The sequence below is a fragment of the Dermochelys coriacea genome, chromosome 16, assembly GCF_009764565.3.
Source record: "Dermochelys coriacea isolate rDerCor1 chromosome 16, rDerCor1.pri.v4, whole genome shotgun sequence".
In the NCBI taxonomy this organism is placed as follows: Eukaryota; Metazoa; Chordata; order Testudines; family Dermochelyidae; genus Dermochelys; species Dermochelys coriacea.
The window spans coordinates 20,763,452-20,891,137 of record NC_050083.1 but is presented as its reverse complement, the minus strand read 5'-3'; the positions used below and the strand labels follow the sequence as shown (position 1 = coordinate 20,891,137).

The following is a 127,686-nucleotide window of genomic DNA, read 5'->3' as shown; positions in this document are numbered from 1 at the left end:
AGACACACAGTCAGTGGGAGAAAGGAAGTGTTGTTGGTCTCCTTTTACAGTGGGGGAATTGAGGCCCAAAAAGATGAAGTGACTTGTCCAAAGTCACACAGGAAGTCAGTGGCAGAGTTGAGAACTGAACCCCAGAAGATCTCCAGAGTCCCATTCCAGTACCTTAATGACAGGCTATCTTTTCCTCTCTGGTGGATATTGGTGTGCAGGAGGGTGTTGTCCAACATGTAGCATTTTTATTTGCTGCAATATTGGATAAGTTTAAATATAAATGTTTTGTGTCTTTCTAAGCTAATACAATTCTAGGAAAGCTACAAAGGGTCATATGTTGCATCTGTCTCTCTTTTACTCAGCAGTGGGAGGGGAACCAGCTTCAGTCAGGACTGACTGTGTACGGACTTCCACATGTTCCCCGGGCAGGTTTGGTGGGAAGGGAATAACCCAGAGGAACGTAGCTAGCTGCAATGCCCCCTCCAACCCAAGGAGCCAGCACCCTGGAGAGGGGTGTCAATTGAGGAGGAGGGGAAAGGATGCCGCAGGGAGTGCTGTCTCCCCTCCTGTATGACTCCTGTTCAGATAGAAGGCCATGGGCACATAGGGGAGCAGGCGGCCCACAAATCATTACTCAGGCAAACACCCCTCCCCAACCAAGAAGTGCTGCATTCTCCTGTGAATCAGTGTAACCCCACCTACATCAATATGGTTGCTCTGGTGGAACTGAGAGGAGAAGCTGGTCCAGTGTGAGTTCTGCTTGGAGGAATACTGCAGGCTTTGGCTTTGCCAGGATATTTTAAGAACCTCCTTGCTACTGCTGCAGATTGAAAAGGTGGTGGGAGCAGACGGGGAGGGGAAAGCAGTTGATCCTACAAGAATTACTGCAGATTAAGATAATGGCAGAGCTCTGCTTGGTTGCCATGGGAGTTGAAGTTGCTCCATACCTGTGTAAGCCTTCCTTCACTGATTAGGGATCTACTTCTGCACTAGGGCTTTTTAATTAGCTGCTCTTGCTGCTTTTACGTAGAGTTGGCAGCTATTTTATCAGGAAGGATTTGCTGCCGCCTTATGCTTTTTTTTTTTTTTAACTTCGCTTTTTTTAAAAATTTCCCCTGTACAGCTGTCAGCATAAAGGGTAGAGAATAAATGACTTCTTGGAATTTCTGTGCTTTTGCCTCCTATGATTTTATTATTAAAAATTATAGTGATTTTCCAAATCACATAAACAGTGAGTGTCCCAATAATGGCAGGAGCCTCAAATTACTTTAGATTGGAGATTAAATCAAACAGAAACAGAGCAAATTGCAAGAGCGGGGCCATCCAAACCTAGCTGAAAAAATACTCCGGAGGGCGGGAGGTGGTATGCTGGGACTCCTATGGGCCAGATTCTGCCCCGTCACACCAAAGCAACCCCAGAGGTTTCAGTGTATAAATGAGAATAGACAAAGGAACCTGCTTGTAGAGGCAAATCCGGCTGCCTCCCACCATGACCCCTCCCCTCTGTGGGTGTGGAGGTCCCACAGATTTGACCTGGGCAAGGGCATGGGAGCCGTGGCTCTCTGCATGCTCTTGTAGGGAGAGGTCAGGGGGCGAGTCCCCAAGGGAGCGTCAGCCGCTACTCCCCACTTAGAAGGGTGATGATCAAGATGTAAGGGGGCCTGTCTCATGTGACATGCAACTTTCCTCTCATGCCCAGACCTAACCCTGCCTTGCTTCAGCTGGGGGAGAACATGTCTGGCCAGCTGGTGGTCAGCTGATACATCTTGATCTGTTTTCCCCCAAAACCCCACATGAATATTTCCACAGTTTCACACCACAGAAGCAGGATAGCCTGGCCCAAGGAATCAAATAAATTAAATACTTTCACTTCTGATTGTAGTGGCTGAAACAATATAATTCATCGCTGCAGCATGGGAGATGGGAGTGAGATGCACAGTAATATCTGTTCCTAGAAGAGCCCATGAAAAACCTGAGAGAACATTAAAAGACTCCAGTTTCTTCTAACTAAATGAAGTTCATGCCAGGTTCATTCAAAAAGTGCTGATTAACTTTTAATATGTCATAAATTGTCATAGCTAAGCAATTCACAAATAGGCTATATAAGGTTTCTAGGTTTTGATGTTTGTTTTTCTCTCAATAAACTCAATGTTTATTTTGGCTCATTTTCCAGAGGTATATTTTGGGGGTTTAAATTAATGTCCAAAGTATTTTTCAGTTTTTATTGGTTAAAAACTATTTTAAAAGTTAGTTGTTGAAGCATTTTAGTACTAATTTCACTTCTAGTTACAGTTTTCAAATTGAGGTGTGCTCTTGGATTTAACACATAGGAAAAGCTATCAGGCTGCATATTCAGCATGAATTTATTGTTTAACATCTCAGCACTGATTAGAAGCTCTGTGGCTTCTAATGGCTGGCAAATATTGGCCTGTAGAAGCGTGACCTCTACCGCAGGCTTCCTGTGCATCCTGAATTTAAAAATCGCAAGCAACAAAACCAATATCATCCCATGCTTGTGAGACTGTGCAGTCCTCAGAGTAACTTTTGCAAGAGTATAGTAAACAGGCATTCATTATGTTGCGGGTCAGGCCCTCCTCGGGTGTAAATTGTAACAACTCTGTTGGACTTCAGTGAAGCAACACTGATGGACACCGGCTGAAGAACTGACTCCAGTGGTGAGGTGAGAAATCTCCATGTCAGGTAAATATTTGTGAAATCAGGTGGAGGGAAGGTGGAAGCTGATGGGGGATTTGCCACTGTCAAGCCCTGAAACTGCAGCGCTGTTACATCACTGAGTGATAGCTTGACATTATAAGGAAATCAACATGGAGCAAACATTGTCGGACTTTTGACTGAATCATTGGAATAACCGTCCATTCTTTCTTTGGCTTCTATAGATTTAAGGCAAGGCAGACCATGGTTGTCAAGACCTGTCAATCATGTGTCGTGTGGAACTTTGGAGTCTGACCTGTGAGTGCTCTATTCCATCAAAGAAGCACAAAATACCCAATCCACTAAGGAAAAAATAGCAGTGAAATAGCAGCTGAACTACAATGTATCTTAGCAACATTTGTTTAGAACTCTCACAAGCTGGTTTCATAGTTCTTTTGAAGACTCCAGGAACCTACCCTTTACCTAATGGTATGAGCACAGGATGGGAACTCCTGAGTTCTAATCCTAGTTCTGATGCTCTCCAGCCCTTTGGCTTTGAGCAAAGCAGTTAGTCTTTCTGTCTCTGTTTCTCCGTCTGGGGATAAAACCTACCACACGGCATTAACTTAGTTGTACAGCTCTTTGTTGGTTAAAAATACTATGCAAGTATTATAAATATGATAAGAATTACTGTTCTCACATGCATGCAGTTCACCAGCTTCTAATTTACTCCTTTGTATAAGTGGTTACCTTTCAGTATTTCACTTTTTTGAATAGAGATCTTTGTAAGGCATGAAGGAATAGTATAGATATTTAAAGGCTAGGTGGACATATTACAGAAATAGAATGACTTGGGGAAAGGAAGATGTATAGAGCAAACTCAACAACATACAGCTTCTGCTTACACTTCTAGTTACACTAGAAAGTGCCAAAGGAACATTTTTTTATTTTTGGTAGCGAAACAAATGAATATGGCATGGGAATGGCTTTTTATGTTTCAAAGTGGTGGGGGCTGACTATGTTGCAATAACCCAATGATTTTATGATTTCTTTTATTTTTTCTTTTCTAATGGACTGTGATAACTTTTTTTCAGAACAAATCTTGCCAGATCAGCTTGCTGGCTTAAAAAAAAAATTTGACTTTTGACAAAATTGGAAAGTGAGCATGGCTGGAAGTAGGCACGGTGGGTGTCTCATGTCTGGCTTTTAGCAAAGAGTTTGCTAGTGTCTTGCATAATTTCCTCCAGCTGGCTTGGAAGTGAGCAGTGTCAGGGCCAGTGGATCATAAACAAAAGGTGATGATAAGCAGCAACGTCTGGAGTTTTAGGGAAGCCTCCAGTGCATTGTCACAGGAGTTGGTGTTAGGCCTGGACCCGGGTAAGATCAACATCCTTTATCTGGAAGAGGAGGCACACAGCACCTTAAGGAAATTCACAGATGTTGCCAACGTGGGTGAGGGTAGTGGTGCAAAGACCAGTGAGGACAGAGAAATTACAAAATGGGGGCTAGACAGGCTAGAAACAGGCAGGAAATAACAAAGGAAGGTTCATATGTCAAGGAAAAATACTCTGAACTAAATATTCAGTGGAAGAGAGCCATTGGAAAGCAGCCATGAGGGCCAGTAGAGGAAGCACCTGGGATACAAACTTGCAATACAATATAAGCAGTGGAAAGCATCAATTTGATTTGGGGCTGCATTGAGACCTCCCATCATGTGGCCTAGAGGAGGTGTTGGTTGTTCTCTCTAGGATTCTGGAGAAAGCACTCCTGAAATATGGCTCACAATTCTGGGCACCTCAGCCCTAGCAAAATATTGGTGAATTAGAAGGAGATTGGAGAAAAGCAAGAATGAATAATTAGGGGGGAGAGAGGGAATGATTTAGAAGGAAAGCTTAAGAAAGCAAAGTATGAATCACTTGGTTAAGTGAGGGCTATCCATGTACAGATACTTGTATCCTGTAAAATACTCTTGGGGAGAGGATTTGTTAAGAATGGTATGTAGGGCTGGGGGGTGAATTAGGAGTAATGGGATAAAATAAAAGAAGTGAAAATTTTAGCTCAAATGCATCAAACTCTCTAGGCAATGAGTTGTATCAGTCTGCAGAATAGTCTGCTGAGGCCAGTGGTGGGAGCCCCATCACCTGGCTGGCACCTTTAAATCTAGGTTGGATAATGCACTATAGAAGATGTACTGCGGGGAAAAATCCTGCACTGTGGATGGGATGAGCTCATATGGTTTTAACATCTCCAATTTCTATGGGCTGTCAATTTGCTGCTTGTGAAGGCTAGAGCCATTCCCACTTCTGGGAGAAAGCTTCCCCCCTGCAGCCATAATCTACAGCACCCCTCTACTCCAGTCCCCCTCTGCCCTACCCCCCAACTCCACCTGCATTTCTCAGTCTGACCCACAACATCCTCTGCTGTTTCAGCCCTGATCTCTGCACAACTCTGTCCGTGCATGTCAAGCCTGACTTGAATGTTTCCATGCCTCTCTAGGCAGGGTAACCCCCAGCAACATTGCCAGTGCCCCTCAAATGTGACCTGAAGTTCCCCCTGCTATTCCAGTTCTAGGGCTCCCCACTGCCTCCCTCAGTTCTCCCCAGTGTGGTTCTATCCTGACCTGCAGCACTCTCTAATCTCTGCTGTCCTACCCAGGGCTCCTGTACCTCTCTGCCAATACATGTTATTCTTTTCAGCTCTGCTGTCTTGTCCAGAATGCTGGAATTGTCACAACATTGAAGTTCTAGGGCACATGTGAAACTTCTCTGCAATCTATGGGGAAATACCTTTCTGATGCCCTAGGAAAGGAGCTAAAACTCTTCCCAATCCAGGAGGAGGTCAGTTCCCACTGTGCCTACTTTTACAGTCTCCATATCATATACTGATAGTGAGTTAGATGGGGTAAGCTTCCTTTTTACCCCTGTATGATAGAAAATTTCAGAGACATGGGAATGTTTTTTAGCAGACGTGGCTGCGTAAGTCAGGAGAGCTTCATTAAACTAGGTGCTGGCTCTCCAGATCTAGCTAAATCCCATAAGAGCCTTGCTATCAGATGTCACTGCACTCATATGTCCCCTGCCCACGGCCCTCGGCTGCTGCAGAGTTGCACAGTGTAAATCAGCGCAGCAGAGTCTGGCTCCCTGGACCTAGGTGCTTCACTTTCCGTTCGTGTAACATTGGTCACACATGTTTCCTGATGGCTCAATCCCAGCCCCAGTTGCTTGCGGGGGAGGCAGACAATTTAATAACTGTAAAAGCTCAGCTTGATTGTTTTACGAGGCAGTAGAGAGTCCCAGGTCTGGATCCAAGCTATGTAACCAGCGAGGGTGTATATTGCTATTGCTCAGATACACAGAATATGACTCTTTGCACTGGACTGAGAAGGCCATCCTGGGTGGGAAGTAGGGACGGGAGTGGAAGGCTGAGCGAGCTGGCGACACCGGAGACAGTACATGATTACAGTAATTCGAGGCTGCACTGTGAGTTACTGAGAAACAGTGTCCATGGGTGCTGGGGCACAGTCTTTGGTCGCTGTAGCAAGGCCACTCATACGCGGCAGGGAGCGTTTGGCCTCTTCCCTGGTACTGAAGGCTCAGCACCAGATTTGCTAGTCAGAGGCTTGGCAGTGGAAAGGCCAGCTGGTGGGCAGGGGAGCACAGTGGTGTGAGTAGCCAGCAGCACCTGCTTCACTGCAAAGGGGCTACCTGGAGTGTGGGGGCAAGGCCCCCAGGGGAAGTGCTAAGTTTATTTTCTTCCTCTGTACAAGGGACCCAGCACAAAGAGCCAGGGGCCTGAAGATCAGTGTTTCAAACCCTGCGGTACAAAACAGACAGGCAAAGATGTCAATGCTCTTCCCAGCCTATGAGGCCGGGCCACCCCGCCCAGCCACTCAGGAGAAGGCTGGGTAGCTAGGTCTTGCCAGGCCCCGGAAGTGCTCTGTCAGACCAAGAGGGGACCCCTGTATTGAGAATGCCTTGCCTTGATGGACAGGTCTTGAGGCAGTGAGTTCAAGCCTCTCCCAGCTGATACAGTTATACAGGGAAACTCATCTCACAGACACTGAACTCTCTCCAGTTTAGCTCTGCCCTTCCCCATCTTATTTCTTCCTTTTAATGGGCCAGATCTTCCCCTCCCAGGCCTGGAACTGCCGGGTCTCTGTTAGGGGAGGATTCTCCTCCACAGGGACGGGTAGGAGGTTTCAAGCCAGGAGGTTAGTGCCCAGAACCCATAGGTTCCACCTCTGGCTGCTACCCCTGGATCTCCTGCTCAAGGGGTTCCCACAGGGCAGGAGGGATCCTCTTCTAGGGGATGGGGGCAGACAGTGCTAATAGCACTGTCTACCCAGCTGCTCCCTTTGCCTTCTGGCCAGGCTCCTTCCAGCATGCAGACCCCTGGCCCCTCGGAGAGCTCTTGGACCAGGAAGGAAGGTATAAACGGGCCGCAGGTAGCAGGGGAGGGCTGTGAGCAGAGGTCCCCCTCTGCGTGTGTGAACTGGTTGGGCAGAGGGATAATCTATTAGCAAGACAAGGATCAGTGATGGTGCAGTGGACTTTTCCTTTCTCCCACCCCAGTATTTTTTCATCTTTGCTAATCTGCCAGGTATAAATAACCCTAAGCTGCATACCCAGGGTAAGCCGAGCAGGGAGGAGAGCTCTTCTGGGTCACTCAGGGCTCACTTTTGCATGATCTTCCCATATCACCTTTACTGCTGCCTGTGTTTGAAGGTCAGGGAATGGACAATAACCTGAAAACCATGTGCTTTTTCCAAGGGCCAGTTCTGGGGAGAGAGAAATCCCAGGCTGTGGTCCAGCCTTTGGACACCAGACACAGCTCTGCCAGGAACCCTCTGGCCTGCCTAGCTGGCCCAGTCAGTGAGGGACATCCCCTGCTTCGCGCTTGTATTTACTGCGGGATCAGACTTTCCCTGCAGGCCAAGCTGAGGTCAAGCATTAATTTAGATTAAAAATCCAATCATAATTAATTAAAACCAGGAGAGCACAAGCTGCTGCTCGAGCAGCTCCGGCATTGGGGGTACTACTGAAAACTTGCACGTTCTTTCCAAGTTCCTCCCTATCTTACATATAGCATTCCCATGTCTCCTCCAGAGATCAGCTTCCCTTTCAGTCCATCATTCCTTTAGCTTCCCAAAGCCCCTTGATCCCCTGCTAGTGGACACACCCCATTTCAATGGGAAGAATCATGTTTAATCAGCATGAAGATTTGTTCTGCTACAACTGGGGAAACCGTCGATCTCTAGCCAGGATGGCCTGGCAGAGAGAGGGGTGAAATCCTCTCCCTAGGGAACAGGGAGGAAGCACCATTGCTTGGGAGAGGTAGAACCAGCCTGGACAAGGTGCTGGAAAAGGTAAGATAAGGCATGATCAGCTATAGGTAGGGAGATGGGCTTAGATGGTCTGGGGCCACTCTTGCTCTATTGCCTTGGTACCCAAGCATAAAACTCCCATTGACTTCAGTGGAAGCAGGACCAGGCCCCTGATCTTTATCATCTCCAATTACTCCATTCCGTGTGCGGTCTCTGATGTAACGCCTGCTCCAGATTTCACTGGGGCAGCTCACAGGAGTACGGATTGCAGGACGAGGTCCTGTCTGGGCAAAGCTGGCTTGTATGATTATGAGTTCTTCATGGGGTGGAGAGCGGTGGCTGGGAGAGAGAGTCGCTGAGGGGCCAGGAATCTCAGGCGTTACTAAGGGCCACAGGCTTTAAGGCCCAGGTCCTCAGTTACTTAGGTGTCTAAATACCTTTGAGGATCTAAGCCTATGAGAAAAACCTGCTCTTGGCCTCTTTTCACAGGCTGTGGTGGGAAAGCAAAGCAGGTCTGCACTTTGACTAAAAATAACCTCCCTTCCCCTGCATGGGGCTCTGCCTAGAGAAGAGTCAGAGCTCGGCAGCAGGAGAGGCTAGTGAGAGTATGATCCTGATGGTCCTGGGAGCTGAGGATGCTCAGTGCCAGGCCGGACTGGGTGCTAAGAGAACATGGCAATGAGGTGTGGCGCATGTAGTAGTTGTGCCTGCAGTGAGGTTTTGCTCTGTGGCCTGGCAGGACAGGGAGAGAAAGAGAATCTGTAAATCGGAGTCATTACCAGTCCTGTGGGCTGGAACGGTGTGTGTTTCATCAGGCTGCAAACTACATGATTACTTGAGTGACACACATGTGCTAGCATGTGTCTCTGCAAGACATCTTAAGACATATTCTGACCTAATTTATGTCAGAATGAATCTGCAGTGACTTCATTGGCTTCAGAGGCATTCCTCCAGACATACATTGGCATGAGATCATAATTCAGCCTGGTCTTGTGCTTAAGGCAATGGGCTGGGGCTCAGGATATCTGTGTTCAGTTCTTGGCTCTCTGACAGACTTCTCGTGTGACCTTTGGTGAATCACTTTCTCTCTCCACGTCTGAGCGCCTCATCTGTAAAATGGGGATAATAATCCTTTCTTTATCTGTCTTGTCTATTCTGATTTTAAATTCTTTGGAGCAGAGACTGTAACTACTTTTGCACAGTGCCTAGCACGATGGGGCCATGATCTTGGTTGAGACCTCTAACTGCTACTTGAATACAATTAATTAATTAATTAGCTTACAGCAAGCTTATAATTGGCTAAGAAGCTTCCCAAACTTGACCTATTAAACACAAGTAATTACTCTGGCTTTTCCAGGAACAGAAAGAGTTTGTTTGGGTATTTTTTTTTTTCGTTTTGAAATGGCCTTTCTGAGCTTTGCACAGGAACTGCAGACGTGTACGTAATGTATCTGTGTCAAAATTATGTAACGGCTGCATTAATATAAACCTTGCACAGCTGGAAGGGCACTTACAAGTGCTTCATGTCTTTTGCAATTGAATAACTGCACACAAAGAAAGTTAAGTCTTAAAAAAAGGGTTCTGGATTAAATTCATATTAAATAAACAATAAAAAGACATGAAATCTGTTGCCTAAATGGTCTTCCTTAAAAAGGCACAGCTGGCAAAAAAACAGCTGAGTGTCAGATTTAACTACACTGGATCTAATTATAACCTTACCTTTGCTGTAATATGCCCTTCCTGATACCACTTTTACCCTGCTCTGAAAGGATTCAAACAAGAAACAGTTCACCCTATCCTGTAGTACATGAAGCAATGTCTGCTGCTTTACCCTGGCCACATGGAATGCATTGAGTAGTGGTGCATTCCAAACAGGAGGTTGTGTTTCCAACTCGTGTTTTCCAGGAACAGATTCCTGATTTTCATCTAGTTCTCATAATTTTCTTGATAAGGAAACCAATTAGATTTACAAAGAAAATCAAAACAAGACTTGGTGTTAAATAATCCAACAAATCACTTTTGTTGGGGAAATGACTGTCAAAATAAGTTATTTGATCTGAACCAAAGTGCCTAGGAAAACTGAATAGAGCTCCATTTTACAGGACTGGGTTTCTTTGCTCCATGTATTATTTATCTGTATATTTGGGTGAGCAAAAAACATTAGCTGTAACCAGTTTTACTAACGTGCAATGAGTGTGTGTTACTAACTTGTTAATCTTTTTTGCGAAAGAAAAATGGCATTTTCAAACTGGTGTGAATTAATGAAAGGTGTATGTAAAAGGTTAGAATATGGGCTTGCAGTCTTTCTGTGCCTAGCCTTCAATGGGAACAAATGATATGACATAGAGCTAAGCCTACAGGGTTCTGTTTTAGTCTGCAATGTACTGATCTTGCACCAGGGAAGTCAGTGGAAGTTACTTACACAGATCATAGCCCAGAATCAGGCTTTGGTTTATAATCAATTTAGTAGCTGGTTTCATTCACTAGTATAATATTTTTAATGCTTTGGTTGCCAAGACTACAAGCCAGTGCATAAACCCTCCTCCCACGCCCATTTACCCAGAAAGAAAAACAAAAAGGAAAAAGAGATTTGCTGATTTCTAGGAGATTTTGAAATGCATCCTCCAAATAAACCTTACATTTGGAGGCACTTTTGAGCCAACGCCTCTTGGGCTGCAGGCTGTACTCATGCAAAACACCTCCCACTGAAATCATTGGCAATTTTGGGGGAAAAAGACTGCCAGCCCATACTCTTTTGCTGTTTGGTGGTCTGCCAATGCAAGTTGTTTAATTTGTATTAAATGTTCCAATGCACCCTCCCTTAATTCAAAACAATTTGCAAACACCATTTTCCATGGAAATTCAATACTAGCAAGTCAGTAATTTTCAGTCACAAAACTTTGTTTTATCATGGAGCCATTTGTCATTGTAAGTTTGCAAATCTCTTTGATGTCACTGAGCTGAGCTGCCAGCCAGTTATTTTAAAAATTATTTATTTACAAAAAATGCCTCATCTACTTCTAAATTGCTGCTTCATTCTGCCTCTCGTTCATTTCCACCATCCGCTGTTCCACTATTTACAGGTTACCTTGAAGCTAGGCAGTGGCAGAACAAGAATGCCATGGTCTGACAATCCTAACATCTTCGACACCCCTATGTGGATATGCCTTTTTATTCTGGAATTCCACTGGACATTCACATTCCACCTGGAAGGCTCTTCTTCCGCCATCTTGGTTTACCCAACCTCTCACAGTAAGATTCTTAGGCAAAGTTTTTTTTAACCCAGGTAACGTAGCATGGAAGCATCACTAGCCCTTCAAATGGACTTGTTTCAAATGAAATATTGATTTGGCTTCATACACATGTATGGGGCAAGGTGATTAGCTAGTGTAAACTGGCCTAGCTCTGTTGATTCCAATGGAGTTCTGGTGATTTACACCAGTTGAGGATTTAGCCCATTATCTGGGCCTGAGTCTCCAGTGCAATTCCATTGATTTCATTGGAGTTACTCCTGATTTACACTGATGTAGTAGAAAGGAGAATCAAACCCTTTCAATTCAACTTCAGCTTAACAAGGGCCATTTCAAACAGAAAATTCATTGGGCCAAATTTTCCTCTTCCTGGAGTAAGTCAGGTGAGATCAGAATCAGGCTCAGTGGACCAAATTCGCTTCTCAGTTTAAAGGGGAAAAAGGTTTCGTACGTAAATAAATTAAAAAACCTCTATGGGTTCTCTTCTCATGCTGGTGTAAATCAGGAGTAACTCCATTCGAATCAATGGAATTACAGTGGTGTGAAACTGGTTTAAGGGAGAGGAGAATCAGGCCAAGTGTCTTCATTAGGGTTGTGCCTGTGTAACTGATAGGAGGATTTCACCCTGGGCAACAAAGCCTGCCCTTGGTCACAGATGGGACTCGGTGTAACAGGAGGTGGAATTTCATTCCTTGTTATTTTCTATCAGACATCAAAGAAACTAGCAGTTTGGCACCCCTACTGCAGATTGATAAAAAGAGTAGCAGGAAAAGCTATGGCTTATTGCTAGAGAAGAATGCACTTTGTTGATGTGTTTTGCTCAATAATTGCTATGAGCTCTTCACTAAATTATTTCAAGTGAAACGAGAATGTCTGACTAGGGACATGGTCAAAGCAGCTCTGCAGAAAAAGGGAGCAAATATAATAGCTTAGCTGAATCTGTGCTAGGGACCAAGGTACCATATAGAAAATGTATCTCAAAGTCCTTTTCACCTTCACAGAGGGGCTTTCTTTCCAGGGAAACTTCCCTATGCATCATACAGTGTGTTCACCGTTCTAGTGGGTTACATTGTTTTCATAGGGCCCCTTTTCCTACTTAACAAAGAGATGTGTTTCATAAAAGGATCTTCATAAGTACAAGCCAACACCTCATCTCCTGGACTCTGCAGTCATTCACTGCTGGAGTTACTGAATGCCGTTATATTGGTTTTGACAGAGTTACACCCACTTACACTAGTGGTGAATTTGGTCTATAGTGTTGAATATGTGACATTATACTTATATCCATGGCAACAGACTGTGCTGTCGTAAACCTGGGGCTTTGTATATTAACTAGGGTGGAGTGTATTATAACTACACTGTTTATTGCTTGACAAAGCTCATATAGAAATGAGCATTGGGGTAAAATTTCTGATCCAAAATTGCTTTCGATAGGCCATGTTTTTCCTGCATTTGATCAAAATAAGAACCACAAAATGTGGTAAAATTAACAGTTAAGTTTCCTTCAAGAAGAGGAATATGGTGTGAGTATTATTTTTAACACAGCTGTGACTCATGGCTAATATATCATGACTCACTGTGAATTTCAATCATTTGACTGTTTTACTAATGTTTCAGGTTCCCTGTGAACCCAAAGGAGGAGCATTCAATTCAGGGGAAATGAGCCTCTCTCATTCTTCAAATGTTTCACTGTAGTAGTGTAGTGGTAAAAAAAAAAAAGTGGCTAAATGAAACGTTTTGATGTTCCAGGCATGGTGGGCACTAAGGGTGTGCTGCATCATTACAAGATCAGTTAGTTTGTATGTATAATAACAACAATATGTGAAGACACGCTACAATAGGTATGGGAACTTCAGGAATCAAATCTGAACTTGTCGAGGAGATATTTTGTTTATTCCCAACAAATAAAAGAATGTTTGATTTGGTGACACTTTATACAGAGTATAAGTAAATTACGTAGAATTGTTACAAAATGAATGATGTCTGCTGTTTAACGGCTGGTGCATGGATTCAATCAGTCCACATGTGCAGTAGCACTTGATGACTCATTGCAGAGTTTTACAGGCCACGGTTTCTGCAACTGATCCGTTGCTGAGCGTAAGCTGCATGGTTACAGCCATGATTTGCTTATCACAGGAGAGCTGGTGTGAGTAAATGCTTTATTCCTTAATGAGAAGTAGGTAAACCCCATATTCCCCAAATAAGAAGTGGATAAACTCCATTTACCCGCATTTACCCTCGACTATGCTATTGTTTCACGGACAAAATCATCGGCTGAACATTTTGAGGGACAAGCCTAGAGAACAGGCTGTGCAGCATTTAGGGGTTAATCCTGGCCCTGCCACCATGGCATAAAGGTGAGGCATGATTCTGGGAGCAGGCACATGGGGCAATGCCATCCCCCTGTGTCATGCAGAGTTAAGCTCCCAGGGGACACCTGGCAGGGCAGCACATAGGAGATAAGAGGGGGCCAGGCCTGGGTGAGCTGCGTTGCAGATCGTCCAGTGTCCAACCCTTTATGACATAGGTGCATAAGGGAGCATGGAGGCTACTCTAGAATTAGCTCCATGCTGTGGGTCCTCAACAAGTTTGCAATCTGAAGTAGGGAAGGGCAGGGCAGAATTTCCATCTTCAGCAGTTCTCCCTCCATGCAGTTGCCTGGCCTGGCTACTCAGGCAGGGCCCTGGGCAGAGGATTTACCATTTAGCCATGTGTGATCAGTCATTTACATCAGTGCAAAGTGAGTGCAAAGCACTAACGAATCAGAGCAGTAATATCCTACCCTTGTTAGGGGTTGGGGCCCTGTGTTACCCAGGAGGTCAAACTAGATACACTGGTGGGTCCTTCTGGCAGTAGGCTCTATGACTGAAGACCTGCTCTGCACTCACTTTGCTCAAGGGACACTGTAGGGGAGAATCAGCTGTGTTTGATTCTAAGCTGGAGGCACTTTGTGACAGAACTTTTCACGAGAGAAAACAGGACTGAAGAAGCAGGGAGAAAAATTAATTCACACTGAGAATTGGAATCTGAACAACTTAAAACACAAACGTACAGTTCTAGTGAGCTCAGAGACTTCCTTTAGGTATGTAGGAATGTGGATTTCTGAAAATTTCTTTAAAGCAATCACTGTTAGGGCAGTGGCACTTACCTGAAGTATCTGGAGGGGAAGACATTTCTGAATTAATATCTGTATTTGTAAAAACCTATATGTATTTTTACCAACTTCTCTGGACACTATAATACTCATGCTACCCAATTAAGATGTCTTTACCACCTATAAGGAGTGGTCCTTCCATTGTAATTGTACTATTTGCCTCAGCTTTAGACAGGGAAAGAATTATACAACAAGCAAGGGATTATTTTATATACACTATTGATCCATATTTTTCCTGATCTTTCCAAGGCCACTTTGGCTAGAGAAGGACATTAATAACACTTAGAACAGAGTTTATTGTATTAGATTATTCTGTGTCCCTTTTATATCCTACAAATCTAGGCTGTCTGAGGACACTAAAAATATTTATCTTTTGATTAGAATGACTGCAAGGAATTTCTTGTCTCTCAAAAGAGCAATAAAGAGGTTGTTTGTGAGGTCTTTAAAGTGTCTCTGAATTAGATTTAAAATTCTATATTGCAGTGTTTAAGTTCTGTGGATAACATGCTTACTCTTTTTGATCCCCTGTACTATTGACTTTAGTGTTTTTACATCCCTTATGTTTAAAATTTGATTAATCATTAAGAAGATTGGGTTTAATTTCCCCCTCTTCCTTTGATATCTTTCTAGGCCAAGATGTTTAATGGCCTGTAATATTACTGTACTTTGTTGTAGAGTCTACTTACTATAACTTCTGAAATCATAAATATTTTTAAAGCTTTATACTTCAGTTCTATGAAACTTTAAACAAAGCTTGTTCTGTTATTTTCCTGCATACACACTATTCAATACTTACCTGTAAAAAAGGGAAACACCTTCATTGAGTAATGTTTGCAGTCCAACATTTTGTAGAAAAACTGACTTTTTACAAATTAGTTCTAAGATCACAGAAATAGAGAGGGAAAATGTCATTTTTCCCCTGTGTCATTTTAATCATGCTTGGAGGAACTATTGTTTATTTAATGTACTTTAAAATCAACAGAACTGTAAGAAGTCTCATCTCAAGTCTCATCTCAGTGACATCAATGCACTTTTGGGCTTAGGTTATAGTTGATGCCATCTTCCCTGTAGCTTAAAGATACTTCAGGTCTTGTAAACCTGGGTGTGAATTCCCAGCCCACGTATCGCACTGAATCCTCGGACCCCTCCTGCCATAAAGTGTTTGGGCAAGTTTCAGTCACCTCCAAGTCAGAGCAGCATGCCATTCACGAGCCGCTGGGGAAATGTCCTCTAAGTGGACAGCTGCATTAGGACGCTGGGAACAGAGCTGTGCAGAAGAGGCTGTTTTAATCTTAGGTGAAATGCCCTGAGATGTCCCTGCAACCTATGCTCGAAACTGGCATTAGATAACAAGATCAGCAGCATGTGAAATGAAACCATTGGGTCGGGAGTGTTAATCAAATGGACAGGTGATCTGCACTGCCTGTGCTGAGTGTATCTATACTGAACCTCCAAAAGAGACAGCAGTTTAACCTGCCTTTAACTCCAGGAAAGTTCTTGTGGACCATCTCCAAAGCCCCCTGCACTGTAATCTTCCTGTCAAAAGCAACTGCTCATTTGCTCTCCTTAAGGGGAGGTGGGGGTCTGCCCACACCCCCATCAAGCCTCTACCTGATGTTGCCTAAGGGGAAAAACAATAGAAGACAATTGGCTATTTTTCAAAGAGACATTATTAAGGGCACAAGAGGACATTATCCCACTGCGTAGGAAAGATCAGCAGTATAGTAAGAGACCACACTGGCTTAACCAGGAGATCTTCAATGATCTAAAAATCAGAAAAGAATCCTACAAAAAGTGGAAACTAGGTCAAATTACAAAGGATGAATGGTTTCAGAGTAGCAGCCTTGTTCGTCTGTATTCGCAAAAAAAAAAGAGTACTTGTGGCACCTTAGAGACTAACAAATGTATTTGAGCATAAGCTTTCGTGAGTGAGCTGTAGCTCACGAAAGCTTATGCTCAAATAAATTTGTTAGACTCTAAGGTGCCACAAGTACTCCTTTTCTTTTTAAAGGATGACTATGAACAAATAACACAAGTATGTAGGAACAAAATTAGAAAGGCCAAGGCACAAAACGAGATCAAACTAGCTAGAGACATAAAGAGTAACAAGAAAACATCCTACAAATACATTAGAAGCAAGAGGAAGACCAAGGACAGGGTAGGCCCCTTACTCAATGAGGGGTGGGGGAATAAGAAAAGAAAATGTGGACATGGCGGAGGTGCTTAATGACTTCTTTGTTTCGGTTTTCACCAAGAAGGTTGGTGGTGATAGGATGTCTAACATAGTGAATGCCAGTGAAAATGAGGTAGGATCAGAAGAGGCTAAAATAGTGAAAGAACAAATTAAAAATTACTTGGACAAATTAGATGTCTTCAAGTCACCAGGGCCTGATGAAATGCACCCTAGAATACTCAAGGAACTGACTGAAAAGATAGTTGAGCCATTAGCCATTATCCCATCTTTGAGAAGTCATGGAAAATGGGAGAGATTCCAGAAGACTGAAAAGGGCAAATCTAGTGCCAGTCTATTAAAAGGGAAATAAGAACAACCCAGGGAATTACAGACCAGTCAGCTTAACTTCTGTACCCAGAAAGATAATGGAGCAAATAATTAAGCAATCAATTTGCAAACATCTAGAACAGGGGTCAGCAACCTTTCAGAAATGTTTCAGAGTAGCAGCCGTGTTAGTCTGTATTCACAAAAAAGAAAAGGAGTACTTGTGGCACCTTAGAGACTAACAAATTTATTTGAGCATAAGCTTTCGTGAGCTACAACTCACTTCCCAAGTCTTCATTTATTCATTGTAATTTAAGGTTTCACTTGCCAGTAATACATTTTAACATTTTAGAAGGTATATAATATAAGTCTATATTATATAACTACACTATTGTTGTATGTAAAGTAAATAAGGTTTTTAAAACGTTTAAGAAGCTTCATTTAAAATTAAATTAAAATGCAGATCTTATCAATTTAGTGTGATCCTTGCCCTGGCTTTTCCTTTCTGAGTTTTCCAATGTCTGTAAATAGATTATCTTCTTTAGGGAGAGAAAGGTTCCATTCATCCAGGCAGGCAGCGGGCTGAGCGGGGCCGGTGGTCGAGACCCCCAGCTGGCAAGGGGAGCGGCGGCCAGAACCCCAGACCGGTAGCAGGCTAAGTGGGGCCGGTAGCCGGAACCCCAGGCTGGCAGCAGAGTGCCACTAAAAATCAGCTTGCGTGCTGCCTTTGGCGTGCTTGCCATAGGTTGCCGACTCCTGATCTAGAAGATGATAAGGTGATAAATAACAGTCAGAATGGATTTGTCAAGAACAAACCCTGTCAGATCAACATGATAGCTTTCTGTGACAGGGTAACAAGCCTTGCGGATGGGGGGGAAGCCATAGATGTGGTATAGCTTGACTTTAGTAAAGCTTTTGATACTATTTTGTGTGACCTTCTCATAAACAAACTAGGGAAATGCAACCTAGATGGAGCTACTATAAGGTCGGTGCAAAACTGGTTGGAAAACCATTCCCAGAGAGTAGTTATCAGTGGTTCACACTCATGCCGGAAGGACATAAGTGGAGTCCTGCAGGGATCAGTTCTGGGTCTAGTTCTGTTCAATATCTTCATCAGTGATTTAGATAATGGCATACAGCGTACACTTATAAAGTTTGCGGACGATACGAAGCTGAGCAGGGTTGCAAGTGCTTTGGAGGATAGGATTAAAATTCAAAATGATCTGGACAAACTGGAGAAATGTTCTGAAGTAATAGGATGAAATTCAATACGGACAAATGCAAAGTACTCCACTTAGGAAGGAACAATCAGTTGCATGCATACAAAATGGGAAATTACTGCTTAGGCAGGAGTACTGCGGAAAGGGGTCTGGGGGTCATAGTGGACCACAAGCTAAATATGAGTCAACTGTTTAACGCTGTTGCAAAAAAAGTGAACATCATTCTGGGATGTATTAGCAGGAGTGTTGTAAGCAAGACATGAGAAGTAATTCTTCTGCTCTGCTCCGTGCTGATTAGGCCTCAACTGGAGTATTGTGTCCAGTTCTGGGTACCACATTTTAGGAAGGATGTGGACAAATTGGAGAGCGTCCAGAGAAGAGCAACAAAAATGATTAAAGGTCTAGAAAATATGGCCTATGAGGGAAGATTGAAAAAATTGGGTTTGTTTAGTCTGGAAAAGAGAAGACTGAGAGGGGACATGACATGATAACAGTTTTCAAGTATGTAAAAGGTTGTTAGGAGGAAGAAGAGAAATTGTTTTTCTTAACATCTGAGAATAGGACAAGAAGCAATTGGCTTAAATTGCAGCAAGGGAGGTTTAGGTTGGACATTAGGAAAAAGTCCTGTCAGGGTGGTTAAGCACTGGAATAAATTCCCTAGGGAAGTGGTGGAATCTCCATCATTGGAGACTTTTTTTTAAGAGCAGGTTGGACAAACACCTGTCAGGGATGGTCTAGATAATTAGTCCTGCCACCAGGGCAGGAGACTGGACTAGATGACCTCTCCAGGTTCCTTCCAGTTCTATGATTCTCAGATCATCTGTATCCTTGCCACTCACAGGCCAAGTGTGTGTGTGTATTGACAAGGGGTTGCAAGGAGATGGGAACTCAAATCCTCAGTGGACTGGCCAGGTTAAATTTGAACATAGAGGGAAGGAGGAAAGAAAAAAAGCTAAAGGCTAGCAATTCTCTCGAAAGTACCAGAGGAAGTGAGCTGTAGCTCACGAAAGCTTATGCTCTAATAAATTTGTTAGTCTCTAAGGTGCCACAAGTCCTCCTTTTCTTTTTGCGAATACAGAGTTTCCATGACTCCGTCCTACACCGGGAGGGTTAGTGGGGGCAGGTGGAGAAACAGGTCTGAGTGGAGGAGATGATGCATGTGGGTGGGCAGCTTGGCTGGGGTGTAAAATATCTGCTCTGCGTTTGCAGCATGCATAGGTGTGTGCGCACATGGGCTTTGGGTGCGGCTCTGGGGGTGTGCGTGCAGGTGTCTCTGAGTGCGCGTTTCCCTCTGTCTAGTGCTGGGCACGCTGCGGTGGGCACTGCTCTGAGCGCGGGTGTGTGCCCGTGTTTCGGGGTGGGGCCCGGGGTGTCGCTACCTGTGCGTGGGGACAGGTGTGTCGGAGCGTGTGTTTCTGTCCGCACAGCTGGGCGCACGGCCCGGAGGGGGGGCGGCTGCGCGTGGAACCTGTGTGGCTCAGGAGGGTCGAGCGGGCTGGGGGGGGCGCGCGTGGGGGCCCCTCTCAGCGGGTGTGCGCACGCGTGGCCGTGGGGGCCATTGGCGGGTGGGCCCCCGCGGCTCAGCCTGGCCCGGCGCGTGCGGTGGCCCCGCAGCCCCCGGGCCCAGGCCGGCCGCACGTTCCCTTTAAATGCAGCCGGCGGGGAGCGGTCGGGGCTCCGGGCGCTGCCTGGCTTCCTGCAGGATGGAGCCGGGCGGAGGGGGGGCCCGTGCTAATTACATAAGCAAAACGTAAATAATTCGCGGGAAAAAGTGAAAAAGATGGCGCCCCGCCTCACCCGCCTGCAGCGCCGCTAGCCGGGGAGCAGCCGGCGCGCCCGGGGGCGGCATGGGGGGGACCCCGCGCCCCAGGCACTGAGCCGCCCGCGGGCAGCGCCCCAAGGACCTGGCGGAGCGGTAAGCGGGGGCCCCGGGGCGCGCGCAAAGTTTGCAAGGTGACCGCGGGTGCGGGGCTGGGCGCGGGCAGGGGGGTGCCTGCGCTTGGAGATCCAGGCGAGAAGGAAACTCCCCCCCCCCCTCCAGCAGACGTTGTGGATTTTGTAGGTTTATCTAGATTTTTTTTGGGGGGGGGGAGGGGGTGTCGTCTTTGGCGGATCCTGACCCACTGGCCGGGGGCCGAACCCGCTTCCTTTGCGGGGTGTTGCATGGATTCAAAAACAAACCACCCCCATGAGAACAACCCCCCCCCCCCGCGATTGTTAGTTCAGGCACGTTGGCGGCTCGGGCGGCTGCTGGCCGCGGCCGGAAAGTTGGCGAGAGAGCGGAGAAAACCGGCCCCGGCAACGCGCCCCAGGCTGGAAACGTGGGAGCCGCGACCCGCGCCAGCGGCGGGGGCCTCGTTCCACGGGAGTTTTGGCCCCGCGTGTCAGTGACTTTGTATGCGCCGCCTCCGCCCCTTGCCCCGTCTGGGGGCCCGTTTGCCGGGGGCCGGGTGCGTCTCAACCCTGCCCCCCCCCCCGAAAAAAAATGGTTTTAATTTTGAATGTTTTTGAATCAGCCAATCACAGCTCTGTGGGCGACCGGCTCCTAGGTAAGGGCCCGCAGCGGAGAGTTTTGTTGCAGAGTAAGGAGGGGGCCGGTCCTGGCTGCGGGAGAAGGGGAAATCGGGGAGTGTGGCTGGGTGCACCCCCCGCCCCCCCTCCCCAGTTTACAGGGCTGCCCCTTCTCTCCCAGCGGGGGGGGGGACATGTGGCCCCCCCCCACCTGACGCTCTTTTCCACCCATCAGGGCTGGGGGGCGGCTTGGGCCCGGGAATGAGCCTGCCCTTGCTGGAGGCTGGGGAGCCGGCGATCCGCCACTTCCCAAAGCACCGCAGGGAAAGGGGTCACCGGCCCTGGCTCGTGTCACGGCTCGGGCTGCTCCCTCGCCCGGGGGGCGGGTCTGATACCCCCCCCCCCCGTGCATCGCCCCCTGGCTCCGGCCGCTGCTGGGAAGAGCACTGGCGGCGGGCTGAGTAATTAGCGTCGGAAGCTTTTCCTCCGAGAGGCCGCAGGGTCCTTCCCGAAAAGGGGATTCATGTCTCTGGAATGTAGGAGAGTCTCTGACGTTCCTCGGCCCGGCAGCGATTTTTCATCTTCCAATAGTCGCTTCCTGGCGCGAGCGGCCGAGGCATTGCTTTTATTTCTGCTGCGGGTGGGGGCCCAAAGGCAAACAGTCCTTTTCAGCGTCGGTGAAAGGAGAGGCTGAGTGTTCCTGGGCCGGCTGCTCTTCCTGTCTCGGCTATGGTCTCTTGTGAGATGCAAAGAAAATGAATGCGATTCCAACCATTATTCTGCAAAAGAAGGGGAGGTATTTTCAGTATGGGACTGACTGCCTTGGACTTGCCTGGAAAGGCGCCTTGCTCTCTAGCAACTATTTAACAAGCTGGGACTGTGTGTCATTTCCCAGGAGTTAGCCCAGCTTTCCTGGAATAGGGCCAAATCCAGGGGAGAGTCTAAACTGGTGTTTGTCGCTTCGTCTTCTAGCCCACTTGGAGTGGAGTACAAGTCAGACCGATTTAGACTCTACCTGTGAATCTGCAGGAAAGTTTTGCATTGCGTGGGCATATCGGGCAATGCCAGGGGCCTGGGTGAGAAAAAATCATCCTGAAGATTACACTGAATTAGGGGTTCCAGTCCCTATTCTGGCAAAATTCCCACTGATGTCAGAGGGATCCACTCCTGAGTGAAGGCTGCCTTTGATTATTAGCTGGTAATAATAGCTAAAGACTGGATTCTCATACTCTCCCTGTTGGGTAGCATCTTACTTCACAAATGGCCCAGTGAGACTAGAGCTGGGAGAACCGGTCTGGATACATTACTTGAACCTTTGCCCTAAAACTGGACATTTATGCATGGGGGATGGGGAAAGGCGATTTTTTTTTTTCCCATTCAAATGTTATTTTTTGCATGTTTTCCACACTTCCGGGTTCTGTCCCAGAGCGCAGACACCAGGAGCGAGTGAGGCTGCTGTCTAGGAATTTCCGGCCTAATTCTGTGGATTCAAGAGGTTAAGATAGTTGGGAAGAGAAAACTTCAAAATGAAGTTTGCCCACTACTCATGGATGGGAGTTTCCAAATGCCCTGACTTCCCCTGCTTTAGCCTTTGTCTCTCTAACTCTGGTACCTGCCATCTGTCTCAGAATAATAACCATAATAGTACTTGTTTTACTAAACTGAAGGCCAAACCAAATTCACATTGAAGTCAGTGGGTGTCTTCCCATTGACTTAAGGGGAAACTGAAACAGGTCTTAATATCATAATCTGGTTTAATATGAAAACAAATCAGAGGGTGACTTGCATTTTTCAGTGGCCTGTAGCAGTTTGTTGATGTGATTGCCCAGAGATCATGCTCTTTGTGGGGTTTGCTTTGCTTGGCTACATATGGACAGACTTGCATTAACTTTAGTTGAGAGACTAGCTAACCACTAAAATTTGTCTCATTGAAGCTGTAAGTCTTATTGGTAGTTTGTAGGGTGTGCTCCTGTATTCATGTTTGCATGCCAAGTCCCAAGGGTAAAACACATTAAGTTGTTTATATTTTAAATCAATTCCAGGGCATAAACTAAGGCAGGAGTTCGTGTTGCAATTAAAGGGACAGTATCAAGATAAAAATCCTATGTCACTCAATGATGTTGCCTTACCTGTGTTTACTAATGAGATTGATGATTATTAAAACTGAAAGTATTTTAAAAATCAAATTTACTTGATGCCATTTGTTTACATTTTGCTCTTCACTCCCCTAGGAGAGTGAAACTCGGCGGGTCAGTATCACTTTCTGTTTATAGCCAGTTGAATTTTCATGCTGGTGCCTTGGTCCGGTGCTGCTGGGTTGGGGGTTTATTAAAAAGTGCAGAGAAATGTTTGAATTAAAATTCACAGAAATAAAAAGTAAATTTTGTCAACCCTTCAAATGTATACCTTTTGGCTGAAGTATTTCAGACCAGATGGGGCCCTCTGAAACGAGTGGTATCAGAAGAACTCTTCTCTTTGTTCATTATGAACTTAGCTGTATCCCCTTTTTCTTGGTTTTGTTAACTGAAGGCTAATATAACTTATGTTTTCTCAACTACAGACTGGGACTTCTGGTTCTAAAAGCATATACGCCTCTACAACTTGAGCTAAAAGAGTGGCTATTAGTCAAGGCTGAAGCAGGTTCATCAACCTCTATTTGTGGCCCTGCCACTACTATAGGGGAACAGAATGCCACACGGAGTGGGTTACACTAGCAATAATCCTGTGCTATGCATAAGGTCTGCAACATCAGCCCCCTTATAGAGACAAAACTCCCAAAGAAGTGAGTGAGAGCTCTGTCTGATTAAGGATGGTGAGTCTGGTGCCAATGGCTACCAGGACTGAAGAGTTTGCATGATCAGAACTAGCTTTTTCCTATGTTGTGATGGCAAAGTCACCGACTGTGTGTTTTATTGGCAGTGTCTGCTGAGGCTCATGGAGAACGGCACACACAACCCAATCATCCGAGATGTCTATGCAGCTGCCAGCCACCTGCAACAAGCAGCCGTCAACTCTTCTGCGAATGGGAGTGGCTGCAAAGATCTGATGGTCAAACTGACTGAGGGGCAGTATGTGCTCTGCAGGTGGACTGATGGACTCTATTACCTTGGAAAGATCAAGAGGGTAAAGTAGGCGTTCAAAGCTCTATGCAATCTGACACGGTTCTCTATTACTTACTTATATACCAGAGATGTGCTTGAATCAGAGCCTAGATCCAAATGCTCCAAGTTTTATTGTGGGTGAGGGGTTGGAATCTGAACCTGGATCCTGATTTGAACTTCCCAGCAGATCCCAATATCTCAATAATGGGAGTGACCCAAATCCTGCCTTCAAGTACCCCCAAACTTTGGGTGTTTTGAAATCTGGATTCAGGTCCCAGTTTGGGTGAATGCATCCGTCTCATTTTAAAGAGCTAAACAGAAGCCCTTTTCTCTGCTAACACTAGACCTGTGCAAAGCTTCCTGGGCTCATTTCCTAAGGGCTTCCCAGGCTAAGCCTTGCAGTTTGCTTCACTGGGGACTGACCCCTGCAAATCTGTTAGGAGGTTTGTTAGACTCCAAGAGCAACTCCCTCTCCATGTGTGCAAGTCCCTAGTCCTATCTCCTTCTTTCCAGGACCCCGAGAACAGCTTCTCTCACATACGCTGGGCATGGGCAGCAGGTCTTCCTTCCCTTCTTACTAAACACAGTTGGAAGTTAGACCTTGTATATTTTTGATGGAAGCTGTCATTTTATCAAATCACCTGAAACAAAAAAAAATCAGCAACATATTTCATGTGCAATTTTATGGCAACATTTGTACTTTTTATTTCCCACAAGTTCTAGTCTTTACACAGGAAGTTGGTGGCAGAGTCATGTTGGAAGACACTTAACCTCTCTGCCTCAGTTTACTTACCAATAAAACTTTAACACGTGCCCAACTTTTGTATAGTAATTTGAGAGCCCTCCATGGAAGATGCTGGCTAAGTGTTATCAGAAGGAATAGGCTCATGAAAGCTGTCCAGGGTCAGTGGGGCACATCCAGTGATTGTGCTGCGATGCTAAACAACCCGACACTGGGGTTAAGACAAATTCTGCAGGTGGGTGGCTTGGCAGATTTGGGGACTCATTCTTAGGCTGCTGGTTTCCATCCAGCACATATCGGTGAACAGAAATCATTTCATTTGATGGTGAAAAAAGGTGATGGGCTTCCGTCCAGTGTCTAGAGGGTAAGCAGATCATCACGTTAGTGGGCTCCTCAGCAGAGATGCCAAGGGCTGGATAAGTGTGGGAACAAAGACTCTCTTATCTCTCAATGGTACTCCAAGGAAGGGGTGGGCACTGGTGGGAACACAGCCAGCTTTGGTTTTCAGGGCTGTTAGTCTAGCGTCCCTCACCAAAGCAAAATGCAACTGGATGTTCCTTTAAAATCCACATGCTGCAGTGAGTTCCTGCAGCAGAACTATCAGAATGTTGTGAGTTTAAAAAAATGCTTAAAGTGAGGGGGATAAAATTGCACCTGACATCTCTCTTGTTTGCACAGGTAAGTGGCTCCAAACAGAGCTGTCTTGTGACCTTTGAAGATAACTCCAAGTACTGGGTCCTTTGGAAGGATATTCAGCATGGTGAGTGAAGCTCTGGTACATTCTCCTGCCCTGAGGTTTTTTAAACAGGCAGGGACAAATCCCAAAAGGGGCTCAGCACCTTCTGCTCCTAAGGATGGACCTGAAGACTCCCCAAACTTCCCATTTTCTCTTGTTTTGCTGGAATGGCTTTAGCTGCATGAGCCTGGGCGGCGTTTATTCAAAGGTAGCTCTGGGACATCTGCTTCCATTGCTCCCAGTTGGCTCGTTTGCCGCCCTACACTGGCTCTCCATTTGGCAGGAGTGCTCCTGGGATCTTTGCACTGTGGGTCACCGAGCATGGGTGCCAAGTTAGATGGTAGATTTTGGTATAACATATGTGCGATGCAGCATGATTCAGCCTCCCCCGTCCAGACTGAGCGAGGGAATGCCCCATGGAAACATACTGCCTAGCCACTGGTCCCCTTCTTGCAGCATCCCTATGCCCTGTCTGTAGGATTTCTGCCCCCACTCTGCGCTGCATGGGGAAGGGATCAATGCAAATGCCACTAAAGTCATTCTGTTCACAGGCTGATATTTCTGATGTGCCAGGTCTGGATAAAGACTCCAAATGTACCTTGCTGGGATCTGTAAGATATCTTTGCATCGTTGCATGTAAAAAAAACAAAACAAAAACAACCCCCCCCCCCAGCATTTTAACCCTTTCAGTGCTATTCAGAGCAGCAGGTCTGTCCAGAAAATGAGTGGTTTGTCTGAATGGACATTCCTTTAACCCCTTGGGGCCATTTGTTTGACTGGTGGTCTGGAAAATGTTAGGAGGAACAAGAACTGTTTGGATGTTCTGGCTAGACTAATGGGGATTCTCTGGGCTGTGTTTGTCTCTGGCTGGTGCTTGCGTCATGCCCAGTGGCAGGACTCTTATCTCTGGCTTACGTCCTGCCTGTCTGATCATTTAGCTCCATTTGTTTGGAGCTGTGAATTTTGCTGATGTGCCTGGGTTTTTCCCATGGGGGATACTCCTTGTCCTAATGGCCGAGAAAGGCTGGGTCAGGAGTCCTAACAGAGGCCACCAACACAGCTTCCCCCTGCCCTGTGCAGAAGACCAATGTTGTCATAGCAGTTCTGTTTACCTTCTTCATTAGCAATGCTGAAAAGAATCCAGTTTAGCATTTGGGGCATTTAAATAATGGGATTTTGCACCAGCTTCCATGTAACATTCCACTTCTGGAATAATACATGGCATTTATAAAGTGCTGCTCATCCCATAAAATGCCATTTACAGTTTTCTTTTTAAACAAAACATGCAGGAATAGTTTCATCTTCATGGAAATGGGGCAGGTGTTTGATATGCCTCTAGCAATCCTTACACCTCAGTTTTAGGACAGGGAATGAAGGAGGATATCATTCCCTGCTGGTACTATGGCCACATGTCGTTTTCTCTGGAGCAGTCCCTCACCTCTCTGTGCAAGTGATGGAATCTGCCATCCGGTGATTGTGTGCTCATGAGATGTGGGCTGTGAATGTGCATATGAGTAAAGGTTGGGATGAGCTTCCACTGAAACCAGCCTCTAGTTTGTTTTCACTCAGTAAGGTAAGCACTTGGCCATCCATTTGGATGAAGGATGCAACAGAGGTCCTAGTTCCATGAACCTGTTCATAGCCAGAAGAAACAGAGGAAGAGAAATATGGCCTAGCAGCATTATCTTGAATAGGATGACTTTGAAACTTCCCTGAGGCAACAGCAAGTCTTTAAACCTTTCACTTTATTTCTGATCCAAAGACAAAGGGTGAAATCCTGACTCTATTTTAGTGAATGGGAGTTGCACTCTGAATATATAAGTGCTGCTAGAGCAGAGGTTCTCAAACTGGGGGTCAGGACCCCTCGGGGTCATGAGGTTATTACATGGGGGGGTCCTGAGCTGTCAGCCTCCACCCCAAACCCTGCTTTGCATCCAGTACTTATAATGGTGTTAAATATATAAAAAAGTGTTTTTTTTAATGTATAAGGGGGGTTGCACTCAGAGGCTTGCTATGTGAAAGGGGTCACTAGTACAAAAATTTGAGAACTACTGTGCTAGATCCTGCGTCTCTTCTCACACCAGTACAATTCCATTGACCCAATGGATGTACTTTGGATTTACCCTGGGGTGAGTGAGATGAGAGTCTGGCCCATAGAGCCTATTTATGGGCTGCCTTGGTATAGAAATCTTGATTTTTGCTACAGGCAAAAAGAAAAGGCTATAAATTAACGTGCTCTTGGATGTATCTTCACAAGGGCATGTCATGGGAATGATTTTTTTTTTTTCACCCCAGTTTTCTGGCTAAGCTCTAAGCACACTTCAGTACTTTGCCAAGTCTGGCATGTGTAGGGGCCAAGACAAAATTTGCTGGTTCTGATCCAACAAGTAAATTCTTAGCTGGAGTTTCTGCAGATGCCGGCAACCCTCGCTTTGTTACGGATGTCCCTCCCAGACAGACCTGGGAACGTATGTTAGTTGAAAAGCAAATATCATCTTTCTTGGGGGAAACTATTGTCCTCTGTGACCCAAAGTGGTGGCTGAACAGAAGGATGCACAAGTGTCCAAGAGGATTCTGGGTTGGGTTCCCCACCTAGAATGTTCTGGGTTAGGTTCTAGCCTGCATATATGTCTGCACATAGAGGTGTAACTATTGGTGAGCCTGTGGTCACACCAGGAAAAGAACTTGGGAGTTGCCCAGGTTCTTTCCTTTTAACTATATAATGTGGAGTGTGTGTGTGTGTGTGTGTGTGTGTGTGTGTGTGTGAGGGTATAAATAGAATTTTGCCAGCAGACCCTCTTCCCCACCCACTCCCGGGTATTTCCTGCCAAGATGTTGCCTAAATCACGCATCTCTGAACCCACTGCTCTCACTTTTTTTTAAAGCTGGTGTCCCCGGAGAAGAGCCAAAGTGTAACATCTGCCTGGGAAAGACATCAGGGCCCCTGAACGAAATCCTCATCTGTGGAAAATGTGGTCTAGGTAAGAGCGAGTCCTGCTTCAGGTGGAGTGTGATGCCCCCCGGATGGTGGAAGCTGCTTCAGATTCCGATGTTCTTCTCAGACTGGAGTGGGGCCCAGCATGTGCTGTGAGAGAGCAGGGCTGCCTTGCTTCGACATTTCTGGCTGACCCTGGCAGTGACGGTGGCTTTCATTTTTGTGTTTTCTGGTACTGAAGGGCCACGATGTCATTGCTTGGGCAGGAAGGAGAAAATGAACTTGGCACACTTGGCAGATCTTTTCTCACAGAGTAGCAGACCAGGATGGAGGAGCAGGGTATCTGCTCCTCCCCTTTTACACTAAACTGATACTCACAGAGTTTATTAATAAGGGATACCTGATGAACAGAGCTGGCCGTTTCCCCAGTACGGTGTCGTGTCACTCTGACATACAGTGAAAACAGGTGGCATTCACTGAAAACCAGGTGCCCAGTGTGGCCACTCTCAGGCAGAATCCCCACTGGCATCCGGGGTCCCAGCACCGCTGCAAGACAGGTTAGAACCACAGAAAGCAGTTGAGGAGTAACGTGACTGTTCGCGTTTGGTTGAGAGCTGAGTGTGTGCATGTTTGGCGGAATGATCGGGGGGCGGGTTGCATGGGGCTACATGTACGTTTGGGGAGGATGAGTGAGATTGTGCATGGGATGGGGTGTAGTGGGCAGGGGATGAATGGAGGGCATGTGTGGGTGTGTATATATTTGGCAGGATGAGTGGGGCTGTGAATGGGTGTGCGTGGGGGGGTGTATGTTTATGGGGGATGGGATGCAGCTAATGTTCGCTCTCGGTTCATTGAAACCCCCAGGTGTCCCAAGGCTCTAATACACCGGCTGCAGGGGAGCTGTGCCGTTAATACCGGATGCATGCTGAGCTCCAGGCTGGCCTTTCTCTGGCCGGGAGAACCTGGCGTTATCCAGTCGGGGCTACGGGATACCGGTTAATCCCCTTCCACGATCTGTGGCCAATCATTAGAGGCTGCTGCTGTTGTGTGTGTTTGTGGCTCTGCTGCACCCTGTGCACACACAACCACTGCCTTCTCATTGGCCAGCTGGTCTCTGTGCTCCCAGAAGGCTCTTGGCTCGCTGTACACCGATTGTCCCTCCTCTAGGTTATCACCAGCAGTGCCACATCCCGGTGGTGGACAGCAGCGACGGCCCCGTGCTGACGCCCTGGTTTTGTCGGAGATGTATATTTGCCCTGGCTGTACGGGTGAGTGAGGCTTGCCATCCTGCTCGCTAGGTCTCTGGTCCGTTTTTGGTTCTGTGGGGGTGGTGATTACAAGTTAACTCCTTCCCTTCCAGGGGGCTGCCAACCCCAACAAGAACCTGCCCTGCCGGGTGATGTTTGCTGGGCTAACTCTCTGCAGTGGGTGGCTGACTGTGCGGTACTTACCCTGGCTCTTCACGCAGGGGTTAGCTTAGGGGGACTGGGCAGAAGAGCCCTGCATTCCTATGGGGGGGTGAAATCCTTTGTAGCTGATGGCAAGGGGGCAGGATCACCCACTCTGTGCAGGGACAGAAGGGAGCCAGCTTGCATCACCCCTGCTCGGGGGCTGCTGGTTCAGCACCCACTGCTGCGTCTGGAAGCCCACCCTAACTTGTGCCTCATGGGCCGTGGCAGGGCACAGAATCATAAGGCTTCACCTTGGCTGTGCCTCCCACATGGGGGCAGGGAGAGCTCCTGCAGCGCTTGCCTAGCTGTCTCTGTGCCTGGCAGGGGGGCCCTGCTGCACTGAGGGAGTTTACTAATCGGGGGCAGGGCAGCCCCTTTGCACCAGCCAAGCTGGCAGAAGGCAGCTGTGGTGCAGGGGGGAAGTCACGGCTCAGTCAAGGTCTCAGCTGAAATAACTGGGGAAAATCCTGGAAAACATTAAAAAAGTGACTGTTACTCCTGGGACCTGCCCATTTCAACAGGGGAAGGGGACTTAATCCCATGTTCCCTGCCTCCATGGCATGCTCCTGTACAACAGCTTTGCTCCCTCTCACTCCAGCCCCCAGCTTCTGCCAGCGGGCGTCAGGGGCCAGAAAGCTCTCTTGAGTAGTCCTAATTGCTACTAGTGCCCATGTCAAGGTTATGGAGCAGAGATGGGCTTAAGCCACAGAGCTCAGCCCTGCACCCTCCAACTTCTGCGGGTGAGCACCGCCAGGCCTATATCAATTTAAAGAGAAATTCAAATCCCAAGCTTTCCCTGGCACTTGCTTCTCTTTGCCCCAGTAGGCTGTATTCCATGATTGATTGATTTTACACAGTACCTTTCACAAGGATTGAGGTTGTGGACAAGAAGACTTAAATTTTCAAAAGTGACTAGTGATCTGGGGAGCCAACCCAGCTGCTGCCCTTTAAAGGGGCCTGCTTTTCAGAGAGTTCTGACCCTCTGCCCTGTGCAGATTGGGCCCTTTTAAGGAATCTCTTGCTAGGGAACCCAGATATGGAGACAGCTGCAGTTGTTGTCACTCGACGTGAACCCCAGGCTGATGTAACGCTAGGGGACTGCAAATACTGGAAGTAGAGCATTGGGGAATTCAGGAATGCAAGAGCAGGGAAAGAGAACATGTTTTCAGCTAAGGCTGAACTGACATTATGGGAGTAACAGCATGAGTGTCTGGCAAGAGGTGCAGTCGTGCTGCCCAGCACTCCTTCAGTACCTTTGTTAGAAGGGGCTCATTGGGCTTTACTCTCATGGATTTGTTTCCATGCTTCCCATTGGGTATGACCCCCATTTTGCAAGTGGGGAAACTGAGGCACAGAGCGGGGAAGTAACTGCTGGGTAGCCTTGGGCTAGTCAATTGGCAGAGCACACTGACTCTCGGCCCCCTGATCGACCATTAGCTCCTTTCGTGCTGCCTCCAAATTTGGGACTTGAGCCTGCGTCCTCACAGCTGATGGCAAAATGCTCATTGACTTCCATGGGGCCAGGCTCACTCCCCTAGTCTCAAGCTTCCTCGTGCACAGCTGTGCTGACCCTGTGTTCTGCTTGGTCCTGCAGAAAGGTGGTGCCCTGAAGAAGGGAGCCATAGCCAAGACGCTGCAAGCTGTCAAGATGGTGCTGTCCTACAACCCGGAGCAGCTGGAATGGGATTCTCTGCACAGGACCAATCAGCAGCAGTGTTACTGTTACTGCGGGGGGCCTGGCGAGTAAGGCCTCAAACTTATTACACTGCACTTAGGTTTGAATGTGGCTATCAAAGATCAGACTTCCAATGTGTGTGACATGCCCCCTCCTCCGGTATAACCAAGACCGCCGTTTCCCAGTGGGCTCAGCTGGGCCTGCACAGCGGCAGGGACCTATGCTAGCCTTACTTATCAACTCTGTGGCTGATGCATGAGCCAGACTAGAACCCAGCTCCCTCTCCCATAACTGTTTGCTGAGCAGGGCCAGGGAGAACGAGACAGAGTGGGCGGGACACACGCTCAGGAAGCAAGACAGGGCCGCTTCAATTTCAGTCACTGTTTAGATTCAAACGGCACTTTAGCCCACTCTAGCTGGGCTGTTCAGTGGTTAGTCTAACATCACCTCGGCTCGGGGAGGGAGAGAATTGGAGCTAGCTAGCATGAACTGACTCCCTGGGCTGTTTTTAATCTTTGTATCATGGTAGCAGCTGAGATCAGGGCCCTGTTGTGCCAGGCATGGTACAAAAACATCGGGAGAGACAGAGCCTGGCGCACCGAAGCTTCCAATCTAAATAGACAAGATGGGCAAAGGACATGTCATTGTCCCCACCGTATAGATGGGGCACTAGGGCACAGAGCTGAGCGCTTGCTCACGAACACAGAGGAAGACTGTTACAAAGTCTGGGACTAGTGTCCCAGTCCATTACCTTAACCATCAGGCCATCCTTCCTCCCTAGGGCAAGTGTGAGAAAGAAGGTCAGTTCCCGGGGAAGACTTTTTTTGAGGGTGCAGTTCTCACCCCATAAGCACGTCAAGTTCTGAGTTTGCAGCGTTTGCCATTCCCCCAAATGTGGCTGCTGAGCATGTTGCCCTGTCTCCAGGAGGAAGACGATGGGTTGCAGTTTACTCAGCGCTGATGCAGTGACTCTGGGATGCAAGAGCTGCTTCCCCTTGCTGTAACAACAAGCTGCAGGCGGGAATCCCCCATCCAAAAATAACCCAGTTGGGGAAAGTCAGGGAGGACCAAAATAACCATTTAGAGAGCTGCTGCAGGGTGCATTTGCAGTGAGGCTTCCTGTGTGCTTAATTGGGAGAGGCTGCTAAGAAAGCCAGCTGTCCCAGCAAGCTGCTGAGGTGTGAGTTATCAGTGTGATCAAAATACCTAATCCAGCGTGAAAGGCTACGACCAAGTAGCTTTAGTTACTAAACTTTACATTTTGATAAAAAAATATTGTTGGGAAATCCAGATCTGGGTAGCATCTGGGGTCTTCCAAGGGGCCCCTGGTTAAGTGCCCAACTCCCATTGCAGTTCAGTGGGACTGATTGACGACTTTGCCTCCTTCGAAAACTCGCTCTGGACCCCCCTGCTCTCCCTTTTTAATGTAAATGTCAGTGGTGGGTTTTTTTTAAATATAGCCCTTCCCCTGCAACATTACAAACCCAGACCTATCAGGCCTGATTCTCCATTGTCTTGCGCCTCGCGCTGTCATTTCCACCAGTGTTGAGGGGGTATGAAATTCTGCAATTCCCATTTGTGGAGCGTTGCACACCCATTTTGCACACTTACTTTGCCCTGGTGTCAATGCCTGCCCAACATGCTGTGCAGTCGAGAATTGCCTCCATTCACCTGTAGGGCACCATGTATGGCAAAGGTGATCTAGTCCTAACGCACCTCATGCCACCTCCTGAGAGTGTTGAAATCTGGTCTCTCTTCCCAGATGGTACCTGAAGATGCTGCAGTGTTACAGTTGCAGGCAGTGGTTCCATGAGGCCTGCACACAGTGCCTTAGTGACCCCATGATGTTTGGAGACCGGTACGTCCTTCCCCAGCTCACCCTGTTGTTTTGTTCCATGCATCCCTGAGGGTCGAGCCAGAATTGTGCATTGGTCAATCTATTTCCTCCCCCAGCTGACTGTTAACACGCTCACAGATGCTTTGGGAACAGCTGGAATCAGAGGGGTTGTGTCTCTTCATCCCAGGCGATCGGGCTTCCTTCAGGTATCCTGGGAATTGCTGCTCAGCTGAAATCCTGGCTGGTTGCTTGGCCAAGAGCTGGTGGATTCCAGCAAGCAGTGGTCCGGAGAGAGCTGCCAGTTTGACTTCACTGATTGAGCGAGTGTCTCCCTCTGTCTTGTCTACATGGACACTTAGAGCATGGCAAGCTAGGGTGCAAGTCTGCCCTGCACTAGCCTGCGGGCACTAAATGTCCATGGGGACCCTGCTGCTGAGCACTATCAGTTCCCAAGTGGGATATGGAAACGCCCTGGGGAACTGTTTGTGTGCAGCAGTGGGGCTTGCATGGACACTTGGTGCATGGCCGGCTAACGCAGAGCAGATCTGTATCCCGCTTGCTGCGGACTAACTGCGTGTGGACAAGTTCCAGGTTGTGCATTCTCTGGCTGTGTGTGGGGAAGGGGGGGTCCTTGCCCCTTTGTGTGCGGGGTGTATCTGTGGCTGGGAGATGGCTCCTCACTCATTTCTAACCCCCGAACCTGGTGCAGTCAGGGAGTGTTCTGGCCGGCAGCCTGCCAGCCAGGAGACTCTGCCTGGCACAGCAGAGAGAAGGGCTTTTCTCCGATGATCTGAAGCAATTGGCAATGCTCAGATGGCCTGGGCCATGCTGGGGCAGGCAGAAGGGAGCTTCAGTTCCTCTCTAGCGACGCCCTCTGGCTGACCCAAAGGGCTGAATTGCTGGGTTCTGCAGTGACCTTCTCTGCAGCTGAGGAAGGGGGCAGAGGCAGGACTCTGAAAGGGGCTGGAGGCGGGATTGAAGCCTGCAAGCATTGCCCGGGGGAGCGGAGTGACTTTGGCCCCAGTCTGGGCCAGAGGACTACACAGCCTGGCACATGCAGGGGGATGGATTCTACCGCAGTCATTGCCCCACATGGACACAGAAGATCCTGCTGCAATGCTGAGACCCACTGCCTTTTGGGGAGGATGGCTGGTGGCTGGCACTCTACAAGCCAGAGCCTCAGGCTGTCCTTTTGGAGAGATGATCCCAAATCCACCCCCCTTCTGAGCTGCCCCCCACCTTACCCTGTGTTTCTTGCTCTCTCTCTTTTTCAGGTTTTATGTTTTTTTCTGTGCGGTGTGTAACCAGGGGCCAGAATACATCAAGCGCCTGCCCTTGAGATGGTAAGAGTTGGCGACTAGTCTCTTTGGGCTCAAGAGATCAGGGCTGGAACCTGGGGCTCCCAACTGACGGGGCAAAGCCCTGACTCCTTGGCTGCCAGCCTCCACCTGAATTTCTCTCTCGCTCGGTCAGGGACTTTCAGAGTTGTCCCCGGAACTGCAGGGTCTCTGAAGTGCCTCCACGTGGCCCAGGGTTGTAACTGTCCCTTGGAAGAGACATAGCCAAGCAGATGCACATGCTGCAGCAGAGCGAGGTCATTGCCTTGATATTTTCTCCTATACCGGAGCGCTATTTACGGCTGCTGCAGGAAGGGTGGGATCAGCATTGAGAGGGGCAGGGGCAGGTCTCTCTGAGAGGATCCTTAATTTGTGGCATGGAATACACAGCAACAAGGCTGAGCACCAGTGATCAGCACAGGGAGAAGCCAGTGTCTAATGGCTTCCTTTCGCCTTGGTGCCCCTTCGAGTGCGGAGTGAAGTGTCTTCAGCTGTCGCTTTCCTCTGGGAACTTTCTGTGCAGTTCGGGGGTGGGAACAGAATTCCGCTCAGCCCATCTGGCTCTCTGACCAGCTGTTTGATAATCGGGGCACCATTTATCCTTCCTGGGCCTCCTGGCTCTCCCCATTCTGTCCTGCATGCAGCAGGGCCTGGGTTATGCTGGAGGAGGATGAGACTGTGGACGTCCGCAGGGTTCCCCTGTTGATGGCATCCCCATGCCCGCCTAAGCTGTGTGTTGAACTGAAGCTATGTCTTCATGCGGTTACTTGGCCCAGCAGACTGATCTCATGCTCGTTTTTAAAAATCAACGGGCCTGGCTCTTAAAGGAGCTGAGCAGCCACAATCCCCCCGGTGTGAGCGGACTCAGCCCCGCCAAACATCCAGCTCACCATGTCCTGAGTTTCAGCCTAGTGAGCGTCCCTGAGTGTGGGCCCCTTTCCCCCCAAGCTTTGGGGATCTGTGTGGAGGGGCCATTTGCGTTTTATTGGTATGCCCGTGATTTATTTTATAGTTAAGGGCGCATTAAAATGTTTCTGCCCCTTCTGTCCTGACCTGCTCTCCCATTCCAGGGCTCCACATGCAGTTTTGCTGATGCCCCTTAATCCCAACCTGCAGAACTGCTACCCATGTTGTTCCAGTCCTAGGCTCCTCATTTATAATCTTGTTGATGCAGGTCACTCTGGGCTAGCACAAGCTAATCTGGGATTCGGTATGTGATCTTCAGTGATCAACCTATGCCATGCAAGCTGGAGAGTGGTTCAGTTCCATAGGGAACTAGGCCTTGCATCTAAAACTGGTGCATGTGTTTGTGGAGTCAGTTAGGGACCAGTGGATGGAAGTTTCCCATTAAACAGAAAGCAGATGATTTGATTTGTGCCCTAAATGGGGAGGCTCCTGACCTTCCACTGCGCTCCATAACCGTGGAGTTCTTGGTCAAAGGGAATCAGGTTGTCTATCATCCTGCATAGTACTAAAGCAGGAGCCTCACATTGGCATTTCACCCTCTCCCTGGTGCAGGGAGGTTGCCAGGATCTTTGCAGCTTTGGAGGCATCATCTGAACTGGCCCTGGCTAGTTCTCTTGTGAGCCTCTTTTCTGACCTACAAGTCAGCCCAGGGCTTCTCCTGAGCACACCCTGCTTCGGGAGTCAAGCTGTGTGGCACAGATTCCTAAGGAGGCTGGACCCAGGCTGCATGCTTGCCCTATTGTATGTGAGCCAAAATACATATTTGCCAGCAGATAAGTCACCCAGGTGATCTGGCCACATGTCTCTCCCTTTAGTTAAGGGATTAAGTGCAAGTTTATATAGCAGAGACCTCATAGGTCAGAGGATAAATAACACTTTCCCCTTCTCTAGTGCTTCTTATCTGAGGTTCTCAAAATGCTTTACATGTTTATATTAATGAATTCCCACACCCCCTGCGGTGAAGTTGAGGATACGCAGACATTGTTTAACCGGCCACTGAAATGCAGCCTCCTCTGGGGTGAAATACAGTAGCTGTTTAACGAGGTATGCCCCTACTGTGCGGCTGGCTTAGAACAGGAATTGAAGGATACCATATATCTGGGTCAGCAACCTTTCAGAAGTGGTATGCCAAGTCTTCATTTATTCACTCTAATTTAAGGTTTTGTGTGCCAGTAATACATTTTAACATTTGTAGAAGGTCTTTCTATAAGTCTATAATATATAACTAAACTATTGTTGTATGTAAAGTAAATAAGGTTTTTAAAATGTTCAAGAAGCTTCATTTAAAATTAAATTAAAATGCAGATCTTATCAGTTTAGTGTGATCCTTGCCCTTGCTTTTCCTTGCTGAGTTTTCCAATGTCTGGCATGTATTTGGATACTTTAAGCTGCACACAGGCTTCTGAGTGATCAGTTGTTAACCGACTCCGAGAAGGACAGAGGACAAATTTCATGTGTGAAAATACCTGTTCACACAGGTATGTGGATCCAAATGCTGAAAGCATTGCAAACGCAATTTTCTTCAAACAGTTAAATTTCACCGGCAGGGACGTCCAGCAAGTCCAGAATAGAGGCCCCATGATCTCTCTCGGTCGCTTCAAGTGCACTCTGCAGATCTCCAAACTTTGATGCCCACAATTCTGAGCTTTTTAACTGAATGAGCTGCATTTCGAAATCTTCAACACCCATCCTCTGAAATACAGACAAATCCAAGTTGCTTTTGTTGAACTTTTCAGGTTTTATTAGAAAAGAAAGCATTGGGCCAAATTGCTGGAAATCTTGAAATCTGTCAGAAAATACTGATTTCAGTTCTTGCATGTACATTCTAATCTCAACATCAAATGCAGTGCGCTGTTCCATGTGGCATGATAGTGATGTAAGCAGCAAATCAGGACGTAAAAATATCCCAGTACAGTGGCACTGGAACAATTTTTAAGGTGGGGGTGCTGAGCTGTGCCCCCTCTTGCCTCTGTCTGTACCCCTCACTACCCCAGGCTGAGGCCAGTGGGGCCACACCTGGGGGCGGCTGCAGAGCCCCGGGCCAGTGGCCAGGACCCCAGGCCGGCAGCGGGCTGAGCGGGGCCAGCAGATGGAACCCCAGCTGGCAGGGGGCCAGCGGCTGGTACCCCAGGCCAGCAGCGGAGCCCCCGGGACTGGTGGTCGGGACCTGGGGCTGGAAATGGGCTGAGCGGGGCTGGCAGCCAGAACCCTAGCTGACAGAGCGTCGGCACCCGGTATCCCAGGCCAGCAGCGGAGCCCCTGGGACCAGTGGCCAGGACCTGGGCAGCGTGAGTGCCACTGAAAATCAGCTTGTGTGCCGCCTTTGGCACGTGGGCCATAGGTTGCCTGCCCCTGCCGTATATAAATGGGGACATGCTTCCAGGGAGGCAGGATGTAAATGCAGCCAGGACCTATTTTTATGTGACTAGGAGCCTCTGCAGCCAGCCGTCAGCCTCCTGCACTTTGTTTTTTCAGCTAACATTAGATCAGCCAGGAATCCCCCTCCCCACTGCCTGAACTGCAGCACTGAGCATGTGGCTGAAACTGACAAAAAGCCAGGAAACTAGGAATGAATCCTGGCACTCCACAGGTTAGCCAACTCAGTGGGGCTCAGGTATTTCAGCACGTGGTAAATCTCCCCGCATGCAGAGCCCCTTGCAGGATTTTGCCAAACAGGTCAACCTAACAGCCACTTAATCCTCCTTTTCCTGGCTCCCCTTTGACGGATTTAAACCAGCCCTTTAGTTATTCCTCTAATCCCCTTTTGTACATGTGAAAATACAATGGAACCTGCTATGACTCTCCAGACCTGCACAGCAGCTACAGTGGGACGCTCTGTCCACATCCCTGCCAGCATCCCATGCTGCAGATTAACACAATCTGGTCTCAAGCCTTCTCCATAGTGTAGGCTGCACATCTGGGTTTCCGTTCATGTCTAGCGCACAGATCACGGAGAGGACGTATCTGCTACTGTCTGCAGAATGACAATTCTAAGGAAGGGACAGGCAACTTTCTCTCCCTGCTTTGCTGTCAGCCACATAGAAATTCATCCATCAGACCCCCTGAGCATCCCAGGGGTTACTTGGAGTAGGAGCAGAGAAGAATGGCAGGAGTGGGGAGAAGGCAGCTGCCATGGTGATGGTAAAGCCAGAGCAGGAAGCTCAGGGTTGCAAACCTGAAGTAAATGCAAGTGCATCTGAAAGCAGCTCCTGGCCTAAGTGGGGCCTGCTCTTAGCTGCTCTTGTTCCTTTGCTCCCACAGGGTCGACGCTGTCCACCTGGCCCTCTATAATCTGGGCGTGCAGAGCAAAAAGAAGTACTTCGACTTTGAGGAAATCCTAGCCTTTGTAAATCACCACTGGGATCCTTTACAGCTCGGAAAGGTAAATACATGGGGCCTGGGATCAGATGGGGGAAGGCAGCTTGGAGATAAGCTAGGCGGCTGCAGGGGAAGTGATGCATGGACCATCCACCCCTTAAAGCCAGAAATGCAGCCTGGCTGACTCCAAAGAAAATAAGCCCAGGGTTTCTTTGGGAGCCTCTGTTCCTGTCTGCTCTGACAGCAAAAAGGGAAGCTCACGAGTGTCACTCAGAGAGAAAGGTGAATTCAGGTGTGTTTAATAGGGAAATCCTGTGGTGATAAGGTGTGTTTCTATTAGTGGGAAGGAGCCATAAATCGCAGGATGCATTTGAATGGCACTCATTTGCAAAGGAGCAGGGGGCAGGGCCAGTCACCTTTCTGTGTGCTTCCTTGAGTGTCACAGTGTAGGTCTAAAACCACCTTTGCCTGTCTTTTTCTTGGGGGTCCAGGGTGGTTTGCCACAGTGGGGTGGATTTTTGTGGCTCTGGATGGACTTGGTTTGTTGCCTGCTTCAAAGCAAATCGTCAGCAAGTGTTTGTACAAGGTGCCCGGGCACTGCGGGGTTTGTTGTAATTGTTTAGTCAATGGCTGTGTGCAGGGCAATGGGGGGAAAGAGGGCACCTGGCTGGGGCATTACCAGAGCTTGCAAGATTGACCTCTTATTCTGCCTGCTCACAGAGCACACACTGTACCCGCCTCACTCTGCCAGCTCCCTGGCATAGATTCAATCCGTCAATTCTCTGGCTGGCAGAGGAGCTGGGTTTTACGGGTGGAAGGTATTGATTGTACACCTGCTGTAGTCCCCCTGGCAGCTGACTTGTGGGGCAGGACAGCTGGTAGCTTTCCAAAGAGCCTGGGGAAGGGCTGTTTAACCATTGCAATTCTGCCATGTGTCCTAACCCAGTGGTTCTCAACCAGGGGTCTGGGGCTCCTTGGGGGGCCATGAGCAGGTTTCAAGGGGGCTGCCAAGCAGGGCCAGTGTTAGACTTTCTGGGGCTCAAGGCAGAAAGCTGAAGTCCCACTGCATGGGGCTGAAGTCTGGGGCCCTGAGCAACTTAGCTTCACAGTGCCCCCTATGGCATGGGGCCGTGGGCAACTGCCCTGCTTGCTACCCCTTATCGCCAATCCCGGCTTTTATATGCAGAAAACCAGTTATTGTGGCACCCCTGGGCAGTGGAGATTTTATAGCATGTTGGGGGGGCCTCAGAAAGAAAAAGGTTGAGAACCCTGGTCCTAACCTATCTGTGTCAGCCTTGTGGCAGTGTGTGAGAACTAGAGGGAAATGGACAGGGCTAGTTTCACTGTCCAGGTCCAGTGAAGTGCAGGAAGTAAATGCAACCATCATTTGTTTAATAAAATAAAATAAAATAGAGCAAAGCAAGAGGAGGGATTTTAACTGTCTTAGGAACACAAGTGAGGAAAACCCAGCACGCTGACGTCCAAACAATAAACACTGCCTGAGTGTTTGCATCCTGGAGGTCTGTGGGGTTTTGTTGACTGCATTTCTGAGCTTTATGATCAAACCTGCTTAGACCAGAGCAGAAAACTGTAGCGTGGGCTCCCTCATTTGTTTAAGTTCTGAATAACCATGGTGACTCTAACGAGCTCTCTAGGAAGCGTGTGCTCTGTGCTTTGCTGATCATCTGTTCAAGTTACTGAAATGACCTTTTGGCCAATGCTTTATCCCAGCTGACCAGCACTCCGGCCTCAGAACGCGCTCCACACCTGCTCAATGCACTCAACAGCTACAAAAGCAGGTGAGCCTGGGCGTGGGGATTGTTTGATGCAACACTTCAGCTTCAGCAGGTGTGGGGAAGTTGGAGGGGCTGAAATGTCTGGGTTTGCAGGGTTTAGGTGTTGAGGTAGGATGGGTGGGAGAGGGGAAGAGTTGGCCATTACGACTCCCATTCAGTGCTTAAAAATCAATAGCTCACAAGGGGATTTGTATCTTGTGCCCTCTAGGTTTCTATGCGGTAAGGAAATCAAGAAGAAGAAATGCATCTTTCGCCTGCGAATTCGTGTCCCGCCAAACCCCCCAAGCAAGCTCCTGCCAGAGAAGGTACCAGGTTTGGGCGAGAATGGAGCTTCTGAGCTGAAGAAGAGAGGAAAAAGCAAATACTCCCATAAAAACGGGTCTGTGTCCACGCTTTCACTTCACACTATCCTCTGCTCCTCCTCCTCCTCTTCTTAAGAAAACTGGCTTCCCCATAAACTGTTTGAGCTTTTCCTCCATAGAATGTCTGCTTCTGTCTTAAACTCTGACACAGAAATAAGTCATGGGGTCCCCTGGGTTATGCAGCATTCCCCAGTTCTGTCCCAGCCACTACAGTAAAGCAGCTTTCCTGGGCTCTCTTGATAATTGTCTGTTTCACAGCATACAAACAGAGAAATTAGATTAAAAACGTAGACACTCTTGCTGTACGATTGCAGTATAACATTATTTTATTCCTTAGAATTCAGAACATACAAGAACCCCAAAACAGAGAAACAAACCAGGCTGCTCCATAAAACAGAGAGGCCACAACTCTCACCACCTTATTGCAACTGGCTCTCTGCAAACTGACTACTAGGTCTTGGTCTCACACTTCTCTCTAGAGCCCCCTAGGCTGCAAGCAGGACTAGGATTTCGAACGACAGCTCGTAAATTTTAGTTTTCACTCCCCACCCTAGGTTTCTCCCTGGCTGCTTGGAACCAAAGTAGACATTTTCTATACATCTCCCTTAGGCCTGTTACATGATTTACAGTCTCCCAGCAAGTCTGACTCTCATTGTTCTTTGTTTGTGTTTGTTGTTTGCTTTCGCAGTTTGCTGCCTCATGAATTTCAACAGCAGAAAAGGCGAGTTGCTAGAAGAAAAAGATCAAAATTTTTGTTGGAGGATGCTATTCCCAGTGTTAGTTTCTCGCTACTCTTTCTTTTGTTACTATCCATGATGTTGTTTTTCAGGGTTGAATTACTGAAGTGTTTTGCTTTCTGTTTTTCAAACATGGAACTCTTCACAATCCTTGCACTGCTGCTACTAACAGGCGTTTAGGAGGCTTGAGTGCTTTCTCCAATTTGCCGTTTTCCCATCCGGCATAGCCCGCACACTCCCCAGACAGAGATGACTAATAAAGGCAGGATCAAAGTGCTAATGGAAAGTTAGCCCTTCTGGCCACAAACCAGCCTTCTGATGCCAGTAACAAGAGGCTCAGAGCAGGGAGTTCCAAATCCATCTGTTTAATCTGTGCACTCGGGGGAGAAAGAAGACTGATGGGAAGGAGGAAGTGTCTTCTGGTGGCTAGAGCACTGGGATGAAAGTTGGGTGTCTCAGGTTCTGTTATAGGGTTTGCCACTGATGTGCTGTGAGACTTGGTTTCTGCCTCTTAGTTTCCCAGCATGAAGCGTAAAAATTGATTAAACCATTGTAAAAGACTTTGACATCCTTAGATGCGTCAAGTATAATTGTCCCCCATCCTTCCAAATGCCCTCACAGCTTCTCAGTTACAGACAAGAACCAGGGAAAATGGAACCTCAGCTGGCATGGGACATTTTATTATTTTTAATGAAAAAGGTGCCTTTAAAAAAAGAATGGATGGGATTCCCCACAACCCTCCAACTGCGCCCAGCTCCGAACAGCAGCCTTCTGCATGCCCGCTCTGCAGAGGGGTAAGGGACTGTCCAAAGCACAGGTCATCTCAGAGCATGCAGTAGACGAAAGCTGGAGGCCAAAGGGGGTAGGAAACGCTGGCGGTGATTGCTCACGCCGAGTCGTGGCCTGCTGTCAGCTAATGAATATACTCCTTTTTGCAATGCAGAGTGACTTCACCTCGGCTTGGAGCACAAACCACCACCTGGCCAGCATATTTGACTTTACACTGGATGAAATTCAGAGCTTAAAAAGGTAAACGGCATATCTGTCCTGGGGGGCAGTAATGCCTGATGGTAAGAAGAAACCGTGCCGGCTCCCTGTGCATGTGTCCCCACTCTTTGCCATGCCGGGGGTAGCCATCACCGTGATTCAGGGGTTGCCCTCTTCACTCCCTCATGTGCTGGGGAGAGGAGAGATGCCTGAAGGTGAAAGATGTTTGAGGGGCTTAATCAGACAAATCTGCAGTACCAGATTTATATGAGGAATCAAGATTTTTCAGTGAGCACCAGCTAATCTACTTGTGCCCTGTTGGGAAATGGAAGCAGGGGGATGGGGAGCCCTTGCTGGCTACTGGTGAATGCCCCGTCCTGGCAGGTCTGGAAGTCCTAGGGGTCTGCGCTGGTTACTATGTTCCTGTCTGACTTCTGGGCTTTTAACTAACGTTGTGCAGGCCCCCCTGGCTGTCCTGATAGGGACGCACGCTGCTGATCTCCTGAATGTCACCGAACCGGCTGCATGTTTTAGCTGGCGTTCTGTTTGGAGCCGGGTCCTGTACGTACCCAGAAGGGCGTCTGCTACCGATGCAGCCGGAAACGCTGGGCTTGCACAGTGGCTGAGGTCTGGCCAGGATTGACTTTGGTCTCTCTCCCTTTCAGTGCCAGCTCAGGGCAGACTTTTCTTTCTGACCTGGATTCCACGGATGCTGCCAGTACATCTGGCTCTGCAACAACGAGCCTGTCTTATGAATCGAGGTAAGGGGAGGGGAGCGGCTGAGACTAGGTTCTTGCCCTTTGATTTTTGCATTGATCTTGACTACACTTGACGGCTTTCTTTTAATCCCCTTTGTTTTTTTCCAACCCCTGACGTGATCCTCATTAACTCTTTTCACCCTGGCCTTCCAACCTCTGGCTGAGGTAGAGTTAGCTCTTAATGATGGTGGGTCATGGGAAGTTTACCTGGACTCCTCTCTTCCCTGCCATCTTTCTCAGTGCTGGGCAAGCTATCTCCTAACTACTCTGCATCCACAGTATTTCCAAGTATTGCTCATCTTTCTCTGTCTCTGCCGTGACACTAAGCAAACCACACACTGATTAACTGGAGACTGTCCCCAAACATACGTGCCTGGCTGCAGGAAATCCCAGCTTCTGTTTTTTTAAAATCTCTTCACAAGGATACACTGCAAAGGAGCTGGTCCTAGGTGGTCCTCGAGCACCTGGCAATAAGGATTCCTGTGTGCTTGCCTTGGGGACTCCACCCACTGTACAGCTGATGCCCACAGCTGGCAGCCAATTTGTTCAGTGCCTATTTGAGGTCATTAAATAGAACTGCCTATTTTCCTGCCATCTCCTTGGTGGGGTGAGGGAAGCGCTGTGGTTAATGCAGAAAGGACTGGCCCTGCATTTCTCAGTAAGCAGAACTACCCTTGCTTACCTGGAGCCGATTGGTGTTTTTACATTCAGAGGGATAGAAAGACTCATTATTAATGAACTGGCAGCTTTACTGAACACATCCACTCTGCCTAGCCATCTCCACGGGACATCTCCTACCCTGCAGTCCGGTCTGTGCATAAGGACTCTTGTGGCTGTGCAGAGCCCTGATGAAGTACTTGGCAAAAGCACTTCACACAAATAAATGGATTAAAGCTCACAGGCCCCATGGGAAGCTGGCATTAGCATCATTGCAGAAATGGATCCATCTAGGCACCGATGGCCATGTTCAGGGAGGAGTCCTAGGATATGTCTACACAGCAAAAGAGACCCACGGAAGCGAGTCTCAGCCCAGGTCAACAGGCTCGCAAGTCTCACACTATAGGTCTAAAAATAGTGTAGATGTTTGGACGCAGGCTGGAGCCCAGGCTCCGAGACCCTCCCCTCTCATTGGGTTTCCAGACTCTGACTAGAGTCTGAGCGTCCAGACTGCTGTTTTTAGCCCTGCAAGCCTGGGCCAATTGACCTGGGCTCTGAGACTTCCTGCTGTGGTGTTTTTTGTGCCATGTAGACATATCCTTAACCAACCTTAGGGAGTCTAAGACAATGCAACTTCAACCTTCTTCCAGTGTCTGAGTTACAGAAGTAGTGAGCCCAATTCAGAGATGAGTGTTTATTGTATCAGAATCAGGGGCAGAGGCAAGACTAGAACCCTGAAGTCCCAATAGCCAGCCCAAGGTCTACACTAGACCACATGCCCTCCTGTCCTGTAACTCGTCAGCAGAGTTATCCTAACAAGGGGAGCTGCCTCTCTTCCTACTAATTTGAGCCTTGGATTATTAGCTCCTGGACGGTGGCTAATGGCTCGAAATCTGGCACTTCGCTTCTTGGTGCACGTAAAGTCTCATAGCAGCTGGGACGGGAAACTCAAAACCAAAACTCGCTTTCATTAGCAAACATCCTCCCTACTTGGCTGGGTCAGGAGCCCTTGACATCACCAGGCACATGTCTTGTCTAAGAGCCAGCGCTGCTGCATTGTTGTTTTCTTTTGCCAGCATTTCCTCTTATCCCCATCCCCTTCTCTCTCTCCCCCCTAGCAGAAGGAACGTGGGCAGCCGGAAACGAAAGTTGGCGGTGAAAGCCTACGCCCCAGTGGGGGGGAAGAGAAAAGGCATCGAGCAAGGTGGGCCCCTGAATGGCTGCGCCTCAGAGAGCAGTGAGGCAGCCTGTGCCCCGGAGCGCCAGGATGATGGGATTGACAGCCACACCTTGGAGAGCATCAGCGAGGATGACTCCTCCCTCTCCCACCTCAAGTCCTCCATCACCAGTTACTTCGGAGCAGCTGGCAGGCTGGTGTGTGGGGAGAAGTACCAGGTGCTAGCCCGCAGGGTGACTCCGGAGGGCAAAGTCCAATACCTGGTGGAATGGGAAGGCACCACCCCATATTGATTCCTCTGGCTTGGACCAGCCTGGGGAACCTCTCCTAGAATTAAATAGATCTATCAATCAAACAACACCCATGACCTAAACCAAAAGAGGCAAGGGATGCGGATGAGCAGGGCTCCCGCGCTGGCCGTGCACCGATGGGGGAGAGCTTTGACATCTCTCCTTACGCTTACAGTGAGTTGTGCAGGCGAGGTTTGAAAGGAACACTTAACGGTCTAGGGAACTGTGAAGGACTTAGGACAGGGTGTAGCAGAGGCAGTTGGACATGGCAATTACATCCAAACTTCCTGTGAGCTGTGGCATCGGGTGGCTAAAACTGATAGAGTTCTTGTTTTTAATGATGATTATTTTATTGGTCATTTGTATATACAACTGGCATCGCCTAGTTACGCTTCCCCGAGGGACCCTTTGGCTAAGCCAAAGGAGCCATCTTTGTGGAAGAGAGCAATTAGTGATATGGCTTTTCATTGTGATACTCTGCTGCGCCATAGAGGCACGGTAGGACTGTCCGAACCACCCAGCATCTGGCTGATAGCGCACGCACATGTCTGATGGAGCAGCTCTTGTGGTGAGAGGAAAGCAAAGAGGGAAATCTGAGTGGAGAAAGGAAAAGCAATCTGTATAGAGCTCAAACCATCATCCCCTCTAATAACAATAAAAATGCTCTTATGCAGAAGAACCACAGCTAAGTCCACCAGTGTCTTATGATCACATACGAGCCTTAAATAACAGACCCAACTGGTCTTGTTACTAAAGCAGAAAGCACCTACATAACCAGTTCTATAATGCCTAAGCTCCCAAATATCACATTCTTGTGCTGATAGAAAATGCTGGCCAAAGCAATTATATAGTATTTACCTCCTCATCATAGACCCATTCCTTAATGGGATATATACATACGTACACTTTTAGGCCATTCACTTCCAGCCTTTCCAGCCGCTGGATAGATTTACATTACAGTTGCTCTTGTCCCATGATATTAAGATGTCAAATGATGCAGCAGCTCCGTTTGCTTATTCTTTTGACAATCACAGTCTTGGAATGAATCAGACAAATGACGTGAGCTTGCCTTAAAACCAAGGAGGGCATTGTTTTGCACTGATGGCATCTTAACTGAAATAGAACCATGGGCATTTATTTTTGGAAAGATCATTTTGTTGAATGCTGCCAAATGAGTAGACAAGCCAAAAAAACCAGCCAAACAAAAAGCAAAACAAAGGAAAAGTGGCTGTATCTCTGTGAATGAAAGAGAGATGTTTGTGTTGGGGGAGGGAATTTTTGTTGCTGCTGCTTTTGGATACGTAACAATACATATTGCTATTTGTATTTACCTGACATATACCAGCTGAACCAAATCTTTCTACTTAGCACTGCATGATCTCTGTCTTTGTTGCTCTTGCATATATAGTGGAAGAAGAGGATGTAGCCTTGCAGGGCAAGGAAGGGAGAGGCAATGCAGTAACTTAAGAATCAGAAAAACGAATGTAATAAATTATTGGAGGGCGAGCCATGTTTTCCATTATTGGGATTCAGAAAGTGACTTGCTAAGCTGAATTCTGGGATTCAGTTTGCCTACCCAATAATAAAAAATTGCCACTCTTGTCTAATAGAAAATGATATTGTCAGGTAGCTTAGACACAATCTAGGTTGTTTTAAAATATATCTATACTTTTTACAAACTCTAATATCAGTAGAAATGTTTTAGATTTTTCTTTTAAACATTCAGTGAAAAGTTATCCACACTTTATAGCCTGGTGGTTGAGAACCCAGAGTGAAACTGACAATAAACAAAAGTGACAAGGTGGGTGAGGTAATATTTTTTTTTATTGAACCAACTTCCATTGGTGAAGGACAAGCTTCTGAGCTGCATAGAGCTCTTTTTCAGATGACCTGAAATTGGTCTGATACAAGATACAACTTCACCCCGCTTATCTCTCTAATACCCTGGGACCAACCTGACTAGAACAACACTGTGGATAAACAGTGAAACTGACAACTCTCCTTTCATTGTCCAAACTGAGTGAAGTGCAAAAATGTAAACATCATAAAGGCAAAAAAAGCAAACTAGAGTTTGCAAATTCTTTCACCTTTATTAATCCGTAAAGGACAGGGTTTTAACAGTGTGAATGATTTTATGACCTGGCTGTTGCAAGATGAACTGAAAAGCTCATTTTATTGAAAAAACTTTATTTAAAATCCTCAGTCATTCAGCGTATGATTCTCCCCTAACTGACACGGGTGTAAATCAAGAGCTCAAAACAGGTGAGAGGGAAAATTAGGCTCCATTTTTAAGCAGAAATCCCATAATAAAAGCAGCATTTCCTCACTGGCATCCAAATGAATGGTACAATATTGCCTTAACAGAACAGGCCAAAGGCCAAATTATATGATCCTTAACAAAGTAAAACTCCCACTGATGCCACTCTTCAAATAACACCGTGGATAATCCAGGTTGTTGGGGGGGGGGGTGGTTGTTTTTAATTGTAGCTTCCCTCCCCCGCAAATCTGAAATAAGATCTCCTTATTTCTGTAATCTGAGTTGATTATATGGCTGAGACCCAGAATGGTACATACAGCTCCTTGCTGTCCTTTGAGTGTTAGAGATTTTGGGCCGGATTCTGACTGGATGCACCAGTGTAAATTTGAAGTTTTTACATTGCCTTCAGTGGAGTTTTTCAAGATTATCCCAGAGTAACTAGGATCAGAATCTGGCCTGTTATCAGCGGCTGTAGCAGAAGTAGATTAGTCTGAACATCCATTGTAGCAGGTTTTTTTTGTTTTGTTTTAGTCTTTCAATTAATCTGTCAGAAATGATCTAGCGACACCTCGATGGAAAAGCTGCCACCCGTTTGTAAAATGTGGAGTCTGTCGTTGGGACTGGATTTGAATCCAGCGAATGGAAACTGACTTTAAAAAGTCAGTCTGTAGTACATCTCTACTGTTAAAGTAACATCTCACCCCTGAGGCTTGGTCTACACTACCATTTTATGTCCATATAGCCCCATTGCTCAGGGGGATGGAAAAGCCACACCCTGGAGCGATGCAGTTATACGGCTCTAACCCCTGCTATCAATAGTGCTGTGTCGATGGGAGAGCTCCTGTCAACACAGCCAATGCTGCTCAGGAAGGTGGAGTTCCTACGCCAGTGGGAGAAGCTCTAAGTGCTACAGTGGCATAGCTGCACTGTCAGTATAGACAAGTCAAGTGCATAGAAAGCATTAAAAGACTCTCCTAATTACGCAGGTTGTGAGTGAAAAGAAACTGACTTGGCTCCTGAACCTGCATCAGATCTGTGTGGGCATATGCCCATGGGTCTGCTTGTGTGGATCCAATTGTAGGACTGGGGTCTTTCTATGCATAGTAGTAAGTTTTTTGGTCTCTTGGGACATGACCCAAACCCCATTGGAATCAATAGGAGTCTTTTCACTGACTTCAACAGAGTTTGGGTCAGGCCGTATATAATTTTGCAGCCTTTGAGCACAAAAGCTAGTTGTGGGGGGTTGTTTGTTTTTTTTTTTTGTTGTTTTTTTGCTGTTTCCAAAAGCTAGGCTTTTTTTAATGATTTTGAAGTACTGTGGCTATTTCATGTCCTGTGAAATACATAAGTGCTTTGAATGCAAAGAGGCAATATGAAAAAGACCCTTTTATTGAATCTGCTCCTTGTTTTCAGCACATATTCAGGAGCCCCAGGAAAACCAAGAGATTTTGAGGCTTTCGGCTTAGAAATGATCAGGGGTGGGAGAAAGGGGGACATAACCCTATTCCTTCTGTATTTGAAATGTAGGCATTAGAGTTGGGTCAATACCCATCACCTTTCAGAGGGGAAGTGAAAGAGACATGACCCTGACTCTGCCATAACCTCTGCATCACTTGTCAACTTCTGTAGGTTCTGCCTGCATGGAGCTTATAACATGATCGGGGAATTAGTATTTAAGATCTTAAATCAGAAACAGAATACATGTGCATGCTGAAATTGCATGCAACTCCCCTTGAAAAGACAGTAGCATAAAGTCAGTTCCACCGTTACTTACCTGCCAAGACCAGAAGTTTGCAGAGCTGGGGTCCAGGGGCTCAGGCTTGGCTTAGAGCAGTGTGAGGGACACAGCTCCCTGTTCTGCTCTGGCTATTGGTGGAGTGATCAGCTGATGCGCAATGAATGAATCCTGATCTTGCCAGGTGAGGCCTTTCTGTTCATCTCTCAATTGTGTTTCCTCCCCTTTGGAAGCCTCAGAATAGGCAGTGCAGTGACACCAAGAGGCTCAGAAAGCCGTTGCACACTTCAGGAGCGTCTGTGCCCCAGTGTGCTGTGGGTGTATGCTTTTTATTTCAGGCCCTGCAAACCAACCAACCAACCTTCCCCACCCCCGCATCCGTTCCAGAGCGGGGACCGTGAAGCCTTTAAAAACGCTTTGTTCCAGAGGATGTGTTGCATTAGTTCTAATAGATCTTATAATGATTCTGTGCACCTTCTAAAGATTTATGATGTCAAGTTGCTGCTTTTAATAACCAACTTTTGTTATATTCAAGTTGTAATTAATATGTCTGATGTACAATTAAAAAGTCTTTTTTAACATCACCGGCTCTTTATAGTATCCATTATTAATCATGTGGTTGTGAATCCTAGAAACTGGGCCCTACCGAGCACGACTTGATGGGTTCTGCCGTCTGGCTTATGGAGAGTGGCAGCTTGTCTGTCTCTGGGATTCTAAGGCCGGCCACTAGAGTGAAAGGGAACCGCAGGGTTGAGGTGCAGAGTGGCACTTTTCAGCAGGCTCCCGCTCATTTGCCTTCAGGGGCATGTAGCATCTGAAGGCTGAAGTGCCTGGTTCTCAGAAGATGCAGGGCTGCTGAATATGGGACAAGGCCAGAAGGTACCTCCCTGGACCGCTCCCTGTTGGAGATCCTGCACTTCTCTCTGGGCCTTTTGAGCCCTCCCTGACTTGCATCCTGTGTGTGGATCAGCACTGTCCCAGAGAAGGCTCCCTTTGAAGTCCATCAGTATCATTCCCCCTCCTCGAAGGATCACCACATGGTAATGGCGCTTACTCCCCAATGGAGCAATGCAGAATGCTGTGGCTGCCCTCACAGAGCTGGTTATCTGGTCAATGTGGTTTAATTTAGGCTGGATACTCTCTTCCACAGAAACCTTCAGGAGGTAATTGTGCGGGGAGGTGGGTGGAGGGAGGAAACCTTTCCGCTAATTCTTCTGTCTGGGGAGTGGGGTCAGTCCTGCAGAAGAAGCAAGATCCCACCCCAGAGCCCCGCAGCTCTCGGGGATCCATTGGAGGCCCTGAGCCAACCCCATGGATGTCCTTTGCCTCTTAGGGAATGGCACAACGGCTCCATTGGAGGCCCCAGCTATACTACTTCCCAGGGATTCCTACAGGTGTGGGGGAAAATATGCCACCCACTCGATCCTTACTTGCGGCTCTCGCGCTGTGGAGGGTTAGCTGCATGGACAGCCGCATGCCAATCAACTGGATGTGATATGGCTCTCGGTTACAGCATTGCCAACTCGGTTTTGTCATTAGTCACTTGATATTTGGGCTTTACTTTAAAGCTCCGTCTCCTGGAGTGGTGAGAATCTGTTTTCCTTTCTAGGTCTTCTGCGTATGGGGAGGGAAAAGGCAGGGAAACTTATCCTGAATGCAGCCTGAAGATTCAGGTACCAGGAAAGCAAAGCAAAGAACCCCATGGTTATTATTTGTCTTTTAAATATTACGATTTTGGGGGTCTGATCTGTGATTTATTTTTTGAATACTTGGGGTTGGCAATATTGTCAAAGCCATGCATGGCTTTGGCTATTCATCTACAATATGCTTTTCCTGTCTGCCTTCACTGCCTAAAGCACTCTTGGGTGTCTGCTTGCATTGGTGGATGGGCCTGCTGGACCAGGAGATGCAAACCAACCACATAGCCCCGACATTTAGGTTTTGTGCACAGGTGGGAAAAAACCACTGGCAACGTTTGCTTTTCTTTTTGTTATTGTTGAGTCAATTCTTGCCCTAGCAGCATTTGCAAATTGAACATTACTGCACTCTGCTATTGCATAAGAGACAGAACATGACACGGGCCAAGATTTCTTTATTGGCCAAGTTACCTATGCTGCACCAAGTAAAGAAACAACATACACAGTGAAGAGGCAGTTTGGTTTTTAAAATTCTTGAGTGGATGACCTCAGGGGTTATTAAACACCCACACTGGGCATTCTAAAAGCTTGGTCAGTGTCAATATGCTTTTCCTGGTACCTATTTTCTAGTAACAAAGGTGAAAGTGTCATTCTTCACTGCTACAAACTGCTCTGAGGCTTCCTTTCTTTGTTCATTATTTATTTGTATTAGTTGGACTGGTAGGATGCTGGATTTCTGTTAGTAACTATGAGTCACTGAATATGGATAGCTAACACTGGGCATTTTTAATAAGTTGGAACAGAATACGTTGTCTTTAAAGATAGCATTACTTTAGCTGATGTGTCCCCTGGGACATTTTTCAACTGATCACATACATTGAAATGCGCTTACCTATGGAGCTAAGATCCCCCTTTGCTTTTTTGGGGTATTTAGTTGGCTGGTTCATAAATTTTCTCTATATTCCCACCCAGGAAAGTTTTTTATTTTGGAGCTAAGTGGGCATATGAAGGATGGAGGGAGCATATGTGCAAGCTATGTATACTGCTTAGAGGAATTATTTCTCCAACAATGACATGCTGCCATCTCTGGGTGAAATGCATAAATTGCACAACTGTTCAGGCTAGGATATAAAGAATTAAGAATTTTATTAAGATGTTAAAATAAAAAAAACGGTACAGAGTTTAAGCATAGAAGTTTCTGGTTATCCGGGAATAAGGTACAGATTATCAAGGGGTGCAAAATTAGGTTTAGGATTGGATGGCATAAAGAATACATAATCTGCAGTATCCCCAACTGAGGGTAAAAGGTTAATGGGTGAAAGTACAGACATTGCGATATGAGGGTATGTTGTTCATATAATGACTATGTTCAGGTATGGAATATAATGAGTGGATCTGATGATGAGGATGGATTACCCTCATTTGGTGAGATTTAATGCTCAGTGAGTTTATGGTTCTAGTTCATATGGTCCAATGGAAAAAGTCTCAGTCCCTTTCTTGTAGTTGATGCACAATGTTGTTCCGGCTTGCACCCCCTAGTACTGTCAGTGGCCGGGGATGTGTTCGATGTAGACGTCCCTACACCATCAGATGGTGTCCGAGACCATAAGGCGCCGCATGAGCCATGCAGAGTGTCGACCAATCCCACAGGTCCGCAGCACACGCTCGTTGCAGGGGTCCCAGGAGCCCAGGGCTCCGACGATCAGGGCGTCCATCTGCACCTCATAGCCCTTTGCTCTCAGGGTGTCGGCCATGGGGGTGTACTTTTCCAGTTTATGACTCCAGGCTTGGGCTTCACAAAAGGCCGGGGTCCTGTTCTCAAAGGAGACCGTGACGTCGACAAGGATGATCTTTTTCTGGGCCTTGTCGGTGATGACCACGTCAGGTCGCAGCTGTCTGTCGGTACACTAATATCCAATTTATTCTACAGGGGGTATTGAGAGAGCCAGAATGTAACAACCAGTTTATTCTAGCAATAAACAGCTGATTAACCTAGGGTTAATCCTACTGTGGCGATAAAGGTAGCTAGAGATTTTGTTTTTCATATGGCATTTTAAAGAGTGTCCATGTATTTGCAGCCAACAGCTTATGAATACATACTCTTGAAATAAAAATAGTATACAGGAGTCCAACAGAAGCAGCCCGAGGCATTAGGAAACCCAATGGAACCCAGACTGGAATTTGGCTAGGACTCTGGGGCTAGAACAAAAAGGGTCGTGGGCTCTTTAATTACAAGTGGTCAGGACCGTGGTTTTATGATTCATCTGAATAGCAGCAGCCCAGCTGTCCCACTATCACTATAAGGGCACATTGACTCAGAGGATGGCGTGCCACCCGTTGAACTCCCAGCATCGCTCCCCGGGGCTCCAAGGTGTTCTTGGTAGTTCTGTGACCCAGCCTGACCCTGCTTAGCAGTGTGATATCTGACAGGACTCCAGCAGTGCAAGGAGCTGTAGCCAGTATGACTAAATATGCTGTTTTAATTTGCTGTTCATGTATTTTCTAGCTGTAAAAAAAGGCCAGCATGGAAAGACCTAGTTCTCAGTTTAGGGGAATTCAATGTTTATAATCAACAATGACGTCGCATATCCTATTAAAAGAAACAAAAGCCCTGTTTCCTTGTGGTGTGTGAGCTAGAACTGTCAGCTGATGAAAAGGAGCAGATTAGAGATGCATTTTTTCCTATCCTGGATTATCATGCATGCTTTATGTATGCAGCAATTTGGAGATGAGGCCTCTGATTTACAGCAGCACTCATGCGCTTTGTACTGTAACAGGATGAGTCTGCATAGCTCTGGTCCAAGAAGCTAAGAAATGTGGAAAATCCTTTAAACTGGACCATTAGGCAAGAGGACCTTAAAGGGAGCATTGAACTGAATGGAGCTGAGGTATTTTAACCATTAAAGAGCCAGCATTTCACTCTGAGTTTAAAGAGTAGGCTCACACCCAGTTTGGACCCCAGGAGCTGGGGAGACAGAATTACTTGAGTTTATTTCAGAACATTTTGTGCTTTTCTTTAATATGTACCTAGGGCACGGGGCAGAGGGCGACTCTTTACAGAGGAGGGACGTAGTTCTGTCCTAAGCTGTTGGCTTGACAGCCCCGGAGTCTGACATCCTCACTGGCTTTAGCACAGGGGCAGTGGAGGGAGCAGCAAGCGGGGCCTCTTGTTCTGCTGGTGCCTCCATCCTGATCTTCTCAATCTCCATAGTCCAGTCCATCCTTGACATGCTGTGAGGCTGACATGCTGCGTGAATGTGCCATGAGCTCTTCTACTACGTCGCTGCAAAGCTCCTATGTCAGCTAAGTGCCCCAAAGCATTTCCTCACAGTCAGCCTATTAAATGACTCACCCGTTAAAATCTCCCTGCCCAAGGACATTTTTATTTCACCATGAAATTCTAAGGCAATTTGCAGGGTTCACGGTACAAATCTGACAAGGTATAGATAGACCTTTACTTTGGCTGTGATGTCAAACAACGATCCTGCTCACTTGTGCTCATTAAAGAGCAAATGGCGCCTTTTTTGCAGGAGCAGAGGTGTTATCCAAGTGTTCTGCCAGTATCCCACTCATTGCATTTCGCACTGGAATGTTCACAGGACCTAAAATATAAATTGATACTAGAAAACAAAGGGACCTGGCCAATCTGCCTTTCAACCCCACTAAAAAATCTCTCTCCCATTTTCAGGTTGCTGGCCATTTTTCTGCAAATTAGCTTTAATTCCGCAGTTTAGCACATCCAGGGCCTATTTAAAACCACAGCAAATTGCCAGAGAAATCTCGAGTCACACCATTCGGTAGGAGCTGCCCCAAGTGCTAATGAGCACAGGGAGGGTAATGTCACTACTCCTGGGCACCTCTCTCATTTAATTTCCGACCGTGCAAGTTTCCTCCCCCGACTTGCTCTAATATGTTTTTGGCTTCAAGGGAGTGAAGCCTTTCAGGCTCCACACGCTTTACTCCAGCTCTGAGCGGGGGGATGGCTCTCCTTCAGGGTCTAGAGCCAGGCTTCATTTAAAGTGCTCTTTGACTGGCAGATGCATGCAGTGGTGGTTCTCCAGCGCTGCATCCTTTGCCCCAGCCCCGATAGCATCTGCCAAGCAATTCCAGCAAGGCCAGCCCAGTTCTGCTTCCTTAGGGTTAATCGGATTTTAAACACAGCTTCAAGTGACCCAATTCTGCTCCCATTACAGACCCCTTCCCCTTCCTATTGGCCCCTTGCTTCCTTAGTTTTATTATCCCATGAACTGTCTTCCCACCCCACAGCATGCTGTGGTCTTTGTGTGCTAACTGTATACTTTACATTCAGGGCAGAGACATCAAGTGACACCTGCAAAGTGCTACACCCACCAGCAGCACCACGGGCCTGAGCCGAAGCCCCCTGATGGCAATGGAGAGACTCTCATTGGCTCCAACAGCTTTAGATCAGGCCCTACGTGAATTAATCAACCACTGGCAGAACTGACCAATGGGAGCAAGAGCAGGCCCAGGCTGTAGTTATCACCCACAGCCAACGTTTTGGCAGTACACTGGCCAAAAGTCCTAGTCCTTCTCAAAGGGACCCCTCTTTCCTGGGGGCTTCACCGCAAACATTGGCCCACATACTCAAGGGCAGAGCATGCTGCAGAATCCACCCCCTCCCGCCCACACATTTCCCCAGAAGATCAATGCCAGAGCAGGACTGCCCCTCTCGGCCCAACTGGCCTTTTCATAACCACTGAAGTCTAAGAGCAAACCAGGCATCAGGAGTAAGAAACGCGTCTGTTTATTAATGTCTTGGGCACATCAATTACTACACAGTGCTCCATAATTTACAAGCCTGTGCCTCTGTTTGCAGTGTTACATGCTGTCAAGGGAGAAAGCGTTTGCTTTAGTCAGAGGGAAGTTTTGTTGGGACCAGGTATGTCAGTTTTGTCTCCTTAGCCTGGCAATGTTGGCACGGGCCTGCACTGGATCCCTGCTGCCTTTAGGCATCGCTATATGCTCTGGGGAGCATCCACTGTTTGTGCTCTTCCCAGAAGCAGTAGGCTATTGTCAGCTGCGTCCCCCAGTCCCACCCCAGGGGGTCCTTGTTTGCGCTGCCTGGGATCCTTTCACAAATGCTCGGTGGGCAGCACTCTGAATGGCTGGCTGTTTGTGAACTGCCTCGGCTGCCCGCTCAGGGTACAGAGCACCATGTTGCTGCAAACGGTGCTACACAGCAGTAGATGATGTGAGCTGGTGCATCATGGGATGTTTTGCTGCATCCCGATTTATGTTCATTTGGGCAGGCGGGGCAGAGGGCTCAGCAGGACCTTCCCCGTCTTTGGTTCCCCTACTTTGCCGCAACCCTTCTTCAGGGGGCAGGGAGACCAATGGTCACCCCTGCTCACCGTCACTGGGGCTGCGTATGCTTCCTCTGCAGTGCCACCAACCCCTGACAGCCCGTGGCCTGGAACTCTGGTCCTTCTCCGTGGACGGTGTTGCTGGGGCCCTATCATGTGCATTTTAACCCTCTGGTCCTATAAATAGCCATAGTCTCCCTAGGAGCTCACATCCCACCACACACACCTTTGCAACACCTCTGCTGTTCACAACTTTGGAACTATTCTTGGACAACACGTGCCCTTTCTCCGCTTCAGGCTCCACTTACGATGTGTGGCTAAATGCTCAGTAGAATGTAGGTTTACACAAATGAGGAGTGTCCGTTAAACTGTATTTCAAGTAGGAGTCAAATTCCAAATCCCAGGCACTTGTGCTACCTACATTCCCTTGGGGTTTTATCACCCTTCGGTATGTATGCACCAGTCCTGCCTGCAGTGAGAGAAGACTAGAGCACCAAAGCAAATGTCCTCTACCCCGGCAGGAAGGAAACACTGGGTGTGTCTGGAGAAGGACAGAATGGTGCATTCCAGCTAGTCATCGGGGACACCTTCTTCAATCCATTTTAAATAGAGGGGGTTTCCTTGGTCTATAGGCAGGCTGATAAATTCAGGAATCTCAAAAGGATGCAGGGATCTAAAATGGAAAACACACACAGCCCCCGAATGGGAGTGGATCATTTCTGCTGTAGGAACAAGCTCAATTTTACTTACAGCCCCAAGAAACGTGGAGCTTTCAGTTCACGGGAGCACCTTTCAAGAAGGGCCTCCAGAGCTTTGCCTCTGACTTCAAAGCAGTTCTGTGGCCCTTCTCTTCAGATCATGTAGATTCAAAATCCATGAGCTTTTTGCTGTGAGTTTGGGGTTTAAGTGAACACAGCCTCACAGGGTGGCTGGCCCCTTTAAATGAAGGTGGTCCAGCGCCTTTATGCCAGTACAGCTGTTGCCAGTTTGACCAATAAAGTGATTGGGGCAGCACCTGTGGGAGGTCCCTGATGGAAGCTATGGTAGGTGGGCAGCAGGTAGACTGCCTGCAGAGCGGTTTGCCAATTGATCTCTCTAAACCGGAGGAAAGGCCAGAGGGCTGGAAAGGACTGAAGGCAGGAGAGCAGCAGCGGGAGTTGCCTGCTGGCTTCAAAGCTGAAGGCAAGCGCCAGGGAAGGTTGAAGGCAGGCAATCAGCGGAGGGGCTGACGTCTGCACGTTGGAGAGCTGGAAGTAGAAGGGGCTGAGGGACAGGGGAGCAATGGAAGAGCCTACCTGCTGGCCTTTCTGAGATGAGAGGTTAATGGAACCAGGAATTGGTGGATGCTCCCCTGATGAAGAGGAACTCCCAGCAGAGAAGCTGAGGGTGGGTAGGCTCCTATTGGGAAGAATGGAGTGGCACTCCTGCTGGAAGGACTGGGATAGCCATGCTAGCAGGACAAGAGAGGACTGAAGAAGAGCCTGGTGTGGTGGAAGATGCTGGACTATGGTATGTGTTACACTGATGGGCTAGATGTTGGGGGATTCTAAGGACTATATGCAGTGGGTATGATAAATGGATGTGTTTTGTGATGGATTATTTGCACTAGGTTTTGTAACAAACCAGCCCCAAGGAGGGGTGTTTGTTGAGGTAAGAGAGTCTGTTGCAGAGTCCCTAGGGCCCCAAGAAGGGAAGTGGGACAGTACCACTTCCTTTCTTGGGGCTGATCAGGGAAGAAAGGGAATCATTCACACACAGGAATTACCAGACTGGATCAGACCAGTGGCCCATCTAGCCTGGCATCCTGTCTCCAACCATGGCCAGTATCGGATGCTTCAGAGAAACCCTGAAGTAGGCAGTAATAGGATAACCAGCTTTAAGGGAAAGTTTCCTTCTTATCCCCCCATTGTTAGAGGTTGACTTAACCCCTGAAGCATCAGGGTTGATATCCTCTCCAAAGCTCTTATTTATTTACTATGATGACTCTCGATATTCTTGTTATCCATATCAGCAGCTCCATATAATTGAATCTTGATAATTCAGTGATATCTTGTGACTGTGAGTTCCCCAGGCTAATTTTTCATGTTGTGAGAAAAATATTTCCTTCAAAGGTACGACTAAGAGCAAACCATTCTGTTTCACCTAGTTTTGCACTGATTCTGTGAATTCCCTATGGCTACAACACAAAAGCTGAAGATCTGTCCATGTTGGTGAACCTTAGAGATTTTTTTTTTTGAGGTACGTTGACTCAATTTCAACCAGAAACCAGCTGGGTTTTACTTAGTTTTTCATTTTAGTGTGAACTTTGAATTGATATGGTATCTGATATTTGGCACATGCAGAAGCAGTCCATGAGCTAAACAACTACACGTGGGTGTTGGGAGGAAGTAACTGCCCGCTGACTGGTTGAATTAGAGATGGCAAATTTAGTTTAGGGGGAAAATATCATTTGCAACAGGCAGGAGCCTCACCTGATGTAGTCTGATAATTCACTTATTTTTGACGTCCTTGTTTTCACTAACTGTAAAAGAAAAAGAGATGAAGTAAAGAGAAATGTAACCTGGGACAGCTGAATTGTTCTCACAGCCGATGCGTCCACACTAGTGCTGACAGCGTCTACTTTAGTTCTCTTGAGGGAATTAAAGTCACTTAGGAAGTCTCATAGCAATGTTATGGCATATGCAAATTATTCAGATAACTTTGAGCTAGGGTCCCATGGGAGATGTCTGAAATACACCAGCACCTTCTGCAGCAGGATGTCTGGCAAATCACTTAATCTCTTTGTGCTTCAGTTTTCCCATCTGAGAGAACTGGCCTGGGACTAGCGAACTGGCCTGGGACTCAGATGATCTTGGTTCTGTTCCCAGCTTTTTCCACTGGCCTGCTGAGTGACTTTGGACAAGTCACTTCACTGCTCTGTGCCTCAGTTTCCCATCTGTAAAATGGGGGTAATGACAATTACTTCATTTTGTAGAATGCTTTGAGATCTACTGATGGAAAAGCATCATAAAAGAGCTCAGTGTTGTGTGTAAAATGTAATTCCCCTGTTTTTGTCTGTTTAGACTGTAGACTCTTCAGAGGAGGGACTCGCTCATTCTGTCTGGAAAGTGCCCAGCACAATGGGGCTGGTGCTTCTAGCCATGTACATACAGGAAAAATGTTGGATTGACAGCCCTGCTGAGTAAAGTAAATGTTTACCCCTCCTTGCCTGCTGCTCTGCCCTGAGCTGAATGGAACCTTCCTGAAGTGAGAGTCCAGCCTACTGTTGGTCACTGAGGCCAGGGTCTCTCTGCTGGGGGTTTCTGTGATGTGGACCCCTGTCCTCAAGGAACTGGAGAGAGAACCTCCAAATCCATTTCACACAATGCTCAGACGGTACCAATTCTTGGCCACTATTTCCCTGAGCTGGAGCTGTCCCCGCAAATCCTCTTAATAGTTGAATTAATCGTAGGTGAGTGTCAGAAATGGGGGCCCCTCTTAGATACACAGGACCAGACACTTACTAGAAGTATTTCAGTGGCTTCTTCTATTTCCCCTTTCCAAAAATACCTAGATGTAGAAGAAGAAGAAAGAAATATAGTAAATGACTGCGGCCCCATTTATACTGGCTCGGCATTAAAATCCATTTAAGACAGCGAAGTGCTTTGAGATCTGCTGAAAGAAAATACTCTGTAAGAGCTAGGTACTATTATTGTGTTTGATTTTTTGCCTGTTCAGTGCATGCTACAAGGTCATATTTCTTTATTTTGTTCTGTGTCGTTCTAGAAATGTCACGCTTTCTAATCATTTGCTCGGGATTTGACTGAACAGAGGGAGTCACGAACTTGGCAGACTGCTGGCTGAAAGCTTTCTCCTGTGCTCAGTAAGGCCCGGTCCAGCACAGGTGGACCCTTGCAGCCATGTGGTGCCCCACTGAGGTCTAGGCTGGCCCAAGCAGAGCGCATTGCAAGTTTGGGAATGATGTCTGGCTGTTTTGGACATGGTAGGGAATGAACGCCTTGGATGAAATTTATGGGCAAAGAGGCTCGCTTCCCAAGCACGCTAATGGGCTTTAGAAGCATGTACTAAGGGTAGAGTGTTCAGGGGTCGATTGCCTGCCTGAGGCTCATGTCTGCAGAGCAAGGAGAAATCTGGCAGCCTGTTGGGGAGAGTCCCTGAGGGACCAGGCGACTGTAAGCATTTTAAATGACTTCCATGTCGGAACCCCTTTTGGATGTGGCAATCTCAAGGGCAATCACTGCATTTATGAAAAATGAACATTTATGACCCTAGGCAATGTCCGGCTGTTTGTCTGGGACTAAGTCTACACAGGGGAGATGAGGGATCGTCTGTAGTGCTGGAGTGGCTGGAGCTACCATGGCTCAGGATTGAGGTGCCCCAGCAGAACTGGGAAGGGGGAAGATTAGGAGGGGAGTCTGAATGTCAGGAATGAGGGGAGTGGGCAGAGCTATGCTGGGGTGTGGACCGGCAAGGGAACAGCAAAGTCTGTTTGGGGGCTGTTTGGGGGCCCAGGACTGGAATAACAGGGGATGCTACAGGCCAGCAGCTCTGTGTACAGCAGATTGCATGGCACCTGCCCATGCTAACCAGGGCTATATCGGTGTCTCTTTTAGGAAATCTAGAAAGGAAGTAAAATGATTGCTTGATAGCTAGCTGAACCCTACGTGTTGGCAGCTGGGGAATAACTCTCTGCAGAAATGGCTTTCACCAGGTAACTGATCCCAGCCCCTCTTCTTTCTCACTGACTCACAAAGAGCAAATCTCCTTGATTGCACTCATGCCCTTTTAGAACAATTCTCTTGGCAGAATGCTGCCATCGTGCCACCCATGTGCCTGGAGCCTCAAGCCAGAAGTCATCTGGAGGTGTCAGAGAGATTAGTGATCAGCAGCTCAGGGCTCAGTTGGCCTGGGAAGGAGGAGGCTAAAACAGCTGTGTGCGCATATGTGTGACCTGGATCCAGCCTTACATGGATTATCACACACCATTCCGAAAACAGAGAGGAGCTACTCATAGGATGGGTCTGCAGGAGTCAAGTTCAATGGCATCACCCCAATTGAGACTGCCCAGCGAGAGATTGACGTCGGAACAGAGACTCCTCCTGAGATGGGGCTGCTGAGCCCAGGGCTACCGAGGGGCTAGTGGAGTGGGAGAAATGTTAGAGAATTGCACTACTTGGACCAGCTCTGCTTGGAGCACTGTTGTTCGGCTGTGCCAGCCAGGTTAGGAACCAGTGAGTAGAGCACCAGATAGATTTGTGGCTGGTAGGGATCTGTGTGGTGCATTTTGGGGCCTGATCCAGAGCCAACAGAAGTCTGCCTTGGAGTGGATGGCTTCATTGGGCTTTGGGGCAGGCCCTCAGAGAGGAAGGATGTTCCTGTGGCTAAGGCACTGGAAATGGAAGATCTTTGTGCTAGTCCTAGGTGTGTATATCAATCTCCCCTCTGTTTTTTCCACCAAATGCATCCGATGAAGTGAGCTGTAGCTCACGAAAGCTTATGCTCTAATAAATTTGTTAGTCTCTAAGGTGCCACAAGTACTCCTTTTCTTTGTGCTAGTTCTGGCTCTGTGTGTGTGACCATGCACTAGTCACCACACCTTTCCATGCTTCAGCTTCCCAGCTGTGAAATGAGGTTATTAATACGTCCCCCCCCTTTCTCGAGCTTCATTCAGTAATGACAAGGTTTCCGATCTGTGGGTGGAAGGCCCAGGATGCCTGTGAGTATTATTGCTGTTGCCATATTCCAGGACCAAAGGCTGCCCCTTCCTACCGTATGAAGACCTCAATTAATATTATAAGTTTAGGTCCCATGAAAGAAGCAACCCACATTAAATCATGGTGAAAGACACTAAAATCCTCTTTGTGAAGATTTCTATTCCTAAGTAACCAATAAACAAATGGCCACAGGCAGGTATGTCTACCATCCACCCCCTATTCTTAATATGCTTAATGCACTGTGGCACTACAGGGGTCACTCTTATAATCTCCCTGTCTAGCAATCGGAAAGCAGTGCAGCCTTCTACAAATAATTTGGTCTCCCAATTGCATGGTTTCATTGGCCTAATTCTGAGAAGTCCTGAGCCAGTTGTGGGTGTGTCAGCACCTCTTGGGCTTGCTATTCCTGGCTTAGGCTTCCATTTGCAGACAAGCATTTGTATGTCCTTTCGAGGAACGTTCAGTGCAACTCACATAGACGAGGCCTTCGGCAGGATATTCACGCAGGCAGCCAGCTTTTTATCCATAATGGCCCTAAACAGAACAGACAAGGTGAGTTTGTAAATACACTGTGCTTCCTCCACTCCTAGCACCCCCCTCTACTTTGTGCTGGGAAGTTAACCTTGAGCTGTTTCCTCCAGTGACAAGCCTTGACAGCAGGCACGAGTTATGATTGTTTAATCAGTTTCCAGCAGAGATTAGCTCAACCTGGCTCCTACTGGCTCAGCCAGGGGGAGGGTCCCTCCAGTTTGCTGCTGATAGATCCTGAAGGTTCCAGCCTCAGTGCTGGCCTGGAGTAATATGCAGGACTTGTATGGCATAGATGGCAGTCTCAAACATTAGCTAATGAAACCTTGCACCACCCCCATGATGTATCAGTCTTATCCCCATTTTACAAGTGGGGAAACTGAGGCTGAGATTAAGAAATGGAGCTGGGATTAGAACAAAGGCGTCCCTGACTCCCAGTCATAAACTCACACCATGAGACTCTGCTTCTTGCGTACACAGCAGACTAAAAATCGTCAAATGTACTAAAGGTTTAACAATATCGGCCTTTTCATACCAGAAAGTTATTAGAAATCTGAAACCCAAATCCATTCCTTCCTGAAATTTTCCTCCTTTGGTTGTGGACTAGTGTGTTATTGCAGGGCTGCCCGCGCGTTACATCTGGGCTGCCAGCAGAAGTGAGCACACAAGCAATTGTGGGGGAGGGTAGGAAGACAGCTAGGAGTACTAGGTCAAATGTTGTGCCTAAAATTGGAACGATACAGAGAAGATTAGCATGGCCCCTGCGCAAGGATGAAATGCAAATTCGTGAAACATTCCATATTAAAAATAAAAAAACAAAAACAAACAAAAAAAACACCTCCCCAGTGTCTCTTCGCTTTTGGAGAGACTATCAAGCTTGTTTCTTTTGCACCTTCTGCCCCCAAAATTGTGTTAAATGTTTTTTGAAGGCATGGCCCTGTTAGACTTGTAATTTGTTTTCCTTTAACTCTGGCCTGTGTTTTGTACTTAGCGCTATGTCAATGAAAACATTAAACTCCTAGCAACTACACCTGGGTCAAAAATATGACCTCAAAATTCCGGACGAGGAGGCAGGAGTGACTAAAGAATGAAAGAATAAATCCACCCAACTGTAGGAATTAACCCTTAGTGGGTTTGATGGTTAAACCAATCCTGATGTTTGTACACTATTAGCTACTTCAAACAAAATAAAACAAACCTGCTTTGGCTCTGAGCAGGTTAAAAATATCACCCTTACATCCAGATTATAATATATCCTAGGTGGGTTTATGAAACAAACTATATCCCCTAGTGAATCTTTTATCCTTAAAGGAGGATTTCATGTCCCAAGCTGTGAAAATACCACATGTAGATTGAGGACTGTACAACATCACAGGGTGACCTGCCCCAAATGCAACTTAAATCAGCACAGACGGTAACTAACACATCAGCTGTCTGAAGACATCCAGGCCACAGTACCAGTATGCAATTATGTAACATGTTCAAATCTGGCACCTAACCCATAAAGCAAAGCTATTTAGATAGCCTGGGTTCTCATCTGGATTTTCATAAGCTTCTTTTCACATCTTTATTATTAGACCTGCTTTGTCTGTCTACACAGTCCGCAGCCAGATCCATGAGACAATGGAGGCGGCTTGTTACCACCCTCCCTGCCGCAATGCAGGACCACAGACTGGCCTCTCCTCTAGTAGCAGGAAGGAAAAAGGACAGACTGGTGGATGGGGGAGAAAAGCAGCTCCACTGCCTTCTTCCCACAGACGCTGGGAAATCCCCTCCGTGGCACAGCATTGGGCACTGCGGAGGCGAGACGCCAGCGTGCAGTTGCTCTCGAGACCATGCTTCTCTTGGGTTCCCAGCAGTTACTTCTCCTCTGTGGCTACAAACTCCTGGAGGAACGGGTTGGGTGCAACCACTGCCAAAGAGAGTATGGCTGCACAGCTTCTGAAGGAGCCATGCCCCAAGGATAGTCAAATAACTTTACCTCTTCCCCAGTGGAACAACATGGGGGAGACTATGAGCAGGTGACCCCAGGATCTGAGTTTTTAGCCTGAATCTCATGCAGCATAGAGTATCTTGCAAGGAGAAAAATGATGTGATCCAGTGACTGGCTGAAACTGACTCAGTGTTGCTATTTAGGTCAAGGTCATATTGTCTTATCTTACTAAGTGATTTGAAGAAGCAGTAACATACTACAGAAGGGGGGGACAGTTTTCAAAAGATGCTGCTGATTGCTATAATAATATTTAGCCCTGTTCTCCTCAAGGTGCTTTAAAAATACTAATTAATCCTCTTAACCATTTAAAGTAGGTAAGAATTTATCCTTCCCATCTCAAATTTACAGAGGAAAAAGTTGGCCCTGAGAGATTACATGACATACCCCAAACCACACAGGGAGACACTATTGGAGCTGGGATTAGAACATAGGAGTTCCTGGGAACGACTCCTGTATTCAAGTGACACCTCTGTAATAGGTGACCATTTCCCAGTAAGTTATATTGCTTTTGTGGAGTCCTCTGCAATAATGCCAAAGGCTAACTATAGCTCTAATCTAACAAGGAATGTCCCCTGGATTGCAAAAATCTCTTTTAAAACAAAAGAGAGACACAATTTGTGTGCAAGATGTTATATTTAACTTTGTTGCAGCAATCAGTTGGCTAGCAGACAGAGCACAAATTAATAAATACTATCCCTGACACAAGTAAGGATGTAAACAAAGCAAAGGTATGTTGACTTATGTGCCAAAATACACTGGAGCAGGAAAGTGAAAATCCATTTTTGCCATATGAAAAAGGAAAAACAGGAGGACAAAGTCTGTATCAGCCTTCTAACAGAAAATTGCAAATAGTAGAGAAAGCATAATAATAAGAAACTTCTGATGCTGTCCCTTTAAGGAAACTATTTATGTCCTTCTTGCAGAGATTTGATCCAGAATTCTTGCTACAAATTAGCAGGTCAGAAATTGGTCCCTGGGGAGCACAGACTAAGACAGGGAATGCAATATAACTTCTTGTGAAATGGTATCCATTAGGGAGCCATTTAAACTGTGGCTCATGCACATCAAATGTTTAATGTTCAGTATTTATGCATCCATAAATAGCCACAAAAAGCTTTTCTAGGCGATAATCTATGTCCAGACAGCATGACACAATTTTTGATGCTTGATTTTCACGATTGCTGATGAATGTTTAAGTGTTGGTGACTGGCACAAACCAAGAACACTTGGAGATGGAAACATTTCAGAAGACAAAGGGCATTTAAAAATGTATGTTACATAGCAAAACGATTTGCTTCTTTACAACCCATCCCCTCCCACAAAAACCTATCCAAAGGCTTAGGTTCCAGCTTTAAAGTGGCTCATTCTAGTTGCAAATGTGTTGCTTAGTCAAATTTAGTTACTTGACAATGTGATTACTGCTTAAAAGAAAACAAAATGTTACACTTTTTATAGATCCTACACAGAAACTGAGCTGTGCACATGTGCTACCGCTGGGAAGAGCTGGACATAGAGCTAGCTCTTTGAACCTATATTTCTTTGCTGTTAAACCAGGCAAAGGTTTGAACACAAACAAAGATTATGTATCTGAATTATGGGCCTGATCCAAACCCCAGAGGTCTTTCATTAACTTCAGTGGGCTTTGGTTCAGGCCTTCTTCTAACTGGCATATTTTATAGCGGTAAAAATGCTACATTTACACTGATCTATAAGTTATTTTTGTCTACTACAGGTATTATATTAAATTCAAACTTGTATTTTGGTAGCACTACTATTACATTAGCACTGCCCTATCTGTCTGACACCCTGAGGGACATAGAACAAAGTTTAATGGCAAAAGTTGACAGTGATGGCAATCCCTGGAGAGGAGCAGTTTCTGGAGCAAACTTGTTTGGCAGCTTGACTGGAAGAGGGGAAAAAAATACAGCACAGAAACATGAGGACATGGTGACATTAACACTTCAGCAGGAACAGATTCTGAGCTGAGGATTTTAATGGCAGAAAGCCAAGCTAACTAGCCCCTTGCAACTGATAGGAAGCAGTTCCCAGTTTGACGGCTATAACATATCCAGACATTCCAACTCCTCCATGTCTATTTTAAAAGAGAGATGAGCTGAATGGATGGTTCCGTAATTATTGAAAGAGGCTCCTTATTGAAAGGGACATGACGATCACTCAGATATGTTAATTTCAGATTACTACCAGATAACTTGGAAAAAATATTTTAATTGGAATTAAATGGAGAGGAAAACTGTATAAAGCATGCACGCCACCTCAGCATGCAGAGGATGGAGAAAGAAGGGATATTAGGGGAAACCACTGTTTTCAGATTCAGTGATGTACATACAAGCTCTTAGTTTCAACTGTAAACCCCTACTACTTGTAACATGATCTATATAGCTAGTGAGAAGACACAGGTTTTTCCCATGGAAAATCTCAACTTTTTGTTGAAAACCTGAACATTTGTGGCCCAAAACAGCCAACAACTAAAGTTTACAGCCAAAGTCCAAAAATGTTCAGGTTTTTGGGTTTTTTTACAAAAAATATTATTATTATTTTGAGGAAAGCAGATATTTCCTGGGGAAATTTTCATTTTGTCAAACCCAATTTTCCATCAAGAAATGTTTTGACACAAATTTTTCAACCAGTCCTAATGATCTACTAGAGGTGTGAGAGTTTAGGAGGAAAATCAGACATTTTTTTTCTAAAAGTCTTGGGTCTGAGATTAAGGTCAACAGGGATTATAGACGTGAGACACAATCAGAACCACATAGAGAATGTGGTTGATACATTACATGAAAAAAGTTATCAAGTTGATGCAGGTGAAGCATGCCAGATTGAGAGCCCTGGAGACTGCAACCCTCTGTTAATCCACACAACAGGTAAAGTACCAGGATAAAAAATAAAAGAGACATAAACTTTCAGGCTGCCATGACCACTAACTGACTGGAAGCAAGGAAGAAACATCACCTGTGAGAGGTTTACGGGAATCCTTCTACCTTCCTCCAAAGCAGCTGGTATTGGCCACTGTGGGAGACAGAGTATGGGGCTGTATGGATCCTGGGTCTGATCCTGTAAGGCAGTTCCTGTGTGAAAGGGACTGTTCTCTAAAGAGTACCAACAGTGTCCTATGCATTTTACCAATGAGCAGGAGGTCACTGCTGGGCAGAGCTTATAATAATCACTTAATACTGAGGTGTTGTGAGACGTCAAGTTTTTAAAGCAACACAGAAGTGCAAAGTACAATTCCTGGGATATTGTTTGGTTCCCCCCCCCCCGCCTCCGGTTAACTGAGATCTACGGAACACACGAACTCTGTGGGAACTGCAAACATTAATAACAAGATGAAGACGGGTGGCTGAAAATGGCTGTATACTTCATGCTGGCTTTGGGCTAGATATTTCATGTGTATTTCTGTGTCCCAGCATTAGCACACATTTGTCTTCATACTCTAGACAGATGAAATATGAATAAGCAGAAAGGTAAAGAAAGACGTGGACAGATACAAGGCAAAACTGGGGGCTGATGGAATATTCAGCTGTAATCCAGTCTTATCTTCATAAAAGATAATGATCAGCCTGAAATATTTTTGGTTTAGATTATTTGTGAGGTCACCTTCAGAATGCTACAGAGCCTGATCATGCCCTCTGGACCCACAAAACTCAACTTCCCAAATCAGACACAGGCAAAGAAGCAAAATCTCCATTTTGTAAAGACTCTCAGACTTCTACTAAGTATCAATTTTAATAGCAATGCAGGTCACTCAGGTTATAACTTGCTCTAACTGGTGTGCCCCCAAACGGTATTTGTTTACAGCTGAGCTGTCCTCAGAAAATCCTTTTCTGCCTTTACAAACACCAAAGAAAATACTTGCAAGCGGAGTCTGGGAGTAAGTACCTCAGTGAGCAATCTAGGAGAAGGATAAAGACATCCATACTAGCAGCTAAAGGGTTTTGGAAAATAAGCTTTCATCCACAGAGCCATTATCACTTAATCCAAATTCCTCTGAGCTCAGCTTTAATTCATTAATACCAAGAAAAATGTGAGCAAAATACATGTAAATCTCAGCAATGGGCATGAACTGCAGGGAGTGATTTATTTCCTCTCCCTTCTCTGGAAGAGAAGGAACAAAGACAGAGAATGTTTGCGGAGCTGCTAATGTGAAGCATTTTCAGAGACTAAATGGTCTTCTCACCAGTAATGCAGTTATTCTTTTTGTCATACACATCAAGTGGTAACACACTTGATACACTTGCAGTATTAAGGGTGACACAAAATGCTTTTTGGTAGCCCATTGTTTCCTGAACACCTGTTTGGGAAATCTCTGTTATTAGGGAAGAGAGGCAGAGTTTTTGGCAAGCAGAGAGTTAGCAGGGAACAGAGCTCATAAGAGGTGTTGCAGGAAACTTAACGGTCCACTATAAACATTTCCAGTATTCTGAACAGAGCAGCTATTTAGCCATGTAGCTAGGAATTTTTGAAGTGTTCATCATACAAATCTATGGTACATTAAAAAAAAAAAGATCTAGATGTATTTGAAGCCCTGGCAAAATACATTAGAGTAGAGAGGGGCATTGAGTGGCAGATTTTGTCTCCCCCTTGGCCGCCCCCTTTTTTGGGCCAGGTTTTCTTTTCTTTATTTTATTTTATCTATTTTAGGCTTTTATACTGCCACCCATAACTGTAGCATCTGGGCACTTTCTACATAAAGTCAATAGCAATAGCAAAGTCCCTAGTGGACTTCATAGGAGTCTCTGGCCCTTTATCCTTTCTAGGGTAGCATCTCTGCTTGGGTTACTTTTTTTGGTTTCTGTTTTGGGTTGGTTGGTTGACTGTTACAGGATTTTTTTTTCTGAAGGAGTGTTTGGACAGTTGGGGTGTCAGTGTTGTAAGTATCATTTTTGCTATGGTGATAAGGCTTTTTGAAAGATGAAAGTTTGGTAACATTTCCTCAAGGTGGTCGTGCTCTGGATTCACCTAATCTCACCTGAGAAGTTTGTTCCGTAGCCAGATCCCCTTGACCCAGAATGATTTGCTCTCCACCCGCATGCAGTGCTGCTGAGCTGTGTGATCTACATTGTCTCAAAAGAGTTCAGCTGTCATGGTGGTTGCTTGATCCATGAATTGCCTTGAGAATTAGGACTGAGGCCTTAAACTGGCATCTGAAACAGACTGGGAGCCAGTGCAGGAATCTGAGAAGAGGCTTGATGTACTCACATTAGCCTAGGCCTTGAAGGAGGCAGGCAGCTGTATTCTGCACCAGCTAGATAGATTTTTTATTTTTTTGTTACAATTTTCCTTTAGAAGGTTGGGTTCCTACTCTATGGAGCTGTTTGTGGGAGAGAGTTAATGCATGAGTGGGAGAGAAAGAGTGTCATGTGGAGAAAATGGGAGAAACCCTCCTCCTCCTCCTCCGAAATAACTACTGTAAATGAAACAAAAAAACCTATTACTTCATGACAGCCAGCCTTTGAATTATTCAAGCACAACAACAATGAAAATGACACTGTACCTTGCAATATCCTTTGCAACTTGTTCATTGGGACAGTTAATGAAAGCAATGGAATGGGTTCCCGAGATATAGCTGCCAGTGACTGTGGAGTGCAGCTGAAGACTTAGACTCTTCAGCACGGGGTACATCAGTAAAGACAGAGTTATTACCTAAAGAATGCAAAATACAACCGTGAGAATGCCAGGTCAAGTGTGTCCCTCAAATTTAGGTTGCATTTTAAAGAAACCCCAAGCATGTACAGTATGTATGATCCAAAACTGAAGTATCCATTCTTTGTGTTGCCAGTATTACAATAAAGCTTATTATTGTAGTTCAGAGAAACAATGTTTAAAACAAATAAACATTCCACAACAGTGGGTCCAGTCCAACATTAGAGCAGTGGGTTTAGTGCATAAATGGGTCAGTTTCAGAGTCAGGAACAGAACCTAGGAGTCTGGGGCCACCTGCTTCAGCAAGCATCATGCTCAAAACTTTCATGTACAAAAATATCCACTGTACAATCATAAAAAAAATTTCTATTTTTTTTTTTAAAACGAGAATAATAAAGTACGTCATTGGTAGGATAAATTACATTCCATCCTTTAAACAAAACCAAGAACAAGCTGAACTGACCTTCAGTATAAACTATTATTTCAGACTTAATACAGAAGGGAAGTAAAGCTCTAAGAGTGGGCCATTAATATACAAATAAGACAACAATGTATAGTTTGGTTGGCTGATCAGACTATTTGTTTTATGAAAAATTGCACAGTAGAGATTGAAGATAATCAGATTTTTATGCAACCCTGGTATCCAATTTATTGTGAAAGGAATTGCTGCCTTTCTGTCTTCACTATGGACAAGTACAGCAAAAACATATTTACAGAAGGAAATCATAAATCATTCATACAATCTTTGCATATGATGGTTGTTATAGGCACTGATTTAAAAGCACCCAAACTGAAACCCAACAGTGTCCACTGTTATCTCAGCTGTGTATTTAATTTTGTAGGTCAAATTCATCCCTGGAATAACTACATCTGATTATAGAGCTACTCCATGGATGAATTTGGTTGTGTGCAAGCTAAGGTTAAAGGAACATTGCCAACTTACATTTAACTCAGAAAAAGAGACAATTCTGGCATGGGTATTTGCAAAAGTAGAGCAGTGTTTCTATTCCCCTTATTAGGGGAGAAATATATGATCCCTTCTGTTCAGCATGGCAAGCATGAACCTTCATGAAAGTTATATGTGCATCCCATGAGGCTGTCCCAGCGAGCAACATTTGTAAATAAAGAGTAATACAATGTTTACAATCCTCCTGTTTTTCCCTCAGACAAGAAGTGAGAAATCTGATGCAACAACGCAACTGTTGTTTTCTCAGGTTTGTCTAACAAGTGAAGGCCAAACTGGATTGAAAACTTTGGATTTGAAAACTTCTGGGTTGTTAATCTGAATATACCCAGAGCGGTCAATATTTAAAGTGACTTAGATTCAAAAACCACAGTTGTGAGATCCTAAATTCAGTGAGATAACTGAAAAATATGCAATTTTGTTGCTGCTTTGTTGGTCCCAGGATATTAAAGAGACAAGAGGGATGAGGTAGTATCTATTATTGGATCAACTTGTGTTGGTGAGAGACAAGCTTTTGGGCTACACAGAATGCTTCTTCACATTTGTGTAGCTCAAAAACTTGTCTCTCTCACCAACAGAAGTTGGTCCAATAAATTATATTATGTCACCCACCTTGTCTCTCTAATATCCTGGGACCCATGGGGCTACACCAACACTCCACGTATCACTGAAAAATGTGAGACTGGAAAGTGATGGTCAGATCCAGGACATTCACAATTTTTCAAAATCTCATCACTTAGGTTATGCAAAACAAAACCTAGGACTGGTTTTGGAACTGGGGTTCAAATCCCTGTATTCAATGTTTTTGATAAACAACTCTAGCGTTGACGCATCACTAAAAACGAAACCATCATGTCAGCCTAGAGTAGAGCAAGGACTCTTCAACCCTGGTGAAAGAAACTTTTTAAAATTACCTTCTAATCAAATGAGAAATCTGAAAATGTCCACAAGGGAATATTTTCCATGTGTGTGCTTCTTCTCTCAATTTTTTGTAAGTCTGCTCGGCCCCCCAGTCTCTACATCTGCATCTCAGTAATCACCCACTGGATTAGATGTATAGGCATCAGGAATTTATCTATATACAGGCTGGCATTTGCATGGGTCTTTTTTCTAAATACTGAAAGCATAAGTTGTCCTGGGATCTGTATTGTCCCAATACAGAGAATTTTGTTCTCTTCTAAGTGCATCTTTGCAGCTTTCCCACAGATGGGGAGAAGTTTTGCTGGAAAATGCACTCAGCTGTGTGCAATTAGTGTCCCGGAAAAATCAGTCTGTTATGAAGGACCCAACAAAACAGGAACGAACACATTGACTCGTTTACACTCTGCTCTGCAGCATGTGAGGAGTTGAACGGGGGGGGGGGGGGGGTGTTCAGGTGAGATGCCTGTTGCTCACAGATTCATCTTCCCCCAAGCAGCTCCCCCGGTCTCCTTGCCTGCCATGCTGGGCAGCTGCGTGCCCCAGGGAAGAGCGGAAACGATCATTCAAGGTGACATCGCCTTGGCCCAGGCTCTGCCCCGTACAGTCTCTGCAACCTGCCTGGGCGCGCAGGGCTCTGCAGCCCTCCGGGGGTTCACAGCCTGTTGCAACGAAGGGATCCATCTTACCAGCAGCAAAGTGAAGCATCCCGGACGGGCGCAGCTCTGGGCGGCCGGCAGCTGGCAGCGCTGAGTTAGCCAGTCCATCTTCATCCTGCGGCCCCTCCTAGTCCAGGGCCAAGGCCGGTGCTGCCAGCCCGTCCCTCCCCCTGCTCAGCCCAGAGCGCTGCTGGGCCCGGTGGCCGCGGCACCAGGGCGGGTCTGGCTGGGAGGGGTGTTTGCAATGGTCACGGAAACGCCTCCTCCTGCCGCCGGTGCTGCCAGGAGGGGCTGGTGCCCGGCTCGTGGGCCGCCCGGCCGGGCCAGGCGAGGGCGCAGAGCAGCAGGAGCCGCTCTCAGGCAGCCCGAAGGTAAGGCTGGGGTTTGCTCGCTGGCAGGAAAGGATCGGGTGCTGCCCAGTCCGTTCCTCGCTCTGCAGAATGCATTACGGGGCCCCCATGTTAGGGGGACTGGATTTCCCAAAAAGAAAAGGAGGACTTGTGGCACCTTAGAGACTAACACATTTATCGGAGCATAAGCTTTCGTGAGCTACAGCTCACTTCATCGGATGCATCCTACATCCTACATGCAAAAAGAAAAGGAGGACTTGTGGCACCTTAGAGACTAACAAATTTATTAGAGCATAAGCTTTCGTGAGCTACAGCTCACTTCATCGGATGCATTTCATCCGATGCATCCGATGAAGTGAGCTGTAGCTCACAAAAGCTTATGCTCTAATAAATTTGTTAGTCTCTAAGGTGCCACAAGTCCTCCTTTTCTTTTTGCGAATACAGACTAACACGGCTGCTACTCTACATCCTACATGCATCCGATGAAGTGAGCTGTAGCTCACGAAAGCTTATGCTCTAATAAATTTGTTAGTCTCTAAGGTGCCACAAGTCCTCCTTTTCTTTTTGCGAATACAGACTAACACGGCTGCTACTCTACATCCTACATGCATCGGATGAAGTGAGCTGTAGCTCACGAAAGCTTATGCTCTAATAAATTTGTTAGTCTCTAAGGTGCCACAAGTCCTCCTTTTCTTTTTGCGAATACAGACTAACACGGCTGCTACTCTACATCCTACATGCATCCGATGAAGTGAGCTGTAGCTCACGAAAGCTTATGCTCTAATAAATTTGTTAGTCTCTAAGGTGCCACAAGTCCTCCTTTTCTTTTTGCGAATACAGACTAACACGGCTGCTACTCTACATCCTACATGCATCCGATGAAGTGAGCTGTAGCTCACGAAAGCTTATGCTCTAATAAATTTGTTAGTCTCTAAGGTGCCACAAGTCCTCCTTTTCTTTTTGCGAATACAGACTAACACGGCTGCTACTCTACATCCTACATGCATCGGATGAAGTGAGCTGTAGCTCACGAAAGCTTATGCTCTAATAAATTTGTTAGTCTCTAAGGTGCCACAAGTCCTCCTTTTCTTTTTGCGAATACAGACTAACACGGCTGCTACTCTACATCCTACATGCATCCGATGAAGTGAGCTGTAGCTCACGAAAGCTTATGCTCTAATAAATTTGTTAGTCTCTAAGGTGCCACAAGTCCTCCTTTTCTTTTTGCGAATACAGACTAACACGGCTGCTACTCTACATCCTACATGCATCGGATGAAGTGAGCTGTAGCTCACGAAAGCTTATGCTCTAATAAATTTGTTAGTCTCTAAGGTGCCACAAGTCCTCCTTTTCTTTTTGCGAATACAGACTAACACGGCTGCTACTCTACATCCTACATGCATCGGATGAAGTGAGCTGTAGCTCACGAAAGCTTATGCTCTAATAAATTTGTTAGTCTCTAAGGTGCCACAAGTCCTCCTTTTCTTTTTGCGAATACAGACTAACACGGCTGCTACTCTACATCCTACATGCATCGGATGAAGTGAGCTGTAGCTCACGAAAGCTTATGCTCTAATAAATTTGTTAGTCTCTAAGGTGCCACAAGTCCTCCTTTTCTTTTTGCGAATACAGACTAACACGGCTGCTACTCTACATCCTACATGCATCGGATGAAGTGAGCTGTAGCTCACGAAAGCTTATGCTCTAATAAATTTGTTAGTCTCTAAGGTGCCACAAGTCCTCCTTTTCTTTTTGCGAAAACAGACTAACACGGCTGCTACTCTACATCCTACATGCATCCGATGAAGTGAGCTGTAGCTCACGAAAGCTTATGCTCTAATAAATTTGTTAGTCTCTAAGGTGCCACAAGTCCTCCTTTTCTTTTTGCGAATACAGACTAACATGGCTGCTACTCTACATCCTACATGCATCCGATGAAGTGAGCTGTAGCTCACGAAAGCTTATGCTCTAATAAATTTGTTAGTCTCTAAGGTGCCACAAGACCTCCTTTTCTTTTTGCGAATACAGACTAACACGGCTGCTACTCTGAAACCTAGATTTCCCAAATCACCGCGTGGGGCTAGGCTGAGGGCCCCGCTCCTTGCCCAGGGCTGATCCCCGCCTCTCCCGGAGCACGGCTGCCCCTTCCACCCGGGGTTGGCGTCGCTGCTCACCCCAGCCCTGCCTCCCCCTCCCAGCGGGGCTGGCGTCCCCGCTACCCCCCATTCCTCCGCACTCCACTTTTATTGACAAAGGGGCATTTGTCCTGTTTGAGCAAGTTGGCAAGAGCAAACAGGACAAATGCTCAGTTTTCCCCAAAAAGTTGGGGCGGCCTGGACAGGGTTTATAAAAGGGACTGTCCCCGTCAAAATGGGAGGGATGGTCACCCTACTTAGTGTGGGCTGGGGGCCGCTGGCTCAGGGAATCCTAGAGCTGGAGGAGACCTCGACAGGTCATCAGATCCAGTCCCCTGAATGGTACTGAGGCTGCAAGGGCAGATGTACGCTGCCATTCTTAGACACAGAAGAATCTGATTCCTGGGGAAGCTTTTGATTTGTAGTTTTAGGGACAGATCACTCATCTTTGGTCATTGGAGACTCCGCAGTACTTGCCCTGAGTCCTGTCTACAGTCCATGCTGGGAAAAGACATTCTGCCCCTTTAAAAATTCCTTTCTGTGGTTTATGTGAGTCACGCTTCCTTGACACTACTCACGAGAGTAAATCAATCTGGGGTTGGATAGTTAATTAATCCTCCAAACGCTCTTGTAATGAAGGTAAGTATTATTACTATTCCGTTTAAAAGATGGGGAACTTGACACGGTGACGTTCACTGGACTTAGCCAAAGCCTATTGTGCCCATCACTGTGATATCTGAATGTGAGTAAAACTAGGGTGTTTTTTAGCTCCCGCCTCCCAGAATAAGATATTTGAATATGAAGAAAAAAATGCGCTCAAAGTGCACAAAACTAAGAAGCATTTAGAAAGAAAGTCTCCCTAGCTTTTAATGACATCTTTATGTGTTAACAACCCTGGAGGTTTTAAAAGTTATTTCACGTTAACAATCTCACACACTGTGTATCTGCAACCTTTCAGTCAGTTGGGACAATACATCTAGCCTGAATTGTTCCACGTTTCTCTCTAGCCAGCTTCACTTTCTCCTTCCCATGCACAAGCATCAGAAAATTTTTCGGATTTCACACTGCAAGGGATTGTTTTACATTTAAAAAAAATAATTTAAAAAGTAATTGAATTTGATTTTTTTTAAAAACCTTTCTAATAATAGTTGGCTCTGTAAAACTTTTTTTCTTAAACACAAAGCTGATTGGAAGAAGCATGTAATTGTGGCTAAAGGACAGGAATTAAGCTCTGAGTTCTCCCAGCTCTGCCACTGAATTGCTGGGTGACGTTGGACAAGTCTCTTAACATATGCGTATGTTTTCTCCATCTGTACAATGCAGTGTTCTGGGGCTTAATTCATGAACATTTTAAAGCATTTTGACATCCTCAGATAGCAGGTGCTATAAAAGTGAAAAGTAATATTAGGCATTTCAGGCCTAAAACTTTTTGACAATGTCCCTTTAAGAATTCAGCTGTACATGAATAGAGACAGTCACACTATCTCAAACTCTCCCGGCATTATGTTACTGTCAGGTCTCTCAAGCTACTAGAAAATGTATTAATCAGCAGATCATTGCAAACTTCTTAGCACAGCGGTCTAAGTCTAGCTTGAGACCAAAACTTTCTACAATTATAGTACTGTAGGGCTAACTATCTCATTCCAGGGCCAAGGATGAGGGCCAGATTACTCTGCTATTGTTAGTGAACTTTTAGAGATATTTAATATCATAGATCATTCAAAACCCTTTACAAAATGGAAACATTCAGGTATCTGCTAAGCTTCATTTGCCTGGCCTATTCCTCGTAGATTGAAGGACAACACATTTTCCTCTTACGCTGATCTCCCCTGCAGGCACAGACCATCCTCAGCAAACAGTAAAAAGAAAAGGAGGACTTGTGGCACCTTAGAAACTAACACATTTATTAGCGCATAAGCTTTCGTGAGCTACAGCTCACTTCATCGGATGAAGTGAGCTGTAGCTCACGAAAGCGTATGCTCTAATAAATGTGTTAGTCTCTAAGGTGCCACAAGTCCTCCTTTTCTTTTTGCGAATAGAGACTAACACGGCTGCTACTCTGAAACCTGTCCTTCAGCAAACAGTACCGTCAGACTTACAGGGCACAGATGTGGTAAGGGAGTGTGGAGAGCCTGAATAAGGAAAGTCTGTACCCCTGCCCATCACTTTGCCATGCTGCCTAGGACGAGCTAGGCCAATGGGTCTACAACGGGGTAACTCTACTACGCAAGCCCCCCAAATCGTGGGCAAGCAGAGCGCGGAGCAGCTGCATTGATGCTCCATAGGCCGGAAGGAGAATTCCCTTCTCTCCCGCCACCCCCCTCCGTAGAGTTTTCCTGCCCAGAAGCCTGCTTCTTTATCATCTGGTTATCTCAGCAGTGGATGAATATTAGCTTCCTTTTACATGGATCAGCACTTATTTATTTAACCCCCCTGTGCAAAGCGTAAGGAAAGGAGTAAGTTGAAACCAAGGGCAGCCAGCGGGGATCTGTCTTAAGCGAGATGCTCCGGTAGTAGCGGAGAGCTCCCCTTTCCGGGGCCAGCTGAGGACAGGGGGACGCAGCCCCACAACTTTTCCGGTTGCCTGAGGGAGGCTTTGGGGAAGGAGCTGAGTAACTGGGGGGGCGAGGGGGGGCGGGGGGCTGCTCCCAGCGACCTCATTGGCTGGTTTACGTTGTGTTTGACGGAGGTAATGCCAGAGCAATGGGGTTGGGGGGGGCCAAGAACCGGACTTTTATTTTGGAGAATTAAAAGCACGGGGGTGGGGGGTACGGCTAAGCCGCCCGAGACGCCACGGCGGGCTGGCGTGTGACCTCCCTGCAGCGGCTGCCAGGAGGGCGGGGGCCCCCGGCCGCTGCCTGGGGTCTGGCACCCTGTGTTTGGGCCCCTCCGGGGGGGGGGGGGGGGCGGCTCGCGGCAGCCACTTCGGGGAGGCGTGGCGTCACGGCGTGACGTCACTAAGACCCCCCCCGTGACTGGGGCTGGCTGCGAGACGTCTTCGTCCGCACGGCCGGGCCTAGCCACCCTGCCCCCGGCGGAGCGCTTCGCCTCGGGCCTGGCCAGGCGGCCCCGGGGCGGACTTGCCAGACTAGTCCCGCCCTTCGCCTGACAGCAGCCAATCAGCGAGGGGCGGGGGCCCGCCATTTTGTTCGCAATGCGCCGGACGCGAGAGGAGCCTCTTAGTTACGCCCGGCGTGGTTGCTAGGGGAGTTCTCGCGATACTACGAGTCCCGCCCTCCCTCGGCTGGGTCCCAAGATGGCGGCGGAGGCGCTGGAGCTCCTAGCTCGGGTCTCCCGGCTGGAGGAGCCGCTGGAGGAGCTGCGGGCCCTGCGGGTGGCGGTGCAGGCCCTGCCGCTGAGCGCCCTGAGGGAGCGGGCGCCCGACATCCGCCTCGGAGGCCTCTTCGCTCTGCTCAACGTGAACGACAGGTTCGGGGGGGGCGGGGGAGGCCTGGGCGCTGGGGCCACCCGGAGGAGGGGCCTGGCGTTCGGGGTGGGCGATGCGGCATCGCTGAGGTACGGCGGGCACCTCAGGCGGCCTCCCTGGACCTGGGGCGCTGTGGGGTGGGGGCGGGGCGGCGCTGTGGGGTGGGGGGCGGGTGTCATGGCGAAGCGCTGTGGGGTGGGGGGCGGGTGTCATGGCGAAGTGCTGTGGGGGGGTGGGGCGGCGCTGTGGGGGGGGGGGGGGAGGTGTTTGTGGGCGGGGCGGCGCTGTGGGGTGGGGGGCGGGTGTCATGGCGAAGCGCTGTGGGGGGGCGGGGCGGCGCTGTGGGGTGGGGGGCGGGTGTCATGGCGAAGTGCTGTGGGGGGGCGGGGAGGTGCTGTGGGGGGGGCGGGGAGGTGTTGTGGGGCGGGGCGGCGCTGTGGGGCGGGGGGCGGGTGTCATGGCGAAGCGCTGTGGGGGGGCGGGGCGGCGCTGTGGGGCGGGGGGCGGGTGTCATGGCGAAGCGCTGTGGGGGGGTGGGGCGGCGCTGTGGGGTGGGGGGCGGGTGTCATGGCGAAGCGCTGTGGGGGGGGCGGGGCGGCGCTGTGGGGTGGGGGGCGGGTGTCATGGCGAAGCGCTGTGGGGGGGTGGGGCGGCGCTGTGGGGGGGCGGGGAGGTGCTGTGGGGTGGGGGGTGGGTGTCATGGCGAAGCGCTGTGGGGTGGATGGGTGCAGGTGTCATGGCGAAGCGCTGTGGGGTGGATGGGGGCGGGGCAGCGCTGTGGGGTGGGGGGGCAGGTGTCATGGCGAAGTGCTGTGGGGGGGGCGGGGAGGTGCTGTGGGGTGGGGGGCGGGTGTCATGGCGAAGTGCTGTGGGGTGGATGGGTGCGGGTGTCATGGCGAAGCACTGTGGGGTGGGGAGGCGGGGGAGTGCTGTGGGGTGGGGGGGCGGGTGTCATGATGAAGTGCTGTGGGGTGGGTGGGTGGGGGCGGGGTGGCGCTGTGGGGTGGGGGGGCGGGTGTCACGGTGAAGTGCTGTGGGGTGGATGGGTGCGGGTGTCATGGCGAAGCACTGTGGGGTGGGGAGGCGGGGGAGTGCTGTGGGGTGGGGGGGCGGGTGTCATGATGAAGTGCTGTGGGGTGGGTGGGTGGGGGCGGGGTGGCGCTGTGGGGTGGGGGGGGCGGGTGTCACGGTGAAGTGCTGTGGGGTGGGTGGGGGCGGGGCGGCACTGTGGGGTGGGAGGGCGGGTGTCATGGCGAAGCGCTGTGGGGTGGGTGGGTGGGGGCGGGGCGGTGCTGTGGGGTGGGAGGGCGGGTGTCATGGCAAAGTGCTGTGGGGTGGGGGGGCGGGTGTCATGGCGAAGCGCTGTGATGCGGGGGGGGGGCAATGCGAGGTAGGCACTAGGCTGCTGTGCCACATGCTGTTGCCGTGGGGGGGGTGCTCTGCTCCTCGCTGTCGTGCAGCCTGAGGTGCTGGGTGTCACTGTGGGATCGGGTCATGCGTGCAGAGCCCGGCAGTGCCACAGCCCTGGGATCCTGGGGCTTCCTCTGGTCATGGCTCTGTCCCTGAGTCGTTGTTTGGCCTGTGGCAAATCTCTTCTCTCTGCCGTGGTTTCTCCATCTGTAAAATGGGGACGATACTCCATAAGGAGGTGGGGATTTGGGTTTTTTTTGGGTGGTTATTTGTAAAGCTCATGGAAGGTGCTGTTTATTTACTGAATATAAACTATGACAGTTATCGCTGCCAGGAAGTAGAATCAGAGCAGTACAAAGTTGTTTTGCAAGTGCATAGGCCTGTAGTAGTAAAATTTAGAATGGTGACAAAGCTTAGTTGGTGGCAAATAGCTTCAGAATTGTTGCTCTTTGCCTTAAATTATTAAATTCTGTGGATGGGTAATTCTTTACCTAATGCTGAGGTCCCCAAACTGTGGGATGTGCCCCCCTAAGGGGGCATGGCTGAGGCCTGGGCCAGCCCCCATGGGGAGTGCCCTTTGACTGCTGGCCCTGACTCCCAGCCCTGTGCCTGGGGCCCTCTCTGCTGGTCCCGTGCCCAGGGCCCCAGCTACAGCTCTACTCCCAGCTGTGGCCCCAGCCTTAGCCCCCTTACCCCATCCATGTCATCCTCCCTCCCCCCCAGAGCTGCAGTCCTGCTCCCGGGGGTGTGTGTGTGTGTGCGCGTGTGTGCGCGCATGCGCACGCACATGTGGATGGGGTAAGAGGGGATGTGACTCTGAAATGTTTTGGGGACCACTGAGCTCAAGGGTGTTTTTCCTTCCCTTTCAAACAGAGAACAGGTTGCTTTATGTGTTTCTATCTTGGAGCGGTTTCTTCAGGCAGTGGATCCATTGTATGTAATTCAAAACTTCAGAGAAGAACTTCAGAAAGGACTCTTTCATCCTGATGATTCAGTTAAACTTCTTACCATAGTCCAGGTATCGACTGTAACTCCTATATTCAAATAGTAAATAGTAGGGTAGATCTTTGACCATTCTTGGCTAGTTTTAATCTGTTAACACTTTTTTTATATTACAGTTTAATTCTTTACCTCCCAGTACCAAAGTAGGACAAAAGCACCATATTGCTACTTGTATATAGATTCTAGTTAGAAATCCTACATAGACTTGCTGAAATTTTTCATGTTGATGTTTTGCATCTGGTGGAAACAGACTAATACTATATGTTCAACTGAATTTTTAGGTTGGAAGAATAGTTGAAAATTCAGATGCTGTAAGAGAAATTCTCAATAATCCTGAATTACTAAGGCAAATCATTTATTGCATTGGAGGAGAGAAAATAGCTGTAGCTAAAGAGGTAAGTGTTGCAAACAATTAAAGCTTTTTTCTTTTCACCCTAATTGAAAGGTTCAAAGCATCTTATGTTTTATCTACAGTGTCTGAATTAGCAGCCTTGATTATTCTTGGATAATAGAGAAGTGGGGGCTTGGATAACTGGGATCAGCCTTGGGGTAAAATTTCCAAAAGTATCTAAGTGTCTTAGGCTCTGAAATCACTCTAGGTAAAATCTTCTAACACACCCTTGTTGTTGCCATCTGGTAACTCTCGTCTGTGAAGTGAATTGATGGGGTCTCTTGTCTGCGGATGGGATTTCTCCTAAATCTCCTAAAGGATTTGTTCATATCCCAGAAATCAGCATAACTAGCACTCTTGCCAGTCTCAGCAGAGAGTATGCTCTAATAAATTTGTTAGTCTCTAAGGTGCCACAAGTACTCCTTTTCTTTTTGCGAATACAGACTAACACGGCTGCTACTCTGAAACCTGCAATAATTTTCAGTCTTCTTTCATTGATAAAGCATAGTTCTAGATGTCTTATGTATTATTTAGCCTACTGGAAAAGAACAATTCAACTGACTCTTCTGATCTTGCTTTTTCATTCTACAATGGTTTCGCTACACTGTGTGAGCGCATGTGTGCATGTGCGCGCGCGTGTGTGTTTTACCACAAACCACTGCCTTTATTTGTAGGCTATCAAATCACTGTCGAGAATAGCACAGACTCAAGATGGGCTGGAGGCTTTATTTGCAAGCAATTTTTTGGTTGACTTGAAAAATGTCATGGCAACAAGTGATGTTGTGCGATACAGAGTATATGAGGTAAGAGCAATGTAGTTCTTGGTGTTTAAGTTACAGGGCACCATGACTCTAGTGCATTGTAATTCAGAATGGGGTGTTTGTGAGAGGGAACATATCTGTCATTTTTAACTGACTTGCTAACTTCGTACATTTCTGGAGGGAAGAAAGATGTGGTGGGGTGGGAAAGGAGCACACCATCATTCTTTATGAAATTATGAATCCAGTTTTCTTCTCTCCCCACCTTCCCCAAACAAAAAAACAAAACAAAAAAACCCTCAAAGGCTTTTGAAATGGGGTGAGCTGAAGGTCTGGAGGATATTTATGGGCTGTTCTCTATTATATTTTGTTTTTAAATTATGGTGGATGGGGGCCCAGAGCCTAGGATGGACATCTATAGATATTACTAATCAAATAAAAAAGACAAGTGCATCTCTTTCAAATAAATAAATAAATAATATGGGGAGTGCTGATAAGTCACTGCCATGGGTTAACATTTGAAGCCCTGGTGGAAATGAGTTCTGAGAGGGTGGGGGCGGGGGCATGCAGGCAGGCATGTTTTTAAGATGGTGAGAGCTAGACACTAGGGTTGTCAAGTGACTAAAAACATTAATCACACTGTTAAACAACAAGAGAGTACCATTTATTTAAATATTTTGGATGTTTTCTACATTTTCAAATATATTGACTTCAATTACAACACCATACAAAGTGTACAGTGCTCACTTTATATTTTTGATTACAAATATTTGCGCTGTAGAAAAACAAAATAGTATTTTTCAATTCACCTAATGCAAGTACTGTTGTGCAATCTCTTTATCATGAAAGCTGAACTTACAAATGTAGAATTATATACAAAAAATAACTGCATTCAAAAATAAAACAATGTAAAATTTTAGAACCTACAACTCCACTCAGTCCTACTTCAGCCAATCGCTCAGACAAACGAGTTTGGTTACAATTTGCGGGAGATAATGCTGCCCACATCTTGTTTACAATGTCACGTGAAAGTGAGAACAGGTGGTTGCATGGCACTATTGTAACTGGCGTCACAAGATATTTATGTGCCAGATGTGCTAAAGATTCATATGTCCCTTCATGCTTCAACCACCATTCCAGAAGAGGTGTCAGTGCTGATGATGGGTTCTGCTCAATATCAGTTCAAAGCAGAGTGGACCGACGCAAGTTCATTTTCATCGTCTGAGTCATATGCCTCCAGCAGAAGATTGGGTGGTTCTGGTTCTGTAGTTTCCGCACCGGAGTGTTGCTCTTTTAAGACTTCTGAGAGGAACGAGGTGTAGAAAATGCTTCAGATTTTGGAAGGCACTTCAGATTCTTAAACATTGGGTCGAGTGCTGTATATATCCTTAGAAATCTCCTGTTGACAAAACGCAAAAGTACCAATCTGCTGTGAAAGTGTTCTTAAAATGAACATGTGCTGGGTCATCATCCAAGATTGCTATAACATGAAATGTACGGCAGAATGTGAGTAAAACGGAATGGGAGACATACAGTTCTCCCTCCAAGGAGTTCAGTCACAAATTTAATGAATGCATTATTATTTTTTTTTTAACAAGCATAATCAGCATGGAAGCATGTCCTCTGGAATAGTGGCCGAAGCATGAAGGGGCATTTGAATCTTTAACATATCTGGCACGTAAATACCTTACAATGCTGGCTACAGAAGTTCCATGCAAACGCCTGTTCTCACCTTCAGGTGATGTAAATAAGCGGTCAGCAGTATCTCCCGTAAATGTAAACAGACTTGCTTGTCTTAGCAATTGGCTGAACAAGAAGTAGGACTCAGTGGACCTGTAGGCCCTAAAGTTTACATCGTTTTGTTTTTGAGTGCAGTTATGTAACAATCTACATTTGTAAGTTACTTTCACAATAGAGAGATTGCACTACAGTACTTGTACGAGGTGAACTGAAAAATACTATTTTTACAGTGCAAATATTTGCAATAAAAATAATATAAAGTGAGCACTGTACACTTAGTATTTGGTGTTGTAATAGAAATCAATATATTTGAAAATGTAGAAAAACATGCAAAATTAATTTCAATTGGTATTCTATCGTTTTAACAATGTGTTCACAATTTTTTGAGTTAATCGTGTGAGTTAACTGCGATTAATCGACAGCCCTACTAGATACATTAGGTGTATAACTTCAGGTATGTGGGTGGCAAAGGAGCAGTCACAAAGCTTAAAACGTGTGAGAAGAGAGAGGAGTGGAGAGGCTGGCATTTTAGCAGAGCAAAGGGAAACAAAGCAGGATGCAAGAAGAAATCAAAACCATACTGCAATCTAAAAACTTATTTATCAGTGAAATAAGCTTTTAAAGCAAAATGGGAGTTAATTAGTAATGTTTTCAGGCAAAAATTCTGTTTGAAATATGTAACGTATAGGTTTGTATAACTTTATAATCATAATGCGGTATGCAAGCACTCAAAGTCTTACACAAATGCTTTTATATACCTGCCCTTCCTGTGTTTACTTTTTAGTTAATTGTTGAGATTTCTTCGGTGTCTGCAGATTCTTTGAATTACTGTGCAAACAGTGGACTAATATCTGAGCTAATTGAAGAACTGACTGGAGATGATGTGCTGGTCAGGTATGTTGACAGAGATTGTTTTCAAAAGCAGATTGTACTTAAATTTGTTTTCCAGACAAGGATCCATAAAAAAAAATATTTAAAAGGCATTGGATTACAACTGTATTCTAATTGGGAAGGGGGAAGAGGAAATCATAACTCTGTTCAAATTTGTTTGATTTTTGTACTGCTAGCCAAAGAAACACAAGAGGCTATACTGGAGAGAATTAAACAGTGACAAAAAATTGATTTAACTAAATTTGAAAGTAAAGTTGATTCTGATTCAGGATTGGGGTCTCGCTTTGATTACCTTAGTTTGATCATTTAATCAGAGATGCATGCAGGTCCTCACCCCCCACAAATCAGGTCAATTATTTTTAAAAATTTAGTTGGAAGAAAATTTAAAAAAAATTTTTTTGGGTACTATTGCAATATAAATATTAGGAGCATGTTATCTTTAAAATGACAACTGTGAAATATTACAAAATATTATTTTCTTTATCAATCATTTGAGATTATCTAGATATTTAGGTTACTTTAAAAAGGATATGAAATAGGCCAGGTGAGCATTTATTCTTTATCTTCTATAGAGCTACCAGTATAGAGATGGTGACCTCATTGGCATACACTAAGCATGGACGTCAATATCTTGCCCAGCAAGGAATCATTGATAAAATTTCCAATATAATCATTGGGGCAGATTCTGATCCTTTCTCAGGCTTCTATTTGCCAGGTGATGTTATGTATTGATTGTTTCCAGTATTGGGTAATGTTGTCCACCTCTAATGAACTGTTAAACTAAGGGCTTTGAGCTTTTTGTCCTGAGAGGAAATGTGTATTTTTGATAGTAAGAATGGTATAAATGTATATGTACCTGAAATGTTTATGAATGGTCTAAAACATGATTGCCTTCTTTACATAAGGGCACTAGGAAAAGATAAAAGTTACAGGAATACTGTCAGGTATAGTAGGCACACAGTTGAAGCATTACTGTTGTCTTGCTAAACAAGATATTAAAAAAGATCAACAACTTGAAACCTAGTCAGTTTAAAAAAATGTAAATTCAAAGAAGTTTGAGGTACTCCACTGTCCAGAGATGTCTGAAAAACCACAAAACTAGCGATTATATTTTACTGTTTTTTAAAAATGTATGTTTTTCCCCTCTATTGCTGTATGAAACTCCTGCACAAGTGGGAGAAACTCTGCATCTTACAAAACTTTAGTGTACAGTCAACCCCCCCCCCAAAAAAACCCCAAACATCCTATCCCTACGTTTTCTCTAATATTTCAGTTATAGTAATCTGAAATGTTACTTGCAGTAAAAGAAGGTCTTTTAAAAAATCTTCTGGTAGAAAGCATTTTGTTTCTCTTAAAGTTGGGATATACTTTTTAACAGAAATGTTCTCCTGAACTTATTGAGAGTGAAACATTTTTGTGATTTTTTTCTTTGAGAATCAGAAAATGAGACTGACTAGTCCTATTTTCATTGTCCAAGGTGATTGAAATGGAAGGAAACATCATAAATAATTTTAATATCTAAGGTGCTAGTGACTTTTAAGGAAATTATTTTTTTAAATATTACTTTTAACCTGACTGTGCCTTTTAAAGGAGGTACCAGTCTTTTTAAATGGGTAGTGGTCAGGAAAAGAGTGGAGAATATGAATGAACTACATGCTGCTTGAATATTAAGCAATTGCAACTTTGATCTGAAATTCAGGATCCAACCACCTATAAGTGTGTAACTTTTATGTGGAACTTGGTGGTGCTTGGGGTCAGTCCATTTATTAGTAGACGTCTATTTCACACACGCAAGGAAGCATTGTGCTTTTACAGCTTCAGCAGAGAGGTGATGGATTAAGTGCGTGATGGAAAATGAACTCTTACTTCTAGAGCAAAGTTGAAGTATATTGTTGGGGCATGTCTAGGCTGGGATAAGAGGGTTAAAAAAAACAACACCACTTAAAATCTCTTATCCTTGTCTAGATGTTCATTAAGCATGTAGGAGTAGCTTGCACTGCCTCTGCTTGCGCTATACACATTTGTTTTAAAAGTACGGGCTTTATCTAGCGGTGTCCTTTCCACAGTGATATCACTTTTTTACAGCTGAACACTTTTATCTTCAACACACTTTAATTATAAAAAGAAAAGGAGTACTTGTGGCACCTTAGAGACTAACAAATTTATTAGAGCATAAGCTTTCGTGAGCTACAGCTCACTTCATCGGATGCATCGTAATTGTAGCTCACGAAAGCTTATGCTCAAATAAATTTGTTAGTCTCTAAGGTGCCACAAGTACTCCTTTTCTTTTGCGAATACAGACTAACACGGCTGCTACTCTGAAACACTTTAATTATGCCATTCGGGTAAAAGTCTTTTGGTATCTTTTCCTCGTTATTGACTTGAAATTATGCCACTGAAGTTTTTTCCTTTCTGTTGAATGTTTCTTGCTTTACTTTTGGTAGGATTTGTGAAATTTTTGGAATCTGGCTAGTGTAGACAGCCCGCAGCAGATCTGTGAACATATCCCGTCTTTATGGAAAAAGTGTTTGGAATGGCCGAAGGCCATGACCCAACCATGATTGGAGTGGCTGTGACACGCTTGCAATCCTGGGATCAATGTGGAGGAAAACAGGTTTTACAGAAAGCTGGTGTGCATCAAGTTTTTTCCCTTATATTCTAATAGACAAAGGGGAGCTTACTGAGGTATTGTCACACTCAGGAGTGAGGAAAGGGACCTTTAAAATATATTACTTACCAAAGATTTCTATTTGTTTTAATAGCTGCAAAGCCCAGGGTATAATTTTCTATGCACAGTCTCTCTTTAATTTTGATAGGGTGTGGAAGAATAGGGGAAGAGGAAAATACTACTGGGCCCTGAAGAGGACCTTATCTATATATATATATGCATTACTAGCTGTGATCAAACCATGTTCGTGAAAAACATGGCAGTGTCAGAGTTGCAGCTTGGGCTGTCAGCTTAATTCCTCATATTGCAGTGGGCAGCGTAATGCAAGTCCACAACAGCACTGTAATTTTAGGAGATGTTCATCTTTCCTCAGCTTTCTTAAAAAGGACAAGGAAAATACAGCCATGTAATACATCTTTTGCCTACAGACAAAGATGAATATGCTTTTTTGTGTCTCCTGGTAACATCACTTTGTTTGTTGAAGATTATAGGACTTCTTTTAGTACAAGATGAAATGGCTGACCAAAATGGCCCAGAGGATTCAAAATGCGATACAGAACTTTTTTCACTACCAGTTCAAATCTAACCCAGTTTGATGAATATCCATACCAACAGATGGCAGCTATATGTTTTGTCAGTATAGTACATCTAGAACTGCTTTTGCTCGGGCTGTGTATCCCAGTGCTCTTCTCTAGCATTTAATTCAGTCTACTGTAATATTAATAACTTGACATAGTACAGAGGTTACTGGAGATTTTATTAGTGTGTTGGGAATGTGCATGACAAATGAATATTTCTTAATGTTTTTATTTTCAAAGGGAGTAGATTTGAACATCTGTTAAACCGAATAGGGCACCAAGCAAAGAATCCCCCAGCAGAGCTAAGACTTCGATGTTTGGATGCCATATCATCTCTTCTTTACTTGCCAGTAAGTTGTTTGAAATGTAGAGAAATGACACTATTGTGTGTTTTGTAGAGGCTAAGTTAAGGTTTCTTAATGGTTTACTGTTTTTGTAATGAACTCTTCAAACTTGTATTGTTTTAAAATACTGTATTTGCTAGTGGAGAAGAGTAACGTGGTTTTAATTCATGTAAGTGAAGTGTGTGTGCTTAGCAGATATATGATAACATTTCTGCTAAATAGCTGTTTTCAGTGTTCAGAATGCAAAGTTCGATGAAATTGTCACTTTGCTCAGAATAGGACAACTTTACAGTGAAAAGGAAAGTGCATATAATACTTATGACTTAAAGGGATATTATAAAACTACTTGAAGACCAGAATGTAATATTTAGGTTGTGTAACCCACCCCACTTAAATGAAAAAAATCTTGAAACCATTTCTATTTACGTTGAGTGAAGCATCCTCATTTAAACTTCCCCAGCAGCCTTGTGAATTCCAGCAGCAGCAGTAGTAGTCAAACTCTAAAAATCCGTGAGAAAATTCTACCCTCCAACTGAGTGAAATACAAAAAAGTGAACTGCATAGGTGGAGAAAAATTTGATATTTACAATTCTTTGTTTAAGCTGCTGCTGGCTAAGTGACTTAGTTTTAAATTGATTTTTTCCTTTATAGTTTTCTTGAACGAATATTAAAAATGCAAAAATTATTCATCACAGCATTTCTGGTCTCTTTCATTCTTTCTCTCCACATGTAGCCAGACCAGCAAACAGAAGACCTACTAGGAATGACTGAATCCTGGTTTGCTGCCATATCTAGTCAGCCATTGGAACTCTTCAGGAGTATTAGTACTCAGCCATTCCCTGATCTCCACTGTGGGGCTTTACGAGTGTTTACTGTAAGTTTCCTTTTTTTTAAATGAGACCAGAAGTTGTAAATTCCTTTCCTAGTGATAGCATCAAGTTGTTATAATGTGTGTAAATACTATCTTTGTAAACTGACTTCTGTATACAAATCTATGGTGAGAGATATTTCAGCTTGTCTTCAGTGTCCAACCCTCATATATCAGACCGAAATCCAAATAGCATCCAAAGTGGATGTTCCAAACAAGTCTGTTCTGCACTTTATATCCACTTGTAAACTAAAAATGATTAGGTTTTAGCCTCTCCTCATTATTTGGTACCACAAAAGTGATTATCCATAATTCATTACAATCTAAAGGGGAAAGTAACTCTAGAATCTGTCTAGTATTAAAATACTACTGCTTGATTGGAATGTCTTATTCTAGTCTCCATCCTCCGGTTGCCCAGATTGCATATCTGATTTCAGTTGTATTCTCATCCCTGATGATAGCTTAACAATCAGCGTATTATATTAGCATATTAAAAAAATCCACAACCTGATTATTTTCTGTTCCTGATGTTTAGGCTATTGCAAATCAACCAGTGGGCACAGAAACTGATGCTGACAGTCCAGGATGTGTGGAATATATTGTAGACAGATCTGTGGAACCTGACAAAGCTTCAAAGTATGCCAATATGAACTGGTTAAGCCCTTGTAAATTCCAAAACAATAGCTGAAATATTTGGAAACCAGTACTACTTAAGGCTGAGGGCTTATCTTCATGAAGGTCCTTATTATGTTAAGGCTGTTTCTACTACTGCTGTGAAGGTGGCAGAATAATATCCACGTCACTGCACTTTTTCCTTTTTTTAGCAATCCAGTGTTACTGGAGCAGTGATTGGTCCAAAATGGCTCCACTTTAGGGGCTCTAACCTCATGAAAGAAACTTTAGAAAGCACTTGACTCAGTTGTTGTAATCTGAAAATAACTAAGAGTTCGGAGAGTAATTCTCAAATAGCCATAGGGCACAGCATATCTTTCTTTAAAGAATCATGGTGTACATAAATCCGCTTCCTGTACATTTATTATATTATTTGAAATAGCGTTGTCTAATTGACTTATATAAGCAGTTTAACAGCTGACACGCATCTTGTTTTGCAGAAATTATTGGTCTTTATTTAAGTTGAGTGTTCGTTGCTTGGTGATCCCATCGTGTTTTCTCACTGAGCCACACTTGAAAAAAGCAGTTTCATCAACATCAAATGTTACAGTAACTTTTTCTTTCTGACATGGCACCTAAATGGAAAGTGTGTTTTTAATTAACTGATCATGGCGATCTGTGATCTAGTTTATTACAATTACACTAGCTACTTTCAGGGGCTTCATGCCTATAGGAAGATGGTGCAAAAAATAATTTTTGTTTTTTTTCCAGTTTGGTTTGGCTGGATGTAAGTCTTGTATAAACAAACAGTTCTGAATGTTGTTTACATCTTATGTGGAAGGTGAACATGAAAATCTTAAATTTTTAAAGACTGTCTGATAAGTGAGTGTTAAAACCAAATTGGAAGCTGCTGTGGTTTTTTTTTTAATTTTAAGTTATCATTTTTAAATTTATATCCGAACTTCAGTAATGTTAATTAGAATAAAAGTGATAAGAGCATAAAGCCTTCTGTTTAAGGACATAAATTTACCATGGAGGAAGTAACTCATGGCTATAGCCCAGGGATTGGCAAACTTTGGCTCGTGGCCCGCTAGGGAAATCTGCTGGCGGGCCAGGATGGTTTGTTTACCTGCAGTGTCGGCAGGTTCAGCCGATCACAGCTCCCACTCGCCGTGGTTCGCCATGCCATGCTAATGGGGCTGTGGGAAGTGGTTGTCCAGCACGTGCTTGGCCCGTGCCGCTTCCTGCAGCCTGCATTGGCCTAGCACGGCGAACCGTGGCCAGTGGGAGCTACGATCGGCCTAACCTGCGGACGCTGCAAGTAAACAAACCATCCTGGCCTGCCAGCGGATTTCCCTGTCAGGCCGTGTGCCAAAGGTTGCCGATCCCTGCTATATAGCCTATTATTATTTGGTATACGACGTAGGTTTTACACATTCTCTGAAGAACAGTTTGACTACTTTGGAGGACAGGATTCCAGACTAGATGGGCCATGTAATGTATTTTGGTCCACAGATCAAGACTATAATATATATAAAAATTTTTTTTTCCTTCTGTCTTATTTTAGACCATGAATTATGTACTATTTTAGTTCCAAGGATGAAAAAATAAAATCTTGTGGAATACTCGAAAAATGTATTAAAATGAAAATTAAGGTAACTACTGGAAGTAGTAAGAAGAATATCAAGTTGGATATATGTACAGAAGTAGCTTGTTCATTTCCCTGTCTCCCAAACCGGGGCAAATGAATAGGATGCCTTGGTTGCACTGCAGCACCCTCTGGCTGAGCCAGGGAGAAATGGCATTGGGCTGCAGAGGAAACAACATCCCGCTGTCCTGCTGCCAGTTGATTGCTCTGGTGCAGGACCTTTTAATGGTGAGGCGAGGTGCAAGAGGACTTAGAAAACTAGAGTGTTAGGGGGCAGGAGAGGAAGGTAATGAGTAATATACTATTTAAATGAAGAATAACTTTTTATGTAACGTGTCTGTCGCTTATTCTTGTGAACTGGAATTTTAAAAAAGATTTTCATTCGAGATTATACAAATAGTAGTGTATAAATCCTATGCTTGTAGGTGCCCAATAAATATCGTAGACGACATTACCTCTGCACAGACTGTATTGGCCAATATTAGCTATGTTTCACTTTTTACGTGGGAATGACTAATGACTGTTTCCATTGGCACAGTGCATGCACCCAAAATGCCAGAAATCATGCATGTGGAAAAACTTTAAATATTAAGTTATGTGGAAAAGAATGTAAATATACCTTCCATTTGGGCTGGCTAGTTTAACTTTATTATGTTAAGTGGTTTTGTATGCTGGTAGCCATCTGACCAGCTGTACTGACATTTCAGTAAACTTTTCTACAATTCATGAGTCTCTTCCTTTATGTGAGGAGTTTACTTAATTCACTTCAAAGTGAAATAACTAAACTGAATTCATGTCACTTAATTCTGAAGTTGTCCATAAAGGAGCTTAATTTTTTTGGCATGTCCCCATGTAAATGAGCCCTAAGTAAAGCAAAAAAGAAAAAGGAGTACTTGTGGCACTTTAGAGACTAACAATTTATTTGAGCATAGCTTTCGGAGCTACAGCTCCCTTTTCTTTTTGCGAATACAGACTAACACCTGCTGCTACTCTTGAAACCTAAGTAAAGCACAAACTCCCACAACCCTCTTCTTTCAAATGCTCCAAAGTAAACTTCTGACACTCCCTGCAAGCCAGAGCAACTGCATTAATTAATAGCTGAGGATTCAATATGTTCTTTCAACACACTCTTTACCTGCTTATTATTAGAACTGTTCAGAAACTGTGTGTCTGAAAGAGAGGGGTCCCCTTTCACCATTGAAAATATCAATGAAAAAGAATCAATAGAAAATTTAGACTTAATTAAAAACCAAAAGTTTTTGGCCCAAGCAGATTTGCCTTGAAAGTATTTTGACGACTCAATTTTCTGTCAAAAGCAGTTTCAGTGGAATTTTTTTCACCAACTTATATAAGACCAATGTAACAAAACTGGCAATTTAAATCCAAGATCTAAGTGCAGCTCTTCCCTTAGCTTCACAACTTTTATCCTGCTGCTCTCTTTGATCATCGCTAGGACCCTACCAAATTCATGGTCCATTTTGGTCAATTTCATGGTCCTAGGATTTTTAAAATAGCAAATTTCATGATTTCACCTATTTAAATCTGAAATTTCGTGGTATTGTGATTGAGGGGTCCTGACCCAAAAAGGAGTTGTGAAGGGGTCGCAAGGTTATTGTAGGGGGAGTTTGCGGTGCTGCTTCCCTTATTCTGCACTGCTGCTGGCAGCAACGCTGACTTCAGGGCTGGGCAGATAGCGGCAGTTGCTGGCCAAGAGCCCAGGTCTGAGGCAGCGCCACTGCCAGGAGCAGTGCAGAAGTAAGGGTAGCTGGTCTCCTGTGAAATCTGTAGAGTATAGGGTAAAGCACACAAAAGACCAGATTTCACCGGGGGGGAGGGGGAGAGACCAGATTGCATGGTCCATGAATTATCGTTTTACTAGGCTCTTTTGCCACAAATTCCCCAGCTGCTTTGCTTTAAGCATTCTGTTGCTTAGAGCTGCTCTGAGCAAAGTTTGATGACCGCCCCTTAATGCCCTCCTGGAGCTTGTCTATCCTAGCGTTCCCACCAGTAGAGCAGAAAGAGGGAGAGGTATTTTACCAAAAATTTCCCACCATAGCAAACTATTTATGTCTGCAACAATCTTTGACAAGTTCTTTATCTCCCCTCCTTAAATAAAATCTGAACTCGCTACCTTCTCATCCTCAATAATCCCCATGCTGTCTCATCTGATATGTTCTTCAGTTTCTTGTTTTATCTAGACAGAGCAGGGCAGAGACCTTCATAATCTGATTCTAAAGTACTGTTTAAACTTAATGGTTTATCTACTTTTTAAAAAACTGATCCACTTGGATACCCAGTTTGGTAAAGCTGTGGCTGTCGCAGAGATTCATCTACAAATGATGCATGGGCTAGGATGTGGGAAGATTGTTTTTTCTGTCCATCATTATTCTTGACATTGAGTCTTCTCTGCTAACCAATGCACTATGTATCATTTGCAGTGGTCTTAGGTTAGTTGGGACTGGCACAGTTATGAGTTATAGATTCATAGATACTAAGGTCAGAAGGGACCATTCTGATCATCTAGTCCGACCTCCTGCACAGCGCAGGCCACAGACTCTCACCCACCCACTCCTACGAAAAACCTCACCTATGTCTGAGCTATTGAAGTCCTTAAATCGTGGTTTAAAGACTTCAAGGAGCAGAGAAACCTCCCTCAAGTCACCCATGCCCCATGCTACAGAGGATGGCGAAAAACCTCCAGGGCCTCTCCAATCTGCCCTAGAGGAAAATTCCTTCCCAACCCCAAATATGGCAATCAGCTAAACCCTGAGCATATGGGCAAGATTCACCAGCCACATACTACAGAAAATTCTTTCCTGGGTAACTCCGATCCCATCCATCTAATATCCCATCTCAGGGGATTAGTCCTATTTACCCTGAATATTTAAAGATCAATTACTTAACAAAATCCCATTATCCCATCATACCATCTCCTCCATAAACTTATCGAGTAGAATCTTAAAACCAGATAGATCTTTTGCCCCCACTGCTTCCCTTGGAAGGCTTTCCAAAACTTCACTCCTCTGATGGTTAAAAACCTTCGTCTGATTTCTAGTCTAAACTTCCTGGTGGCCAGTTTATACCCATTTGTTCTTGTGTCCACATTGGTGCTGAGCTGAAATAATTCCTCTCCCTCTCCTGTATTTATCCCTCTGATATATTTATAGAGAGCAATCATATCTCCCCTCAACCTTCTTTTAGTTAGGCTAAACAAGCCAAGCTCCTTAAGTCTCCTTTCATAAGACAAGTTTTCCATTCCTCGGATCATCCTAGTAGCCCTTCTCTGTACCTGCTCCAGTTTGAATTCATCCTTCTTAAACATGGGAGACCAGAACTGCACACAGTATTCTAGGTGAGGTCTCACCAGTGCCTTGTATAATGGTACTAAAACCTGCTTATCCCTACTGGAAATGCCTTTCCTGATGCATCCCAAAACCGCATTAGCTTTTTTCACAGCCATATCACATTGGCGGCTCATAGTCATCCTATGATCAACCAATACTCCAAGGTCCTTCTCCTCTTCCGTTACTTCTAATTGATGCGTCCCAACTTATAGCTAAAATTCTTGTTATTAATCCCTAAATGCATAACCTTACACTTCTCACTATTAAATTTCATCCTATTACTATTACTCTAGTTTACAAGGTCATCCAGATCTTCCTGTATAATATCCTGATCCTTCTCCGAATTGGCAATACCTCCCAGCTTTGTATCATCTGCAAACTTTATTAGCACACTCCCACTTTTTGTGCCAAGGTCAGTAATAAAAAGATTGGTCCCAAAACCGATCCCTGAGGAACTCCACTGGTAACCTCCCTCCAACCTGACAGTTTGCCTTTCAGTAGGACCCGTTGCAGTCTCCCCTTTAACCAATTCCTTATCCACCTTTTGATGTTCATATTGATCCCCATCTTCTCCAATTTAACTAATAATTCCCCATGTAGCACGGTATCAAATGCCTTACTGAAATCTAGGTAAATTAGATCCACTGCATTTCCTTTATCTAAAAAATCTGTTCCTTTTTCAAAAAAGGAGATTAGGTTGGTTTGGCACGATCTACCTTTTGTAAAACCATGTTGTATTTTGTCCCATTCACCATTGACTTCAATGTCCTTAACTAATTTCTTCTTTAAAATTTTTTCCAGGACCTTGCATACTACAGATGTCAAACTAACTGGCCTGTAGTTAACCGGATCACTTTTTTTCCCTTTCTTAAAAATAGGAACTATATTAGCAATTCTCCAATCATTCGGTACTACTCCTGAGTTTACAGATTCATTAAAAATTCTTGCTAATGGGCTTGCAATTTCAGGTGCCAATTCCTTTAATATTCTTGGATGAAGATTATCTGGGCCCCCCCAATTTAGTCCCATTAAGCTGTTTGTTTCCCTTCTACCTCAGATATAGTAATATCTACCTCCATATCCTCATTCCCATTTGTCATGCTACCATTATCGCTAAGATCCTCTTTAGCCTTATTAAAGACTGAGGCAAAGTATTTGTTTAGATTTTGGGCCATGCCTAGGTTATTTTTAACCTCCACTCCATCCTCAGTGTTAAGCAGCCCCACTTCTTCTTTCTTAGTTTTCTTCTTATTTATATGGCTATAGAACCTTTTACTATTGGTTTTAATTCCCTTTGCAAGGTCCAACTCTACTCGACTTTTAGCCTGTCTCACTTTATCCCTACATGTTCTGACCTCAATTAGGTAGCTTTCCTTGCTGATCCCTCCCATCTTCCACTCCCTGTATGCTTTCTGCTTCTTCTTAATCACCTCTCTAAGATGCTTGCTCATCCAGCTTTGGTCTACAACTCCTTCCTATGAATTTTTTCCCCTTTCTTGGGATACAGGCTTCCGATAGCTTCTGCAGCTTTGATTTAAAGTAATCCCAGGCCTCCTCCACCTTTAGATCCATAAATTCTTCAGTCCAATCCACTTCCCTAACTAATTTCCTTAATTTTTGAAAGTCAGCCCTTTTGAAATCAAAAACTCTAGTTGCAGATTTATTTTTGTTAATCCTTCCATTTAGTTTGAACTGAATTAGCTCGTGATCACTTGAGCCAAGATTGTCCCCTACAACCATTTCTTCTGAGGTTCTCGCTACTCACCAAAATTAAATCTAAAATGGCATCCCCTCTAGTCCGTTCAGCAACTACTTGATGAAGGAATCCATCAGCTATCACATCTAGGAAAATCTGAGCTCTATTATTATTACTAGCACTAATCCTCCAGTCTATATCTGGGAAGTTAGTCTCCCACGATCACGCAGTTTCCATTAGTATTTACTTTATTAAAGACATTAAAAAGGGCTCTATCCATGTCCAACTTAGATCCTGGAGGTCTATAGCACACCCCAAGCACTATCGTAGGAGAGGCTTTATTAGTTATCTTCCCCAATGTAATTTTTGCCCAGACGGACTCTGTCTTATCCATTGCATCGCTTCTTATTTCTTTACATTCTACCTCATCATTGATATACAGTGCTACTCTACCACCTTTACCTTTGTTTCTGTCTTTCCTAAACAGCACATACCCTTCAATACCTGTAGTCGTCATGACTACTATTCCACCATGTTTCTGTTATCCCTATAATATCTTTATGTATATAATACATAAAGTTAAAATCCTTAGTGCCATTTCAATGTTTCTGGTGTTGAATTTGATAAGAGCAAAAGTTCAGTGTGTACAATTATATATGGTATAATGAATCTCATTTACTCCAGGAGGATTGGTATAAATACCTAGAGAATTTGACATGGCGCTTTTTGCAGACCTGCCAAAAATCTACAATTCGCGTTTCTCTTCACAACAGGAAATAGTTGTGGGGCACAGCCATTCCATGGTATACTGTGATTTTGTCAGCAACCTTAGGCTGAGCTGGGTTGGATCTGGCCAGTACTTGGATGAGAGACTTCCAAAGAGAATTTAAGGCTTTACAGGAAGTGGTGGCAGACATTAGGTGACATTCTTACTGCTGATTCAATGCTGACCCCCATATTCCAGCGTAATGTACAGGGTTGCTACAGGCCATGTCTTCTGAATGAAATATAAACTGAGGTCATGACTGCTTGTGATCATTAAATACAAGGCAGTTCTAGAGGACAGTTAGGATGGGTTTCCTCTGTAAAATCTGCTTATCAGGCTGTTTCCCCTGGTAATTTCAACGGGATGCTCTATTCTTCATTCCTGTCCTACACTGTTAAATGGACGCAGAGGTAGCTACATTCACTGGAGGGTGATATGATTCCCATATTTTGCAAAGTAGTTTGGGATTGAATGATGCATCACTCAGTCAAATTGGATCAAAACTACAAAAGTAGTTGCTGCATAGAGGGGCAAACAACTAGACAACATGAAAAACAGTGGATACACACACATTCTTTAAACATTTTACTTAGAGAATAAGAATTGCACGCAATTCTACATTGTGAAAAAAGCCACATCAGTACACTCATTATCATAAATTAATCACTGAATTAAAACACAGATCCTTTTACATTTAAAAACTAACTTTGAGAGGAAATGTTCAAAGCAAAAGGATAAGATAAGATGAACTTTCAAACAGGAAAAATGACAGTTAAAGGCTGCATCCGATGAAGTGAGCTGTAGCTCACGAAAGCTTATGCTCTAATAAATTTGTTAGTCTCTAAGGTGCCACAAGTACTCCTTTTCTTTTAGTTAAAGGTGTAAGTACAGTTTCTTTACATAGAGAAGTTAAAATCTTAATTGGTAAAATGCAAAGCCTCCTTTTTTATTGTTTCTATGTTAAAATGTTTAAACTTGTCAAAGTAGGTCAGGACTCTGCAGGACACCAGCCCATAATAAGTTTCCAGTAAAGTGCAGTCTTTCCCATCACTTATCTCCTTCCATTCTTTAAATAGCTCATCTTCTTTCATTTCGGAAGAGGTGAAAATGAATTTGTAGCAACATCGATTGTATCTAATATGCTTTTTCCCAGAAAATCTAGAACTTTGAATGGGTATGATGCCAGTGTTCTTAGCACAGATTCCAACAAAGACGTCAGGAGGAACAAAAACTGGTGTTTCCTTGGCAACAACGTACATCTTCCGAGCAACATCCTGGGAAATGACAAAAGCCATTCCACTACAGTAATCTGGGTAATACTCGTCTTGATATTGACTGAGAGAAACGAAGCTCTGGCTTTGAGGGTCTCTGTCAGGCATATCTTGATGAATGACCCTTCCAATGTAAATATCCTCAAGATGTGTTCTTAAGCTAAGCAAATATTCAGCCAGACTTAGAATGTTGACAAACATTTCTTCTTCAGTTTTGAGAACAAACCTTGCGGTTGAACAGAATGTTACAGTCCACTCCATGCTCATCACAATCTTCAGTGTCTGATTCTCAAAAGAATCAAGGAAGTTTCCTTCAATGATATCTCCATGCTTTTGAGACTCTTCACTGATGTCTAACTGGATGATTTCTGAAGCTGGCTTTCCTAAAGCAAACAAAATAAGCACAGCATACCCCCTGATGCCTGTCACATTACCCCATGTTTGTCTGATCAGGTTACGCCTTGTCCTATTTTCTGGGCTGCTGCACACAATAACAAGCAGAAATACCTCTTGATCTGAGCACACCTCTGAACTGCTGATGATGTAAGACTTGGACATATTGATCTTTAGGGGATCCATGTCTAATTTCCTGGCCTTCTCCCTGATTTTGAGAATTTTCATGTCAGTGTAGGTGACGGGTAGCGAATGTAGAAAGTATTCCTCCAGTAAATCTCCTCCAAACAGCAAAGCATGGAAGAGCATGATGTTGAATATAATAAAACACCACTGGTGTGTCCGAAGTCTGCAGAACATCACCTGGAGAAGAGATGGACATTCACTTCTACCTCTAACTGATTATAAAGGCAATTCTTTCGAAGATACTGGCGAGTGTGGAGCCAGGACAGCCTGGTTCTGTTTCTCTGCTCTGCTCTGCTATTTTGGGCAAATTACATTTCCTCTCTGGTCCTTCCTTTCCCCATTTTGTGAAATAGAGAATGATGCCCACATTTTGTGAAGGGCTAAAAGATCCATGGATGAAAAGTGTGATAATAAGCCCATTAGTCTGTCAGGCCTACTCTGTTCAGCATATGGAAATGGTAGCAATATACATTAACATGCTAATATTTTTCTGAATTTGGTCTAACTTATTGGTGTCAGTGTTCCTAATGACCCAAGAGATTTCACAGCGTGCTCCAGCATGAGTTAGATAATTTTAAAAGCTTTATGCAGCAGAGTCTTTGACATTTAAATGCCCATAACTTGAATTATTGTGAACTAAAGAGGAGAGTCTTTGTGACTTGTTAATTATAGAGACTCGTTCTCATTCAGAATGCCAGAAATTAGAGTTGGAAGAAATTGATCATTTCATCTAGATGAGCTCCATACTATGTAGGACTGTGTCCTGTTGTATATCTGTTAATGTTTTGTCTGGTCTCATTTTAAGTATCCTAAGGGATGGGGCTTCTGCTATTTACCTGGGGAACATCATTTATCATTTTAGACTTCCACCTCTTAGTTTAACACAATTGTACAAGACGTATTTAGTAGATATGGACTTGCTTTTTCATGTTTTTTTGTAGTCATGATTTCTAGCATAAATAATTAAAATTAACCGACTTTCCAGTTATTTTACTATTGGCATATTTATTAGTAAGTGGGATGGAGTCAGTGCAGTCCTATTGTAGCTGATGACCCATGGTAACATTTTCAATTCTAAATTGTCTCCTCCCACACCGTGTACTGTAGCTAAATGATAGAAAGCACTTACCTGCATGGTACCAGTAAATTCTGTGTGTTGTCAGGATCGCTGGAGCCTTTTTAGATGAAATTTTTTTTTAACATTTATAAGCAATATTGCCACGTCTGAAACTGAAGAGGGAGAGTTGTATGTAGATCTGTCAGGCTAAGGTTACCTGCTAGTAACCAGATCCACTGCACCTTTTATTTCCCCTGACTGTGAAAGGAAATACAATCCAGGACAATCTGCATGTTGCAGCTGCATAAAACCCAAAGTAATTAGAATTCTAGCCATTCCCTTTATTAATTTCTGATACACAGAGAGAGGGGGGACCTGTATAGAAATATATTTGCCCTCTAAAAGGCACACCCTTTCTAGAGGAATAAAGCAACACTGATATTAACACTGTAAAGCCGATCAGGCTACACTAGTACTAATACAACAAAGTTGTGTTATATATGTCCAACTTGTGTGGGTTTTGTGTTTAGAGGAAGTCATTTGTACATGATTACTTTATTCTGCTGCAATTTCCGTGATCAATATTGGGTCTGTGGAGGATGAGTTTATGAAAGGCCCATGTCTCTGTTCACACAGAGCTGTGGATCTGCATTATGAAAATCCTTTTAAGTTGGTGCTAGATTCTGGGGGGGGGGGGAGAAGCTGATATGGTCAATAAGATTTGCCCACCTGCTTTCTAAGCTTTATTCTGTGTAGTTATTCCTGCAGAGCAAAACCTATGAAAGAAAGGGACCAACTTCCTAATTTAAGACAATGCAAGCACAGCTTAATGTTGTAGTTATCTTTTCTTACTTGGTGAAGAATTTCTCAATTCCTGTCATTCCTGGGCTCTGGAGCCTTTGACATAAATGTCCACGTGTAGCTGTAGCTTCTGTTCTTGTCCTACGACCTGGTGGTGTGATCCTGTCTTACTTCACAGGCTGGGCTGGGTCAGTGCTTGGATGACACCTCTAATGCACAGTGCAGCTGGTGTCTGAGAAGCTGGTGAATAATACTGAGCCTATGTCCCAGAGTGGTGTTCAGGGGGTTCTGGTGCAGGTGCTGTTTGATAAGACAGAGAAATGAAACCTTGGCTGTTCGTGCTCATTGTATGATGCTTTTCACAAGGGTAAAAATATTCAACCTTGTATCCTGGTCAGAGTCTAACTTAGGGTGCCATAATTTCCTCTGCAACATCTCTTTCTCAGCCCTACATCTTGGGGATGTTCAGCACGGATATGAGCTTTACGTAGCTTGCACTGGCTAGTGTAGGCTTTGTACAGCCTATAAAGGCCAGCAGGTACCGTTTCTAACTATAAGCGAAATTCTACACCCACATGCATGGATGCAGTTTCTAATGAAGACAATGGGAGCTGCATCAGTGGGAGGAGTTTGACTTTAAATAATTAACTCCTCAATGATACCATTTCTCGGTAATGCCATGTGAACAAAATGAAATGGGATTTTCCAGCTTAAGCTGCTCCTGAGAGAGGAGAAACCCAAACAGAAGTGAACCACCCTATTTTTCTTTCCTTGGCTGCTCTTAACTCTCTAACTGTCTAGTTTGCTTCAATCCTTCCAGAAACTTGAGTCCTTCCCATGGCATTAAATGTTGCTTAAAGCGTGAACTAGGCACCAGCACTCTTGTCTATCCTGGTCCACTCTTGGCATGTCCTCGGTGTTAATTTTTACCTTTGCTTTGAATACTGTTTGGTGGAGGGATTCTTTTGATCAGCCTCTTCTGTGTATTCCTCCAGCTGTCCAAGGGCACACCTACACATGCAGAAAATAATGTCTGAAATTTGGGGTGGATTTTGATTTGATAGAATGGAAAACTTCCTGCAACATTAACTGCACAGAAACTAGCATCTCTTCCCTCATCTCCTCCAGTTTCTGGAATCTAAGATAATTGCCTTCGTGAGCACTACAGACGTACATTACTTACTGCTCTCCTTGCTCAGGTGCCAATGCATTGGCGTCTCAGAATACGCTCCTGCCGTGGCTATGAAAGCGCAGAAAAAGAACTGTGATGTGATTTGAGATATGACCAGTAGAGGGCAGTGTTTCATAATTCAGAGCAGAAAGGCTGTCTCAATGGAAAGCAAAGGTAAGCCCGCCGCCAGACCTAAGGCTGGACTAACACCCAAGGCTGGAGATAAGGGAAAGTGAAGTGGAGCTGTATTACCTGGATCAGAGAATGTGGGAGCACATCAGGCTGTGAAACCCTGATGTGGGTTTGGCTCATGGGAAGATGAGAATATAAGGACCCTAGTCAAGTCAGCAGGGCTGGGATTTCTGCAGAGGGAACTGTAAAGGACCTTGAGGATGTGTCTGCAACTGCAATTAAAAACATGCAGCTGGCCTGCGTTGGCTGACTCCAGCTTGCAAGGTGTAGGCTAAGGAGCTGTTTAATTGCAGCTCTAGGACCCTGTGAGAAAGGACCATGAGATCACCCAGTCTGGCCTCCCTGTAGAGCACAGGCCATGAAATTTCATCCACTTACCCTTGTATTGAGCCCAATAACTTGTGTTTGGCCCAAGTATAACATGTATGCTCTCCAAGTGAATGTCTGCTTGCTGATGCTTCAGCCTATGGACAAAGGCTCTTTTAAGATGCAAAATCAAAGTTCTTTTAACTTGTAGCCCTTAAAGGTCCAGTGGTCTTTTTGTAAGAGCGGGGATGTTAATGTAGTGTACCGCCTAAATGTTATATTCTGCCAAACTAAAATTCATTCTGGAGTTCCAATTCGATAGGACTCTTTTTTTGCTTTCTGTCCTAAATGTAATGTCCGTCATGTAATGTTGCTGTGTCCTGTTAAGCAACTGCTGTGTCCCACCCCAGAAAAGGCTGCATTTCATTGATGGCTTCAGTGATTCCTGAGTATATAGTATCTGAAGAATGAATGTAATAGAGCCTTTGCTTTATTAATCTCAGCATGGCATACAGGCACTGCTGAAGTTTACTGGGATGCACAACAACCAGGAATTAGAAGAGTCCATGTGGCAAGCTGTCAGGGTTCCTTCCCCACTCTGAACTCTGGGATACAGATGTGGGGACCTGCATGAAAGCTTATTCTTATACTCTAAGCTTATTCTTACCAGCTTAGGTTAAAACTTCCCCAAGGCACAGATTCCTTTCTTGCCTTGGGATCGCTGCCACCACCAAGTGATTTAACAAACGATCAGGAAAAGGACCACCTAGAGTCCTATTCCCCCAAGCCCTTACAACCCCTTTCCTGGGAAGGCTTGAGCATATATCCTCACCAATTGGTTACAAAGGGACTACAGACCCAAATGCCTGGGTCTTAGAACACTGGAAAAATCAGTCAGGTTCTTAAAAAAAATTTTTTTATTTAAAGAGAAAAAGGTAAAAGAATCATCTCTGTAAACTTTGGCTGGTAGTTAACCTTACAGAGTAGCAGAAAATTCAAAGAGCTCAGAGGAACCCCCTCTAGCCTTAGTTTCAAAGTTACAACAAAACAGGGATAAACCTCCCTCTAGCAAAGAGAAAATTCACAAGTTGAGAAAACAAAGATAAACTAATATGCCTTGCCTGGCTGCTACTTACAAGTTTGAAATATGAGAGACTTGTTCAGAAAGATTTGGAGAACACGGATTGATGTCTGGTCCCTCTTAGTCCCAAGAGTGAACAGCCACAAAAACAAAGAACCCCAAAACAAAACCTCTTCTCCCCCCCCCACCAGATTTGAAAGTATCTTTTGTCTCCATTGGTTCCTTTGGTCAGGTGCCAACCAGGTTACCTGAGCTTCTTAACCCCTCACAGGTAAGGAGGAATTTAGGCTACCCCTATGGTTATGACACAAGCACTGAAAGCATCTGCAGGGGTGACGGTTGAGTCTGGCAACGCTCCTGAAGTGGTGAAAGGAAGCCATCACCACCACTCGATCCACAAGGGAATTACAGGGCAATTTAAAAGTAGAAAAGGACTTCCAGGTTCCCGGCAGCCAGGCCCCTGAAAGGTACTAGGGAAGTGGAGCAGAGGGCAGCCAAAGATCTGGACAAAGAGGAACCTGAATGGTTGCGTATAGGAGGCACAAGTTGGGAGTTTTGTATTAATTAAATGAAACTCAAATCCTTCCAAACTGACATGTCGCCTTTTAAAAATATAGCTTCTCTTAGCCTGTGTACATATTACTTTGCTGTTGGGTTGCTTATGAGCTCTGGACTGTGTACACTGCTTTGTTGTTGTAGGGTTGTTTGTGAGCATTCAGCTCCACAAACTGGTCAAAAACAAAACACACCTGAAGACATTGTACAGCCTTTTCTCAGGGGGCAGGAAGCACATTGTTACCCTAATGCATGAAGGGTCATCATCCATGTAGGAATCTGGTGCCAATCAGAAGGCTGCTAGACTTAGAACAAAAGTGGCTTCTACTCCCACTTCCCTAGGGTTCAGTGTCTTGTACTAGATGGGGGTTTCTTTAAATATATAATCATCACAAGTCCTGTTATTGTGGAGAGCCTCTTGCCCTGGGCTTGGAAGAGGGTCAGCTGGTGTATGCGCTCTCGTCAGGGGTATGCGAGAAAAATCCTGTAATCCTGTAATTGTCTTCTCCTTTATAGACTTTTTTTTTTCTGTTTTAATAGGTATATTATGACCCTATCTCAGATGGGAGTACACGGTAGACTACATGTTTTAGAAGAGGTACGCAGCTTAAGAAGTTTGAAAACCACTGTCCTAGGAACTACATTGTGGAGGACATTCCAGTGCAGATCAGATATTTCTGCCTATGCTGATGTGGCTTTTGGTACTGTATTTGGGGTATCTCCCTGGCTTCTACGGTTCATAGCGCTTTGCAAATATTTACCCTCACCAAGTCCCCTGGGAGGTAGATCAACAGTATTCCTTGTTATATAGATGGGGAAACTCTGACTGAGGGTGACTTGCCTAAGTCTGCCCGGTAAGTCGGTGTCAGAGCCAGGATTAGCAGTTGTAATTCCTGGAGTCTAGTCCTGTGCTCAGTCCCACTAGAGCATGTCTCTAGATAAATCTTTAGTGACAAACAGAAGGGCAGCTGTAGCAGGCTGCCTCTCTGCTGTCCCCTCTGCTCACAGACATCCCTGTGTTACATCTCCCCAGGTTAAGCGCCATTGGGATTGTATCCAAAGCCTTTAGCAAAGGTCAGGTTTCCCCCCCACACCCTTTTGGGGGTATTTTTTTAAATCGTCTGTCTCTTTTGCAACCATCTCTGAGACAGGGCGGGGAAAACTGACGATGGAAAAAGCGGAGACAGGCTCCAGCCTACAGTACTTCTCTTCTCGCTGGTGCCCTGTTTACGATGGCCTGGATGGGCCATCAGGCGTAAGTGACAATTGATACAGAGATGGGTTTTCCCTGCCCTCCCCTGTTGGCTTTGATTTGACTTGACTATAGCTCACTGGGGCCCAGTGACTGGCACTCTGATCACTTCAATGCATCAGTGCATAGGCTTCAAGTTTGGCCTATTGGCCAAATCCAACAGTAGCACCCTGGAAAGCCTGCAAGGAAGGATGGGCAAGACCTTCATGCTAATGGTGGGGGAATATCCAGTTGTGCAGGGCAACGAACGCTTACTGTGCCCTGGATTCCCACTGTTGCTAGCTGAGCCACTCGGATGGCTCAGTACCGTCCCTCCTGATTTGGTCCCACGAATGGAATGGCTCGGAGAGAGAGCCTGCGCCTCTTGGAATGTGGAAGAGACCTTTTCCCACAGTTAGGAAAAGGTCTATTTTTTGGGGTGTGCTCAAAGCCTTGATGATTTCTACTTTCCAACAGCTGCACGGGGTCCTGTGGTGTTGAAGTGAGCTGTAGCTCACAAAAGCTTATGCTCAAATAAATGTGTTAGTCTCTATGATGCCACAAGTACTCCTTTTTCTTTTTTGCGAATACAGACCAACATGGCTGCTACTCTGAAACCTGTATCTTGCAAGACTCTTTAAGGCCTCTCTGGGTCATTAGTGTTTGTTTGTGCTTAAAGCTGTATCAGGATGGATGGTGCAGCAGCTGTTTTTAAGGTCTCCTAATGCTATTTTAGCTCTCCTGTATTGTGTGCTTGCCTAGCACTAAAGTTTCCCCCAGGATGTGATAGTGCCCTGTCCCGGTTGCAGAGCTGTAGTGGGATAATGTTGTGACTGGGGAATTTGCATTGCCTCAGGGAGCAGCTTGACTTGCAAAGGAAACTGGTTACCCAGGACACTCAGTCTGGAGCTCATTTTTGCTGGTAAGCAGAAGTTTGTCCTGTCTCCGTTTGTTGAATTTGTCGGAGATGCGTTGGGTTGGCCACAGTGTTTTGGGAAGGCATTAAAAATACAAAGGTAGAAGAGGCATGGAGTAGAGACAGCTGAGCATGTAGGGTGAGGTATCCCTGTAAGGCTAGGGAGTACAGCGTTTCTGAGTGGAAAAGGACACTGTATTCTAAGAGCCTGATCCAGCTCCCACCAGAGTCAATGGTGCTGAACTGAGTCCTAAGTTTTAGAAGAAAAGGTAGTCTAGGGACATGAGGTGCTAGAAGGAAAGGGGTTTCTATCTTAGTATGTCTATATCCCTAGCTCTACAAATATAGCACTAGGGACTAATGTGGTTCATAATCTTCATTGTATATTATCATACTTGGTACTAAATATTATTACTGCTTTTCATGTCCAAAGTTCCCCATAGCCACGAAAAACTTCCAAACTGTCAGGGTAGTTAAGCACAGGAACAAACTGCCTAGGGAAGTTGTGAAATCTCTGTCACTGGTGGTTTTTAACAAGAAGTTAGACAAACACCTGTCAGGAATGGTCTAGTTATTATGTAGTCCTGCCTGGAGTGCAGAGGACTGAACAAGATGACCACTCAAAGTCCCTTCTAGTCTGACACTTCTATGATTCTATGACCTAACTAGTACTCCCCCGCCCTTCTGGAGGAGTTGGGTGTTTGTTTTTCCTGGGGAAACTGAGGCACAGAGCGTTGATTTATCTAAGGCCACAGAATGGGTTTCTGGTGCCTGCAGGGCTGAACCCCAACATTGTCTCCATTTGGATTGTGAGCTCATAAGGGAAGGGACCTGATGCAGCCATTTGCACTGTCAGGCACCCAGTATAGTTCTGGGCATTTAAAAATAAACATCATCTCAACTATGGGTGCATTCAGAGGGGATCTGGCTTTGGAGCTTCCCAAATTCTGGGGTGATTTTGGATCCAGAGCTCAACTGTGGATCAAAAGCTCAGGTAGGTCAGTCCTGTGTCTAACTTCTGTAAACACTGACTGTGTTACCTATAGGTCTTCATGCTGCTTACCTAACTGCAAGGCAACACTTGTGTGCAATTAGTATGCCTTTGGAGTTGGTTTGCAGGTGAGTTTGCCTATTTAGGAACTTCAGGAGTGGGCTTGTGATATTGCCTCCATGTTGCTTGAACTGTTGTGTTTTTCTTGATTGATGTAACAAATAATCCCCCAATAGGTGGGTAAATGTCCAGATCTCTGCAGACAGAGGAACTGTAACATCTCTTGGGGAGATATTTTAATCCTAAATGAAGGACCATAAAGAACAGGGTTTCAGGAAGATACTCTCTCCCCATCTAGCTAATGCTTCTGCTCTGAGTTGTCTGTGTCCCAGGTTCTAGAATGGAGAGATGGCTCATAGCACAAAAGAGTGTGAAAAGTTTATTAATATAACATTTCCCCTTGGCTTTCTGAGAAGAGGCAAAGTGTGTGCAGCAGCTATATTGTTTCAATGAAGGTTCACTTTAAAGTGCAGATTGCCTAGTTCTAAATACTATTTACATCTGGGTTGGAATGGCTGCACCTAATAGCTCAAGCTTAAAAACATTCATAATTGTTAGAGAAGTTTCTCTTTGTACCTTGGCAAGCTGGCAATCGGTATGAAAAGTGTCCATTAAATTCTGTCGCTAAAAATAAGCAGCTAATCGGAAAATCTTTTCCCATTTTTAAAAAAAAAAAATTTTCTGAAAACCTCTACTTCTCCTTGCAGAAGTTTCAGCCCCCTGCCAAACTACATATTGAGCAAATGAAGAGTAGCATTCAAAGCCATTTCCATTTAAAAAAAAATATTGGCACTGTAATTTACGTATTTATAAAACATTAATAATCAAACTCACGACTGCATCTTCCCGGTTGCAATTGGTTCCAATTATGCTCAATGTGGTGGTTGCAGTACTCAGTGGTGAAATAATTTATTTTAAATTGCCTTGTGATTGTAGTAATCTTTCCAATAGTCACTGCAATAGTAATTTAATAACCCAAGCGAAGATGCTGCTTCAGCCCTGACAATAAACAGCTGCTGATGGCCCATCAGAAAATGCTGTAGATGTAAAAATTCAATAAACTGACAATGCTTCCTACCTGTCTTTGAATTGTCCCTGGCTGTATAGATGGGAGCCAGAATAACAGTCAGCAAAACACACCCCAAAGCCCCAGATCGAAGCAGTATTATTGCCTCTATGCTTTTCCCCCCAGCATCAGTAAATGTTTAATTTGGGAAAGAGAATTTTAGTGTTTGGAGTTTTTATGGGATGATTTATTTTCCTGGGTGATGATATACCCATCCCCATGACAGCTATGAATGACAGCAACACCTTTGGGAGCCAGTGAGGTCTCTTTGATGATAAGTTTTAAAGCTCTGAATGGGGAGCCTAGATACCATGGCGATGGACATGTTCTAAATGCAGAAAGCTAGGTAACCAAGAAGTCAAGCTGTGCATTCAGAAATGGAGAACAGTAGCACCTTCTGCTGTACCCGTGGTGCGTACCATTGGCCCATTGTCATGGGGTGCCGGGACCAAAACTGAGCGAGTGGCATTGCGACCTGGTACACGGGGGTCGCACGGCCCCTCAGGTTTGGCCCATGGCCCCTCCATCAGAGGTGGGGAGGGGGAGGAAAGGGAAGTGAAACATGAGGGTGGGAAATCCATGACAATGCAGGGCTTGATGGTTTTGATGCAGGCTCTGCACCAACACTGCATAGATCGTTGTTTAATTCTCAGACTTCTTTAATCACCTTCCGTACTATTTCTCCTGCTGCTGTGGTGTCATCTCTCTCCTTCCAGTTGGAGGCTGGATCCCCAGTGACAATATCAGTGGTGTGGAATGCTATAATCCCCTGGACCATGAATGGAAAGTGCTGGGACTTGTCTCTAGACATCGCTGTGGTGTTGGAGTGGCTCCTCTTCATGACTTCATCTATGCAGTCAGTGGCCATAATGGCACAATCTGCTTAAGTAGTGTGGAGAGGTAACCCTGCATACAGCCCACGTGCTGTGCTATGAAACAGAGGAGTAGAACAGAAGGACTAGGAAACTTTGGGGTCTGCAGGGTTAAGACGCTTTAAACTTGTCTGTGCCACAGAAAATCCACCCTGTTAGGCACAAAAGGATGTATCAAAGGGCTGAAGCCTGCTGTTTGTTTTTTGCAGGTACAAATGGCCCCTGCAGATTTTGCCCCTATAATTCTGCAAATAAATTTCTGGTGCAAACCAGACTATGTACATCTTGGATTCCCTGCTGGCACCTGACCCCGGGCTGCCATCCACAGTGCACCTGCATGTGGAAAAAGACAGGTGTCTATTATGCCAGAAAATGGAAGGCTGCCGTTTTTGAAAATTTGACCCAAAATGTTTGTACATCAGGAAGGAGACAATCTTAAGCCACAGAGTTCAGATCCAAATTTGGACCCGAGCTTTCCCAAAGTTTGAGAGATTCTTGACTCTTGCTGCAGCCCCTTTCATAAATGGGGTCCATCCACAAAGTTCTGATCCAGACAGACCCAAATGTGGTGGAACTTTCAGATCTGGGGGTTTGATTTGGGTCTGTCCCTATAGGTCATGAATTAAAATCCTGCTGCAAATTAAAAACGAAAATTGCATTGCTCTCGGACAAAACAGGCACTAAATGACATTCCAAGGCATCTTTTGGTTTGAAGTCAGTCTTTTTTTTTTCTACTATAGTATAAAATAAACACACATCTGAGTGTCTTAACTCTTCCTTTTACTCTTTGCTACTTATTTTAACCCTATTTAGCAGTCCCAAAAATCTTTATAGCAAGTAACTTTGATGCATTGCATGTCAGGTAGAAATTTAAACATTAATTTGTTTCTTCCTAGCTGGCTTCTAAATTTTCCATTCTGTGTAAAGAGGCATCATTCGAATTGACTGAGAGAAAACCAGAAGTTTAAAGTACAATTCATTTCTGAGCTCTCAAATGGCTCTTTTTCAAAGCTGAAAGATGATGCTAGGGATCTGCAGCTCCTATTGCTCACACATTGAGCTCTTAGAATGTGGCGATTCTGTTGATCTAAATAGTCTGGCTGAACTACTCAGTTAGAAACCTGAGGAAGAGCAGAAATGAGTGCTGAAGGGTAAAATAACTGTGTTCTAAGTATGGTACAAATGGCGTTGGCTTCTGAGGATTAGATAGTTTTGAAATCTCCCATGCAAATCCAGGATTCAGACTAATGGAGTATGCAACTCGCATGCTTTTTATAACAATATCATCTTGCTTTTCAGCTTGCAAAAGTGAAAAGCCTTTAGTGTTAATGGAAAGACTTTGATCCCATTAAGATTAATGGAAATGAGAGGGAACTTTAATCTGTGAAATGGACAAAAGTCAGTCCAGTCTGGAGCTTGAACAATCTTGATTCCCACAAGTTAACTAAAGGCCTGAGACATGTGGTAGTTCTTAAGATTAGGGGAGGTGGAAACAGTGTCTCCTAGAATGATGCTCCTGCAAAATGGGGTTTTGATGCAACATTTGAAAGCTGTTTTGGCTCAGGCAGGAAGGTGTTAGCTGCGTTATGTAATTGCCCTGGAACTCTAAAGCCTTTACTGTTTCGCTTTATTTCTGTGACTGAGTTAGCATCCATTAACGACAGATGGGTAAGCTCATTAATATGCTGCAGTGTTGGAGCAATCCCTTTGCACCTCGGGTATGTCTACACTACACCTTTTTATCTATTTGTATTACAATAGTGCTTAGAGCACTCAGCTGAGATTGGGGGCCCACATGTATGCACATAGTAATAGACAGTCCATGCTCCAAAGAATTGACAATTGAAATAGACAAGACCAGACAAAGGGGGTGGGCGAGAGAAGGGGCTATTGCCATTTACCCATGGGGAGCTGAGCCACAGAGAAACTAAGCGACTTCCCAAAGTCACACAGGGAGTATAGATCATTAAAAATCAATAAATTTTCCCCTGCAGTGCTTGCAGCCCAAACTTTGCAGTATGTTGCTAGTGGATAAGAACCAGTAAGTGGAATGGAGTAGAAAGCGACATGTCTGAAACTGTTCGCTACATTTAAAACAGTGGTGATAAGTAAACTAGACAGTGAAAAATGATTTCACTTGTAGTCAGCAAAGGTGTAAGGTCCTTACTTAAAACTGTAACACTGCCTCTCTAAACAATTCTGAACACACAGTTCTCCATCTGGGTTGGGAGACAGTGGAAGGAGATGGCTTAATTAACTGAATTTGTACAAAATTTGTCTTTCTCTTGCTATCTTTAGAATTATTTTTAATGGAAATTGAAGACTTTTTTTAAAAAAAGTCTTCATCATTAATAAAAAATGCTGATATATGAAAGACAAGTGAGTTTGAGATTTGTAACATGCAAAGGAGATATTTCTTCTGTTTAATGTGTGGCTAGAGCTGAGCTGACAACATGCTTTTATAACCACATCCCTCTCATTTAACTACACTTTGCATACAGGTTTCAGAGTAGCAGCCGTGTTAGTCTGTATTCGCAAAAAGAAAAGGAGTACTTGGGTGCCACAAGTACTCCTTTTCACTTTGCATACAGGGTTCTTGGGAATAGAGAATCTCCCCTATATCTTTGGTGGCTGTAGTTACTGCTTGAGTTTAATGACAGCTTTGACAACCAGTTACTGCTTGGTAAAGACTACTTTAAGCCCTCTGCTCTTTCCATAAGTGCTACATTCAGCTTCTGAAACATTGCTAAATATAAGTAGGATTGAGAGAGTGCTAGCATGTGAGAAATGTGTTAAGTTGTCTTTCCAAGGCTGCAAAACCCTAAGGTGAGTTTATTCCTGATGAGCTGTCTCCTTTCTGAGATATCAGTTTGCCAAAAAATCAGCCCACCTAGTGATATACAGCGAGAGTTTTCCACTTCTTATGTTAATTTCCACAATATACCAAACATCCCACTTTGTACCGTAATTTCCTCCTCATTGCCTTAAATTAGATCCATACCATATGCTATTAAATCTATATTCCATGTACGTATCTTCTTTTAAATACAGGATCATTTCTTAAATTCAAAATTTTTAAATTAATAAAACTGAGCTTTGTTGATAAAATAATACTACCTAGCTCTTATAAAGGGCTTTTCATCAGCAGATTTCAAAGCAGTTTACAAAGGAAGTCAGTATCGTATCCCCCATTTTACAGATGGGGAAACTGAGGCATAGAAAGGTTAAGTAATATGCCTGGACCTGACCACTAGGAAACACTACCTGCATTATAGATGCACTGTTAGGGAGAGTGATATACCCAGCACATTAAAACAAACATTATATTCCCTGTGGAAAGCATTGCTGAGAGATGGACACCTACTGACTGGCTGCTCCATGTACACATGTACCCAAGCCCTTCACAAGCTGTACCGAATTCCTCATTCTCACCAACTCAGTTTTTCAGATGTAAAACTGAGGCACAGAGAGATGGAGGGACTTGCCCAAGGTGTCACAGGGAGTCTGTGGCAGAGCTGGCAATTGAACTCGCATCTTCTGACTCCCAGTCTAGGGCCTTAATCCCAAGGCCATCCTTCCTCTTGAATTCCCATTCTGTGCAGGCACCTACCTAATGCTCAGAATAGTCAGTGCAAGGGACTCACTCCCACCTGAAAATGGAGTGCAAACTCAGCCGCTAATTAGTGTCTGTGTCATTTCTAACCCCACATTTCCTTGGATGGCATGTGAGACGTTTGCCACCTTGTCACCTTTTAAAAAAAACAAAAACAAAACTTTCTTCTTCTACCTGCACAAGGTATGACCCCACGACACAGGAATGGAGATGTGGTGTGGCCCCCCTGAGCGAAGGCAAACGAGACATGGGCATAGCAGAGCTGGGCGGCTATCTGTACTGTGTAGGAGGCTGTGATGGGATGGCACACCTCAGGACTGTGGAAAGGTATCGGAACCCATGTGTGGATGGACATAACTTTCATGGACTGTGCTCTGTAGGACCGCCAATGTCCGAGTTCATAGTGAACAACTGGGATTGTTACAGCCACTGAGGTTGCCGTTTTAGCTAGAGAGCTTTTGTTTAATATGGAGAGAGGTGTCAATGTTGACTCGGTGTCCTCCATAGCCATGAGGCACCCAGTCTCCACCAATCAGGGGAGCTGGGACCTGGAGGATTCTGGTTTGTAATTCACAAGTTGGCCAGCGGTCTTTTCTCCTGTCCGGGTGCAGAGCATTGGAGGGGGCAGTTTGGGGGAAACTTGCACTGCCTGTGTCTGATTGGAACCTGTTCTGTAGACAGAGGGCTTCGATCTCCTGGGCTCTTCAATCTGACACTTTTCGCCAGTGCTAAATTCTCATGTTTTGATTTGTGAAAGGGCACGGATCCACCAGCCAAAGGACAGAGGAGAGCAAACAGGGCTTGTCTGATAAAGATTGTGAGTGGAAATGTGTGTGTCCTGTTCTCAGGGAGCCTTGTATAGAGAGAGGCTGAATTCCAGACACCCTGCTTGTAACTTAGCCCAGAAAGAAGCTCTCATGTGCTGTACCTGGGACGGTCTGGGGCATTCTCCCGCACTCCTGACTGCCTCCCCCTGGCTTTAGGTATGATCCTCGTGGGAACAGGTGGTGCAAGATGGCACCTATGACCTGCCATAGGGATGGCAGTGCTAGACGGCTACCCCTATGCTATCAGTGGCTTGGATGGCCAGTCTCCACTGTATGCAGGTAACAGAAGAGTTAAGTTGGCACAGCAATGAGCCTCTGTCTAAGATGAGTGTATGATTCCCATTGATGCCCACACCAATATATTCGGCCTTGGGATTCTATGGCAATTTAGAAAAGGAGTACTTGTGGCACCTTAGAGACTAACAAATTTATTAGAGTATAAGCTTTCGTGAGCTACAGCTCACTTCATCGGATGCATTTTCCGATGAAGTGAGCTGTAGCTCACGAAAGCTTATGCTCTAATAAATTTATTAGTCTCTAAGGTGCCACAAGTACTCCTTTTCTTTTTGCGAATACAGACTAACACGGCTGCTACTCTGAAATATGGCAATTTAGTCTCTCTCCACTGCTCTGCCTCCCTGCCCTTCCCTCCAAAAGCAGAGGGAGCCCTCTGCCACCTGGAGAGAATGAGGAAGCTGGCCCAAGCAAGCAGAGCCCCCGGTGCCACCCCCATCTTCCCTCCAGTGACACCTCTAGCATGGAGTTGGAGATGGTTCCATGTTGCCCATGCTCGGATCTGGCCACCCTTTGCTGCTCCCCAATTATAAATCCTTTCCACTGTTCAATCCGATTAATGGAGGGCAGGTGGGCAGCCTCCTAGCTGTCTGATTCCTGGGGGTGTGAATTTTTTTTGTTAACTTCTTGTGCTTCAGTAACAAAGCTCAGCAGCTGGGTGCTTTTAATCTTCAAAGCATTTTGCAGCCATTATTGACTCGGTCCTCACAGTGCCCCTGTGAGGTAAGCGAGTTTTATTTTCCCTATTAGATAGTGGGGAAACTGAGGCACAGAGTAATTGAGAGATTGGCCCAAGATCCTAGAAGTAAATCTAAGATTTACCAAAGGACACAAGGGCCAGAGTTGGGATTAGAACCCAGGATCTTGTGGCTCTTTCCTGGGCATCTTTCTTCTGGTTTCTCTCCCAGTGGAACGTTACAATCCGGAGAAGGATTGTTCTCCTTGCCCTCCTTTGGGCACCTGCAGAGAGAATTTTGGCTGTGCTATGCTTCAAGGGAAAATCTACGCTGTTGGTGGCCACGATAACTTCACGGATCTCTGCAGTGCTGAGTGGTTTGATCCAGTCATCAATGAATGGTCACCGATGATGCCTATGAAATCAAAGAGGAATAAGGTATTGCATGTGAACAGTCTTTTACACTCCAAGCTTCCATCCAAGGATCCCTGTAGTGCTTTACAATGGGGGTCTAGTTCATTATTACTCCCACATTACAGGTGGGGTGTGGATATCACTTTGCTGGGACAGTATAGGAACCCAAGTGCAACAGATGGAGAAACCAAGGCACAGAGCAGGGAACTGACTTGCTCGAGACCACACAGAAAGTCAGAACCAGAACCCTGTTTCCAGCCCAGTTTTGTGCTTCTCTTCTTGGGTTAACGTTACAATGTTACCCAACTCCGATGCCCTTCCTCCTCCATTCACCCTGACAGACATACCTCCTCCTCAGGAAAAGGCTGGAGAAACAGACAGGGTGTGCAGCATGACCTGAAGGTCTCCAGATCTGGGCTGGAGGAATGAATTTCAAAGTCGGTTGCCCCTCACCAAGAGCACCTGCTCATCTCCCATTGAATCTGGAGACATGATAGCTCAGATAACCTGGACCCAAATAATTCAGGGTGCCTATAAACCTCCAAGTCCTCAAATTTCATTCAGAGATCAATGGTCAGCCAGTTTGGGGGACAGAGGGCAGGTAGAGTGTGTTCCCAATGGGTATACGTTGGATATGGAATACAGTGCCCAGGAAGAAGCAGCAAAAAATATTGTGAGTTTAATAATTTATAAATTTCTTTTGTATTAGTTACCTCATCCAAATGAGGTTACTTTTAGGTTTTCTCCCTGCTGGGCAAAGATATTTGTTCTGGTGTATTTTCTCTTCTGCCCTTCCCCTGCTGAAGGCAACATATGCAATGATGAAGTAAAACAAACTCTGATTAATGTATTTTAGCGAAGTTGAGCATCCTTGTTGTTCTGAAAATAGGCACAGCATCACCCTCATGAGCACGTTCTGAGCATTGTCAGCTCGTTGCATGTTAAGTGTGTTTGAAAGGGACACCTGCAGAGAAGCATAATCTCTGTGCAATTACAGAGCTACACAACAGCTGGAATTTGATTATTTAAAAAAAAAACTCTGAAAAGTGAGGGATGGAATGGGAAGAGGAATCTCTGCATCCAGGGCCATCACTGTGTGCTCGGAAGATGGGCTGGGCAGGCGTTCAGTGGTACTGTCTGGTGGCTTCTCATCAGCTTCTGCAGAATTTAAGCTTCCCTTTTCAAAACCAGGAGGGTCTGCCCACCTGTCTGAAGAAGCAGAGCTGCTTTGCTGAGGCTGCAAATAGATATGATCATGCCAAGAGATGGATGAACTGCCCTATTCCGCTCAATGGAGCCAAATGCCAGTAGTTCTGATAAAAAGAAAAGGAGTACTTGTGGCACCTTAGAGACTAACAAATTTATTAGAGCATAAGCTTTCGTGAGCTACAGCTCACTTCATCACGAAAGCTTATGCTCTAATAAATTTGTTAGTCTCTAAGGTGCCACAAGTACTCCTTTTCTTTTTGCGAATACAGACTAACACGGCTGCTACTCTGAAACCAGTAGTTCTGATGTTAACTATTTCACTGCTGATCATCTTAATAGAGATGTCAGATTACATGGGCACTGCGGGCGGATCTCGAGTAGATTCTGCCTCAATTCCTCCATCCCAGTCCCTGCCCATGTTACTTCTGCTCCTTTTTCCATGAGCTGAGTGGTTTGGGATATTAAACTCCATTTACTCCTAGCAAATACCAAGCCTGTTTTGTTTTCCTTTTCAAATTGCCAAGCCTGCTTTTGGATGATTTCTTTTCTTTCTGGGCAGAGAGGCTCGAATATACCAACAAAGCCGGAAAGCATTGCTGTGCTGATTCTGGGCATAGCACTGACCATCGTAATGCACAAGATCAACAGCTGTAAGAGTCTCTACAGATGGAAACAGCCCAGTTTTCGGGGTCTCGTCCCCTCCCTTTCCATTTATTTTTGCCCACAATGTAAAAATATTCTAGAGCTCTTCAGCCCCATGAGACCAGATTAGTTTTAAGCCCCTCCTGGCTTGTTCCTTTCATCCTCAGTTCTGAAACCCAGGGATTTGTGTTTTAGGTGAAAGCTGTTGCAGCCAATGGATACCTACTGGCCATCGGGGGGGCTTGATGGTGTGACTCATGTGACCACCGTGGAAGCATTTGACCTGGATGCCAACAAGTGGAGGTAAATCGATGCTGCACTGATTATTTAAATCAGCCTTTGCTGCTCAATTAACTGCCCTCGCACTCACTCAATTGTATTTACAGCCTGGGGTTTGTTAATATGAATCATTCTGGAAACCCTGTGGGTTAATGACCCCCCCCAATCCACAGATTAGAAAATTAACTACAGCCTGTAGATGGCCTAATACTAGCTCCAAACGAAGAAACTCACTATCTGGAGCTGACTGGATCCATACTGGATTTTAAAATAGTCCCATGATGCACATGGGTCATTATTGTTAGTGATCATGAAAGACCCGTAATACAAGAATCCTGGAGTCTTTTCTGTGCAGAACAAGTGCAGCGTGGGTGGTGGCAGCACAGCATTGCCCTAGCACATCATCCTGCCTCAGCCTAGTTCCAGGTGGACCCTTGCAGGTGTTGGAGGAAACTTCACGCTCCGGGTGCCATCGCTCTTTGGGCCTTTCTGGGGATCCACTCACTGGAACAGCCTGGCACAGTGCACCAGCTTTTGGATGCTACTTATAAGGGCCAAATATGAACTCATAAACATGAGCTGCATGGGAACGTGGCCTTGCCATCAGTGGTCATTTAAAAGGGGGTGAGATTGAAGCACCGTCCTGACTCACTCCATTACAATGATGTGATCTATTTTAGGACAGACGTACAATCACCTTGACATCACGTTGACTGTGATAAGAGTTTTCAACACAGTGATAACACACAGCTGAAAAGTATGTTTCAGGTGAGGGACTTTATAACCAATTTGGGAATATCAGACAGGAGCCACGTATTTAAATAGCTGCCCAGAACAAATAATGGCAAGGAGAGAATGCAAAGTTGTCTCTGAAGGCCCAGATCCTCAGTTGCTGTGAACAGTCATGGCTCCATTGACCTGACCTGAGGTTTGTCACTTTACGCAGGTTGCGGATCTGGCCCATAGTTTCTTGAATAGAGACGCTCTGTAATATCCTACAGCCTCTTCTTGTTGCAGACCCTTTGAAAATACCAAGACCAGTCATCCTGGTGGAGGTGTGGCTGTGCTGAAAACGACCATCTAGGAGCTGAGAACTTTCCAACCATCCTGTACTGCACTGAACACTAATGATGAAGTATGGTTTTGTGGGATGGTAGTGTAAGCAGGAGAGGAGGAAAGAGAGCAGCAGAGTGGATAAGATGGGGAATGGGATGGTGCCTTCAATGAGTGAGTTAATCCTTTTGTGCTTAGGGGAATTCCATAAGACATGGGGAGTTTATGCATGGGGATTGTAGAGCACAAGATCATCTTGAGCTTCCATTTAAAGAGTTCATGCTTTGATCATCATGCCAGGATGTAGTGGTACATTGCAAAAACAACAACTATCTCCTCATGTATGGAATGTAGCTGTTTGGTTGGAAGAAGAGCCATGTAGTTAAAGCTCTGGACTTGGTCCTCAAGTTCTGGGCTTGGTTCCCAGCTCTGCCACAAATTTGTGTGATCTCGGTCAAGTTACTTAATTTCTCTTCAGCATCTGGTATGTTGAACCCCTGATCTTGGCATGGGCCTCTTGGTGCTACTGTGATACAGCTAATAAATAATACCGACTGGAGCTCTTCAAGAGCCCCCCCACTCACTCTCCTCTTCTGTTTAATTTTTAGCAAGGAAAAATGCCCCCTCATACTTTTTATACAAACAACTATTTAACATGCTTGGCTTTATTATGGTACAATGCTATTCTGATTCCACGGAGAGCCAGATTTTTTTAAAAGCAGGGAGATGTTTCAGGAACAAAAACCTAATGTATCACTACCAATGTGTGCTAATATCTATCCATCTCTCTATACGGGTCCCTGCCAGGTGGGGGCTACTGGATAATGTGTAGCAGGGGGAAGCTCACCTTGTGGTATTGGCATAGCATCGAACTGGTGCTGGGACAGCAGCAGAAGTTATTCTCCCTGCAGAAAATCTCTACCTGCTTCACAGTCACTTTCACGAATGTGATTAACCTGACTGAATGCTCCGGGCTGCTGTCCAGGCATGGAGTATAACTTTGAGGAAACAAATCTTCCTCTCTCAGGAGAAATACAAGCTTCCTGTCCCCCATTCTCCTTCATCAACAACCTGCAGGTAAATGGTGCTTTGGAAATTCATGTTGTAAAACGTATGCCTAGGGAGGTGGAAGAGGACTCCTTGGATCGCTGCTGCACTCCTTAGTTAGCTGAAATTGGAAGCCCTGCTGTGCCCAGCTAAGGAACAGTTCCAGTTGCCTTTCCTTCGAGCAAAGCCTCAGCATTAAGCTCAGAGTTAGTGACAAGTTTTGTACTGCTATTAGCGCCAAGAGCTCATCTGGCTTCCTGCCCCCCGCCAATCCCTTTGCATGATGATGGCATGTCCCTCTCTTGTCAAACATGATGGTCAAACACTTAGCTTTCCTCCTTCAGAGGGCTCCTTCCTTGTGAAGGGAAAGGACAATATGGTATCTGGGTAAGCTTCACCGTAAACCCCCACAGGAATTAATTACACCATAATTAGTGAGGTTAACAAAACCATCCCTATATGAATAGTTATTCAGTTCCAAAGAACTGAGCCATGCTCAAAATCTGCATTTTTCCAACACCATTAATTAGTTCCCCAGAAAATTACTTTCACTTCTTCCCTGCTGCCTCTGACTCATCCTCACCATTGCCTCCCACAGGTTTATCTATTTCTCTTCCCGTACATAGAAAAGAAAAAACCTGTCCCCGCCACACTGCATGAGGCATAACCAAGTTGGACTGCCAGGGTGAGGGAATGACCTACTTGTTTGAACTAGAGGGAGGCAGTTTCTTTATTATCACAACCACATGCTTCGCCTTCAGAATGTTTTACAAAACTAATTAATCTTTGACCCTTCTCAGAAAGCTGCATGCAAGCACCACAGAATGTGTTTCATAAACCTTCTGTGGACAAGCAACATTTAATGGTAACCCTTTGACCTGGGCTTCCATTGTGCCTTATCCAGGTTATATTTCAAATTTAAACACAGCTGGGAAATCCATCTCCATGTCTTCCTGAGAAGCCAGGTGCGCAGGGCTGCATTTGGCTTCCCAGTTTCCCGTTCGATCATCATATCGGCCCTTAAAGGGTCAGGATCTGTCCTGAACACGGATGAATCCTGCTGGCTGCTATGTGGATTTGAGCTGGGCTGCAGTCGTAAATGAGTGAGGTTAGTTTCTGGAAAGCTGCTCACCTCCTGATGCCAATGTGAACCCCAGCTCTGGAAGCAGACACTGAACCTCCAGTGAGGTGGCAGCAATATTGTGATCATGCACCACTATTAGCTCTACAGGGGGTCCCTGGTATATGTCTCCCCCTTATCCATCGTTTCGCGTATCCATTGCTCATCAGTAGGGGAACACGTTCTGATTCACTGGTCCTGATCCACGCATCCCTTGCTTCGTCTTTTGCATGGCTTTTCTTTGAGTGCTTCCCCTGGCGTGCAGGAGGCGCTGGGAGAAGCGGAGATGGGGCGTGCTCAGAGGAGGGGGCAGAACTGGGTGGGAAAAGTCAGGCTGGGAATGGGGGGGAGGCAGGCCATTATTTCTTATGGGGGAAAATTCCCTGGTATCCATTGTTTCGGTATCCATCGCCTTTTCCAGGAACGCAACCCCGATGAATACTGGGCACCCCTGTGGTAGCCAAACCTCAGATATGTTTTAGAGAGCTCAACCAGAAGGCAGACCCAGAGAATTAACCCCCATGTTGGGCTAAGTCTAGTGCAGGGATGGAGCGGAGAAGACATGCAACTCCCCCATCATGGGGGGGTGGGAAGCAGCTTCAACGACTGCTCTGTCTTTGTGCCTCAGCTGCACTAGCCCCTAGGGGCGCTCTGGCAGCTAGGATGTAGGAATGCCCCAGCCATTCCCCTCGGACACATTGCTTGTGTTGGGGGGTGGCATACAGTTAGCTACGCTGGCTTTACGCTGGATGGGGAGGCCCTTGTGCACCCCACAGTGCACTCCATCTCTGCTGCGTCAGTGTGATGCCAGAGCAGCCAGTTTGCATGGAGTGAACCTGGTGTTATAATCAAAATCTGGTTCTTGAGAGTTCAGATAACATTAGCCTCGCCATCTCTATGCTCTGCACTAGCCTGGCAGAGAGCTGTGCCTTTTTCACCCCACCTTGGCTCAGTGTCGGTGCAAGGGATGTTGCACCACCATGGCTCAGTGCATGGCTCAGGGTTGGTGCAAGGAAAAGGAATGGTGTCTAGTATTTCAGACTTGGACTGTGATCTGAAACACAATCACATTTTATGCTTCTGTGATCAGTTGTAAGTAAAATCAGAGGGCCAGATCCGCAACCCCTTTCCAGAAGGGGTGGAGCAGGGCTGAGTTGGTAGATACTGCTGCCATGGGTCTAGTCATGGCTATTAATCCTGTCATGGGCACTAAATTCACATTTGGGGGGGCAGGGAGAGGAACAGGGCAGAGGCCACTCTCTTAGAAGAGTTCTAGGGCAAGGGTGATGCTAGGATTAGTTCTTCAAACAAAAAGGTGGGTGTGATTCTGGAAGGGGTTGGGCTCCTTCAGCTCCTGCTGATCTCAGTGGCTGCTGAGGGTGTTGGCACCTTGCAGCCAGAGCTCAGCATCTCTCAGGATGCTCCCAGTGTTTGCTGAGCTAGACTCAGGAAATGGTGCCTAGCCCAGGGGAGAGGGCTCATAGCACATGGTCCTGATGCTTTACTTGGCTATTCATGTGTGCATCTGACATTTAGCTCTGGGAGCATCAGTCCACAAGGAGCAGATTTCCTCAAGCCTGCTGCTGGGTTGGAGGGAAGCATATCCTCCTCTATAGCAGATTCAGAGGCATGCTGAGAAGGGGTTAGTTACCTCTGGGGTGTTGCCTTCAGGAGGGGCGACTGCTCCTTCAGCGGAGAAGGCAGAGCAAGTTCTTCCAGCTGGCTGCAAAATGGCTTATTATGCTCCCAGGCCCTGGGGACTCTTAATACCAGAGGGGGTTTCATCTGAAGTGCAATCGCGAGGCTTCATTACAGAGCAAGGAACTATGCAAGCAAGAACCCTGGTTTCATTGCAGCAGCACTAGCTGCTCCTCCACTAACCCCTTTAGTGTGGGCTTTAATGCATAATGGAGCTCACAGCCTCAGAGTACTAGCAGGTAAGGCTCACGCCATTGCTATGGTGGACAGCAGGCAAATCCCGTAAATGGCTCTGAGCAATTCACCCAATTTACAGTGATCAGTTTTAAAAATTGTCCTACAGTGACTAAAGAATGCTGGCTGCATGCAATACAGCTCCCATCGCTGGTGGCTGGCTGCACATGCACACACATGATAGTGGGTTTCCATAACCTAGGCTTCTACTTGGGCAGCTAAGCCACAGAACAGTCAAGGAAATGATTAGCCACTGAGCAGCCCTGGCATCTTCAGCCCACAAGAGGACAATAGTGCCCTTACACACACATCAGCTCTATGGGACACATTGTCCTTCTGGGTCCCACTGTACCAAGCTGAAAGGGAATGGCCGCTAGGTTCCCAAGAGCAGATATCTTCTCTGTGCAGCTACTCGACTTGTTTGGTGTGATTTTTGAGGTAGAAAACCAATCTATTCAGAGAACTTCTACTAATTTTCATCCAAAAGAGCCATGAGTCTCAATGATTGTAGCTCTTAAGAACCAAGCTGGTTTTGTTTTATGTGGACTGAAAATATTTGTGACTGTATATTGTACTCTGGTTGCACTCTGAAGATTTTTATGAACTACACTGCATCACAAGGTTCTGTATTAATATCTTGCATGTCAGAGTGCTTTACTTAATGATGTTCACAGAATCTTTCTAAAGGTGGTGTAAGTATTCCACACCTGAAAGTGAATAAAAGTGAAGCAGAAATACTTTAAATTAGCAATGTTATTTCCTTCACTTACTCCAAATGGGACTGCCAATTCACTCTAGTCTTTCCAGAGATGTGGCTTCATATCACAGTGCAGCTCACAAGTCAGTATGAGTGAGCAAAGTGGTTTTATGCTAGTCCACGTTGCAAAACCACTATTCAAGTTGGCAGAATTGTCTGTCTTTAGGCAGTAGAAGCCTAGACTAAAAATTGTAGATGCTTGTCAGAGCAGCGTAGGTAACATTTGACCTAGCTCTAGCTCCTCTTACTTTTATGAGTACTAACTTTATACAGTAATTGTTTTATGTATATTTATATAAAAAGATTCTAACCACGCTTTAATTATGAGAGTAACAAACTCAAAAGGCAATAACTTTTTTGATAGGGGTATTACAAGCAAACAAGTGGATTTATTACAAGACTGTCAATGTGGGTAAAGTTAAATTACCATCCTTTTGGTTAAACAAACTCAATAAGAAATTAAAAGTGCTGTTAATGTCACTACCCCCTCCAGGACAGCCTGTCACTTCCTGTTAAACGAGTACCAGTTCCACCCAAGGACATCTTATAGGATGAACAAAATGTAGAGAGCAGGGAAGATGCTTGGATTCTACTTTGCCATTGGCTTGTCCAGTTTTGTTGGACAAGCCTCTATGCCTCAGTTCCCTAATCTCTATCAGTATAGAGGTGACTGAGATCCACTGAAAGGTACTTTACACATGCAGGGTATTGCTAAAACTAGCAATAAGCTATAACGTCTGGGAAGGAAGCAGAACATGAGTTTAATTAGGTCTGGTCCTACCTAGCAAGAGATCAGAAAAACCAAGCTAATACATTAGGAAAAAGCCATCTTGATCCTAGCTTGAATATTTAACTGCTCTAGGTCTGGGAACAGCTGATGTAGAGAACCTGCATCCAAAGCTTGCTCTTTGGCAACAGCCATATATCTAACTGGGTCATTCTTTTTTAGCACAAACATGATCCTTACCTGAAGCTAAAAATAAAACTATAGAGCCAGTTAGTTATTACATTAATAATGAGGAGCTGAAGGAGAAGGAAATGAGGTTAACACAGCAAATACATTTGAAATCGTTTTAGGAAACACTGATTCTATAAAGCTGTATCTACAGCAGACCGGTAACATTGCTGGAGTACAGCACCACTTGGACATCTGTCTCAAATTCATTTAGCTGAAAGTTCCTAAAAAGAAAAACTATGTTTCATTTGATATTTATACACCAGTTATACTGTTCTGGGCTTAAAATCTACACCAACCAAAAGTAAATAGTGTCAATGTATCCAAAGCTTGCAACTTGATAGCAGACGTTGTTTGTTGTAGGTCCTGAACTGATCAACCAACTGTGCAACGTTTACCTACAAAGGGCCAGATGCTGTTTGACTGAAGTCAAAAGAAGAATTAGAAAAACTGTGTAATTTAATGGAAAATGGGTGTAAAGCTTTCAAGACTAAAGGAAACATTGCACAACTGTGCGTTTATTGGGGTCTGGGTGAATAAGCCCTGGGTTACAACATTGTTGCACTTGGGCCAGGTTAGAACAATGCTTGGTCTTAATTGTGCGGATGGGACTGAACTATATCATTGCCCTATTAACAGAATGGTTCTCCTGCTGTCCTTGCTACATTTACACAAAGGTTTTGTACACCTGTCAACTCCCAGGGGGTTCAGCTCTGTCAGTGGTAACTGTAGCGTAGACGGATTGCAGGTATTTTAACCAGGCTCATGACAGGGTTAGGTGTGTCAGTGGTAAAAATACCCAAACCTACCTGTCCTATGTCTACACTCCAGCTTCCACCGGTGGGGCTACAAAGCTGCTGTACTTGCTGCTGGGTCTTGAGTGAGACCACACACTAGGTAAGAGCTGAGATGGAGCTCGAGAACATGAGGGTTGGCAAGAGTCCGCTGTAAAACAAAACAAGCATTTGTCAGTGACTGTTCAGGCCGAGCATCAGTCAGAGCCCTGTAATGTTGCCATTAGACCCCCAGGCTGGCAAAGACTTTATTTATTAAAGGGAACTGCATGTCGCCTCTGCTGAGAGCTTGCTAAATTTTTAACTCATGGACACTGCCTAGCAATCATTCTACATCCCTCATTTGGCCCACACATTCCTGAGGTGATCTCTAAGGGGACTGCAACATTTTTGGAGGCCTCTGATACCAAGTCCTGGGCCTGCATGGATAGTCTGCTATTCACAGAAGCTGCTGGGGTATGACTCCTCCACTTCTTTTGCCTGCACAAAGATAAAAGTTGGCAACAGGTACTATTTTAGACCAATTTTACTGTGGCTTCTATGTGAGAATATTCAGTACGTTTTAAGGCGCAGGGGGGCTTTTGGGAATTCCCAAACTCAGGAATTACAATATCTCACTGAACTCTTCAATTTATTTTGCAAAATTAAATATCTCCCAAAAGTGTGTCCAAAATAGTTATAACATTAGCTTGCTAAACTAAATGTGATTTACTGTGCCCCATAGATTTTTACTGTATGATAAGAAATTCTTACTAGTCATTGTATAGAAAAGTTATACTCACCCTTATATATTTGTTTTGGGTTCTCTTCCATCTCCTCCTGGAACAGGTTTGCCAATATTGTCAGTCATCAGCGTTCTTTGCAATTTATGACACATCTCCTCAGAGGGAGCTAAAATCTGTCATTTAAAAATACACAGATCATAAAAGGGAGACCAAGGTGCTAAGTGAGCCTGTCTACCTTAGAGAAGAGCAATCCTTAGCACTCACATTAGCATTGTGTCCTTGAAACACTGCAGAAAGGTTAATTGTACAAAGGTGTCTAAACATTTCCCTTGCTCTAACTAGAAGGTCGTTATTGCCCACTAGACAGTTTGTTGCCCAGCAGCAGCAAACCAATGGTCAACTCCCTGTCCTATCCCATAGCCTAGAAGGGGCTTTGCATGCATGCAGGCAGCCAGTTGTGTTATAGACTTGGGGTTCAGAGGCCTTTGCTGAGCACAGGGAGCTCCGAGTCCAAAGAGTGGAGACGGCATAATAACTGATTGCTTTTGTGAAGCCAAACCCAAGACCAGGACAGAGGCCTCATCCACTTTGGAAAAGTGGGACCTGGAATTGCCAAATGGTGCTGCTCCCCTAGGAAATGGCCAGCAGTGGAATGGCAATGGTGAAGCTGTCGGGGAATGAACGTGCATGTGTGGGGTGGCAGGAAAGGAGAGGAGTGGGCTGGTATTGTTGCCTCTTTGGATTTTATTTGCTAGCATATGCCTGTGGGGTCCAGCAGAACTAGGAAAGCTCTTGTTTTCTCACTCACAGTTGAACATTGCTCTGCTGGGAAGAGCTTGTGAACCAGCTGCAGGTATTTCATGGTCATCGCCAATGCAAAGCCAAGTCACCCTTTCATCCATCAACCAGGGGAAGAAGTTTGTGGAGGTGCTCGCAGCTGACAGCGTTCATTTCCTAATGCAGACCACATGCAAGATGTACTTACAACAATCTCCCTGCCACTACTCTTTTTCCACTTAGCAGGGGATTCAGGCCAGGAAAGCATTACTTGGACATGTACAGCCTGCTTCTCAATTGTCAAGAGAGAACATGTTTATCCGTAATATACAACATCTCATAACTTTAGCCACACTGCTGCTAATTGCCATTTATGTCCAGCTGGGCTGACTGTTTTTATAGCCTAGTGTAACAACCAGCCCTTCCTGAGGGTGTTTTTCAAAGTCAGCGAAATAGCAGGATAACCATGGTCAGCAAGACAATGGCTCCCTGCCCTCTGGGCCTCCAGTAGGGCCAATGTGCTGTTAATCACTTTGGTTTTTAATTAAAGGCTTTCATAGATTTGTCAGAAGTTTATTATTTTCAAAGAGAAATACTCAGCTGAAGATTCTCTTTCTGGGTGTTGCTGCTGTAGGGGCAGGGGCTCTTTACCTCGATACAGCACTGGCCAGGCAGAGACTGGCTTTCGAATAAACCCCTCAGGGATACAGATTCCCTCTCTCTTAGGCCCCCACAGCCTGCAGGGATGAGTGGCGGGGTATAGGAGAGTTTTGTCTCCTGTGTCTGTCCTTGACCTCATTCTGCTTGTTGCTCTGGAGTTGGCTAGCATCCAGGGATGCCTCCTTCTGAAGCTGGATCAGCAGAAGATCCCCTTTTTGGGATAGCCTCCCTTTCAGACCAAGAGCTGGGCAATCAACAGAAAGGGGCTGAGAAAAGAAGAAACC

The 127,686-nt window shown here is 45.4% G+C and overlaps 4 protein-coding genes, 2 long non-coding RNA genes and 1 other non-coding gene across 9 annotated transcripts; 5 read left to right on the top strand and 2 right to left on the bottom strand.

Moving 5' to 3' along the window:
* The first annotated feature begins 19,701 nt into the window (after positions 1 to 19,701).
* On the top strand, positions 19,702 to 50,037 carry PHF19 (PHD finger protein 19). Of its 3 annotated transcripts, none has more exons than XM_038374840.2 (15): positions 19,702 to 20,003; positions 23,519 to 23,722; positions 25,121 to 25,202; positions 28,064 to 28,159; positions 29,281 to 29,381; positions 31,159 to 31,307; positions 33,002 to 33,097; positions 34,351 to 34,419; positions 38,641 to 38,761; positions 40,429 to 40,496; positions 40,702 to 40,872; positions 41,544 to 41,631; positions 42,536 to 42,621; positions 43,245 to 43,340; positions 45,116 to 50,037. In XM_038374840.2, the coding sequence occupies exons 2-15, from the start codon at positions 23,534 to 23,536 to the stop codon at positions 45,462 to 45,464; spliced, it is 1,761 nt and encodes a 586-aa protein (XP_038230768.1). In that variant the 5' UTR covers positions 19,702 to 20,003; positions 23,519 to 23,533; the 3' UTR covers positions 45,465 to 50,037. The 3 variants fall into 3 exon arrangements, with proteins under 3 accessions (XP_038230768.1, XP_038230767.1, XP_043354653.1); XM_038374839.2 differs by having other exon boundaries at positions 19,704 to 20,003; positions 45,113 to 50,037; XM_043498718.1 differs by lacking the exon at positions 19,702 to 20,003 and adding an exon at positions 20,680 to 21,797 and having other exon boundaries at positions 45,113 to 50,037.
* Positions 50,038 to 55,832: 5,795 nt separating this feature from the next.
* On the bottom strand, positions 55,833 to 73,295 carry LOC119844272 (protein CutA homolog). Its single transcript, XM_038374896.2, has 6 exons — positions 72,882 to 73,295; positions 70,162 to 70,310; positions 62,603 to 62,662; positions 59,918 to 59,963; positions 58,886 to 58,935; positions 55,833 to 57,087 (listed from the first exon to the last, which is right to left on the bottom strand). The coding sequence occupies exons 1-6, from the start codon at positions 72,963 to 72,965 to the stop codon at positions 56,985 to 56,987; spliced, it is 492 nt and encodes a 163-aa protein (XP_038230824.1). The 5' UTR covers positions 72,966 to 73,295; the 3' UTR covers positions 55,833 to 56,984.
* Positions 57,426 to 65,039, top strand: LOC122456901. Its single transcript, XR_006276059.1, has 3 exons — positions 57,426 to 57,923; positions 58,561 to 58,652; positions 64,234 to 65,039. It is a non-coding gene; the product is annotated as an uncharacterized LOC122456901 (long non-coding RNA).
* On the top strand, positions 63,359 to 63,462 carry LOC119844436. The gene has a single exon (XR_005289264.1). It is a non-coding gene; the product is annotated as a U6 spliceosomal RNA (small nuclear RNA).
* A 5,236-nt stretch (positions 73,296 to 78,531) lies between the features above and the next one.
* Positions 78,532 to 92,397, top strand: PSMD5 (proteasome 26S subunit, non-ATPase 5). The gene is given in 13 exon segments (XM_038374961.2): positions 78,532 to 78,765; positions 81,047 to 81,191; positions 81,457 to 81,570; positions 82,241 to 82,369; positions 84,849 to 84,958; positions 85,528 to 85,670; positions 87,400 to 87,415; positions 87,417 to 87,454; positions 87,457 to 87,585; positions 88,442 to 88,551; positions 89,279 to 89,419; positions 89,949 to 90,070; positions 90,072 to 92,397. Coding segments are annotated over 13 exon segments (1,503 nt in total). The 5' UTR covers positions 78,532 to 78,592; the 3' UTR covers positions 90,205 to 92,397.
* A 4,783-nt stretch (positions 92,398 to 97,180) lies between these two features.
* On the top strand, positions 97,181 to 127,294 carry LOC119844242. Its single transcript, XR_006276047.1, has 8 exons — positions 97,181 to 97,633; positions 102,387 to 102,532; positions 104,209 to 105,274; positions 113,425 to 114,347; positions 115,271 to 115,476; positions 117,499 to 117,606; positions 118,263 to 119,712; positions 126,776 to 127,294. It is a non-coding gene; the product is annotated as an uncharacterized LOC119844242 (long non-coding RNA).
* Positions 98,273 to 101,066, bottom strand: B3GALT9 (beta-1,3-galactosyltransferase 9). Its single transcript, XM_038374916.2, has one exon. It carries the CDS (start codon positions 99,501 to 99,503, stop codon positions 98,397 to 98,399), a length of 1,107 nt encoding a protein of 368 aa, XP_038230844.1. The 5' UTR covers positions 99,504 to 101,066; the 3' UTR covers positions 98,273 to 98,396.
* Positions 127,295 to 127,686: the final 392 nt, after the last annotated feature.

Coding starts and splice junctions, on each gene's coding strand:
- LOC119844272 (XM_038374896.2), bottom strand. CDS start 72,965: ATGAAGATGGACTGGCTAACTCAGCGCTGCCAGCTGCCGGCCGCCCAG. Junction 62,663..70,161: donor GTTGCAAAGGATATTGCAAG/GTACAGTGTCAT, acceptor TGTTCTGTTTAG/GGCCATTATGGATAAAAAGC. Junction 59,964..62,602: donor CTGCCGAAGGCCTCGTCTAT/GTGAGTTGCACT, acceptor TTCTACATCTAG/GTATTTTTGGAAAGGGGAAA.
- B3GALT9 (XM_038374916.2), bottom strand. CDS start 99,503: ATGTTCTGCAGACTTCGGACACACCAGTGGTGTTTTATTATATTCAAC.
- PHF19 (XM_038374839.2), top strand. CDS start 23,534: ATGGAGAACGGCACACACAACCCAATCATCCGAGATGTCTATGCAGCT. Junction 31,308..33,001: donor TACTGCGGGGGGCCTGGCGA/GTAAGGCCTCAA, acceptor CTCTCTTCCCAG/ATGGTACCTGAAGATGCTGC. Junction 41,632..42,535: donor TGGAGGATGCTATTCCCAGT/GTTAGTTTCTCG, acceptor TTTGCAATGCAG/AGTGACTTCACCTCGGCTTG.